At 40.0% G+C, this 144179-nt stretch overlaps 1 protein-coding gene across 2 annotated transcripts; it reads right to left on the bottom strand.

Moving 5' to 3' along the window:
• Nucleotides 1-36436: 36436 nt before the first annotated feature.
• On the bottom strand, nucleotides 36437-97937 carry SLC7A11 (solute carrier family 7 member 11). 2 transcript variants are annotated; one of them, XM_074903892.1, is made up of 13 exons: nucleotides 97837-97937; nucleotides 95409-95634; nucleotides 92353-92479; nucleotides 88200-88315; nucleotides 80394-80519; nucleotides 78061-78160; nucleotides 74908-74952; nucleotides 49484-49607; nucleotides 48230-48333; nucleotides 47632-47728; nucleotides 44503-44652; nucleotides 42633-42810; nucleotides 36437-37597 (listed from the first exon to the last, which is right to left on the bottom strand). In XM_074903892.1, the coding sequence occupies exons 2-13, from the start codon at nucleotides 95605-95607 to the stop codon at nucleotides 37530-37532; spliced, it is 1434 nt and encodes a 477-aa protein (XP_074759993.1). In that variant the 5' UTR covers nucleotides 95608-95634; nucleotides 97837-97937; the 3' UTR covers nucleotides 36437-37529. The 2 variants fall into 2 exon arrangements, with proteins under 2 accessions (XP_074759993.1, XP_074759990.1); XM_074903889.1 differs by lacking the exon at nucleotides 97837-97937 and having other exon boundaries at nucleotides 95409-95881.
• Between the last annotated feature and the right edge of the window lie 46242 nt (nucleotides 97938-144179).

Genomic DNA, 144179 nt, shown 5'->3' with positions numbered 1-144179 from the left:
TAGACTGTATAGTGGCAAAAAGCACTCAGTATGGATTAGTTAAGAGCAAATATGCCCCAAAAAAAGGTTAAAGTAAATTTTTGCTTGTGAAGACAGCAAATAATAAATGTATCTCGTAGGCTGAAAATAAATAAATTTGAGTGGAAGATAATAAGAAGGTTTGCTACAGTCAGCCTGAGGAATGTTTGTGTCAATAAATAGTAACTTATTTCCATTCTGTAATATCTATTAATACCCCCCAGGAAGTTAGGCATGATAAACTAACATTGCCCTTTTCTAGAAAACTCTGAGAGGAATTGGTAAAACTCAAAGCATCTGAATCCAGCGTCCTTTGTTACGCAGTTCCTTTTTGATTAGGGTAAAAACAATACCTTAGTCTGGATTTTTACTAAATGCACTAATACTTTCTTTAGGTGATTAGGTCACACAAAATTATAATGGCTGAGAAACATAATATATATAAAAGACCATAAAAAGAGCCTAAAATAATGGCGTTCTATGGCAAAAAGGAATCAACCAAACTAAAACACAAAAAATAAAATGCAGTAAATAATAAGAAAAAACAATGCAAAGTTGTATCACCCTTCATAATGAAAAAGAGTTTCTCTAGAATAAAATGGGACTCTGGCTTCTTTGACCATGTATTAGTTTGGGTAATTACACAGTGTCTTACTATAGCCCCTAGAATCTATGTTCACTAGATGGTCATTCACTTTTGTGTCAAAGCGTTATCATATTTTATCCTGCAGAAGTTCTGCATTTCAGTGGGGATGAATAGTACTTGTGTATTGCTTGCAAATTATTTTGAGTTTTTAAAGCTTCACAGGGCTACCTGGTCATTTGTTCCTTATAAAAGATATAAGGAACATATATAAGGAAAGATATACTTTCTTTGTTCAGGGATCATGTGGAAAATGTCCCCTCCACCGTGATGACCATACCTATGTAATGGTAAAATATTAAGTTATTTATTCATTCTTATGAAGGACTGATGTTAAAGCTACGAATTAAACCCTAAGATCCCCCAAATGGGAAAGGTTTGGAAACTGTCCAACGTTCATTTTAAAAAATAATTTCCTCAACAGCCTTTCTAATATATCTTGTGGTATATTAATGCAAATAACATAGCCTTAGGATTCCAGTAGTTTCATAACCGTCCATGCTACGTCAAATCACCTACAGCAAGAGCAAAGAATCATTGCAATTTTCTTTTTTAAATAAGCCCTTACTGTTCAACAACAAAAACAGCAAAAAGTTTGCTATCTTGTATTTTGCAGAAAGACTAGATTCTGATGCTCTAACTCCTGCCAAGAATTCCTTCTTGTACAAACATTTACTCTGACTTAAACGTGGCTATGAAAATCCTTGAATCAGTAGGCAAACTTGAACTCTGGCATGTAAAGAAACCCCACTCAAGTCAATTGCCATTCTTAAATGTAAGCATAGGCATAAATGGCTTGTTGAATTTTGCTTAAGATGATAGTCAAGACTGAAGAAATTAATTAGAATTTTATTTGGAATAATCTAACCAGCCAGAAGGAAAAATATCTTACTGTTTAACTGTGTTTAAGATGAATAATTTGGTATCCAAAGACAATGCACCTGCAACTAGTTCTGACAAAATACTGTAATATAGATATGAAACCCATTTTCCATTTCTTAAATATCCTTGAAAAATATCATTGTAATTCCAAATTTAAATAGCTTCACAAAGTTCTACAAAATAATTCTTCTGCTAAGGACACAACTCCAGAGGGGAAAACAGTAAAATAACAAATTATGGAGATTTCCAAAGCCTGTTAGTGTAACACAACCCAAGCAATGCATTGGTCATATGTAATAAATAATTATGCAAACCTTAGAAAAAGTACATGAAAGTAGACACAGACTTTTTCTCAAAGGCTACTGAACACACAAACTAAAAAACTATGATTTAGTATTAACAGAATTGTCCCATGCTCCAGATTGCCCTTACAAATGTAGCATGGTTGATTTATAAAGAGTATTTCTATGGAAAATAGGATGAAGCAAGTGCATCCTCCCTTTCATACAGGTGCAGTGGAGAGGTACCTCCATCATGGCCACTGCAGAAGAAGAAGGCCACCTCGGAGCATGGTCTCCTGAGTGGCCTCAGGCCGAAGGAGCCAATCTGAAAACATTTTCAAGGTGGGTGGGCCTACATTTACAAAAACCAAAAAGAATAATGCAACGGGCAACAATAATAGTCGATGTTTTTATAAACCAATGTTTTTTTGGTGGTGTAGTATTATTTTTGAGGAAAACGTTTGCCTTTTTGCCACAGCAGTATGGTTAATGAAACTAGTCTCTCTCAAGAGCTCTACAAGTCCAAGTCTTCCTTGCCTTGCTCAGCGCAGAATAGCCTGTACCTCTGCCAAACGCTGCCGCAGGGATGTAACAGAGAAATCACAGGCTTGGTGACCACTTGCAGTGTCCCAGGGCACAGCAAGACATGAGGCAGGAGGAATTCAGCTCCTGGATCTCTGGTTAAGCCCCAAAGAGACACTTCCAACTACTGCAGCTTTTAAAATGAAGCTATCCCACCCTCTGGCCTTAAGACCTAACCCAGCAGTTTTCCCTTCTCTGCAGCCGGAGCACCCTCCTTCTTATCCCCTTAATGCCTTAAATGCTTCCCCAGCAAACAGCCTATACCAAAGGATCCTTAATTTCCACATCTGTACTACCAGCAATACCAGAACCAAGGATAATAGCATATGTACTTTGCTTCTGAGTCACACGCTGTTTCTTTCTCTGAGTTTTGACCTTCAAGCTCCCCATTAAAACTGTTGCTTTTGGCAGAAACACAAGCTCTTGACCACAAAATAAGGAGGAGGGAAGGGAGGGAGCAGTGATGAAATGGAAAAAATCAGGCATCTGGCCAGAATTTAGACTGTTGGAAGAATAACATTTTCAAGTTATTTTTCCCACCAGAAATATGGGAGAGAAAGGCCATGATAGTTTTTGAAACTGTGAGCTGCAGGAATGGGGAGATTCATGTAAAAAAACCCCAAACAACCACAACACACAAAACAGCAGTACTCATATTTTGTCCGACACTCTCCAAACTTTGTATAGAATGGAGAAGTGTAATCATTCCCTCGGGGATACTGAGGGGACAAAGTGACATCATGAAACAAGTCTGCAAGTCGACTTTTCTTTACGCCTCCCCCTTCCCCTCCTTGTCCTGCCACCCAGCTCCAGCTCTCGTGGCAGCCAGGTGAGCCCTGCCAAACAGCACAGAGCCAGCCCAGGTCCCTTGCCCCTGCAAGGGCCCTTTTCTGCTCACCAAGGTTTCCCTCAGCAGGGGGCTTTTGTCTGCAAGTAAAATACATAGCTGAAGGTAATGCTTTGTTTCAGCCTTATTATTTCCTGACTGCATCTGAGTCAATGACAAGAGTCTCAAGGATGCTCTTGTAAAGATCGTGCTGTATCAGGGCCCGAATACAAAGGGGGACACCAGTTGTTATAGTCAGATGGATTTGTATCTCTCAAAAGAGAAAGTCAAGAAAGAGGAAGGGAGGGAGAGAATAAAAGCATGATTTTAAAAGATTGCTGGTTCACCGCAGCAGTCATTAGCCTGTTTAGCTAACCTCCTTCCACTGCTGCTGCGGTCTTCCAGCCAGTTCTCTGCTTGTGCCCTGCAGTGCACACCCCCTGCTTGGGATGAGGTGTGTGCTGAGTGTGTGGAGCACACAACTTCGCCTTTTGCACCATCAGGGCAAGGCACCATGGCAGAAATCTGTTCTCTCATTTTCAACTGGTGTGGGGCTGGGATACTTTGCAAAAAAAATTTTAAAAAAGAAAATGCTACCAGCTAAGGAGGAGCATCAGAAAGAACAGCTTTGGAAAGGAACAGGCCACGCACTTCTTTGAGTCTGAAACTGCCTGAAGTTAACAGCTCACATAAGAAGAATAAACTGGCGGTGCTGTAATTGAATTTTTATGGAAATAAACAGGTGGCAGATTTACTATGGCTGCGGGGATAGCAGGGGGTGAAATGCTGCAGCCACATTAACCTGTTTAATTTAATAGCCTCTCTACTCCAAGAGAAAAAAAAAAAAAAAAAAAAGAAGATACTGTGCAGTTAGTTCAGTCAGCTGGATGCCAAATGTAAATAACTGCAATTACCCTACTATGCCCATGTGCTGGATGGGAAAGGGGCTTTGTGCCAACTCTCACTTAGTTGTCATGTTTATTAATTAAGCTGCAGGAAATTTAAAAAGCCCAAAAGTTTTCATGAAAAATCAAGACACACAGGAGAAGCATGCATATGGCAGCAAGCACAGGGTTTACCTGGGTCCTCTCTGCAGTGTCTGCTACTTAAATCCACCACCGCAGCCTTGCTGTCAGAGAGATGCGACCCAGTTGGTAGCTTTGTGCCAGGCTATCGCCTACTGGGCTATTGAAAACTGGTCAGCATTTAATAGCAACCTTTAATGCTCACAGGGAACCTGCATCAAATTAGCACAGGGAATCCAAAACCATTATGTATTTATAATCAAAGTAATTGTATGGGGAGGGCTGGAAATATTAGATTTAGCTTCTTTCCCCTTAGCTGCTGATGCAAAACAAAAATAGGCTGAGGCATTAGTAGCGCTATATTTGCATCCTGGCCATGTTAGAGGTATATGAAAGAAATGCTGCAATAACATTCAAAGAGGGCTCCAGGGCAGCCCCATAAAATTACACATTAAGGGAATGGGCAAGCTGCACAGTTAGGCAGCTGCCTGCCAAAAATGGGTTCCAGAGCTCTGCCCCTTATGCATACAGATGATGATACAGTCTTTAAGTATATGATGAGTCTTTAATGGTGAAATATAATAACAACACACTTCCTGGTGCACTGCTCTCAGTAAGTTTGTGTAACCCCCTACACCTGTGGGTAAGTAGCCATTAAAATACTTTATGCATAGTACTTTTAATTCTAGCAAATGAATGTACTTCAGAAAATTGCTCTGTTCAAGAAAGGGAGTCACATTCTCTGTTAGTTTATACTGACATGGGTTTTAATAAAGCTACAGCAATTTATATGCATTGAAGATCTGGTCCAAGTGATCATGTAATTAAAGACTGCAATGCAATTGCATCTCATTAGTATGGCTGAGATAAAGCTTTAATTTTGTCACTATCTGCCTTCTGAGCAAAATACCTGGGTTTTTAACGTATTCTCACTGTTAGTCTTTATGTAATTTCCTAGCTATCTTACGAAGAGTATGACTGAAAACAAGGCGATCCCATAATCTGACACAGTTCACCATGACATGACTGGAAAAATGCACATTGACCCATGCCTCGTTCACCATGCCCTGGGCAATATACAAACTGCACACACAAGAATCCTTCCTTATTCCTCACTAATCTCCAGTAAATTATTGTCTTTTCTCCTTTATTCATGGACAAAAACCTGACTGCCTTCCCCTCTGAACATTTAACAGTTGCTGCTCAATTTACCAGACATCTTCAAAACCTTTCTGATCGCACTGGTTTGCTATACCTGCCACTCAGAATGACCTAAAAAGGTCGGGAGGACAGCAAAAATGGAAAGGGGTTTTTAAAGAAAAATGTCTTTCAAAACCCAACAGGTAATATTTAGCTTGGGAAACTTAAGTCCATTTTTCTATTATTCTAGGTATTCTCCAAATCCCAAGAAGAAAGGCAGGAGCTTGTACTTCTGGCTCCAATTTAAAATTGCATTTTCTGAAAGAATACTGATTTTGAGTAGTTTTGGTGATAAAAGTATAAAACAAATGCAGAACAAGCGCCAGGTTTTCTGTCCCCAATGCTGCATCTAAGCAAACAGTGAATTTAAACACCAGTAAGGACTGCATGTTGCAAACTGTAACCGCTAGAATAGAGCTTCTCAGCCATTGTTAATGACCTTCCTCTTAGCTGTGATCTGTCTTAAATAGCGCAACACACAATTAGGGTGATGTAAAAGATAAGGAATCTGTAAGATGAGGGAAAAAAAAAAAAAAATATCTGTTGCAGAGATGATTCTTCTCTTCTTTATTTGTCTCGGCAGCCTTCAGCCTGACCTGAAGGGAGTCACCCTTAGTCCTGAGGGTGGGTTCACCCCCTAAGAAATGCTGGGCCCACCCTTCGTGGCCAGAGCCCTCCGCAGCGCAGCAGGACGGCACAGAGCGATCCCCTCCACCGAAAGGCACATCGCGACGGCAGCGACGTGTTGAAGGCACACCCAGGAATGCCCACGGGAGCTCGGCTTTGCGGCCGGGTTGCTGCTACCACCTAGTGGGTATTGAGGGGAGGACGGAACCGCGCAAGGAGGAAAATGCAGCTCCGGGCAGTCCTGCGGAGCAGCAAAGCGTCGCAACTCTCTCACGAGCCCGCGATTTGACTGAAATCACAGTAAGAAGGGGAAAAAAAAGAACGGGCTCCAGATTAGCAGTCGCCTGGTGTTTGCTCCTTCTCCGGGAGGTGCCCAGCCCAGCAGTAAGACCTGCTGGAAAATGTTTTCTTTGAGCAAAAAGGCAAGTCGGGCCTCTTTAAAAGCAGTCGGGATGCTGTCATCCACTGATGGCAAAGGATGAGCCATGCTCTGTGTTCTTGGACTATCAGAAACAGCCGCAAGTCTGCAAACTGAAAACTCAGTATTTCTTAATATTGAAGCTTCCACGAAAATTCTGGAACGTTACTGCTACAATTGCAAATGAAAACAATATAAACTCACTTTATTGGCATCAAGTCTGATTTTTTTTTTTTTTAATAAAAATAAATAAATAGACTGTTTCTCTCTCTTTTTTTCTTTTTTTTTTTTTTTTTTTTTCTCCTGAAGTTCCGTTAAACTTCAGAAAGGTTGATGTTTTGCAAGAAATATCTGCAGGCTCCCTGATCCCCCACAGCACTAGGATTTAGCACACAGGGAGAAGACATTTTAATGGGAAAAACATGCGAAATATTGCACTGATGGGGACCTTCTTTGGAAACCTGTGTCTAAACTGGCCACTACAAGCCATAAATGCAGGGAAATTATGTTGCGCCTCACAGTGGTATAGGATAATGAAAGTGTTGGAACTAGAAAAATGTGATACAGGTATATAAGTGTCTTGGGAGCTCAAAGATATCATAAACCACTCACACTTTTCTCTTTTTTACTATCAGAACCCCATAATGCCTACATAGTGTTTTATCACCAGTTTTTCCTCTGTTGGTTCTTTATACATAATAGATACAAATAACTCTTATAGGCAGTGCTGTAGTGTTCAGTTATGTAGTACTGGTAACATACATACTCCAATTTTATTTCTTCTTTAGGGGAACTGGTTTTTTTAATCCAGGTTACCCTTTGGCATACATGCATGAGAAGTTAATATTCCTCTGCATGAACAAAAAAAAAATATAAATAAATAAAACAAATAGCTACTAAAATAAATTTGGAAGGTTTTCCCCCTGACAGGATGATAAATATTCCGAGGAACCCAATTCTACATACGTACAGGAATTTTACAGCTCTTCTGATATGCATTCAACAATGTAAGTGTAAAAGACACTGCAAAAACAAAGGCCAAATAATTTTTTGTGTATCTCTGCTTATCAAATTCCCCAAATATTTTTGCACCTTTGGTGCCATTGTCTCATCTTTTTCTGGCCGTTTTTTTTTTGTTGTTGTTGTTTCTGTATTTGGTTACTGTCCCTCAAGCATCTCATGCTTATTTCCCAGAGCAATATTTTCTGTCCAGAATAATGTATGCAACATATTTAGATCTTCTGGTACTGATTCTTGCTTTTGGGAGGGGGGAGGGGGGGTGTCTTACTTCCACAATGGCTTCTTTACAGCATTATTCTTCAAAACATGCCACAATCTCAGTTTTAGAATTATGTCATCTTGTTTACATTTTTATGGGTGCATGAGCTGCATAGAATATTCTTCATTCTTCCATTGCAGGAGTGCAAAAAATCCGGTGGTTTTGGTTTCAGAGTTTTGGTGTGGCTTCACAGAGTTTTATGTAAAATATTCCTTTAACTCTAACCTGAAATAGTGTGCTATCCTTGAACTTTACTGTTCCCAAGCACATAAGGGATCTGACCCTAGTGAAATTCTATCTGAACTTGAGTTTAATCTGAATTCACATCACATCTACCCAAAATCTTTTTTTTTTTTTTCAGATATAGTAGTCCAAATTTTAAACCAAGTGAAACTCAACTCATGTCCATCCTAACATCAATGCAGTCATCTGAAATGTTTGGGATGCTTTTGTAATGGTGAAACAAGCACAACTTCACTTATACCTCTAAGCTGTGTGATAACTTGAATAGCAGGCCAGAGTAAATCCCATGGCTTTGAAACTTATTTCACAGTCCAGGTCTGAACCATCACAACTGAAGCACCACTGCAATTTGCATGTTTCCATTTGTTTCCAAATATATGACATTGCTCTTCAATTAAACCAACCAGGTGTGTGAATACAGACATATTAACTCAAAGAGCCCAGAATCCCTGCTTATGAAAATCAGTTGACATCAGTGGAATTGATTGATTTACATCATTTAACCATCTGGCCCTCCGGCATTTTCTATTAAATACAGCTAGAATAACAGCCGAGTAGCTAAACATAAACTAACAGACAGTGAACGTATGCAAAACAGTTGTACATTTTGTAACTGGAGAGTAAGAAATAGATTTTCCAGATGAGACTGAGCTCTCCGTCTGGCGCTGAAAGTGCCTTTACCTGAAATTTAGATGCTGAAAATACTGAGCTGTAATCTGCCTGTTGGCAATACACAGAACTATTGCAGGCTGGACACACAGAGACCTACCCAGCATCTGTGCCATGGCAAATCCCCTGGAGCATTCACCAGCAGGCATTTCCCTCACCACCCAGGGACACGCTGAATTTCTCCTGCTGAAATGGCTCCACTTGCAACAACTGATTCCATATTAAATCAGTGAGGAACCCCAGCCCTATGTTCAGGGAGTTATCATCTCTCTTTCTCACAGTAGTGGTGGAAACCAAAATCCCCTCAAGCCCTCAAAGAGCTTGGAGGGGCACTGGTGGCCTCCCTGATGTTCACTGAACTTTTCTGTTCATTTGCTTTTTTTGGAGGCGGGAAGCATTGACCAGGCTTCACCCATCCCTCCTAGCCAGCTTTCACAGCTGTGCACCCTGAACACACACAGAGACCTTTCCCTCCCTCATTTCTGAGTAAGGCATCTAAACTCTTCTCTTCCTTTCTGCTAAACAGCTCCCTACTCGACATTCTGGCTTTTACAAATCCCAGTCTCAGTCCTTTAAGATATATCGACAAAGCCTGGCAGCGATGTTGAAGTCAGCGCGGGTATCAGAAAGGCCCCTGCTGTGTTAGCACAGCACCCACTGATAACTGGGCTGGGCTGTGTGTGCCCAGGAAGGCTGTTGATCTAAGACAACCATGCTTCCTCCTGTACTCCATCCAACTACTTGAGCAATGCAAACTGCCCTGGGCCTGCAAGTTCCATATCACAGCACTAAGCCCATTTGGGAATCTAATATTGTTTTTTCCACGGCTAGAACAGGCTTATTTGCCTGTTGACATGGCAGTAAGAAAACTGGAATTTTTGTTCTCTTTTGGGGATCTGAAGCCAGACCTATAAACTTTCCTTATACTGCTATCACCCCCTAAAATCCAGTCCACATGTCTGTTGAAGCTGTTTGTGTCTGCTTTAACAATCACACCAAAATAATACGGTCATTGCCCAAATGCCAGTCGTTGCCATCTTCTCAGGAGGAAAAAAAGGATCTTTGATCTGAGCTAGTTATTCATCCTGCCCCACACCTACTACTACTGTTAAAAAAACATAACACACTGGAGGGAGATTGTGCTATATTTCATGAACATTCATTGCTGGCACTAAGGGACATACCCATCTGTTATTTGCTCTCAGCTTTGCTTACTGATAAAACAGGAAAGACAGCTTGCTGATGGGCTCTTTGAAGCAAAAGGCTTCTATCTTTTTTACAATTAAAGTGTATAAATTATTTTTTCAGTAGACGGTATGCAGCCTACCTCAAATCAAAATTACTTCTACTAAATTAAAATTAAATATTCTGTACATTTTTTTGTATCACATGACTTTGAATGATGGAGCCTTACAGCAGCATGACTATTTAAAATATATTGGATTGGACTTTTTCCCAGCACAATCTGGCTTTCTGTTCTCTGGGTTTCAAACATACGTTTTAGTGTGTTTTTCAGCTATGCTCTCATGAAAAAACATGTGAGAGGGTTAGTGCATTCTGGCTCAGGGACCTAAGAGGGAATTAGGGGCAGAGGGCAGGCAGGAGGATGTAGCTGCCTGTAGGATGGATGCTATGACAGATACTGGCCTATGTCCTTTCAGGGATTCTCTCTGTTCATTTTTATGGCCATCACAGATCCTGAGAACATTCCAGGACTGAAGACAGACAATCTGTTAACACACTGGGAGTGACCTTAGTTGTCCAACACACTACACAAATCCCTTGCAGTGGTTACTCCATCCACCAGAACCCTCTACTTTGGACTTCCTCAAGACAGCCGGGGCACTGGGATTGAGAATGTCCTGTCAGAGCAGGTCCATGCAGGGACTTGGGTCTTGACATGATGAGCAGGCACTCCTATCAGTTCATTTCTAGGCATCTTGTTGACTTTTCCCATGCCAAGTTTCTAATCAAGATCGTGCAGATCTCTACTATGCAAAGAACAAACATAAAGGCATAAAATTGATGCCAGGACCACATCTCCCAAAAAAAACCCCCATAAAAAACACCTTTGTTTTTGTTCTGCTTCTACTCTGCATGTGCACAGCCACTTTAGTTACCTCACGCTTTCTCAAAAAGGCAGTATCAGAAGATTTCAGCATCTAAACAGGAATGCTTTTCACCTGCAGGAACATGTAATCAGGGATGAAGAACACCTTATGCACACAGGAATTGTGTTTTCAGAGTGAGAACCAGTCCCTCCTTTTTTGTTACTCATAGTAGTCACCATATTGCCAACCACAAATCAGCTCAGATTTAATACAAAAAAATATTAAAAGACCCCTAGAAAGTTTCCAGTTTTGCCAAACAAACCCATAACCTGGCAGTGACACACCTAACACGCAGTACCTGTGCCACCCTTCAAGCCCCATGAGTGCACCGATCGCCAGGCACTGGGTTTCTCTTTGTTCCACACAGGAACATTTGGCAGTAACAGTTCTGAGGAATGGGAACTTCTCAATGGAAAGAGACACGAGCGACAGATGATATACAGTTTCGTTTGATATACAGTTCAAAGCAACATTTAAAGCTTTGTAATGGGAAGTTAATTTTCTGACATTGTAATGCCTGCTGGTATTATACAACCAGGAAGCATAGGAAGAGCGATCCCCTATGACTCACAGTCAATGAGTTCTGAGCTTTCCAGATATAGATGCACTATCTAATGAAGTGCAACAGTTAGCAGCATACTCTGTGCACTTCTCAAGATATCTGAGAACAACTCATTGTTCTGACAAGGTTATTCCTACTGCTTGGACCAGTTAAACCTCTTAAAGAGAAAAAAATAGATTGCCTGTTAACACAGAAAATTCAGATGTAGATTTCAAAGTGCCTGCATATTTCAGAATAAATAACCTTATAATATTGGAACTAATTTGCTAACACAAACGTATCTGCACCACCTTATTCATTTGCTAAATGTGATCGATATATAGAATACCTTTAATGGAGTCCTATGGGTGTGCAACCCCTACATACCCAAATAACTAGACCAGTAATCTTTCCCCATTCTTCTTCCCCACATATCTCCCCAGTGTTCCCAGCAATTTGAAACACAGGAGGAAACTCTGTGGAGGATCAATGGCTGGTGATTTCCTATTGCTTTGGGAGGCTGGAGGTCTGCATAAGCAGTCACCGTGCCACAGGTGTTGTCTTAAAATATCCTAGAAAAACATTCAGAGAACACCAATGCTTTCTGGCTGTATTGCTATTCTACCTTTCCTATACCGACAACCCCTCAGAGAAGGTTTATGAATACTATCTTACACCGGTTTTGAGATTCTCGATGAAAAGCATGGCTGCAGCACAAGCCTGACAGGCAGTAAGAGGTTTGAGCCATGGGAGGCTGGCCACCAAGGCAGCTGAGCGAGCACAGCCTCCCAGTGCTGCCTGGGCAGCTGGAGTCTGCTAAGGACCTTTGCTGGGCTCCATGAAGGAACAGGCATCACAGATGCAGTGTGCAGGTTCACCTGATTTATGCTTAAAAAGTGATTTAAGTTGGAAGGCAAATGCAGGCAAATGCTGTGCCAAGTGCAGTCACCCCCACATGTGCCTCTGACTACAGGAATTGGTTTGCCTCAAACACACCATGTCGGTGGGTCACCTAGGATCAGCTGGACTTTGGGGGTATATCGGTGTGTACAAAGTTAGGATAACCTCACAGTAGAAAAATCTCAACTGTGTTACTGCTTTGCCTGCAGCAATCATTATTATCTCTTCTGTGAGTGTATCTGTCATTGTTGCAGCTGAACATAATTACAATAGCAATTTGTCTACACTTTCCAAAAAAACGTGTAGTTTGAAATGGTGTGATCCCGCTGTCACGGACTGTCTTGGCTCCATTGTTCTCCTGCATACAGAATGTTTGCCACATGTTTCATATTTTTTTTCTCTCAGGCCGAATAAACAAAAATCACGTAACAAAACCTCCACCAGTCCCGAGGCCTTTAATCTTTACTCAGGCAAACAAGCCATTAAAGCTCAACTGATATTTGCCTCTGTTCAGAGGGACTGGTCCCAGAAGGGCAGGTCTGGTTTCTCCCCGTAGACTTCCCCGTTCAGGCCAGCCCCGGGCACTGGCCTTCACCTGGGAGCACTGGGAGAACCACATGGGTACACTCTCTCATTATTGAAGAAGACCGTCACCATTGACCTGGAGATCTTCCTTCCTGCTCCAGGCAATGGGGACCCTCCTCTGGAGATATTTTGGGGCCATTGTACTCAGTTCCTCTCCCTGGAGGGAGAAAGAGACACCTCTCTTTCACAGTCCCAGAGTGTTTCTGAGGCACCAGAACAGAAAAAGGGCTTTAGATAGCATCAGGTCAAGAAACCTTGTGTCATGAGGAAAGGGCAATCTCTTATGTCCTTTTTTTTGCTTCAGAAAATTAAAGAAGGGAAAGAAGGAAAATCATGCACATGCATGACAGAAGTGAAAAAACTGTAGCTAAAAAGTAGGCAGAAATAGCTATGCTTGTGCATTATTTATGATATATTAACAAATGCTTTTCATCTCTGGTTATCTAATACATCCAATCCTTGGAATATACCTATGTGTGTGTGTATATATATATATATATATATTTCCTGGTATAATTAGTTCATTTGTTAGCCTGTTTTTATGCTGTCAAGAGCCTTCTGGGAGAAATACTAGGGGTTTCATGGATGGTCTGAACTTTTCATTCCTTCTTTTCAAACAAGGTCTATGGATTATTTATCCGTTCCCTTCAAGTGTGAACACGTTCTGTCATACATTATTACATGAACCTCCTCAGGGACTATATAATGCAATTAGATCCCCTTCTGTCACCTTCTTTCTAGGCCTGGAGATATTCTCCTCTCCAAACCTCTTTTCATACATAACACATTCATTTAATTCCCCGCAGTACACTTTTTGCCCTTCTCTGCACTTCCTACAGTATTTAAGTACCATCTTCAAACTTTTGTTATGAGACTAGCCAACAAAACAGCACACAGGAATTAGTTCAGTTTTTGGAGATGCTGTAGAGATGTTTTCTTTTCTTTGACTCATAACAGTGCTCTTCCTGGTCTTCTGGCAGCTCAATCCTTTGAGAAAAGGAGCCTCAAAAGCAAGCTGTTTATAAAAGAGAGCTACAGCTTGTTGCTTTCTCTGGTGCACTTCAGTCATTTTCAGGGCTGTACTGAGTACCCTGGGTTATATGATTTCCTTTTGCTCAAGCGTGTCATCAACATCTCGATTCTGTTCTGGTAGTGTTACAGTCAGCATCCAAACAGCGCAAGCAATGAATTTCAAAATAGATATGCTGGGAGCTAAAGGGCATTTTCTTAGTTTTCAAAGTGTTGTCACAAAGTGCTAAAGCCTTGAATACCTATCAGAAAGAATGAAACATCTGCTTAGGAAAGGAAGGTTATAATTTGTAACAGCAAGAGTTTCTATTCTTAAAAAAATAAAATAAAACTGAGGGAACAAAATATCAATCCCTCATCAAGAAACCCTCTGGAGAAATCAACTATCTCCTTACAAGCAATACCACTTACAAGTGAAGTATGCTCCACTTTTCTTTCTCAAATGAATTTTGTGCTCAATAAAAGCATGAACATGTGATTACATTATGCTTCTTACAGTTGCCAGCGCCTAACTATATTTAGTCTGCTTCTAAACCTTGTCAAGTTTACATTTTCCCTGTTGTTAAATAGACTATTTTGTGCAGTTTGTTACTTCTGCACAATAATGAGCAGACTGCTATGTGTCACTCCTGTACTGTCATTAAGAGCAGACTGGAACGAGGCCATACCTTACCGGAGAAAAGCCAGGCCAGAGAAGTGTCTTAATAAATGCCAAAGCTTGTCCGAGAGAAAACCCCAAACAGAGAGAGACAGGAAATTTCCAGCAAAGTAAACATTGAAAAGCACCAGGTTCCTCAAACACAAAATACCAAACAGAAACATGCTGATTTCGGTCAGAGGGGCCCTGAGAATTATGACTGGTTTCCAGCCAGGTGGAGCAACCCTCAGGAAACCAGGGTCTGTCCTGGAAGCATCTTTGCTGTCAAGAGCCTGGCAACTATTCCACGATTCATAGCCCAGGAGCAGATCACTCTTGCAGGCTGCCACAGGTAAGGGGCTTCATTAATTTCTCAAGGAGTTTTTTCCCCTAGCTTTTGCATTGGAAGTTTCACACACACACTTCTTTATTCCCTAAAAATAATAAAAATAAAATAAAATAAAAAAAAAAATCCAAAGCTCCAGGGCTTCTGAATATCTCAAGACTGTGAAAAGAAATCTCTGCTTTCCCTTTCTCTAGCTCTGTTCTCTAATACTGACTTATTCAGAGAACTCATAGTGAGTTTGAAACACAGGTCTATACAATGCAACACTCAGGGTGAGCATAAGCTTTAAAAGGTAATTGCTTTGTTTTCCCTACAGGTAGAGGAAAAACCCACTAATAATGATGCAGTGTTGCCTGCTCTTATGTGCTTCTCATTTCTTTCTCTTTTGGTGGAAAACACTATATTTCAAATTTTTCACTGGAGTCATCAGCAATTCTGCACAGCGTTATAGTCCAGCAAGTAGGGTCCTTGAAGAGTTAGCTTGGATTTAATGATGGGGTTGATGGTCTAGCTAGTGTGTTTTTCTTAATTCCTAATATAAGTGTCATTACAACTTGCCTGTGTGAAATGACATAAAGATCCAAAACAGATGAACTGGTACTACATCTGCAAAATGAGTATAGCATTGAACTCTGGTCTTCTCACTAGTGTAGTGCAGCGCAGATGTAGAGATGACTTATGAAGCAATTCCTCAATATTAATTTAGATGACATGCACTTCCCCTCAAAAATAACTTAGGCATTCTTCTGCCCATGCTGCAAGTACATTCTGCTGAGTCAGCCTTTAGCTATCTCTTTATTTCAATGCCATAAATTTCAACAACTGGTGATAAAATGCATACTTTTTCTTGCTTAGGTGTGCCAGAAGTTTAAAGTCTACATTTCTGCAACCCTGGAGTTGGGCTTGGTCCTTACAGTGATGCCTGGGGGTAAAAGTAATTAATTATTCCTGGCCAATACTCTTCTATAAAAACAATTCACCTTTTGCATATATATATATATATATATATATATATACTTATGTCTCTGTTAGGAAAAAGCTCTTAAACAAGCCAAAAGTTCAAAAGATGTGAAAATTTGCCTTATGGTTGGGGGAAATGGTGGTGGTGCTGACAGCCATATTAACAAACAAAATTATCCTCTCTTTTGGTTTTAAGATCCAAACTTGCCTTAATTATTCCATGAGCAGTAGCACCTGATTTTTTTTCAGAAGATCACTTATACATACCAAATCCTAAAAGTAAGATTTTATTTTATTATTACCCTGAGTCTGATAGGGGCCTCGGTTGCTATTTCTGCCATTTTAATCCTCTTATTTACTGGCCATATTTGCCTGGCATGTGTGGTGTCGTGCCACGCAGTGGGAAAGGTTTCCTTTCCCCTGGAGCTCTGAAAACACTGTCTGAGGGTTCATAGACTCTTAGTGGTAATAATGTCTAATGTCCCCAGTTCCCTGTCCTACTCACACACTCAGTATCAGCCTGTAAGCCAGATTTCATGTCTAGACAGATTTTATATCCTGTTGGCTTGGCAAGGACAAAAGGATGAGGGCTTTATCTCTCTATTGTGTGGAGTACAAAGTGATCCCCAGGCTCAAATGTATGTTCTGTCTGGCAAAACGTTGTGCCATAGGGACATACAACACTGGTGTTTATGTACATACACATACACAGGATCTAATTTCAGTCTTTCTCTGTTTTTGTGTCTGGCCTCTCTCCAGTGCCGCTTCCTGTGGTTCATTATTATTTTTGTCTTTGATTCACTTACCACAGGTCTTATGCTGACTATCGGGTATCAGAGTGATTTGTGACCTGTGGAGGCTGGTGACAAGTGGAATAGATGTTTTGTGGACCCTTCTAATCCAGACATCAATAGTACCGTTGTCTGTGATAGTGATTAGATGATTCTCGCATTTTTAACATATTTGAGCAAGTGTTAAATGCATCCTGCTCCTTTCTTCCTTTTGGTTTTCCTCCCATTTGCAGAGTTAGACTTGTAAAACAGAAAAATATCTGAAAATATCTGATTTAGTGCTAACTTTACTTTTACTCATGGATATCTACCCTGCAGAGTGAAGGACTGTAGCACCTTGGAGGAAACACTGTAGTGCCTTGGAGAAAAGAGTGAGAAACAAAATGCGTATTTTGAAGAAAATCCATACCCAGTTTCACGTAAGATATCCGAGGGTGTGGATGGGTATGTTGAATCTTACATTTAACTTCACGAGGAGAGGTTATCTTTGTTTTGTCTGCATATATAATGAAGGACTGAGCCCAAAGGCACTGATTCAGCTCAAAGTTTGCACATGCTCTTCTGTATTGTATCTCAGGCCATGTAGGTGGGATTGCTTGCTTGTTCTGAACCCCACTGCTGGAAACATCCCCTAAGTGTAGAAGTCTATAGTTAGTGTCTAAAGTTAATCTTTATTACTATTTCAAAGTTTCAGCCTAAAGTAGAAACTTCAAACAATTGCAGACAACTGAAATTAGGATGCTATACTGGAAAATATTCCTTCATTCAGTATTATGTTTCTTCATCTCCAGTAGTTCCAGTTCAATTTATCTCTAAAGTACTCACTTCTCTTCCAATGCGAGTTATCAGTATACTCTTGTGGTGATGAAGGCCGACCATAAACTGGGCTGTACTGGTAAGAGTGGAGGCAGCAACTCAAAGGAGTGATTATTCTTCTCTTTTTAGAACTTCCTGAGACCACATCTGGAGTAGTGTGCTGAGTTTTGGGCTCCCCAGTACCAGCAGGTTATGGACATACTGTAGCAAGTCCAGCACAGGGCTACGAAGATGGCTGGGGGTCTGTGAGGAGAGGCCAAGGAAGCCACTCAGTGTGGAGAAGGCAAGAAGTCCTCAGCTGTTGAGTGGTTTTACAAAAGAGAAAGCCAGATGCTTCCTGTAGGAAGAACAGTGAAAGGACAAGAGCCAAAAGACACCATTTGAGCCAAGAAACAGAATTTCACCACAAGAGTCGCCAAACACTGGAGCAGGCTGACCAGAAAGGCTGCGCTATCTCCATCCTTAGAGGCATTCAAAACTCCACTAAGCATGGCCTTGAGCAGCCGAGTCTAGTGTAGAAGTTGCCCAGCTTAGATAAGGAAACTAGACCAAGCTGGAGGGGTCCCTTCCAACACATTTTTTTTCTGTGATTTTGGTCTGCAAATCTAGAAGTCCTACAAAGAAATGGAGCAACATGCAAATCAGCAGGCAGAGGTATAAAGAAGAGGCTGAAACCAGCACAATTTTAATCCTGAGCTGAATTCCTCTGCCATTTGAGATAGTAAATTATTTCATAAACAAAACTAGGAAAGTGTCCAGTTCCTGAGGCCCATTTATAAAATATACTGACATTGAAAGATGTCTTCCAGAACAACATCCTTCCCCCTCTCACAAAATGTGCTCGGATTTTTGATGACATTTCACAGAGGGACAGCCAGCCCTGAGAGAGCTGATTAATTCCACTCCCTGTTCACCAGGGGTAGGTTAAAAGCTGGAATTCAGGCATCTAGGCTAGTAATACCAATTATAATAGTAAGATGACTAATGAGATGAGTAATGGAGGATATCATGGCTTAAAATTTCACCTTTCCCAGAGATGAAAGGTTGAGGGAGATAGTTGCATTTATACTCTAATTCCTCCCTTATAGGGACCAGATGGCTTCTAGAATTGATTCCATTGATTTTCATTTTTTTTCTTTTTTATTTGACATTCCAGCAAGAGAGCTTGCTTTCATAGCAGCTGTGTGACTTATCTTTGCATAGTCCTACAATGGTTCTTTCTTTCCTTTCCTTTTCCTAATCTGTGATTTTTTTTATATCCAAAAAGCCAATTTTGCAATGTTTAAATGTAGCAGCAGTGCAAGACAGAAACATTATTCTTTTGCTTGTTATTAACATGGTTTGTCACTTATGCTAAACAAAAATTTTCTGCCCTCAGAAAAAAAGGTTACACACGAGAGAGATAAATGGTGGCTTACTGTAGAGCGTGTTAAAATATTTTGCCTTCTACTAGGCCCACACTCTGTCCAATATTGTGTGTCTAAGTCACACCTGGAAAAACACTTAAATACATACCTATTTATATGTGGCAGAATTAGTTTGCTAACTAGGAATGGCATACTCAGCTGGGGACTTTATTTGCAAATTGCACATTTATCAGCAAATCTAAGTATTATAAGAGGAACCATCTGAATAGCATACATATGGTGCAGAAATTGCCGTACCACCAGAAAGGCAATATACTGAGTGGTAATGATAATCACTATTTTTAGTATTTTAATCAATGGAAATTATGAGTAACCGGTAATAATGTACCCCAGCGTTTTGATTTGAAAGATTTTTTCTGAGATTAGGAGTTTCACAAAAGTTTGGACTATAATAGGAAATATTTTAAAAAGGAAGACAGGCTCAATGCCATGTTTTAAAGACCTCTGAATATCAGGATATTTCTACAGCTCAGGCTCATCCAAGCATGATTTTGCAGGGTGTCACGAGGTGGCACTGGTAGATCCCATGCCAGGAGGTGTCCTGCTCCCAATGAACCCGTGTCTTGTCCTTGCAGCAGTACTGACTGTGCTCAGGTCTGCTACTAAGAGTCTCTACAAGTGGAATGGGAGTGTTAGAAAAGCAAGGTGTTTCAAGTTCTGCTTCAGACTCTTTGTCTATTCACAGCTATTGAGGTAAATACAGTTTCCAAATAATTTAGCATCTGTGTCACCGTCGGGCTCTCCTGAAAAGAGAGGTTTCCATATGCCGTTTTCCAGGCTTTGTAGCGGAGATTGTAGCAATAAATACGTTTGTTTCACAATGAAACTCTGGCCTTTATATCCCCAACTTCACTCTGATGGGAAGACAGCTTGCAAGACTGTAACATCTGCTGCCTCTTAGAAATAGGATGATGATATTAGCCCAGCTGTATTGCACAGGCAGGATATTTAAATCCATAGAAATATTGAGATCTGACCATAGGGAGTGCACTGACCTCCTGAGTCACTTGGAAACTTTTGAAAGTCTTGCACGTTGCGTCAGATCCACTATTCCCACCAGTCTTCTTTTGCTTCAGTGGAAATCATGACAAATGTGTTCACAGTTTTTACTTCACAAAACAAGGCAGTGCAAGGAGAGTGACAGTTGTCTTTGCTAGGTCACTCAGAGTGTTCAGATCTGCGGTCAAGAGGATTATCTCTCAATTTGGAAGGGTTCTTTATGTTTTCAATGGATTACTCTGAGTTAGTTTCAGTTGAATGGGAGATACTTAGTTTAATTACTTGAATTTATAGGCCTTCTGCTAATAACTTCATCTGACTATGGAGTGCGAACAACAACAGTAAAGACACAGAGTAGTCTTACAGCAAAATACTTTTTGAAAAACTGAAGTCGAATTTATGCTAATAAATAAATGTAACTAGTCTATGACATCTCTACAGAGAAAAATAACCCAGCAGGGGTACTTCTTACAGCCTTTCTCACTCTTTTTGTGATTATTCAATGACTTCAACTTCATGCACTTCAGAGAAGAAATGCAATCATGTCTAGTTGCCATGGCAGTACTAAAAAACTGTTTCAAATTCACCATTAGTGTAGTCCTTTGCCTGTACAATTATTTTTTTTTAATCCTGGTATTGGCATCTCTGAGAGGCACGGTCCCGATTCATGCATTGCTGATGAGAAGTGCGCAGTATTTATGCCATATGAGGGCAAGACGTGAACCCTCATGTGGGCCAAGATCTTATCTCTACTCTACACTGTCAAGAGCCATTTCTGTTTTCACTGGTATAAGGCAGACCAAAAAACCCTGGCAAATATTTTGGAGAAAGGGGCTTTTCTCACAGCCCCTTCCTCCCTGTTCCCCTCCACTTATGGGCATTGCCTAACATACCTGATAAAAATCATACAATAGTTTGAGTTGGAAGGGACCTTTAGAGGTCACCTAGTCCAGCCCTGCTGTAATGAGCAGGGACATCTTCCACTCAATAAGGTTGCTCAGAGCCCCGTCCAACCTGGCCTTGAATATTTCCAGGAATGGGGCACCTACCACCTCTCTGGGCAACCTGTTACAGTGTTTCACCACCCTCATCATAGAAAATTTCTACCTTATATCTAATTTGAATCTACTCTCTTTAATTTAAAATCATTGCCCCTTTTCCTGTCACAACAGGCCCTACTAAAAAGTTTGTCCTCATCTTTCTCATAAACCCCCTTTAAATATTGAGAGGCCACAATAAGGTCTCCCCGGAGCATTCTCTTCTCCAGGCTGAACAGCCCCAACTCTCTCAGCCTGTCCCCGTAGGAGAGGTGCTCCATCCCTCTGATCATTTTTATATAGAAAAGAAGAAAGCATCCTCCTTCCTGACAGCAGTGACTTTATTCGCAGTTGACATTTATCCAGGGTTTAGACATCACACCCATCTGTCGCCTTCTGCAGCCACCCTCTGCTTTCTTTTGGAAACATGAAACCTTTCACATGTACTGCCCTTTCTGACTTGCAGATGGAGCTTTGACTGCAGCTGAACTTCGAAAAGTCTCTGTTACCCATTAACTTATTCTTTCCATAGCTATATCGCAGTTCAGCCACCAAAGTCTGATCCAACTACAGTATCAGAAACTGAAGAACCAAGAGGGCAAATCCAAAATATCATACAGGCAGCTCTGCTACATAAATATGTATGTGTATGTGTGTGTCTGTGTACGCACGTGAGAGACTGCACGCACGCATGCACACACACTTCAATTGCTACATTATACTTTTTTCATAACTTCAGTCCGAGACAAATGAAATTGCCCCCCAAAAAATAATGAAAACCAAATTGATCTACTAAGTGGATCAATAGAAGCTTAACTGAAATAGATAGGGGAGTTTATCAGACCTGATGTAGTAAAACACTAATAAGATCACTTCCAATTCACACATATAGGACTAAATCTTCAGCACAAATTGATCTCATTGCCAAGGATGAATGGGAACCTTTAGTAATGGATTAGGGCTGTAAAGCATTCTTTTTCTATACAAATGGTAGATTTTCCTTGTAGCCTTACTGAATGTGCGTTTTTAATGCTGACTTTCTTCTGCACAAAACAGTAGATTTCTCTCTGAAGTGCTTATTTGTTTCAGAAAACAAACTATCGTTTCATCATCTGCACCATTTTGCCCTGAATGGTACTTGAGACAAAGAAAATGGGAGTGAAAACTACTTATGGCCATGAAGGCAGAAGCATTCCTCTCAGAGCAGCCCTTGTTACTACTCCTGCCTGCAGCGACCACGTGACGGGTTTGGATGAAGTGAAGCAGCCTCAGGAGCAGGGACGGAGAGAGTCCCCACAAATGCTGCAGAAGAGGGAAGATCTGAACTCAAGGCTTCCTTTGCTGGTGCTGACCACTGGATATTTGTCACCATCTCCTCTGAATTTTTGGCTTTTAGTTTGCCTGCAAGAAAGAAAAAAACCTACTTGTTCCCTAACTCCTTGACTATGAAATCTGCAAAAGGCAGGTCACTGCCTGTGCCCCAGTGAAAGGCCTCAATCCACCTTTTGGAGAGGGGCTGAAGCACCCCCTTCTCTCCATTCTCCCCAGCTAGTAAGATGCTTTCCTCCCTCATCACATAATCCTGGCTGCTTACCCAGGCATATGTACTGCTAGTTGGATGGATAATCTCATTGGGTTTATCAGTACTACTTCAAAGAACGGGATTTACCTCATCTATTTTCAGCTGCCCTGAAGTCCGATGCATAGGTTATGTTTGTCTGCAGCCTAAGGCTATTCTCCGTGGTCAATGGGGAAAAGCAGGCTCCTCCAGAGGGAGCACTGAGAAAACCCATCATACTCAACTGGCTGTGAGCTGAGATGTGTCAAAGGATATCGGTGTGAAAGGCAGAAAAGTCCAACAGTACTGGAGAGACAAGAAAGTACAGCTCCACTAAAAGCAGAAGGCAGGCAGATAGAAATTCATCCCGCATACACAGAATAGCTCACATCACCTCCTGGAAGGACCAGTTTCTCTCCAGTGACTACAGAGATCTTCAACGTTTGCACTGACTAAATGCATAGTTTTCAGATGGTTAGAGGCAAGTGAAACAAATACAGCTTTGAAGATCCAGCATCCACAGCTGCAAAGTTAGCTCTTAATCTGATCCTATTTTTTTCTGGAAGGCTGTTCATGCAGCTGGAGTGTAACTTGTTTGCTGCAGGTTGATCCATTTAAAGGAGAAATAAACAAGGGGGAAGAATAAGCATCCCCTTCCCATTTTTAGTTATATACATGCAAATAAATGTATTCAAAAAGGAGATAAACTTTTTTCATCTTTACCTTTCTCTGACTCCTAAAATATAAAGAGAGAAAATGAAAGGAATCGCCAAGAGAAATCTTCTTGTGCTATAGGACATGAAAAAAAAGACACAATAAAGTATGTATATGAAAAAACAAACCTGAGTTTTGACTATGTAAAGTTTTAGTAACGTTGAGGTGCTCTCTGTACCTGCCATTTCTGACCCATTGCACGTAGGATACAGAGCTTTGTTGTAACCCAGTCTGAAGCTAGTGTACTCTCTGTGAAGTGATACCAATCATTTTGATACAGAGACATTCAGTAAGGAGTTTGGTATGCTCTGGGATCAGAGGATCTAGAAGACTTTCAGCACCACAGAGGGAAGATGGCTGAATATTTATATCCTGAGGTATCACATTTAGAACAACTTACAGGAAGCATAGGAATGAAATTATAACACAACATAACAGGCCTTTCCTAATGTTTTTTTATAAAGTGATTTTTAATGGGCTCATTTATTTTTTTTATTGCAGAACCAGCTATATATCATTAAGAAAATGGAATTCATAGATAAATACGTTTATAAAAGTATTCTACCAAGGTGATAATCTCTTTGTAAGGAAACCCTGGAGCAATGTACAAGAACGAACATTGTCTACCAAGGAAGGCAGAACGATACTGAAGATTTCTGACAGTAAGACAACTGGAGACCAAATGCAGGACTCAGCGTTACCAATTACTACATATAAACGTAATGAAAACCAGACAGAACTGAAGAAAGATAGTATTTCCTGACCAGAACTTCTGAACATGAATTGTTGTCTGAAAGAAGCATGTTGAATATGGCATATTATAATAGATGCGAAAACCAACTAAAGTGGAGTTACAATCAATTTTTGAAATAACAGAAACATAAATAAAAGAGCAGCAGTGTCATGATACCCACCAGACCTGTATTTTGTTAATGAAGAGTAAAGGATTTCTGCAAAATAGGCTGTTAATGTAAAATCCATAACTGTGCCTAGACTTCAGATAGCTGTCTCTGGAATGATAGCTCCTGGCCTGCTCCTAGCATTGCCAAGAATACAAGAATATAAACTGTATCCAGGCCACAGACAATAAAAACAAAGTGGGGTTTTTTTGTTGTTTGGTTGTTTTTTTTTTATGAACAAAATCTTTTAGTAATCGACTTGAATTGCAGGCTTTGCAGGCAAAAATTTGGAAGCACTTTTGGAAGCCAATGAGCAATACACACACTGTTCAGAGGAAAAAAAAATAAATTTATTGCTCCAAATAGAGCCTACACCTTTTAAATTAAGGCTATAGAAATTCCTCTTGTCTGAAAATCAAGCTCAAAATATATCAAATTAGGTGCTCCAAAAAACAGGCAACCAAAACCTGTTGCTGTAAAAGACAGCAATAATACATTTTTTTATTATTTCAAAGGCATAATTGCAACTGAAGCACTTTGTGCATGCCCTTTCCATTATCATTTGAAATGAAATGTTTGGAATAGGTACCCTAGCAGAACAGGAACAATATTATGTGCCTGTCTTAACCAATCACAATTGTTTTATGGATATAATTCCTCGATTGTAGACTAAAGAATCCAAAACAATATTTCTCAAATACACTTGACTATCGGATGACTCTCAGGGACCCACAATTTGTTAATTGATACAATATTAGCAGAAAAAGGAGACGCAACTGTAAAAACAATCATTAAAAAATTCATTGTCCGTGTATTAGTAACAAACTACATCAATAAATTAATTTGTATTAGAAGCATGCTTGTTGAGGGCAGGATGGGGAGCCACAAATCTTACCAGACTAAATTTCATGGGGAAGAAAGTCAGGACAGAAGCATCTTCAAAAAAAGCAGTACTGCAGGCAGCTTTCCTCTGCCAGGGAAGGCAGTGCACTTGTAAAAGTGAAGAGAGAGGTGATTTGTGTGCCTCTTCAGAAGCACCTGCAGAGGAATAAGGGTGGGTGCATGACCGGGAACAACCCATCTTGGGCCGTGTGTCACCTTTGTCATCGGAACTCAGTGGGATTTGTGTGAGTACTTGCTGAAGGCTCAGATCTACCCGGTCCACCTGTGAGGGTGTTGTTTCTTTCTTCACCTCTTGCCTGAACATTACATAAGATGAAGCAACCGACTCTGGTCACAGCTGTGGGCAGATGGACCTGCTGTGGATGGGCATTTTGTGAGATTTGGCTCAGCCATTTCAGAGTCTGAAGAGGAACATTTGGGTGGGAACTTTTCAGTGGAAACTCATTAATACTCGGTTATTTCTTTAAAGAACTTTGCATATGGCACAGCTATCTGTTAGGTGTCTCTCCCTTAACAAAGGCCAAAATAGCATCTGTTACCCAACTCGTTAAAAAGCATTGCTGCCTCTCATAAAACCTGGAAATATGTGGTTTGTCCTAAAGATTAGTTCTGACCTGGAAGAAAATTAAAGTAAAAGAAACCAGAATGGAAAAAAGAAAAATCCACAACCCAAACCCCCAAACTACCATTCTTTAAACTACACAGTACCAGCACAATCAATAATGGCTAACTTTCTTCCTAGATGGGTTCAAAAGGGAGAGAGTGCACATTTTTTGAGGCTGTCCATGTTCCCAACAGCTATTAAACGTTCTAGTCCAGATGTAGTCGCTGGCTCAGGGACACCTTTCCCCCCACCCCAGTTGTCTCTCCATCTTTCTAATACTTTTTTGTTCTCAGAAAAAAAGCCAATGGCAGGGACAAGACACTGCATGGACCTTTGCTCTTAGCCAATTCAGCAACTTTTATATTCATAGACCTGTATCAACCTTTTACATTATTAATAATTAAAAAAAAAAAAAAAAAAAAAAAGAGGTTAGATTGCACAGAATACAAAGAAACTGCTGGATTTTGATTTCCTGCTTGTTTCAGTCCCAGCTGGTGGCTCTTGGGACACACACATAGAGCCAAACCAGGCCTCATAGTGGAATTCACCTGAACTCAGACAAATTTATTGCCTGAACATAAATAAAGGGAAAATACAGAAGGCAAACCAGAGAACTTGAAAGGCTTATGTGAATGTTCATTCTGTATTTGTACAAATACCACAAGAACTTTGACCTCTTTTCAGCTCAGTCCTAGTCAATATAACTTGTCCCAGGCATTTCTTACCTGCCCTCAGATTTTCATCCATCAGCCATCAGTTTACTCCAACAAGGGGAGATAGGTCTGTCTCTCTGGCATCCTCCTTCAGGAGGACTTTAAGCCTGTAGTTGCCTCTTCAAGTTACCGTGATTTGAAATTCACGTGGACAAAACTCTTCCCATTCTTTCTTACAGGCAATGACTCAGTGTATTGCCCTGATCCTCAATTTAGTCTGTCTCCTTACTGTTAACTTTCTTCTTTTCTCCAGCCTCCTAAAATAAGACAGCTTTTGCAATTGCCCTGAGGAAATGAGGCTTTTTTTTTTTTTTTTTTTTTTTTTTGAGATGTGCTTGCCTCTCCAGGGAGCTGAATTAATTATCCCCCACAGAGACAGGAGCACAGAAATACGAACAACACTGGCAGTACTGGTATGTTCGGGTTTGGGGCCTATTTCTTCTATACAGCCTATTGTAGCTCAGTATAACAGACTTTATGGTTTGCAAGCTTCCAGTAGCTTACATTTGTCACAGACACTGGTTTCTGGGTGGGCTCTCAAAAGCCACCTGTTTTTCCCCAGATTTTGCTCTCATTAAATTCAGCAGTCCCCCTGGGTACGGTGAGAGCAGGAACCAAGCGTTGTATCTCAGGGGCTGCCTCTCCCCGGTGGCTGATGGCTTCTCCAGGCTCACTGCTTCTGCTCTGCAGCTCCTGCCTCCCATTTCCTCCACCCAGACGGAGAAAAACCACTCCAGCCAAATTTCTCCACAGTGTCAGCACCTGAAAGGCTGACATTGGAGGTGCTCGGAAGGAGTGACGTGAATATCTGAGTGGCATCCCAAACTTGGGGCAGCATAACTCTGCCACTGCGTCACTCATTCCTTCCCTGTGGCCAGTGGCCAACAGCTCAGCGTTGCCATGCAGAGCATTGCTCTTACACGCTGCTTCCACTTGTAATGCTTTATTCCCTCTCTCTCACGCACTTGTACACACACCCCTATCCACTTTTATTAGAGTGAAAAGGTTTTATATAAGTCTGGAGGATTGGGTTTTATTTTTAAAATGTTTGCAGTAGTACTTCTGAAGCATCCCTATCATCTGGCAAAAAAGGGAATTTAATGCAAAACCATATTTCACTCTCCCACCACTGCTGCTTCCCCTACAGAAATTGTTTTACTGAATCTGATTTTTTTTGAAATGAATTTGGTATTCATGAAAGAGCTCAGATTGATAGCTTGGAAAGCGATGGCCAGATTTCCATGCAGAACCCAGGTAGCAAAACTGGTTTCAGAGCTGCTGCAACGACTGCTTGAAGAAGCTCAGCATTTAAAGGAGTTCAGCTGGGATTTTGGTTGTAATCCATAGAGAAATATTTCACCCCTGTGCACAACGTCATGCAAGGCAGTGTTCCCACTGACACCCAGACTTCTTCCCAGGCTCATTTTAAAGGCTTGTCACCTGGATTGGGCTCTTTCAGATAGCAGGCTCCGCACTCAGTGCCTTTGGAAGGCAGTGTAATGACAGACAGCAACCAATAACATGGTCAAACAGTGATTCAAACAACTGATCCAGTATCAAAAAGCTGATTTATTACCTGACAGATTCAATCTTCTCTTTCATCAGTTTAGTCAGAAAGAAAGGAAATGGTTGTACTTTAAGAGCAATGTTGAAAAATACAGTACAGATGAAATACGAAATAGAAAACTTTTTCATTCTTAGAGTATCAGAAAAGACTACCCAAAACCTTATGTTAGTGGTTACATCCTCCAAAGGACTTCAAAGTTTGCAGCAGCATTTGTATCTATCCAAGAGGTATGTTCACATGACCTGATATCCACAGCCACTTTCATATGAGTAAACACAGGTGCAGATTTGCATCAATCAAAAAAAAATTAATCTGTGTTATGTTTTTCCAGTAGCTCCCTTTTATTACCTTTTCCATCTCCATCTAGCTTTGTTCCGAGTTCAAAATAACAAGCCTTTACTTCATGCACAGTTGTTTGGCAAACCAGGGGCTGGTATGATACCTTACCAATAAGTACGCATAAGGAAAAGAGGGTCCATCTTATTTTGTTTCATTTATATTGTGGAAAAACAGATTCTGGAGTACTGTAGATTTATTACAGAGAGCTGAAAAAACCTCCTAATTATTATTCACTGCTTTATAGATCATTGTTAAAAGTGTTAATTTCAATTATCTAAATGTTTTTCTGGCTTGTATGTCATTTGCAATAAAATTACTAGGGCCAGATTTACTGGTGTACACCATTTGCTGTGTGCAATTCCAACCTCAGGTTTATGACTGCTTTGTGTTACTGGAGTGGTGCACTGAGCTTTCTAATGATTCTGGCTTATTGCCTTTTCCCCCACATTCTGTATCAGTGTATTATTCCACGGTGAATGGTTATATGCTTTCTGCAATTTACTTTAAAATAGTATTAAAAATGAAGTTGACATGCACTAAATAATACTTTATTGATTTTCTTAAACTTGCAACACAGGAATGCACCTCTGCATCACCAGCCCTAAACCATACGTACATACATACATATATATATATATGTATATACAGAAAACCACATGTATAAAATAAGGGAAAGCCAGATGAAAGCCATACAAGTTGAACATAAAACCAGCTCAAATGACATCTTGAGAAACTGTGAGAAAAAAAACCCACATTGTACTGCACCAGCCTGTGTTTTGTATGCAGACACATTCCTAACATGACTGAAATACGATTTCTCTGTGAGCGCAGCTTCCAAATGAGCCACATTGTTGTGGCTACACAAACCGCTCACCAACAAGCCCTGGAAGGGGAGACGGCCACATGCTGCTCCCCCTCACTCCCTCTGCCCAGGGAAGTTGTTGGGTTTCAGACTGTATTTCAAGCACAGAGTTTTGGTGCAGACATCCATCGTCAAGAGCCAAATATCCACAAATCAAACCCAAATCTGTAGGACTAGATTGTTTCCAAAACCTGATTAGACAGGTTTTTTCTAAAGCAGGAATAAGGGGAGTGTTTGGGTGATCACCTAAACCTTTTGACAAATGTATAATTATTTCATTTCTAAAAGCAGCAATTCTTAAGTGAGTGTGGAGACAAGGTATTTTATTACTCACATGTGTCTGCTTTAGATAAAGGCTTTACATATCCATTTTGGAAAGAATTTTGAAAATAACTTTTGTTTAAAATATGGGTAAAGGAATAAAAATGGGTCAAGGTGTATTCAATCCAAGAGATAATTATTAGCATGAGCTACAGCCTGAAGCACTGTAGAACACACATGCCGCTAGATAAATATGACACTGGTGCAGCACTGTGTGCTATCTTGTAAGCTAGCATGCTTTTCATCATCCAGATGCCTTTGTATGATCTAAAGTAGGGCTGCATGAGACTTGCAGTCAAATGCAGTGCTGTCAGAAAGGTATGATCAATCATTTCTGCCAAGCTGACAGTACAGGATCTGATTTATCCTGCCTCTGACTCATATATTTATTATAAAATCAAAGGTAGCTAGGGTTTAGCATCAGTACAAAGTGCTGGAGTTTTGTTCAATAGTGAGCTGTTGCATGTGGAACAAGCATCAAATCTCCTGGCATTTAATGATTCATTTAAAATATATCTGGCACATGAATTAGCAAGCAGAGCTGTGAAATACTAACAGCAGCCAAAAGTAATTTATGAATATTGAATTGCACTTTGCAGTATGTCAAGTAAAAATACAGCACGAACTCCCTTAAAAGCTTCTTTGCCTGTCCCAGCTTTCTGGTAATCAGAACACCTGAGAGCGCTGCACTGAATGTAATGCTCCAAATTAAAAAAAGAAAAGAATAAGAGAAAGAAAGAAAAAAGAAAACAAGCCCAGGAAAACTGAAATATCCCCCTAGAAATGGATAACAGATATTTTTTAATGAAGCTGTTGCTAATTGAAAATATGCAAGTAATTAAGTATACATGGCTAATGATAAAATTCACTGCTGTGCACACAGTCTTTCAGTTTGTCCAAATCTGTCAATATCCCCACAGAGTTTTCATAACCTCTAGCAGGGTTTGTCATGTGTCCAAATTTTCTGACGCAAGTTGGCCATGTCAGGACCTGTAATGGGGTGTTGGAGTACAAGTGCAAGGATTCTATTAAAACACTGCAGCACATCTGAGATACCCTAGAGAAGCTAAGTATTTGATGTGATAATCTTTAAGATCCCCTGGTTGCAATCTGCAAACAAAACTATACGAGCCTGTAAGGGAGGAGCTGCTTGCAAAGGCTTTAGTTCCTTATGTGACCATAAGTCATGATCATGTTACTTTTTAAAAGTACTGTTACAGCCTAGAAAGCTGGTTTGCTATGACATGACAGTTTTCAGATGAGGAAAAATATGATGCTTAAAAAAATCGAAAGTGGATGGGTAAGAATAACACCCAGCTTAAAATTAAATACAGATGTCTCAAAAAGCTGGCTTGCAGAGGAGACACTAAAAGGAACTGCTTTCAGTGAAAAGTTATTTGTAACCTTCAGTTAGAGAGAATATAGGAGAAAGCACCGGGGAAATGGTAAGACTCATCATCTGCCTAGGAGTTCATATTTATACCTCTGAGATTTTCCTCATTTTCTCCCAGAAATTTTGCCAAGTGCAGAGTGCACACATATGCACTGTCTAAAACACTTCAGGCCTTGCACACACTGTGTCCTGGGCTGTGTCACAAGTCCTCTGGAAAACCCCCATCCACTTTAAGCCAGAGATCCTGCCTTGAGGCTTTTAAACAGCTTGATACGTAGGTACCATGAAAGCTCAAGTTCTCATGAAGACTTGCTCATTCATCTGTACAAGTCTGTCTTTTATGCTATGCATATTCATTGATTAGTATCCTTAGAAATCAGCTGGATGTCATAATTAAGACAAGCCAGCATTGCTAGCAGCAAATTATACACGTTCTTTAGATCAAATTACGCTGTAATGACTGAGAGGCAAAGAAATATTGGCAGCTAAAACTGCATCAAATGGCTTTCTTGAGGCAGAGCCAACAGTGCGGGGTAAAATTAGAAAACTGTCCCATAACTTTTAAACTTCTCATAGCAAACAATTTTATAAAACACAGTAAGTACAAGTGGTGATTGCAAAAGCTAGCTACTTCATAACACCCAGGACTCCAGCTCTGCTTGGACAGAGCAAGCTCTGGGCTCAGCAAGGTGCCTGTCTGCAGCTACAGTCACTTGTTTGCACCCAGAGCAATGACTCTAAGCGGTAAGGTGCACCCCAATGGAAGGGATGGTATTTCCCTTTCAAAGGAAATCTAGCTGAATTCCTGGAAGCAGAAAAAGGCATACAGAAAAGCTTAGCAGGGGGAAAGTTTTGTATCTTATGTTGTGGGGACAGAATGAGCTACGGAAGCATAAAATGGACCGTAGCCACGGTGCTTTTATAACTATGTTGGATCATCATCAATATGATATTTAGAAAATAACAAAGTTTTTTTTTAGATCACAACTCTGTAGACATTCCTGTTACAGGGAGCGTAAAGAGGATCGAAACTCTCTCTTGACAAAATCAAACCTTTGTTGAAAAAGGTGTTTTATCCATTTGGGCCGTTGCACTTCAAGGAAAAAATTATTTCAAAAGTTCCTTTGAATGAAAAGGAAACAAGAAAGCAAATGTAAACAGAACTGGTGTGTCAATTGTACACATGCTCCCCAGCAGTTCCTTGGCAAAAAGACAGTAACAGAAATCAAATTAAACGTGGACTAACACACAAGAAAAATACATAGACTTCTGAAGGCAAGCAGGAAATTCAACATCAGTTTGCCAAGTCTCAACGAGTCACCAGTAGGTGTTTAAGGCAAGGAGAGTTTGCTGAGTTACTCCAGACTCATCACCACAGAGAACTGGATAGAAGAGTGCAGGGGAGATGTCACAACTGTAATCTTCTGCAGACAAAAGCTCCTACCTCGGCACAGGGATATTTCAACCCTGCCATCTCCCCCTTGGCAGCACAGCCTTCCCTGGGGACTGATCCTGCCGGGGCGGGAGGGAGACCCAGGCTGTGGGGGAGTCCACAGCACCTTAGGTGGGATACAAGCTGACATGGGTGCAAGCACACTTTCTTAGGATGGTTGTATTCATTTCTGTTAAGATGCTTGCACAAAAAACACCTTTACAGACTGCGTATAAAGAGCATATGCCAGTTCAAAAGTCTGAAGGTCCAGTGATGTTCCTGAACTGACTTTTGGTACTGGCCTTATCTGTGCCAACTACAGTCGCTGCAGAAAAGACTCCAGTCTTAGGAAGCAGCCTTCCAGGGGTTATCACACATTGTCCTGCACATCCCCCTGACCACTTCTTCCCAAGTTCAGACTGCTGGACTTTGTCATTTGCATCCTTCCCAGACATAAGTACATGTTTTGCACTGGATTCCAATGTCCCCCCTGGTATAGGCTCTGCTATACAAGCCATCTGTACTTTGCTGGTCATGAAATGCAGTATCTACTTCCTCCTGAAGAAAGATCAACACCCTTTTTTCTAAGACCTATACTGATTAAAATCTGTCTGGATCCTGATATACATCTAATGCTTGAACTAAAAAATCTGAAGGTACTGAATGTTATAGAAAGTCCTTTTCATCTTGTGGCATCAACACAATTAGCTAGCTATCTTGTGGATATAGGTAACTTCTATATTTTCCTGCAAAATAACCTTTGAAAAGTATTCTTAAATTGATGGCTGATTTTCCTCTGAAAATCAAAAAGCGGGAACACACACAATCAACCAAAGAGTTACATTTATATATACATAGTCAAAGGCAGATGAACTTTCCAAGCAAACTTTTTGGTTTTAATTCAAATTGGAAAATCTAGAAAATGTAGTGTGTTCTAGTCAAAAGAAACCTCTGCTGCAATTTGAATTGAAAGTACATCATTCTTACAGGGTAATTGTGGTCCTCAACAGGAGTCAGTTTAGAACATAAGGGCTTTTAGTAATTTTATTATACTGGCTACAGTAACTTACTGTTTATTTCACTCCCACTCAGCTAACACATTAAGCATGCCTAGACTAGTCGTCCCATCTCCTCCTTCCAGAAAAATAGAGCTATGAGCAATTCCAGAGATCAGTTCATCTCACCTACTTTAAATACCTGTCTTAGCATGGAATGCATCACATCCTGGGGCAGTTTAGATTTCTCAGACTTGTCCTTCTCTAAGCCAGCTTGGCCCTTAGCTTGTCATCAATCAGATGCATATTTATATCAAATCAGATTAAATGCTTTTGTTACTGTACACTAGCATTAAAGGAAAACTTTTGAAATGCACAAGGGAGTAAAAATAAGCAACAGTTTCTGTATGAAGTGAAAAATGCACTAAAAATTTTAAAATATGGCATAAAAGTTAAGATGGTTGCTTCACTTTGGGTAGCTTTTCCAAAAGCACTTAAAAGTTTTCTCATAAAAATATAACTTGAACACATTTTGGCAATCTATACAAATACATACATACATACACACTCTCCTACACAATATTAGATGTTTAACTGCTGAAGCAGCATCTGAGCTACCTATCTCTCTCCACTATGGAGAGGTTCCAGAGCCAGCTCCTAAAACACCGTGATTGATGGTGCAGTATTTTAAGGCAGACCAAAATCAATGCAGGTTAACTTAAAACACCACACAGCGAACTGCTGCAGCCTGGGAGCTGATTGACAAGGTAAGGAGCTGGGGACAGGCATCTTGCTAAAGCATCTTCACTCCTCAGCCACAGCCAGAGGCCACAGTGACCCTAGGAAAGTGCTGGCTGTTGGCAGCGTGTCAGCACTACTGCTTCGCAAGCCCCATGCCATCGTGACAAAAAGCACCGCTAAAACTTTGCAGCTGCCAGTCACGTCAAAGACCTCAGCATATTTTGTCTCGTACCAAAATTGTCCACATACAAAGACACAAAAAGGGCACAATACCTATGAAAAGCTCTATATAGAGTGGATCTGGAAGTATTTCACATGACATACACAATTTAGATTTTATCACCCCCCAGGAACCTCATTTAAAAAATGAGATTCTCTCTCATCTGCTTTAGTTCCCGTGTATAAAGATTTTCTGGAGTAGCAGAAATGAATCATGAAAACTCTAGGTGCAGACAAGGAATGTACTGCTGATGCGACGTAGGGAAGGAAGAGGGGGCCCTCTGGTTTCCACTTAATAGCCCCTTGAAAGCCATGGCAGAGCCCTGGGCTGCGAGGAACTGGCAGGGACAGACCTGCAGCAGGTGTCCCCAGAGAAGAGGTCAGCCACACTGTGCCCATGCAGAGCTGGGAGCAGGCTTCAGAAATCAAAACGTGCCCCCCCTGATAAAATTATGCCTTAGGCCATGCAGCAGTCCAGGTCAGGAGTTGCAAAGATGGTCATCATCTTTGGAGATTTCAGGTGCTGAACTGTTTCTCTAAGAGCTAAACCTCATCAGTATTTGCTACTCACATAAAATGTTCATTTCTGTTGCCTTTGGTGACACTTCTGCCTATACCAAAGAAGAGCAACAAATTCAAAGAAGAAAAACAGCAGCACCCAATTAAACAAAAACAAAGCAATGTTTTGACAGAGGTCAGTTGATAGAAAGATGCAAAGGCCAATAAAAAAAAATAATTAAGGGTGATTAAAGTTCTCCACAGAAGTAGTCTCATTGGCCTAACCAACTCAGGCCTTAATAAGAAAAAAAATATGCAAAGCTTATCCTTTATTCTAGAAGAATTTCCTTCATGACTCTGGAGAGAATACTTTTTAAAGTCTTTAAAAATTACTTGGTGCTTTAAAGAATTTTTGTAACCTGTTTTTCCTCCATTTCTGAGGATATGCTTCACTTCCAGGTGTAATGAAAGTCCTTAATACTGACTTTTATAACACAGTGGAAAACCAATTACAATATTTCGTATTGTAATTATACGTATTAAAGAAACTAAACCTGAAATTAGAATCCCTGTGCATTTTCCAAAAAATATTTTTTTTATTTTACAGGCAATTATTTTTTTCTTCCCAAAATATACAGCTGCACAATCAGTGAGTCATAGGATTGCTCCTGGGACAAATTAACCCCTTGCATGAAATAAACCTAGTAAAATGTGGTCATTGAATCAGGCTTCAGAAACATTTCTAAACGTCCATGTCCACAACGGGAAAATAAAGCAACATTCAGTTATATTTACAGAGCCCATTTATTTCTACCAGTTAACACTGCCCACATTTAAACTTTCAAGTAACGCGGCACAATAAGAGTGAATATGTGGCATAAAACAGTTGGTGCTGAAAACCTGGTGTTCACGCTATCAGTGTTCAGGAGGTTTTGCTTTGGACTAGATCTGGCAGGATCCCACATGCTCAGCATCCATCCACAAAGGAGTGTGCTAGGTGTGCCCCTGGAGGGAGTCAGGCAGTTTATTTTTATCAGAGAGAAATGCAGTTTGTGTACTCTGAAGATGTTCCACAATGACACAGGCCAAGCCCTGGTGAACTGGGATGGCAGGAGATGGCCTCAAAAGCAGAATTCTGACCCAAAGGTGAATACTAATTAAACACATGCACTGTCAACATAAAAATAACTCTCAAAATGTTTGCCTAAAAAAGTTTCAAATAACACTTTAAGTTACTGTAAACAGAAAACGCTCAAAATATTGTTTGCAAAATGTTTTCTGTGTCTTAAATTACTGCTCTTCTACATAATCAGTTACTCCCATTTCCCAAATTCCACCACAGAAATACAAGAAGGAAAAACATGTATAAATTTAAGACATCTTACTGTACACCCTTAAAATGGTAGATATTCTGGATATATACAACACATACACAATACACAGTCTCCCTTTACTGTAGTGGTCTGGCTACTAGTTGTGCTTTTCTCCCAATTTAGGAAGTTTAATGTTGCTTAGTTCCATAAAAGTTTTCATGAAACATATGACTTGCTAATAGCAAACAGCTCAAAAAGTAGTGCATTCAATATTTAAGCATTATATTCTTAACAGAGTGATAGCAAACCTTAACCTTAAGGTTGAGTAGTCTTCAACTAACAATATAAAACTCAATTTCTAAGCATAAAAAATTTATTTATCTACAAGTATCTTGAAAAAAAGGGCAAAACTTCAGCTCATATTTGAGCCAAATCTCAGCTCAAACACCATTCTGAAAATTAATTTTGTTTGATTTTATCAGTTTTAATGGCCTTTCTCTGTTTTTGCCAAGATAAAATCCGAAAGAAGACATTAGCAGAGCACCTGTTCCTTGGTGTTTCAAATCCCAGTTAACTGGAGTGTGCTTGAATGAAAAGCCCACAGATTAGGCACATATCCTGCTCAAATCAACAAATCTGTTGTAGCTTGCCTTATACCTTATTCATAAATAGGTACTGCATTTATTGCCATGTCTGTACAGTATTCCCACCAGTGACTATTATTCATTTCTGTCCACTGACAATGACATAAAACTTTAAAATCAGGTTTGCCTGACTGGTAACTGCAGGTCCATGTGCTTCCAGATAGAAAATTCATACAGCAGCGGAGGTCGCATTCAAATATTTTGACTCATTTGAAGGTGATTACTCAGTTGCTGTATTTCCTATACATATGTACGTGAAGAAACAGTGGTAAAAACAGTAACCATATCCAGACTTTAACATGTATGAAATTACCGCCCCCAGGCTAAAATCTTCCTGCCCCACTGGAAGAAATATTAATTCTCAGAAGATGCTCCCATTCGTTATAGTATAAAAATTCTGGAATGAAAAAACATTGTGCTTGCAACCACGAAGGTGTGGAAACTGCTGTGCTTCCGCCTTGGTGTGCTGGTGCTCCCAGCAAGCCAAAAGAAGTCAAATCAGGCTGCCAAAGGGAATGACGGGAAGAATAGTAGTAAGTGAATCTCAGCAGAGCTTTCTCTGGTAAGAGTTGGGCTCATCAGGGACAGCAAGCAGGATACATTCTTCATGGTACACCTGATGATTACTTACACGTTGCTTAAACCTATTTTCAGTGACAACACAACAAAAATCCTAGTGTGATGAACCTATCATTTGTTAAAATATGACACTGTAACAAATAGCGAAGAGATGAGTTCCCTCGTCACACAAGTTCTTACTTTCTGCATATAAACCAACCACATTAAAAAAAGTTTACAACATCATGAAAGACAGTTCTGGTAACTGACTTGCTCGGTATCCATCTCAGTTCCTCCAGTTTGCAGAACATTAGGTAGGGGGAGAAATCTCCCTACCCTCTTCCTTGGGTTGAAATGAAACAGCAAGTCAAAAGCTGTACAAGATCATGATTTCTGGTCTTCCTCTGATGGGACAACTTCCAAGAGGATTTGCAGTGTTACAGTTACCCTGTCTGCAAAGACAAAAAGCATACACATGGGAAGTTTTGATGGGGATGGAGAAGGCAGAAACAGCCAGGAAAGTTATTTTAGCTGCCATATACCCTACTTGCACATACAGTTCACAGCAGTCATATATACCAGGTGCACATATAATTTAAATGTCTGATTCAATTTTTTTTCTTTTTAACTATGTTTTCTTTGCCTCTGATCCAAGGCTATGATATACAATTATAATGGAAAGGTGTGGAGGTGTAAACTTGTTCAATAGAAGTCTGAATGCATTTAAAGGCTATCTTAAAGCAGGACTGCACTGCACGACTGCTTAGTTTTAACAAAGTTGCAAGGTTGAAATAAGTCTGAAAGAGTTCAAACAAGTTAATTCAGCTGTGTCAAAATTTGCCTAAGCAAAAAAAGAAAAAAATAAATAAATAATGGGAAACAAAGATTACAAAGCTTCACAGGTCTAAGAATGTCACATATCCAAAGCAACTTCATGCTGGTTTTTTGTCACACTGGACATTTGTTTCCTTCTGGTGTTTTGGTGGTTCTCTTTTCAGGGTACTGATTCATAAATGGCATGGTTAATTTACACATAGAATAGTAAAAGAGCATTCTCTTACCACTCCCTTTGCGTGTCACTTTTCTTTAGTAACCCATTTTAAACAGAGTTGGTGTAAGAGAAAGTTCTGATTTTCCTTGCCTAGCATGACATGTCTGCATTTACGTGAGTGTAGAAGTAAAGAGGGTAACACAGCACAACTCACGGAAGATGTGAACTGATAGTACTTTACTGCTCTCCTAAGGCAGACTCTACCATCTTTTGCTCTTCTCTCTGGAAGTCACCAGTTCAGTACAAAGCCAGGTTGCTCTTAGACTATAAACTGATGGGGTCAGAGAGGCTGAGGATCAACAAGGACTGCTGATTTTGCTCTCGTCTCCCTCCCCTACCCACAGCAGGGAGTTCAGAGTTGGGTTGAGCATGGCCAGGGTGAAGGGCAGGAGGAAAGCCAGCAGCAGGAAGCCAGCAGGGCTTTGCCCCTGCCATCCCACCCCTTCCAGGATTGAGACTGAGCAAAGGAAGATGAAAAACAGACTTTCTGTCAAACTGAGCTACGGTGAAACAGCTCTTGGAAAAGGGTATGGCAGCAGAGGGAAAGCCTGAGCATCTCGAGAGCCAGCTGTGATTTTAAGATCCTGTTCGACAAACTGGACAGAGCCACCTGCAGCAAGACCTTGCCCTCACTGCGGCGGGAGGTGGCTGCCACTCTTCAGTCTCCATGCAGTAGTTTTGCTCTGTGCTGGGGTAAAGCCAGGGAGGAGCAATCAGACAAGTTGCGGGGGGCTGGGGTGCTTGCTTGGTTGCAATATAGTCAGGATAAGACAGCATAAGGAGTATTTCCCCTAAAAAATGTTCTGTCTCCAGTCAGTATCTTTATATTGTCTGCTTTGAGCAGTACCTGGAGTTACAGGATCAGTTTCACATTTGTAACAAGACAACTTAACATACCATGACAGTAAAGACTTGTCCCCCGACTTGAAACCCTAATTTTCCCTTTGAAGTGGAAAAAAAAAAATAAAATAAAATAGGTCCCAGGGGACAACCTTTATAAAAAAGCCAGATCAGACATCTACATAAGCACCACATAAAGCTTGAATGAGGAAAGAAAGCAGTAATTTACTGCATATGTATGAGACCGGACATGAAATCTGCGACAGCAAAATGCAGAGATGATTTCCTGCAGATCCCAATATCACAAACTTGACAAAGCGAAGCAAACCAAGCATATAACACTATGCCCTGAGTGAGGAAGTGTCATCTTCTGGTGTTTGTAAATAACCCTGAAAAAGACATTTTGTTATATAAACAGATCTCTTTTCCAGTATGGGTTCAGTCTATGAAGAAAGCAGGATTCAACTTTTAAGCTCCTTGTAATTCAAGCTACTGTAAAGACACAGATGTTTTAAATAAGAGGTCTAAGGTTGGGGTTTCAACTGAGGAAGTCCAAACAGAAGCGTTCTCATGCCGGTGCCACATCCTTTTACACACCAATCTGCTTTGCAGGATTTGCTAGGCTTGACTTTTTTCATTTTCACATTAGTTCTACAAACAGCAAGAAAGCTGAGGTCAAATGAAGCCTGTACTAGCTGAAAATGATTTGTCCCAGCACATCTGGTGTTACAGCAAAATTTCTTTGAAAGAGGAGAGAACAAAATGTTATTCTCCCTGCAAAATACCACCCAGACCCTATTAACCCCACAAAGTGTGAAGTTACCTTTTGTTCAATTCTGTAATTTGGTAAGGAGAATGGGCAATATAAATACCATTAAGGACAGCTCAGATGTACAGAACAAAGACGTTCTGCCTTGGAAGGGATTTCTTGGTACCCCATTCTAGGTCTCTGCTACTGTAACCAGCCTGAAACCCCTTTCATAAATATACTCATCTTTAGGCTGGATCTTTTATCCCACTACTCATCCTGACTGTTCAACATCCTTCTCTGATCCTTACCTATTCTGAATATCCGGTCTAACCTTATGTGGGTCTGGTCTGTACCCATGTGTTTTCACATGAGTGCTGTCCTTTACTTCAATAGCACATATTCTGTGTAGGGTTTATGAGCAGCAGTCATCTCTCATCTCCGAAGCATGTCTGGGTAGTTAAACAAGTCAAGTTCACCCACAAGATGACTTTGGAAAAGGGTCAAGAGAGCCCCACACAACGCTGGTCATATGCTGAGCTGCGCAGATGAAGCAGCCTGGGACTAGTCTTGTTAGCACGGTGTACAGACTAACAGGCTTTGACTCCCCATGTGGTACTACATGAGATGTTTTGATGAAGTCTAAGTAGATTGGATCTATCACAATCTCTTTTGTCTAGAAAAATCAGTTATCTTTTCTAAGGAAGTTAGTAAATCTGGCAAAAATTCACCTCTTAAATGACAATCCCATTTTTTCATGCTGTCCTTCACCTCGTCTGGAATAACTTTTTCATGCCTATGTACACCTAATGCATATTGTTTCAAGGTTAGAATATCAAGCTTGCAGCTGCCCAGTGACTTTTCTTTTCTATGTCTCACAGAGGTACCTTAAGTGAATTTATCCTCATTCAATGCCTTTGAAAAATGCTCTCAGGCTATACAACGGAACTCCCTTAACACTCACAAAATAATACCAGTTTAAAGACTCCACACAGAAGGTTTATTGCCTCTTCTGAGGGAAAAACGTAATCTTTCTATTTAACAAGTAAATCTCTACTCTGCTCCACCCCAAAACTGTCAGCATCAGTTTTCTGTCATTACTGTTGTTATTTGGGAATAATAATTGCAAAGAAAACAAGCTGTTTCATCCACTGACTGGCATCTGCTGCTTTCCCCTCTGAGCCAGTACACTGTGTCCATCCATAGGTATTACACAGGCACCAGGCCTTCTTTCTAGAAGGAAAATTTTGTGTTATCTGAAAAGCTAGAAGATTCACCTTCATTGTCACAGCTGGCAGAAAAGCTTCACATCTACCCAGTCTACCTTAAAAAGAATATTTTTTTCTCTCACCCAAGTAATGTAGTTCAACACTGGCATCCTGTGGCCAGAGAGTCAAGTAACTGTATTCCAGAACATCTGAGACTTCACAGAAAATGCCAAAAATCTCCTGGGTTTGATAAGGGAAAATTTCCTAGCTCCTAAATGTCAAGGCTGAGAAATAATAAACAGAAAAAAACCCCAACTATTTAAGAGAATGTCCTTTTGCATACAACTGTTTTCATTTGTACCGGAGCTTTCTACGTATTCCCAGGACATTGCAAATAATTTATAACTTTATGGATATAAAATTAAGACAAACAGAGTGTACTAGCCTTAAACAAACATCTTTTACTGTACTTTCTACCCTATTGTCTATGGACTTTCCAGCATGAATTGAGAGGGAAATTCATAGATCCTACAACGTATAGGATATACCTATATAACCTATATTTATAGAGACAAAATACATATAAAATGTTATAGTATAACAAGATACATTCTTTTATTGTAAGCAGCTCATTTTAAATCACCCCTTAAGACCGAAGCACAGAAAACAATATGTATCTGTGATTCAGCACCTATACAAATAAACTATTTGTGGGTTGAGATTTTCTTTTGCAGCAGAAGAGATTTTCTTTCAGTTTTTGTTTAATAAATTATCTGTCATTCCTCAAATATTTTGCCTATTTTCTTGGTTCATGTTTTGAAAATTACTTCCATTTTGGAAACCTATCGTGATGAGTAACAAAAAAAAGAATGGGTAGTTGTAATAAATGATACTGACTTCCTTCTAATTGAAATGCTCCAAATAACCCTTCTCCAACACATCAGAACTTCCACAGATGACATCAAAAACTTTCAGAAATGGTATAAAAATGATTCTGAGTGTATTTCAGGTGTGAAATACTACAGCCAAGTCACACAGAAGTAGTTTTTCGTGAAGAACAGGAACAATTTCCACAGAGGTGTGTCAGGCACAGTATATTTTGCTATAATTTTGTCAGGAGCCACCGCTCAGGACAATATCCCCATATCAAGCCTGCCTGAGCCTGTCCCATTCTCCTCAGTGGTCCACAGACACATGGTCTCAGAAGGGAGCACCAAGCCCACTCTGCCATCACAACTGTGATGTTTAAGTTTTCAAACTGATTCTCCTAGGACTGTAATTGTTAGTGGCCTCTATTAGTGTAGGCCAACGGCCAGGGGAGGGAGGTGGGTGATTTAAAAGGAATCAGATATCTGTAGGGGAGGGAGGGAGGGAGGGGAGAAGGGACAGGAGGAAAAGCATCCACTCATTTAAAGTCAATCATTAGCTGAAGAGCAGGCTTGCTGTAAACGTATCTCATTAGTTAGCAGACATTGATTGTAACTGACAGAGCAGTGCTACAGCGTGTGCCGTAAAGGAACTTGCACTGTCATCCCCAGCTCAGAGCGGCTGAGAGGATCGATTGGAAGGATTTCACAACTGGGGAGCCCTGAGAAATTCCCAGAGTCAGCACAAAGGAGAGGAGTCCCACTGGGACTTACCTAGGAGCTTTCTGAACCACTTTGGCTTCTTGTCCCATACAATAAAGAGGTAGTAGGCAGGAACTCCCGTCAGGGTTATTGCAAATCCAATGCCTGTATTCACTGGATCAGAGTAAAGTGACAGTGCAACCATGAAGAGGCAGGTGAAGGAAAACAACGCTGGAATAAAGAGAGGCACCTGAAATATAACCACACAAAGAACCATTACTTTACACTGAGCTTGTTATTGAATGACTATGGCATTTAATATTCCATGAAGCATAAATTGGATAAAACCCAGCAGTACGGTATAGTTCTGGAGAAATATGGTTATCCAGAACTTGCACACAAAATGTTAGTGACTGCAGAAACCAAGCTATGCAGACTGCTATGCAGTGAGTACCACAGAATTCTTTTAATTACACACTAAAACAGTACAGTGTTTTACGTCTCTTAAAACGTAAGGGCTGTAAATAAGTTACACGCTTTCTCTAATCCCCCAGTAGATAAGTAAGCAGCACTAACAGTAAAGATTTCCTCTTTGATAATCGCCTATTAGGAAACATTTTAAAACACAACCAGGAGCTCAAGTCACCTTTTAAAACTATTAAGAACATATTGATTTTCTTCCTAAGGTAAAAATCAAAATCTAGCAGGAAGAGAGCAAATTAAACACCAATTTGACTAGTGATAAAGATATTTGATAGCATTATGCAACTGATAGCTACTGAAAAAGCACTTTCTGACTGTATGACTGATAGCATTATCAGTGGCACTGTTGAAAGTACAAAAAATAACAATTTCAAATTAATTCTCAATTTTCAAAAACAATCACTATGTTAGCACCTCTCTGAAGGGAACGCCTATAGGCTCGGCTTGCGAGATGTTTGGTGTAACAGAGAATTGAAGAATTCCTTGGAGATTATTCTCTTCCTTTCATGCCTTGAAGCATTACTGTTCCTCTTTTGTGCACTGTCAAAGCACTTTTTTTAAATCAAAGCAAAATAGGTTGTGCTGTTGACCTTCTTATTTACAGATATACCTACAAGAATGCAATAGCGCACATTCTTAGTTCTTCACAGAATGGGCTTCTTGGAAATATATAATAGGGATAGATTCCTCCCTTTTTTTCATGATGGATGTTATCTTTCCAGATACACAATGGAACAACTTACTTTGTAAGATGTTACTTAAAATAAGCAAGAAGAATGGCAGAACCAAGGCCAAAACAGCTACTGTTCAATGGGCCAGACTGTTAGCATTTTCTTTCTGGGTTCAAAGTACCTGTGTCTGCAAATCCATTGCAGGCCCCAAGTATCATAATAATAGCACAAACAACTTGTCTGCACATCAAATCAGCATATTCTAAATTGGATAGGCAATGAAATAAATGTTTAATATTAATGCTTACGCTTGACGTGAATTCTGGTGGCAAAATTATTCAGACCTTTATCAAAGGGGACATTAAATAGAGGACTGGCTGAAAAGCAGGTTGGCACATGTAACCCCAATATTTGCAGTCTGAACCCTCTTTGGCTACACAGGACTAGAGGTATTTTCATACAGCTTGCATCACAGTGCCTCAACGCGACAGACAGGCAAAACTGAGCAAACACCTTCACTTTGGCACAGAAGCTTCAGTCACTGGCCCCCAAGCACCAGAGAAGAGGCAAGAATTATCTTTCAGAAGGGAACACGGCTGGCATAGCACTGGGGAGCTTGCAGAAAAACACTTGGACACCCTTCAGTGCAAAAGACTGTTTTCTATTAACGCTGTTTTTCTTGAAAAAGAGGTTAGCTTTCTACATCAGAAAATGTTCCTTTACGGTTTGACTACACAATAGATAGGAAGAAGAAGGATTCATGTAAAACAGTAGAGAGCAGAGGTTACCTTGAAAGGACGAGGCATATCAGGACGTTTATATCTGAGATAAATCAACCCAGCAACTACTAGTCCAATAAAAAGCCACCTGGCAAAACTGAGGAAATTCAGGAGGCTGTAGAGATCCCCATTGAATAACATTATCATTGTGAGAGGATGCTGCAAAAGAAATTCGGAGCGTAAGAGGGATTTAGTGGATTGATCTCTATTATTGTACAGCAGTGATGTCAAATTTTTTCACAGGGACAAGCAGCACAGCCTTTTGCAGAGACACTTGAGGGCCTGCCTTTTTCATTAAATCAGATATGTGATCAATACCTGTCTGTCCGCTGAGATCATGTTTGATCAATATTTATCTTCCCAGGTGGCCACACGTGATCAATTACACATCTGTCCCCTATGACCCAGACAAATACACAGGCACCACCAAAATGCTTGACCATCCCGGGCGCTGTTCTCTCAGGACCTGACAAATATACTAGCCCACTGCAGTTTTACTTGCTCATCACTGATGCAAATGCCAAATTAAAATAAATTTTGGTCACATCTGATCATATGGAAATGGAGGTTTCTAGGTGTCTTGTGGAAGGATAAAGTCTTATAGTCCCCAGGCTGGAACAGGGTTGCTCAGCAGGGAGGGGATGGTAAGGGGTAGATACACAGCATGGGATGCCACCTGGGCACACCCAGTTGCCAACAGCTTGTGTTCGCAGTATGGCTTTCAGGCTTGCAGGGTGTAGATTTATTACACTTCAGAAATGCAAACGTTTCTAAGCAGAGAGGAGCATTAGCTGTCACTCAGGTGGCTACTGAACAGCAAGGAGGAGAGGGGACACTAGAATAAATACATTTCTTCATTAAAAAGCTGTTCTGAGATACAACACTTCTGCGAGGCAGGCAAAAGCTTATGTATAAACTAGAGTGTTCCGCCTTGGGTTAGATGATTAGCGTAGGCTACAGGGATCTATTTCAGGTTAATCTCTGGACAAAAGCAGAGTATTTGTAGCTTGGATCAACTCTGCAGACAAGTCCATACTTCCCACATGAGACACCTTCTGCCAGCATTGGCACAGTCCTTGTGTTCAGGGATGAAGGAACAACTCAACTTCACTGTTATCCTTATTGTTCAGCAAGGGTAAAGTCACTGGCAGTGACAGCCTCTCTAGGTTTATAACAAGGCAACAGGTGAAGTCAACTGCAGATGCAGTAAAATGCTGGGCTATATCTTTATGTAAGAAAAACTAATTTGTACTAGTTATCTAAACTCACAGCCTCTTTTTTTTTTTTTTTTTTAAACAGTGAAGACAGCATGGATTTGAACCAGAAGGATCAATATTTCAAATATGGGTCTCTGGCTTCCAACCTCTAATACCTTACAAAGTGCTTGGTTCTTTACACAGATATTAAGCAAACTCCTTCTCTGTAAAGGTCAAAGGAAATTTTACCACTGAATTATATTGGGCAAGACTTCTTCTATATAGACTCAGTCCCTAAACATTTAAAATCTCTGTTATATCCATGGCAATGCTAAAAAGGGCCATGAACAGCGAAGGAAAGCTATCAAGGAAAAAAAAAATATGGTTACAATCACATTGCATGATTTCTTGGAGCTGCTACACACACGTCTATCGAATACCAAGACATATGTACATAAACAGATTTCTTAATTCCTAGAAATGTATTTTAATTTAACAAGCCTCAAGACTGAACATGGTCATTTTCTCAGTTTCTTCTCAAGAGCTCTTTCCTTTCTTACAGTGTATAGACCTTGGCAGAAGAAATAAAATATGAAAATGCTAAAATGCAGACTATTGATGCAGACTATTGATGCAGAATATATCCTGAAACTAATATAGTTGAGTAAGGTAAAAAAAAAAAACACAAAAAAACCCAAAAAAAACAGTCTCTGAAAGAAAGCCATCTTCATACGAGAATCTGACTTTTTCAAAGGAAATCAATGCACTTGTGTAACAGGACCAGATGCAATAGCAAAAAAAAATGTCTTTCAGGAAAAAAAACCAAAACATTTTGTCCATTTCATTCTACAGAAAACAGTCAATGCAGTTTACCTGAAAGGTATGACTATTTCAGCCCAAAGAAGTAAAATGCAAAGGAAATGCTTATGTAAAACAAATTCCATTAAAACTTTTCACCATAATCACATTGCCTAATTTTCAAAAGTTGGAAGCCTACGGTTGTATGTGCATATATAAAATTCAACACTTCAGGTGACACTTCCGCAGTGAGCTTATAGGCATCTATAGCAAAAACTGATTTAAATTCCAGTACAAGCATCTGATCTTACTAGCATAGACTCATAGATGTACATGCATCTCCTGCTGTGGCCAGCACTCCCTACAGATGCAGAGGTCTGTCCAGATGCATTACAGTCATTGGTCCCAAAAGAGGAGCTGGACACCCACGGTTATGAAGACTACAAGTGGAAATCATCTTGGCACTATGCAACTGAGGTTTGAGGTCAGTATTTTGACATTTTGTCCTCACATTTTACTGTACAAATTAGTCCAGAACGCAAACACATGGCCAACATTTAGTTTTGCTGCTATTTTAGAAGTCAGTAATAGGATTTCCACTATAATACTGGTGTTTTTCCTTAGACAATTCACAGACTATTGCCCAGGCACACGTTCTCTCATTTTTTAATCACTGCTACACTGCACTGCTGAGGGTTCCCCTTCCATTATCTTAGTACATAATTGTTTGCATTTTTCACTATAAGGTGGTATAATGAGCCTTTAGGGTGCTCCCAGATGCTGGTGTTTAGCTACACTTTCAGTTAAATGAATCCCTTTTTTGTTTGTTTGTTTAACTGGATTTTGTTTCTCTGAAAGAGAACTAGCTCATCACTAGCAGGTCCTTAGAAATAAAGGGCAATAAGACATGAATTAGGTTGCAGCAGTAGGCAGTCAAGTGCTACTGACAGGATAGCAAGGAGGAGATGATAGAATAAGAACAACTCCCAAATCTCATTCCTCTCTTTACTGTCCTCTGCCCTGCCCAAAGTCCACATACACATTAATAAATGAGACTCAAGCAGTGCCCAAATTCTGTTCGAATCCTCCAGAGCAAGCCTGTAATATGAATTCTTCTGCAGGAACATTTGTTTGTATGATTTACCAAAACAATGACAGCTGGCAGAGGAGTGTGCTTGCGGACATGAATCATGGAGAGAATTTCCGGAAGGTGACCCTCGCGGGATGCAACGAAGAACATCCTGGTGGGAAATAAATGTGGACAGACTTTAAATGTGCTCATTACTGTGACTAGGCAAAGCGGCTCATGAAAGTCACAGAGCACAGCAGCACTTCTTAGGCTTGTTTGAGGTATTCTGAATGAAAAGACTAGCAGGAGAAGCCCATACACAGAAATCAAAGTAATCTCTGAAGGTGTCCTCTCCTCACCTTACACTATGATTGGTGTTTGGAATTAATTAATCTTTTCCCTCCTATTATTTCCCTCCCTCACATGAAACAAAACAGCCATTAATTAAGTGCTATGCTCAGAGGGATCCATTTCCAAACCATTCAAAGGGTTTTAAGAATAAGATGCTAAACTCAACAGAAACAAAGTAAGAAAAAGCCCCACACCTGGTAAACATTATAGTAATTTTTCATTTCCTGCTAAAGGAATGAATCCTACTCTCCCTTCCCCTTGCTTCCTTACTTTCAGCGTATACCCCATGTGCTTCACCCCGTGGAGTATAAGCAATGCTCACCTGGAGACCGCAAAAATGCCACCATTCATAGATCCAAAGCAGGAGAGAGCAACAAATACCGGTACAGCTAAAGAGAAGTTTCCCATTAGTCGTTCAGCAAAGGTCTGTTAGAGGAGAGAGAAACATACAATGATTTTTCATAAAACATTTGTTTTACACTGTTAACAAATTTTATTTATACCCCTTTTCGGCATCCTTCACTGGAAGTTGTGCTGTGCATTTGTTACCTCTTACTTCATAACACCAAGATTACTGCAGGTGAGGTCTCTCACCCTTACTCCTGACTGCATGTGGAAGATTGCCAGTTGAGGCAGTGCTGTGAGGGTGGAATCAGGCCCTGATTTATGTCAGTTTAGACCAGTATGACTCCAAAAAAGAAGACCCATTCTGAGTGGATCAAGGTCTGATCTGCTTACCTAATACTTTTTTTCTGCACCCTTCATTTTACTTAGCTGATGCTACCCAGTGGTATAGTCCATCCATTCACACTTTATTGTTCTAGGTTACCAGAAGAGCCTTAATTTGGAGTTTGAGGCACCACAGGAGACTTGCACAGTTTTCTTCAGAAAAATGTTTTGCTTCTAAATCTCCCATGAGCTACAGAATTTGATCGTTTTTAAAATGCCACGTCAATTGAAATAGCCACAGGCACTGTCACTACTGGAAAGTAAATGGAAATTTTGATTTCCTCATTTTGAGTCAGATACCATAAATATAAAAATCAGTGTCATCACCACAATTCAGCAAGAACAATCAAAGCACTATTTCCAAGCCAGGTTGCCTTGCAACTCCTTCCCAAATGAACTCCCGTATTCACAGCAACCCCCTTCCTAAATACTCTGGACGCACCTCGTGAGACACAGTGTTACTGCTTCTTGCTACAAAAAAAATAGTTCCCACTTCCACAAATATCTGTGTTTCCTGCTTCCCAGGAGTTTGGCCTATAATTTAACACAATTTTTCAAGCATGTACTTGGCTATGAAATTTAAGTCCTATTGACTTTGTTACATCAGGTAAATAAATACAGTCTAACATTACATTACAAATGTCATCGATGGCCTTAAGTGCAATCCCACTCATCAGTCAAAAATCAGACTAATTTCACCGGGATGCTATTATGGGATATAAAAGAGGAGCCATAGGAAAGCCTGATGGGACATGTCCCCTGATTTTTTTTCCCCTGGAAATAAGAATGTATCAACAAACACAACTGCAGCAGGGACATAGCTTTGTATTTTTCTTCTGTAACTTACCACTGCTACAGCTTTTGAAAGCAGCAATTCCCCAGCACTGATTGTAGTGAAATAAGCCACGTTTGTTAACACATAGCCAACTGTGACGATAATCATTGAAATGCATATTGCGAGGGGTATGTTTCTGAAATACACAAGGTAGCTCATTATTTTGCAATCTGGTTGCTATTCCCTGAACATGAAACAAATAACATGAGAAGAAGCCACTAATGATAGTGAATGCACATTTGGTGATCCTGCAATATCATAATTACAAACTACCAGTAAAAAAATAACACATCTAAACAAAGCCATCTACACAAAACAAATAGGTTTATAATGAAGAGGTGAGAAACCATTAGAGGGAGGAGTTCTCTGGGGACACCATGAGGTTGTGGTCCCCATGCTTCCCATACAAGAAGTATGGCCCATTTGAGCTGCCTACCCATATCGACTTTCAAGCCGAGCCCAACAGGAAGGCAGCAGGTATCAGTGCTTCAACCAGCAGTAAGGCAGATGACAGATGCAGGTGATCCAGCTCTCTGTCTAGCAGGAAAGCAATCACAGTGGCATCTCCAACATACCTACTGACACTCAATGACTGCCCACCTGGAGGTGGTGTGACATCTTCCCCTGGATGCCAAAATGTGTAGCATGTGAAATTCTGCTTTTTCTTCCTCTGTGCATATATTCCCTTGCACACCTTAACATATCACAATTATCTCTCTCACTATTCAGTGACACGAGGGCAGAAAATGACACAGAAAATAGGAACAGCACAAATATGTACTGTTAGCACAGCACAGATACTACTGAACAGTAGAAAATCCCTGAAATTTTTGCTAAAAGACAGAACACTCGCACACAAATAAATAACACTGAACTTCTATAACATGTCCTCCCAGTCAGCAAAACAGAAAAGCAGAATTATTTCTATTTTAAAGGAGAGACACAGTGAATTTGCCCGAAGCCATGCTGCAGGCAAATGTTCAAGTTAGGAATGAAACCCAGATGCTTCAAGCGTTACTCTAGTCTCTTTCCGCTTGATATCATTGCTTGATATCATTGATATCTGCACCGCACCAAGAGGAGACTCAGATCTGAAACCAGTGTTTGGTCCTTTAATTCCAAGGCCAAGAGTTGCAGCTGGAAAGATGCAGTACGTGCGGTCCCTCTGAGAGCTGAGAGCTACTGCTTCATGGCCAGTTCCCTCCAGCTATCTATATTTAGATCGCTTTTGAAGAGATGGAGAAGTTGCCATATTTAGAGAACTTCATTGTGAAGGTCAGCCCCTCAGGTGGGAGAAAGGAGAGACGGAACGAGGAATTCTGGTGTCCCAGAAGAAACCACAAGCGGAGTCCTAAAGGACTATTGCAATTACCTCAAAGGAAAAGGTGCTTTGAAAACCAACACAAAGATCCATTATTTTCTGATATTTTTCTCTAAAGAAACACAGCTGGTTTAGGCTGTAAGAATCCTCTTTACTACCAGTTCTTATTTCTCAAATAAATCCTTGACATCAGTATGCCTATATAGAGCTGAAAAGAAGCTCTACACTGAGACTAAATAAATAAATAAATCAGGACAGTACCGCTGTTGCACATCTTGCCCACCTTACAAACCACGGTGTCAAACACTGTCGTTAACCCACACACGGGTAGGTAAGAGGATCGTGCCATATTGCAGCACCAGATCTGGGTAGACATGATGATACTGCCTTAATCCACTGCTACACATGGCCACAGGTGAAGAAGCTGGAAGGAGGGGAGTCAGTTTATAGGATGTCCTTGTTGATGGAGAAGGCAACAGCAAGGACCAGAGCAAACAGCCCAGAATAAAAGCATTGTATTGCTGGGAAAAACATAAAGTTACTGACTTAAGTACTGCAGAACTGCATGTTGATAATATATCTCTGCAAAAAATGTTTTTGTAGCTCAGTTGCCTGATATTTTGCAACCAGCATAGTTAAGCTTCTTATCTGACCTGTGTGTAAATTTAATTCAATCCACTTAGCATCTCATTCAAGGTAGGGATACATGGCTTCAGAGCATCTCAGAGCAGAGATTTTAATGATATCTTCTGCATCACAGATGAATGCTTCGACCATCAAGCTATTGGATAAATCAACATTTACTACAACCTTAACAAAAATGTTTCCAGCCAAAAATAGCAAATTTGAACTATTTTTACAAATATCATTTGTATGACTGAAAGCACACTGTTAAACTTAACAATCTTTGTCCATTCTAACATCTGCTTGCTGTATTCTCTTCTAATTTAAATCCCAGTCTAATTTCCTCTAAAACAAAATGGCATTCAAAACTGAGGGGAAAAATAAATCATGCTTCCAAACATGACCATTTTCTTAACACTGCAGGTCCTGCTTTGTTATGCTGAAGAGCACTAACCCCCTTGGATAGTAATACCAACAAAAACAAAACCAAAACCAAAAACTCAGGAGAAGAATAAAACTCAAAAAAACAAGCCAGAGCTAGTCAGCAAGCAGCATTCATTAAAAAGTCCACAGATCATAACTCACGCCTGAAGCAGCACAAAGGGATGCTGTGACTTCTAAGCTCCCGAGTCCTCATCTTCTGAGCGAAGCGAGCACTCAGGTCGCGTTTCCTTTTGTCTCCCGACAGGAGCAGGCCTTCAGAGGGCTGCCGCATGCTCACACACAGCCCCTCCAAGTGCTGCTTATTAGCCACTGCTTTCGGTGACAGATTTAGACAAAAATGAAAGGCCAGTTTCAAGATTTCAGGGACGAGTAATACAGTACAGTTCATTTCTCAATGACACCTCAGTTCGGATTTACACTTGGTCCTCGAATCATCTGAAAGCACAGACAGACAGGTACGAACCGTATGTAAAACCTCTAAATGAGAGTTTTAATCATGTCTTTTCTATCCATCCAATTTAAGAGGCAGTTCCCAATTTGCAACAGGATCCTATTATCAAACTCTGCTATGAACTACAGTCACTGCACTGGAATCAAAACTGTAATGCCATTACTAATAAAGATTACCTCCTTTCCTTGGAGGATCACTGTACCAATTTTCTTGTATTTTAGGTATTCTCCTAGACTTCTAAATCTTCTCTCCAAATCAGGAAAAAATCATACCTCAGTTTTGTTCTCTGTTAAATTGCCTCTATCAATGCAGATTTCACCTTTTCATTTCTGCGTACTATGAATCAAACACAACACAGGGTATTAGCACATCAATAAGCCATGTTTCTGATATAATGCAAATTCACCACTAGCTGTCACACAGCTAGCTGCAAGTTTTCAAGTAGAGGGAGTCAGAAAATTCAAGAATAAAATATTTTTCACTTTAAGATTTTGATTTATTGAAGCTAAAACTTCTGATAGGAAAACTGACCATCAGTATGATATTTCTTAGAAGAAAAAAATTTTAGAACCAGTGTTGTCCAAGAGGTAAAGACCTCAGAAAGGCCAATGGCTTAAAAACTGTAGCACTGTGCATGCTGATATGGGAGAGTGCAATATTTCACTTACTTAAAGCATGCCCAGGACTTGAACTTGCACTTAAGTGGCTACTGGTTACTGTAGGGCAGTACTTTCCTTTTGCATTTCACCTCAGAGTGAAATCTCAACAGATTTCAAAATTAGGAAAAATTCTTTTCAAATCAGCTGTTTTTCTGAGTAGACCTTGAAGTGCTGATGTTAGCCTCAAGCCTATACAATGATTTGGAAGTGTCTCATGCATTACTGCCAAGACAATATTCAAGCAGGATGTTCCTCGGGTAGAAGGGAAAGCTGCTGCCAGGAAAGTTCTTTGCAATATTCATCTCTTCTCCCAGAACTTTGAAGAAAATAAGTATTAAAAGGAAAAAAAAAAAAATCTAAGGAAACCTGAATCAGGAAAATATTAGCAATATAATTAAAAAGTCTTTATAAAATCCGATGAAAGACAGTTAGGGTGCCCTCTAAGCATCTGAACGTTGATTAAAATTGAACTGAATCTCCACACATTTTAAGATTTACCCATCCCTAGCTACTGTTCAAAGCCAAATCTTCCCCTTCTGCCCTATATTCAAAGCAATTATAATGAAAAATCACAACAGCTTAAACAAAGAGCACATCTACCTTGTGCTTCCCAGAAAAAGACTAACTGAGGAGTCTACCATCAGAGAAATTCTGCATTAGGAATACAGCTAGCCCATCCTGTGGCTATACAGGGCTGAAATGCATTGCCAAGCTATACTACACATGGCTTGGCAGCAAATTTCTTCCTTCTAGAGCCTGTTAAGGAGCCTGGAGCTAGGGCACAGGGTTCAGTTAATCAGGATATCCACTGGGTTTTGCATTTGACCTTCAGTGTTGCAGAATCATAGATCTTCTGATAATCTGTTCTGGTACCTCCTACAAATATTTTTGAGGAGAAAAAAAAAAAACAAAAACGCAGAGCACACCAGGGTGGTAGAAAAAAGGGAAAGAAAGCCAGAGTGAGAACCTGGGGATAAAAACAACAATGTCAATAAATCAGCCAAGGAACATTCCCAGAAGTCTACAGCTCATATCCCAGCTTAATGACAACTTTTATAACAGCAAACAGTAAGCGCTAAGAGCTGTGACCGCTGCAGGCTGTTCTTTCTATGAAACAAGCACACAGTCAAATAGGCCCCACCTCATCAGCTGAGTTCACAAGTATGAAACACATTGTCACCACATCCTTTGTTGTTTAGAGGCCATGCCAAAATCGTTTTCTTGCATCCTTTCTAAGCCAGGTTTTACAAATGCTCAGTCTGAGTCAACTGTCCTGGAAAAAGCTGCACCAGTGGGACCCAGCCAGGAAACATAAATAAGGTGGTCTATACAAATACATTAATTACTGGTTAGGTGAGAGAAGCTACATCTTCAGTGTGCTATGGAAATGATGAAAGATCTGTTACATTTAAATAAAATTAAAAAAAAAAAAAATAAACAAAAGGGGGAAAAAAAGTAAAAAGGAGGGGAAGAGTCCTAAACATGGTTTCCAGGCAAGGATTTATTTGGTTTTCATGAGCACGAGCCCATATACGCTGTATTTCTTGAGCTGAAAATTTACTACCATGGGAGTTTCAAGATCCTTTCAAAAGTTCCCTTGTGCAATAATTTATTCACCATTTGCAATCTGTTAAGCAATTTTCCAAATGAACTGTTTCTGGATTTTGACACTGTTAAAAAAAATCTAATCAGTCATTGCACTGTCCATAGGGCCAAAGCTTGGCAGAAGAAGTCACAAGTGCAAAGTTATCCAAATAACCTGACACTTGAACAAATAACCAAATACAATACAGAAAGCAACAAGAGAGCTCTGGTAATTTAATACTCTCAGGACTTCAGTGCAAGACCAGTGGACGTATAGGCTTGGCTTACTAAGTGCTGTGTTCCAGAGCTTCATCTATATCTTTTGCCATTCCTGGTTGGTCATTCTGTGAGCTGAGGCAAACCCAAACCCTGAACAGGAAAGCAGTACGTTTTAATAGAAACTTATTTATCTCTGATGCATGTTTTTCATGTGAAAAGCAGCCTACAAGGCAGCCTGTTACACTGAAGGGATCAAATGTTTCTCACCATGTCAACGTGTGAAACAATTACAATCTCACCCATCTGTTAGGAGAAAAGGACGATGCAAAACTTAAAAGGCGGCCACCTCCCAGGACAGAATCAAAGCAAGGAATACAGAGGCAGAAGGGATGGGAATCATCACAGCACCCCTCGAATCCTCGGATTTGTAAATGCTAATACAGGTCTTGCAATGACTAACTTTAGAAACAAGCTGTTATTATTTTGTTTGCTGTAGCAAAGGTGTTCCTCAGTAGATCACTGGTTCTCCCCCTTCGCTGCCTCCCAACATGTTCCAGCCTTATGTTCCAGGATGGAGCTGCTGTTTGTGGGCTTGCAGCTCAGACACTATCAAATTATGTGACTTCTCTTCATCTTCTTTTGATTGTGATTTTCCAGGGGAGACATGAAAAAGACTAGCTATTAATCTACACTCTGATTTATGCCACCACACACACCACGGATGTTGCTGCTGGAGCAAGCATTAAAGGGCTCCTTTCTCCATTTTGAAGCACTGGTTCTGTACCCCTGACCTGCAGAGACACAGCAGCACAGCACTGGGATAATAGAGTAAAAAATCAGGCTGCAGTCTAGATTTAAAATCCGACTCACTTTCTATCACCTAGCAAGAGAAAAAAAGGCTTCTGCTTCACCTAATTACTGGGTTTCTTCCCAGTGTTCAACTTCACTGGTTTGGATTATAATTGGTTACAGTTCATAAAAGGGGTCTTCCATGACCAACTGACTTTAAATGGTCAAACTGTGTTACAAGTGAGATGGGAAGTGCAGTTGATGTGATTAACTTCACAACTGTTTTCAATACCCTTTCCAGTAGGCCTCCCTAAAAAGCAAATCAGCATAAATACTCTCTCAGCTAAAACTTAAGACCTAGAAAGTTACCAGATGCACAGGGTAACACTGTTCTCCATGACATCTCCCTCTTGGCAATCCCTCCCAGCTGAAGGCCCAAGCAGAAGCAGATCTGTCAACAGCTCTTGAGAGACTGAGGATAATTGTTACGCTCATGAGGTGTTTTGTTTCATTTTAATAGACATTTCAACCTGGCTGTGGTCACATCATGTACCAACTCAAGCTGGCAAGCCAGATCTCACCAGAGTGCCATATTCATTTATGTTACGGCCCAAGCCCTAATTTGTCAAGCTAATGCCTTTTATGAAACACCATTCTTTGAAGAGCAGAATGGATTCCTCTGAAACATGGACTACCACCTAGAGAGGGCTCTCACATTCAAGCAGGATCCTGAATCTTTTTGCATGGAGAGGTTAGCATTCCTCTCATTCCCAAAGAAAACTAAGCCAACACAGCAGATATTAAAGATGACAGCTAAATCCACAAAGGACTTTTGAGGTTACCACACTAAATATTAGTCGCGTCTCTGCTTAGCCATGCAAGTTTCTTATATAGCAAGTGTGTAAGCACTGTTAGGAAGAGGAAAGTGAACACAAGAGGCAGTACACAGAGCTCCTGACACAATATGAAAGGCAAGTAAAATGGGGGTTTAATTTATGAAAACATATCTTAAAAAAAATTAATGGATCACAGACTTGAAACATAAGATACAAATCATCTCCTGTGACTTCTCAGTCACCTCTTTAATAAACCATTTTCATATGTCCATCAAATACCAGGATTCAACATCTTCACATTACCTCATTTGGAAATTTATTGTACGAAGCTTATGACTGTTTCCAAGAGACAGAGGAATAATCAGACTTGGCTTTTATTTTGCACTGCAACTTGACCCCAAGTCACAACCCTCCAAGGACCTAAGCTGGCTTTTCTTTTCCATTATGATAGTTAGGTCTAGCCACCCCTGCACAGAGCTAGGCTTGCCCTGGGAACTCAGGTGTGCTTATTATCAGAGAGTCTAGGAATCTTAAGTGGAGAACAGTCAGGTGCCTGGAAATGTGGGCAGCAGCTAAGCAGGATCTCTAGCAAAGGATCTGCATTTAGCATTTCAGAACCTGAAATGACAATGAAGATACTTGTTTCTCTAGGGTATTGCAATAAGGGTGTGGTTTAGGTTGGACATGTAATTAAAACGGTGTCTGCCATGTTCTTTCACTAAAGCTTGCCTTTTAAGAAGCAACATAGTCTAAATTCAGAGGATTCGGATACAAATATATTGTCACTCCTGGGTTTGATGAATGACTTCCATATTTCTACCTAACAGCAGTGCTTTGTCATCCTCCCTTTATTTCATTTGTGGGAAATTTTCATGTAGTCTAGGAAGTTTGTGACCTTTTTCACCAGAGACACAAAACCTCAGATTCGACTTTTATTGCCTAGCTCCTGTTCAGCTAGGAGATGAAGGGAGGACCTCTGCTCTTTCACAAGCTCCAGCATTTTTTTCGTCCGAGGCCTATTTGCTGGAAGTGCTTACAGCACTGCCAGTAGCTTAGATTATGGTGAAAAGCAATAGTAAATCATGGTGCTTGCTTGGAGGCAAGGAAGCCGTAACCACAAACCTGACATGAGGTTGTAAAAACAAAACCCCTGCCTGTACCGAGCTCCTGTATGGAAATGGAGTGGGGTAGAGGCACAATTGAAAGCAGTTTCTCCAAGCTGCCTTATCTAGCACAGGATCACCAGCCTGACTTCCTCGTAACTGCTTCATACAGACATGTACCTTCACTGCCAGATTTAAATGTGAAAAGAAGGGTGTGATGTAATTGCATATGAAAAGTGGTTTTATATATTACAGGAGACTCTTCTGGGAATTTGAAATTAGTAATTCCCTGAGCGCCTGATTTATGAACACCATCTAATTTCCCTGAGCAGAACCACTTTTCATGGGAAAGATGAAGCCTCCTGAAGTTCCTCGCAGACTTACAAGCAGGCAGAGCTGCTATCCTGCACAGTCACTTTCCCGTGAAGCACAAAGACAGCAGTCGGCAGAGCGCAGGCAGTGGTTGCGAGGGAATATTTAGCAGTATAAACAAGGGAACCTGAGGTGGGAAATGAGTAGATCAGGTCTCATAGCTGGGAAACCTAAGCCAGCAGGCAGCAGCTACCACATAACAATAATGTCACGGCCAGGGAAATAGATTATGGTGTTTGCAAAAGGAATCTCACTAAAACCTATGCTGGCTGCCACAGCACCCTTCCCAGGCTGCTGCAGGTACCTGAGCATTTGCAGGCAGCAGGGTTGGGGTAGAAGCAGACCCCTGCCTTGATCTTTATGTATTTCTATTGTCTATACTGAGGGCATATGTTTCTGATTTATGGCACAGCAAACGGCAAAGCGACACTTTGAGTAATGCAAGGGAACAGGCTGGCGAAGCTGCTATCATTCCCAGAATGAGCCATTCAGGTTCAGAACCAGGGAACAGACTGAATACAAACCACCTCACTCAGTTCTGGCGGAGGGTAGAGGAGGGAATGCCACCACCCCCTTGGCCCTGCAGCTGAACTTTTTAGGAAGCATTGATGGGAGCATATTAACGACTCCTTATGGTAACGGGGGAAGACAAATGCTTAGGTGCAGAGAGGGATGGAAGGAGAACTCTCTGTGCATGTGTGTGTGTATGTGTGTGTGTGTGTGTGCATAAAAGGAGTCAGATTTTTTCATACTTGTTAAAATCCTTGACATTTAATTCTGATCAGGAGAATTTCCACAGTGCCAAGGATCATAAAGGAACAATTTGCTGCTGTATGTTACCATTGATATTTCGGCATGAATGAAAATTATACCATTCGGTGATGAAAAGAGCAGCCACTTGTAATAAGGAGCACCATGGAAACCGAAATATCATTTACCAAGAAAGGCTTTTCTTCTGAAGGAATTAAAAATGAGAAAAATGGTAACTGCGGGTGCCTTGAAGCGTTAGCATTTTAAAAGATATAAAAGGGTTTAAATTAAATTAAAAGGAGATGTCTTAACAATACTGCACTGCCATGAAGTGGGTTGTCCAGCAGATAAAGTTTTCTCTGCAGAAAGGAAGGAAATGAGGCTCTTGCTAAGGACAGCCTAGCAGACTGGCTACAGATGTGGGACAGCCCATATAGCACGCAAACAGTTCTGTAAGAAACGACTAAGTTCTGACACAGAAGAGAAATACAAAAAACTCCAAGTGTGAGCTGAAATATGCCTTTGTAGCATGCAATAACTGGAGGCGCTTGAATGGTGTTCAAATGGGAATATCAACTTTTTCCATTTGAAGGTAATAACCTTCAGTGCTTTGAGAAAAGAAATATCAGCAAGCTGAAATCCTCTCTTGCTAAAACTTCATAATACATGAACTACAATCACATGCATAGGAGAAGAGCATACCCTTTTTATCTTTTCTATAAGGAGTGATGAAGTGATGTCATGAAGAGAAATATTTAAAAAATCCTCAAAATCACCAGTAAGGCTAGATTTTCATCTTTCTGTGTCCAAGATGAGAAATCTTAAACATAACCCTTAGAAATTTAGCACAGAAACCATTCTGCAAATGAAGTTCCTTCCAGTTTGGATAGTGACATTAGCCAGAATTATTAATTTTTTTCCATAATCTTAGACAGTATGGTCAATGAGACGTAGGATCTTAAGGCTGACTCATCTTTGCAATCGTACACTGTTTGTTCAGTGTACCCTCTGTCAATATGCTTACTCTTCTGTGCAAAAATCTTAAAATGAAAGTGATAGTGATGGTTTATACAGAACTTACTGCACTGTCTCTTCTTCTGACTCAAAATAAAGCTATTAAAAAACATGAACTGGTGCCATCAAAAAGTCCTACATCCTGGTACTCCACAGCACCCTGTCCCATACCAGCTTCTCTGACATGGGCACCTGAAAGTAAGCCTGGAGAAAACAATGTCTCTGTGAAACAAGACCTATTTATGTGTTAGTTTAGCAAAAGCGCTTGCACGGCTTGTTTCAGTACCCAAAATAAGCACAAAGCAGATGTCAGGACTTAGGCCACTGTGGGGGAAATTATTTTGTTCAGAGCAGAAAAAACATGTCATTCATTACACTCCAGGGTAGTTCCTCTAGGTAAGCATCCTGACTCTGACTGTGGTCAACACCACATCCGCGTGGCCTATAGTTGGGACCTACTTGTGTCTGGGATAGCCTACAGCTAAGAAAAAGACTCTTCTCATGGCCTTCACAAGCGCCAAGCAAGAATCCTAAAGTGATTCTGTTTATTTTTCACATCTATAGAAATACTTTGTCCTTAGACCCACAAGAAGATCATCCTCTAATGAAACTTTGCCCAAGGAAAAGGAATTTCATGGTCTTCTATGCTCTTTGTGGATAAATCTTTACTTTTATCTAGTTTGGCTTAGCAGCTGCTTTTTTGTCTGTAAAAACCAGATATGAAAAAATAGAAGTGCCTGTCATTCCTCCACTGTAGGATGAAACTAATTCTTCTTTTCTCTAAAATAAGTCTACACAGAAGTTAAACCTCTTGTCATACTAGAGTGCTCTTATTCTCCATCCATTCTCAAGATCTGTGGAGAAGGTCTCTCCACTGCTGTTAGATCTTTTCAAATGATGATATCAAAACTACTCTTCTAAGGGACATTTCATTCTGCCGTACTCCAAAGAATTAAATACTGTTATTATGTAGTCTTTTTTTTTTTTTCTTTTTTGCAATAAACAAAACATAATGACAAGGTGAAGATGCAAATAACAGTACTTGCTCAACAACAGGTGTTACAAGTGAATGAGGATTGACATAATAGACCACAGAAGTGCAACTTGTAAAATGCAGGCTTCACAGCTCCTCTGAAGCCATTATAATCTTATATAAATCCTCTTAGTTTACAGTTCATGGATATAGGCTCTACTGTAATTTAAATGATTGAAAACCCTTATGGGTTGTTAGTTAACAATATTCTTTTCTTAAGTAAAATATCACTGTCAACGTGTTTTTAAAATTCCAATATAGTCACAGCCAAATATCAAAGTATAAACTACACTGTAAGCGATCCGCTTCCAGAACATCAGCACACCCATAAAACAGCTACCATGTAGGGAAGGGGTGAGAAGGGCAACAGGAAGCTGAGTGCTCGCTGGGCAAGAAGAGCCTGCAGCCTCCTCTGATGGAAAGTCTGTGATCACACAGAAAGGGATACGCTCATATACAGGAAAGATGCACAAAGCCAAATTGGCTTGTTTTGATACGACTACTACATAGCTTAAATACAAGTCAGCAATTTCACTACTCATTAAAGCTGAAGAGTCAAATAAGACAACCCCATTGAATGTCTCATCCAAGAAGACTGTGCCAAAGTTAAGTAAGTTTTTCTGCTAGCTGAACCAAGCGCTATATATTCCTCTTCTTGTGTATGATAATACCATTGCTATTGATATTTTGACCATGTTGTTCTAAAGGATAAGTACTCCTGATGATATTGCATGTGTTAATAACTGTTTATGCAGTTATAAAACTCCAATCTGATGCACATGAGTGCAATAAAAAACATACTACCCTTGCAATTTTATTAGCCCATTCCTTTATTTGTGTTTTATTCTCCCATTTTGGATTTTATACCAGTTAAAAATGCTATCTCACTTTCTCTGTCAGTTAGTTGCTGGCATCAGCCTAGAGTTTTAGATGATGCTCTAATAAAAGGTCACTGTTAATGGCATGTAGGGTGCTGCTACTGCTTCTGGTATAGCACCATGCTCATCTAACACTGGTTTAACACTCTGCACTTTGTCATTTTTGAGGCTCAGCATTAAAAGGAGCAGAAGGGGCACAAAGAAGCTCATCCTCTTCTGCAGACAGAAAAGGATGCACCACTGTACAGAACAGAACAACACACTGTGAATTAAGCAAGCAATGTCTACCATGTATAAACTACCTGTAGGTAGTGGGTATTGGCTTGCTTTCACAAATAACAGGAAAAATGGCTGCGAGACTTCCCTTTTTTCTATATGCAGGATGTACCTGACAGTGCCCATGAGCAAAGACTGCTCTACATCTGTGCAATTTCATAATTTCTTGGCTTCTGCTGGGTTTTACAGTGAGATTTCAGTGCTCTTTGAAACACAGATTTAAATCTCAGATCAAAACATTAAGGCTAGTGCTCAGAATCACCTCTCCCATGGCTAATGCCATTGGTAAATAAGGAAATAAAGGCACCACCGTCAGAGGAAACCAGGTTTCTCTTTTAAAGGGGGAAGGGGAAAACCTGTGAGAGGTTTGCCCACACTGCAGAACAGCATCAACACCAAAAGTTGTACAAACCACCCATGCTTTCTTTCACAAAGAGTATATCCCCCATAAGGCCCAAGGTGATAAATGTGGAGGCTGTGGGGGAGCCAGTGAGCGTGCCCTGTATCAAAAGGCAGGCTCTGAACCACCTCACCCGGGCATGCACTTTCTCACCTTAACCAGGTGTTAGCCCAGACCATGGTCTGATAGCGGTTATCAGGGTTTTCAGGCATTGTGTTAGCATACAAAGAGGAAATGTATCACAGTTAACTGAAAAAGTGCTTCTCACGCCAGTAATTTTTACATAAACAAAACGTTTGCTGATTTGGCCCAGTATGTTTGGTGTGAAGGACTCAGAGCCCTGGCTAACATTTAACATTGTAAGTGCATAGATACAGCTTTATCTGATCCCTACTTGGACAATTTTATTTTTTTTTTTTCCTCATCTGGTTATAACTGATCTGGTGAGTTCCCTCACATTTCTATCTCCCATTAAGGCACTGCTGTCTCACCTCTTTTCTGGTAAATTCAGTCAGGCCACCTGCTTATGAACCACCAAAAAAAAAAAAAAAAAAAAAAGAAAGAAAAAAAAATTTAAAAGGTCTAATAAGAGCCTGGGACCTTCACTGGAGCCAAGAGAAGAACTAGCTTAGCCCTGAGAGACCCATGATCTCTCCAGTAAAATACTGTATGTTTTACAGCTCTGGACTTTTAGCAGTACACCAGTCTTGCAAGAGATTTTTATTCCTGCAATGAATATTCTGCTGAGCAGCTTGGGGTTCCCATAAAAAGGATACTGTCACTCCTCTGTACAGGTACTGCTATGTCCCTCAGTGCAAGAGAAATAGATGTTAAAATAGTCTCACATGTATTTCAGGTGGTGAAAATGAAGGAAAAGGCAAGGCACTGGAAACTTCGAAGGTTAGATTGTTTCATTGTTACATTGCATTAGCCTGCTTGTAAAGCAGATTAAGGTTTTGCCAACCACCACGGGAGACCGTGAATAAACATTTGTTTTACTTCCTTAGCAAGGCTGATTCATAGTAACAATTCACATAAACAAACAGGGGAAAAAAAAAAAAAAAAAAAAAAAAGGAAAGCAAACACACCTTGCACTCAGCGGGTTATCACATCAGCAAGCGAACTGAGCCACAAGGTCTGGAAAGGAGCGACCCGCTCTGTCGTGATGCGATGCTGTGCAACGTAAACTAAACAGCCACTGCAGAGGCAGCCGGGGCGGCCACCACCCAAAGCTGGAGCCAGCATGCTGGCTTATCACATCCTTACGCCTCAGAGCCACCAAAGCTCTGTGAAACTCTGAGCCAGAGGTGCTGCAAGACTCTCCGCAACAGCCAGCCAGCTCCCACAAACCTGCGGGGTGCTTGGCAGCCTGGGGAGACACCTCCACTGCCATGGGGGAGGAGGGGGGGCAGGAAGCTCCAGCTGAGTCCCCTGAACTTTGCTTCCTCAAAAGAGGTACCACGGGCTTGGCAGAGGATGGGAAACCTGATTGAGGGTTTGCCTCTGAAGTGTCCACTTCCACAAAGATGTTTGCCTCTTCCATGTACGCTCCAGGCAATAACCTCACCTGTACCCACTGTAACACCTTACATCATCAGTGTTAAACAGACAAAGGCAGTCACTTGTAAAAATCAAAATGTTGAAATATTCTCATCCCCTGTAGAAGAGATGAGCCCAGACTCCCTTTTCTCCACTAGTCTTGGATCAGAAAAAATAAAGCTCTGCATGACAGCAGCCCATGCACCTGCTTGTCCACTCATCCCACCAGTCAGCCTGCAGGAACCTCTCCCCTCCTTCAATGGGAGCCTGCCCAGATGGTGCATTTTCAGAACTACATATAATCTTCAAAAAGTTTCAAGTGTTTCCAGAATTCTAAGAGATTTCATTCAGTCATTTTCATTTCAAGTTGGGCCTTTTATCTTAAACCACAGAGTCTACGTAAACAGAAGGAAACATATCAAAGCAATGGCTTCTGAAGCATTGCCTTAATGTAGATGCTGCCTTGATGGGGAGACCATCACGCAGGAAGCCTGCTCTCCCAACCTGCCTTACCCTCCTCCCTCCTAACAGCACGCACAGGAACAGAACCACTACTAACCCTACATTATGGCATATAGCAGTACGGCATTATGGCCTCCGCATTTGCAATTTATATTTTCCACTCTCTTTTCCTTTCCATCTTCCAGCTATGTTTGCTGAATATCTTTGATTTTTCAGGTAGCTGATTACCTTCCTGATTTCTATACTCACATCTTTGCAATATCTTTATTACATTCTTGAGACTTAAAAGGAATGGGAATCAGATTCTATGTCAGACAATTTGGAGAAAAAGAATAGTGATGGCACTATTAATTTCAATGCACATACCCACAGCTAAAACCCAGGCTCAGCAATAGTGATCTGGCCTGGCATTTAAAGCATTTCTTTTTGTTCTTTCATTTTTCCACTCACTCACTCTTCCTTAAACACCCATGCTAGGCATATAAGCTAACTTTGACTCTGTATGAAATAATAAATCATACTACCAAAATCAAATAGAACAGATAGAAAAAGACAACTACCTTTTTTTTCTTCTTAGTATGCCCTCAAAGCTTAGGTATGAAATCTGTATTTCCTAGCCCTGAATATTTCCACAGCCATCAGATCCACTTTTATGTGAGTAGAAGCATTTTATACAAGGAATATAAATGTTAGAACAGGCAATTCTATAAGCGACCTTGCCTTCGTTCATTCAGTAGTGAATTATTAGTCTCCTCAACTGTAATTTTATAAGACATCCTTATTGTTTTAGTTAATTATTAAGGTACATCATTGAAACCTTTACAAATGCTATAGATTACATCAGTCTCTTTTCTAATTTACACATATTGACTGGCATATTAGTTTAAACCCTGTCACAGTAGCTCTTCACTTCAGTCAATTTCTAAACAGAACATCACATGTCTTTTTTTTTTTTTTTTTTTTACATTAAAATAGAAAGATAATGAAGTGGAAGTAGGTGATAGGAAGACTGGAAGTCAGCTGAACCAATTCAAATGCTAAATTGGTGTTTAGAAAGCAGCTGCCAATGACAAAGATATTGGTGCCTGAAAACTGCACCTGAGGATCATCTCTCTCTGGTGGTGTGGAATTGCACCACAGGACTCGGCACTGATATGAGCACCAAAAAACATGGGGTGGGGAAAAACAAAAAGAAACTGCACAAGGGAAAAGGAAAAAGAAGTTATAACATAAGTTGAATGTGTGTCACGTGCACGTTCCTAAATATTACAGATTGTGATAGAACCCATTAGATAAGTCCCTAACTAAAGACGTAAGGAAAACATGCAAATCTGGAAAGCAGTACACACACACAGCAGCCACCTCCAACTGTCTGCAGAAGTAAGGAAGAGGAATAGTGCCTAGTGAAATCTGCAGCCTTTTTGTTATCCCTGCTGCTGAAGCCTTTGCTCTCTGTGATCCCTATTCCAGATGACAGGTGAATTCATCCAGTGAGTCATCCTCCCAGACCCTCTGCTGTCTGCATATATTGCTCTGGTGAATTCAAAGCACTGCTCAGACACAAAGTGCATGTGTCAAAGACAAGGCAGGGGATTCAGATTTGCAGAGTGTCTTTCTGCATACATCTGGATCACTCCAGACTCAAACTGCATAGCACACCATGTTTTCCAGCTGTGCTCTCTGTTTCCTCTCTTATGACACAGCATTGCCGTTGAGGAGGACCCACTGCACCGGTGGAGCAAGGAACACCCAGGTGTGATAAACAAAATTTGCATTCAGCAGCCTAAAAGAGGGGAAAATAAGATCTAAAGGACTGAATCTGCATCCCCAGTTAATTATGAGATATTAGATAGAGTAGCTAGTGTGTCAGAACTCTCAAAAAATCCCAGGGTCAAAGAAAAGTCTGTGCTACAAGAGTACAGGATAATCCAGATTATCAAATCCAAAAATCCAGTTCAATGTAATTGAAGTTTAAAGTAAAAAAAATAAAACAGCTACTTGGATTTTAATTCAGGTTACCAGTTTCAATTCCGTCCTGACCTTTCCCCTGTTTTAACTCAAGCTGCTAACAGAGTTAGTTGCAGCCCTTGAAACATTTGCATGTCTCACATGTGGCTCACTTAACAGCATTCATCCTGGGCAGAACCAACAGATTGTCAATGTTAAGGCATTTACAGCATGTCTTGCAGGGGGTGGGATGGAGAGGGAAGAGAGAAAGAAAAGCCGGAGCTAGAAATCAGCTGGACCTACCACAGCATCTGCTGCTCCAGCATGGACTTTTCCTTCAAGATCCTTTTACTTCAGACACTAAAAATTCCACTCATTGACATGCAGGACAGTGCAGCAGCAAAACCAATATGTCCTGAAGGAAGTCTGGTGGCTTTTTATAAAAGCTTCTGATTCCTTATTGATTTACCAGCATCCAAATTAGGAATTAGGAGGCATTGCCAGAAAATCTGACTGCAGTACTGCTATGTCTAAATTGAGATCATAGCTGGCCAAAGAGCATTTTCAATACTTCTCCCCTCTGGCTTTGTAATTGGTTTTGAATCCAAGCTGCCTCAAACTATCACCAAAAATTAGCTGAGATCAGGTGCAAAATTAAGTAATAGTTACTCCTTCCTACAAACAAGCTGTATTTATGAAGCATATCATGTCACAGCTAATGCCTACATTGCCTCCTACATAATATTTTGTCAAGCAATTCTTAGCCTGATGTTGTACCCATGGTCTTTCAAGTGACACAGTTTGGGAAACTCCTGTGTACCGAACTATAGAAAGTCTCCCAAGCTAGGAGTTTTAGTGAAAAAAGATTATAAATAAGAGCAAAGCAACTCGTAACATTTGGATATACCCTCATAAGAGAATTTCCAGCTTGCAGTAAGAGAAGTAGCATTCTTTAATTTAAAAAAAAAAAAAAAAATGAAGTGCAAAATATTAGTTCCTATACTGAGATTTTAGAAATCTGAACCCATCAAAAAACATGCATCCAAGGCATCTTAGCTTCAGAATTGTCAGTCGTTTATAAAAAACTATAATGAATGAGTTGACAATGTGATGCATGTACAAAGTAAGTAGTTAGCAAGGTTAGTGAGAGAGAAAAAGTAAAATTCATTTTATCAAGAACATGTTGTTTCATGCTGGTGAGCCAGCTCCCCAATGAGCTGGTAATTGTCTATTTCTCCCTCTCCAACACACACAAATACTACTGTATCACATTCTTAATTAAATGATTTTTCATAGAATTTACAAAGAGCAAAATCCATGCTCAGATTTGTTTAAGTATATTTGATTTAGCAAATTAATTTGTTTTCTTTATTTGGCAGATTCAGCTCCTCATTAATGGATTTTATAGTTCTGAGGACATGATTGTGAATCTATCATTTTATCCCTCATACAGAGTGCAATTAAACTGTGGAAGGTGATGTTGGATTCACCAGTATTTGGACACCTCATCTTCAGAGTTGCTTTGCAGATAACTGAGGGAATTTAGATAGCCTGTGAGGCTGTTAGATACAGTAAAAATTAGAAAGAATAAGATTTCTATTGAAGTGACACAAAGATAGCTGAGGGAAGGGTAATTAGAACATCCTAATTCTATGATGGAAAATAAGTATTCAAATAGAAAAATAACCCAAGACACAAATAATATATCAAAGTAAAAATGCAAATGCTCATGTACAGACCTGGCTTTCCCTTTGAGGTAATCATGAACTCACGTGAGCAAATGGACTTTGCAAAATATTTGAAAGATTAGTATTTGTCTCTTTATTATCTTCAGATAAAATATCTCAATGTATTCCTATAACTTCTGCACTGAATATTTGACACTGAGCCTGACGTGATATAAATGAATTGAAGTCAAATGTATCTTTTATGGATAAGTGGATAAGAAAGATTTCAAACTTCAGGTTATCAAAGCTATTCTGCATCCAGTACCAGACTTAAAAGGAAGGAACTGTGTTTATTCCCAGATACTTCGCCAGAAAGGCTTGTCCAAAGTTTATCTAGCAATAAGACCACATCCCTGTGGGGAACACTGCCGGGTGCTAGTTAACTCATGTAGGGACCTACACACACTTTCTTGTTCCACTGATGCCATATGAGACTTTACAGGACCGGAGCCTACAGAAGCCACACCCATGGTTTAATAAATCTGCTAAAGCCTTCAGTTCAAGGAGTAGCAGTGTAGATACTTAAATCCACAATAACTTTTTCTGGTTCTCCATAGCCCATGGCTTACCCCTGACCTTGAAAGGACGTAAATACTCCAAAAATTAAGCCAGGAGGTGATACCTCCCACTCCATGAAGTGGATAGACAAAAGGTGGGGAGGAGAGAAAAGGAAGGAAACAGAAGAAGAAAATATGAAGTAACCCACCCTCCATTTTCATAACAAGTTTGTGCCTGAGCCAGTTCTCCTGAGTCCCAGTTCAGTGCTTCAACTACATCATGTGTCTTTCCTGAATAAAGAGCAGTGGTGAGGTGTGTTTGAAATTATAGACAGCATAGCTGCAGAGAGATAAACTTCTGTCTTTATTCCTTTTCTGGTGCCTAAGATAATCAATATTAATATTAATATTCCTCTTCAGAGCTTGACATTAAATTATAAAATAAAAATGCACGAAGAAACAGAGGCAGAAATGGCACAGGCTTGCATGCTCTCAATTAACATTAAAAACATTTTTCATTCTTATGATTACTAGGAATAACTAGTCAGAATCTAGATTGGTAGTGAGTAACAGAGCAATTCAAGTTTCTGACTGATTTTGGAAGGGCAGTATGCATCCTAATGTGAAGTACCAAAAATCAGATGGTTACAAACAGCCAGGGAGCTGGAAGAGTTTTAGTGTCTTACCACCATTCCCCTCCCATCCATCTGCATCTCTATAATGCTTAGACACCCTGAAAAAAACCTCTGATACCACATTTCTCTCACTCAGTCCTCACAGATGCAAACTATGACTTTAAACTTTAATTAATATGAATGGGTGGTACACATTAGATTAATTAGACATGACACTCACATTATTTAAACCCAATATAAAACCAGATTATATCAAACATTTTGATATCCTGGTTTTACAAAATGTCTGATGACATCAAGCCTTGGTGACTTGCTATACATCTATTGCTTCCTGGTTCCTTAGAAAAGAAGGAATAAATGAAGTGAGAAGAGCACTGGAAAAATCTAATAGACAAACTGACTAATCTCAGACCCCAAGGTCATAGCAAAGCAATTCATTTCTTGGCTTTTCAACAGCACAAGACATGATTTATCAATCTGAGACCAGGCTTATAAACACTATACATCTCAATAATATGTTCTTTGCACTGTGTAACTTTTTTAAACAATGATAGATTGCCTGGACTGGATCAAAGTTATTTTACAAACAGAAAGAGAATATTTGCAAATGAAATGGCCAAATAAGGGGAGGGGGTGGGGGGAGAAGTAAGGATTGTATCAAATAGCAGCAATACTTAATACTTTGCAACTGCAAAGGAATCTAACTTTTGCTGTAAAATATTTTCAGAATTCACATCCTTTAAAAATCTCCTATTTATCATTTTATACAACTGAGATTGAAGACCACCAAAGGAAATATATTTTTTAAATTCAACAACACTAACAAAAACTTACACCAACAAATAAATAATATGATTTTGAATTAAAGGGGGACTGTGAATCAATACCTCTAGTTGCTCACTTGATTACAGACTTCCTTGAAGTCATTAAGGAGTTCAAGTCTTAGCTTCCCTTCCCTTAAAGTGAAATAATAATTTCTTTCTCTTCCAACAAGAGCCTAATCTTTACAACCTGCAGCCTTTGTGTTCATCATCTGCTCATACTGAAGACGTAGAACATAATTTTTAAAAGCAGGATTCTTTTTGGCCAGCATCTGACACTATCTGGCCCTGACTTTGACGAGGCTCTGAAGACATTGCTGCAATGTAAAAACACTCCTGTGTTATTTTCTCATCTGGAGTCCGTCAAAATTCCTGACAAACTAGAGTGCTGATCTTGGACTCTGCTCTGCCTGGGAAGGGAGGAGGGAAGCACTGTTTGGGCATGAGTTGCTTTTAGGGTCTTGATTCAAAAAACTTGGTCTGTTTCTTGAGAGTACAGAGTGGATGCTCAAGAATACAGATGAGCTCAAAGACTATGTATAAGAAATGAGTTTGAAAGTTCAACATGCTTGATTTCCAGTCCTCTAAATTTACTGCTCCAGGCAACACGGCTCCTGTCAATTTTCAGGTGACAAATTCTCTCTCAGAAACCCAGCTATTCCTCCATTCACTTATTATTTAGGCAATACAATACGACCTCAGTTTGAGTAGGGCTGATCCTTATAATGTAAGAAAATAAAAAAGATCAAAGCTGCATGTGACGTGGCTGCATGAGGTTATTTTGGTGAAGCTCTGCTTCAAGGATTATTCAGATATTTCATTTCAAAGAGCAATCACTATTGATGCAGCACACACATGCAAAGCAATGAAAAAGTACCAGAAGTAAAAGAAATTTGTTATTACACTTCAATGTTGTTACACATATTCTTGATAATAAAACTATTTCAGGCTCTTAAAAAAAATTGTACATTAAAGCAGCTGGACACTGCAACCAGAGATTCTTGTAAAACAAACATCAACTTCATGTTGCTTCAGGTCCTACTAATGCTGCATGAGGGAAGCACTTCAACAAAGAGGAATAAAGAAAGGAGTCCAGGCTTACAAATGAGACATCAAAAGGGGGTTTAGCAGGAGACAGAAACAGCTACTTTTACATCTTATGATAATTGGGGTTATAATAATGTCCTTTTTCTTATACAAAAGAAGGGACTGGAACATTTCCAAAGCGAGAATTCAGCACCACTTCCAAAAATCTGTTCAAAAAGTAATGGCATTCACTTTCAGATTTATTTTTTTTTTCCTTTTCTATTCTCCCTTCTATAATTTAAAGGGCGCTTCCCTCTCCGCTTGGCTCATTTCCACTGCCTCTGTGTCAGCTCTCTCTATCTAGTGTTTCAATATCACCTAGGTATCTCAGTGCCTCAGGCCCATAGTATTTATCCTATTTATAGACCTAAATCTGCAATTTATTGTGCCTGAGCAGACTGCTGCACCTACACAGACTCCCACAGCCTTCAGGAGCCCTTTCTGCTGGTACAAAGAGCCACTCCACTGGAGCACAAAGGCAGCTTTCAGCTGGGCAAGGTCACGAGCATCCCCCCTTCCCCTGCCTCCCCTACATTTCCCATGGCGCTTGCTGTACTCCGGCAAGCTTTCCTGGTGCCGCACACACCACAGCAAACAAAGCAATCCCTATCTGGAAAACTTTAATGTCTAAAAATAGATGTTTCCAGCTTCCTGTGCATTTCAGGATATATTTTAGGGCCCTGACCCATCTGTCTCTCTCTCTCACCTTCCACAATACCACAAGAGCAGAGAGGGAGTCCAGGAATCACCACATAAAAAGGGGCTTAAAGGCAGGTCTCCACAAACGTGGGCCCTTGGCAGCTCCACTGCACCTCCTCTCTCTGCTAGAGCATTTCTGTATTCCCCTTTCTGTAACTGTCCTGTCCTCCCCATAACTCTTTTGGTACACTTCACTGCGGGCTCGCAGCAGGCTGGTTAACGTGGGGACAGTGCTGATCATTCATCTCAGCTCCAGCTGTCAGTTACTTCAAAAACTGCTGCACACCTGGAAATACGCAACTGTGATGGCTTCTCAGGCAAACATTTACCTTGGCACACGCAGTGCAGAAGGCATCACTGTGCTCATCTCTGTCACTGTAAGTAATTTGCATCCTTAACCATTGACAAACATTACAAATTGCACACCCGGAGCTCTTACAGACTCTAGGTGGTTCAAGCCTATACTTCCCTCTTGCGCTTTAAAAACAGCTACAGAATACCTCCACACCTTTAACATAAGGCATACAACAAGAATGAAAGACAGCATTTTAATTAAAAATAAAAAAGCAGTTGAGTTCTAATGAACGCCTACAACAGCAACACGATTAGTGGCTCACCTAATGCCTGCACTGAGTTTGGTGGGAGCCAAGAAAGTTGCCCCTGGGATAAGTCCACACTATTCCCTTGCCCTGTATCTTTGGGAACGGTGGTGGAGCAGGCCCCTGTTCAGCAGGATGTGTCCAACAAAGCCATTCACAGGTGGCAACTGGATAAAAAAAAAAAAATTCCAACTGTTCCGTTTATTTGCTTGTTTCAGGTTGAGTCCAGAATCCCCATTTACAGTTGGTGCAGAGGTCTCCATCAGCACAGACCGCAGCAATCCACTTGCCTTGCCATCACCTGTCACTTATTTAGCAATGTTTAAAGTCCCAATCTCTTCTACTGTATAATTTGTACCTTTCCATGGAGATTGTGATCCCAGGCACCCTGCAGTAAACACTGGGGATCTTCCCTTGTCCTCTCAAAGTGCAACCCCAAGAAGGATGATGAAGAAAAGCCTTAAAAGCTTTGCAACAACACTGCACATGTAACGTTGAGTTGCTTTTTCCAGAGTCATTCTGGAAAACACTGAACCAGCCAGGCTATGTAGCTTGTCCCCTGGTCCTGCATCCCCACTAGCAGCACAATTAACTTCAGCAGCTCTCCAGGGGTAACCTGGAGAACAAAGAAGCTCTCCAAAGTTTGGGGCAGAAAAGGTAATATCTCCCTCCCTCACATCACAGCTGCAATAAAGGAAATTCCAAAATCTAACCCACAGCACTTTTCTTAGCTATGATACAACATGCTTCAATGGGTGCTTAGTCAAAAAAATTTTTTAAAAAAAAGGAACTATGCCTTTCTGTCCCACGCAGCAGAGGGCAACATGTTCAAAAATATATGCTCATCTGACTCAAACCACAGGGAAAAAAAGTCAACATAAACCAAAAAAGCTGTAATGAAAATTATCAATAATTCCAGTTAATCACGATACAGTTAAGAGGACTGCAGAGACAGATAAGTGTATGAAAAATCCCAAAGGGTAGTAGCCATGTCCATGTTTAAAAACATCACACAGTATTGATGGTAACCACAAGATAATTTACAAATTGTACTGCTTCTAGCAAATGCTTTTGATCACATCACCAAGGCTCCGGCTCCTAACCCGTCTCCTCAGAATTGCCTGAAACAGTAGAAGTCTTGAACCAGAATCACTTCACTCCTTTCTTTAGTTTCACATTTCTTTTCAAGTCAGTCTGCTATACAAAGATTTTTGAAAAGTAAAAAAAAAAAAAAAAAAAGAAAATAAAAAGGTGTGTTTTATTCAAATATTTACCTCCCCGGACTTTATAGAGTGCGCAGATCCTTGGTAGTTAAACCCAGATTTGCTACTAGACTGTCTAGTCTGAGTTCCTGTGTGTCCCAGGCCTGGGAAGCATTAGCTGACTGCTCTCCACTGAGCCAAAAGACTTGTATTTTACTAAAGAACAGCTTCTAAAAAGGTGTTCTGTCTGAACTTAAGGCTACCAGTGAAAAACCTGATTGTACACAGATATCTGTGCTAATGATTAGTCAACCACCTTGCTAAATATCAATGCTGTATTTTCTACCTGCATTTGTCTGGTTTCATCCTGCAGTCATACATTCATTGGTATACATATCCTGATCACAATAAAGAGCCCATTAGCACCCAAGATCTCTCCAAGGCACTGAAACAATGGAAATCTGCCAGTCTTTCTGCCATCCTCATACTTCATCAACAGTTTCTTTATAATTATTTTCAGGTCTCTGGAGAAAATACTGAACAGCACCAGGGTTGGTCCAGACTTTGAAGAAACCAAATAAAAACCTTCTGTATGCTCTCCATCTATGGCTGTTTCGGGCTTGATTTTTTTTCTTGACATGTCTCAGATATGTAGCTTCATAATCTCTGAGTGTACAGTGCTGGGAGTCTTTTTAAACAGTAAGTACCCATCCAGGTATCAGATTTAAAAAACTTTAGGAAATTATATATATCCATTAATTTTTAGTCAAGTAAATTGTTAATTTCCTCAAAGAACACAATTTGACTTGACAAGGCATATTTTCTTCAATTTTTAGAAAAGGTTAATATTATTACTAGCTACATGTACCAAAACATACCTACCAAAATAGACCTGCCAAAACAAACTCTCCCTAACGGCCATCCTTTCTTTCCATATTTTACAGACAGGCACTGTAAGAATTATTCATCTCTAGTTCAAAACAGACTCCCACCAATATCCTCTGTTTGGCTTAATTGGATCGGATGCTGTGTTACGTGTATTCAAGATCCTGCAACTCTGAGACATCTAAAACAAGTAGAACTAAGTATTTGATTAATATTTAAACATAGCAAAACTGCCAAATATTGCAGCAGATAAGTTTCTTGGGCAAGATTTCCCTGACAGGATACCAGTAACTTCCACTAAAAGGAGCCATTGGTAGTTACTTGTATCCTGAGCGGGAGAATCAGAGCCCTTGGAGATCTACTTAGTTTTCTGCTTTCTGTGCACATAAAGGCAGAATACATAACAAGATCACAACAGGCCAAAAATAGCAAATCTTCAAGCAGTTGCAATTCAAATTGATACCAGATCTGCTGGAAAGCAAGAAACTTGACCAGCATGCAGAATTTCTGAAGATCACTACTTTTATAGCATTTTAAATTTTGCAACCATTTTTCAAAAGTCAAGAAAAACATTGGGTACATACTTTTCAGGGTTTTCCACTTCTTCAGTAACAAAATTGAGGTAAAACCTAGAAAATAGTTATAAAAATATATTATAAGGCCTTGCTAGATTTTGATTCTGTATGTCTTTCCCAAAAAATCAAGAACATGCTTTTAGTTAAGCTCTACTGTTAATTATAGTAGACTTTGCACACTCATGCTTGGATTAAGGAGAGTGTGAAATTTAACCTTCCCTCGTCTCCACAATCAGGAAGAGAATGGTCAAGAAAAGACAGTAAAGCAGAGAAAAGGCAAAACCTATGTGATGTTGGTGTGGAATTAAATTAAATCTTTTTCCCCAGCATACGAGGCAAATTATGGTTTACCCTAATCCTATACACAAATGCACACACCCTCTCAAGCTTCATATTCCATTTGTGGCTGTAGCCTTTTAAAATTTCAGGTTATACTGGCAAAAATTCTCATCAGGGTACTCAGCAAGGACTTCTTAACAATAAAAATAAATGAAGCTTCAGAAAACCCTCCTAAATCCAGGATTTTGACATTAGCGTGTCATATAGAACCACAAACCCAGGGTGCTTATCCTGTGTGCTCTTGCACAACCTCCAGCACAGGTTGCACTCTGGTTGTATTCCAGCAGCGTGCAAGAGACAGCTACATGTGGGAATTCATAGGAACTACTCACCAGGCACAGCACTGCATACAAAGCGACCATAAGCCTCAAGGTCATTGAACCCTCTGTTCTGCATTTATTAGCACTAGGTCTGTGCATTGCTGCATCGCACAGATGTGCCTGGCTCAAATATGGGCACAAAGTCACATCCTGGCTAATTACACAGCAGTCAATACAGTGCTTATGCTGGCTTTCTGCTTTTATACAGGAAAACAGATTATATCTGACCCAACAGTGCTACAGTGAATAAAAAAATGGTACCTGATCTGGCAGAAAGTCTGGGAACTTTTCTCCATTGCAAGGCTTAGACCAAATCTGGGTTAGCAGAAAAAGCTAGCGCTGGCTCATGGTTTTAAAAAACTGTGATTTTGTGACTGAGCATGAAATTGTGTAAAAATAGATTTGCTAATTTGCCATCTTATACAACCACCTCAGTACTTGTTTCTAAACTTGGTAGTGCACAGATCACAAGAGAAGAGGTTGGGAGAGTTCAAAGGAGAGATGGCTTCTGACAAGATGTTCAGCTACTTCTTTCTGGTCTTAGTCCTGCTTCTAGACAAAAATAATTTAACAACCTTGCATCAGTCCTTTTATTGATACAAAAACATGCTTCCTTGCATTCCATTCTCTACTTGTCCCTTTTCACCCAGCCTTTTATATACCAAACAGTCTACACTTGCTCTTTGCAGGATGAACCCACACATATAAAAGATACTACCTTTGTTTTGTTCTTTAAAGCTGTATTGTTAAAACTTAATAGTCTCATAGGCTATGCATAAAATTCTGCCTGCATCCTGGGACACAACACCGACACTTGCAACACTCCTTCACGTTCAGCTTATTGGATTGATTCAGCCCCTTGAAACTGATAGTGTGAGGGTATTGACACTCCACTTAATGGTCAGCTCTTCTGTGCTCTGAGGCAATCAATTTGAGCTGGTGACAAAGACAAATAGGCAGCTGGGAAGAACCACTAGCCAAATTAGGTCTTTTCCTACTAATTTCTTTTATCAGTAGCAAATAAGGACCTTGGAATAAAAGTCAAAAGGTGTAAAGGAAAAATCAGAGATTATTTTTATTGTAGGGGTTTGGAATGTTAGGTGGAAAATGGAAAGAAATGGTAAAGAAGCAACAAAAAAACCATTATTTCTGATGTAGCGTTCTACGAGCTCTGCCTCAGTGATGAATAATATTAAAAGAGCTTTTAAAATTGCCTTTATACAAAAAACATACAGTTAGGTTAATACTTTAAAAGGGAGAGACCATCACATGTATGGATATGAGAGACAGAGGTGGTTATATGAGAGGGAGAGGGAAGAAGGTAGAGACTATCCGCATAATGAGTTCAATTTCTTTGAGGCTTCAAAATGCCAGGCTCTTTTCTTATATATCTATCACAGATAAAGGCTCTGGACTCTCTTGGGTTTCTCACCACCACCACCATTTAATATAAAAGTTCTTCAGTACTTCAGTGTGCATGTTTATAATGCTTCTGAAACTGGGGAGTTACAGACAGGCAGAGAACTCAAATGCGCAGCCCATTGTCCCTCTGAATTAAATAAATAAAACCCTTATCTCTCATCCCTTGCCTTTTGTGCGAGGCAAAGAACTTGGCTGCCTATGAGGCTATGGAAAGGAAAGACCTGAAGACAAAGTTATCTTAAAATAAGCCCACTCTGTGCACTGTATTCTTTTTTTTTTCCACCCACACTGCTGCTGCAAAAGCACATTGGCACGGTGCGATGTGGAGCCCTCACTAAGCATGAATAAATTGTAAGGCAGATTCGAAGACTAGTGGCACCTTTCAAACTGGCTGCTGTGTACTTTGGTGGGGGAGAGGAGAAGAACTTGAAAGAAAGTTCTAAGCAGGATACTTGAAGGAAGATTCTCATACCTTTGCTCCCAGTCAATAGCACTTGACTTCTATGGAAGCCAGTTGCACTTCTTGTTAAGTGAGGTCAATTCTCCCAGAGCAAGGGGCATAAGAATCTAGATTTTTACTTAGTTTTGCCATCTATACTGGTATTATCATGGTTCACTTTTCATTCTTCAAATACTGCCTTTACAAAGCAAAGGCTGAGGTCCATACAACTTTGTAACAGTTCATAGATTTGTTTTTCATGTATTTAATGACTTGTTCAACAAAAATTAAAAGTTTCATTATGACTTTTATTCTTCTATCAAAATTCCTAATGAAAATTTAAGAACATTCCTTTCTTGTTGCCTTTATTTCTAGTCTTAAGAACAGAAATAAGAGTCTGATTCTTAAGTGTTCAGTGCATGATTACCTATTGTACACTGGAGAAGAAAAATCTTTCCTTCATAGAGCTGCTTGCAGAATACTGAGCATACAGAACAGTGGTGAGATCTACTCTTACTACATGATGTAGTTTGGCAAAAGATGTAGAACATGCTACTCATTTCTTCATATAAATAAAGGTCTTTGTTAGAGCATATTACTGTTTGGTTGTAGAACAAATACTTACAGGTTTCAACAACTTACCAGCCTGAATAGGCATACATTCCTGAATAGAAAGCAAGTGGTAATCCCATAACACTGGCATCATTCCCCGCAAAGGCATTTTTAAAGTGCTGTGTTTCTCCTGCAACATCAACCAAAACAATATTGAAAAATATGCTCTTTGGTCACCTACTACTTTAAAACAAATAAATATATCACACCATGGAATATTTAATCACCCAACAGTTCACTGACCTCAAGTTCTGCCCTTAACCTTAAATTCTGACCCCACCCTTGCAGCCGTAATCTGCCAGCAACTCTAAAAGGTTTTGTGGCGTCCCTAGTCATGCAATAGCAGAAGTTGACCTATTCGGTTTTTTCAAAGTGTTCTGAGCTTGATGACACTCACTGCACTGCCATCTCCAGCAGTGACTTACATGAGTATGAAAGAGCAGAATGAGCTTCACATTTTTTGCTGTGGAAAATTTCACTTGTTTAACATTTCAATCAGAAGGAACATTACTAGCATCTTACTCACAAGCAACATTTTTAAGTTAAACAAACCCAATGTTTTAAACATTTCTACCATGGAAAAAAATTAGTAACTCCCTACCACATTAGGGAACTAAATACTTATAACCTGTCTAAGTAAGAATTACGTACCTATAAATGTAAACACGTAAGAGTTACATTACACTCTTATCCATTTACAAGGTGTTATATGTTTTGTAAGACCTCCCTACAATATCTCAGATTTCCTGCGGAGCAACAATCCCTCCAGAGAAAAGGAGTAGGAAGAAGGAGAATTCATTCAGACTTAGAATTAGCAATAAGTGAAATCCTCTACCATTTACTCAGTTTTTACTGAGCCCTCAATCAAAATTCCCACTGAAGTAGAGGGGTTTTTTGGGTAAGAGCAGAGCTGTGGCCAAAGGAAGGTCCCCGTGGGGCATCAGGGACACTATCTGAGCTACTTAGGGGCACCAAACCCCACCCAAACCTGGGTCTGATCCACTCCAAAGGTCTAAGACAAATGGGGCAGATGGGAACAGAGAGAAATTTTGTACATGAAAGGAGTTGAGGAAAGAGGCATTGCAACTTCCAGAAAGGAAGTGAAAAACATGAAAACAGAAATAGTGAATCAGCAGAGCACTACACAGGAAAACTTTTATTTCAGAGGTTATTGCTAACCACAGAGAGCTGCCTGTCCCTGAGAAATTGAGCTCACTGCACAGCCTAATGCTGTGCTGTTGACTCAGATGGGAGGCTTTGTGAAACATCATAAAAGAGCATCCCCAGGGACAGAACCAACAACAGTGATAATTTTTGTTAGATAAAAATCTGCCACTGATTCATTAAAACGTGCTCCCCATTCTGACCCTCTGTGCTGAATGGCTCCTTGTGTTTTGTGTAGTTATTGTCTAGTGTTATTGTAACGAGAGTGAGCGGGGTCTTGTCACCATCTCACACCTGCAGCTGAATGGGCTGTAATGGAAAAGCCTCCTCAGGTAGCTGAGCATGTCAGTGAAAAGAGCTTCTCCACCAGCATGGCTTTACCCAAACGACTTCCAGAGAGGCAAGGAAAGGCCAACTCAGTCGTGTCCATGCTGGATTCTGCTGGGGGGAGCAAAGGTGTGTTTTCACAATCCTTGCTTATGCAGTGACATTGATAGAGTCTGTAGAGTAATTCTGGCCCTTCAAACACTTCTGCTTTCCTTTCCTATGCTTGGGTTAGCCCCAGACTATTACCTTTAGCTGTATGCTTTGGTTTACACTTGGAAGAAGTAAAGCACGCATGCAGCATGAGCATCCAGTGCTTGCAGGCAGGAAACACATGAAAGCTACAGTTTCTCTTGCCAGTACAGCACCTTTACCTTCACAATTCACATCATCAAAGTGGTAGAACAGCATCCATGATACTGTTTCTTTCATATATTCTCCAATTCTGAGCTCCCTTCACCACATACCCAGTACTGAGCAGGCCTAGGCACTAGCTCAGTTGAAGGGGACACATTCTGCTCAGACTAAGAACATGCTTTTGGGGGGGGGGGTTCCCATATGTCATTAAAACCCATCCTTCCTCTTTCACAAAGTTCACACCAAAGGCAAATTACAGAGAAGAGCAATCCTGTCGCTCATTTGAAAAACGAGTCTGATACGAATAGACTCATTGACATGCTGAAGAAAATACCAGTTCATCCCAGTGTAGTTCCACTTCTAATCAATTACATGACAGTACAGAGCTTCAGTTAAACAAGCACAGACTAATTAAGAGATTTTGCTGCTATAAGCGTTATTTGGTGGAGGCAGGTGGGGAAAGACTGGGGAGGGTAAAGATAAAAGCACTTTAAAAGCATTTACTTTTCATTTCATACCTTTAATTAGCTGGATAACTCCAGGGACTATAATTATCAGAATTGCTACAAGCTTGCAAAAGGTAAGGAAAATCTGAATGCGGGCACTCCAGCTGACACTCGTGCTATTCAGGACCATCACTAGCGCTGCAAGGAGAAAAAGAGAAGTCAGAAACACTTGTACCACTGAAATCTCCACAAAACTCTCTGCCAGCAGAGAGGCCACAGACACAATAGATCCTGATTCATTAAAGGAAATACACCTCAATAACCTTCTCCATCTGCTGCCCTCCCACGTCTCACACTCCCCTTCCAGACGCTGCACGAAACGCTTGAGCTGAGCCCCTCTGTCTGACCCACTGCGTGGCCCATCCATCTCTCCATTCTCTGCCTGGCTTCCCTTCGCACCACATTACAGCTTCGTGTACCCATAGTCATTAGCCGTTGGTAGACGATGGGCTGGCAGGACCCTGCCTTGGATGAAAGATACTGATTGCCCAACCCTTGTCACTCCAGATTTCTGTATCAGTGCCCGTTTGAGTAGAGATTTGCATTTTCAGAAAATAATAACAATTAATAATAATAATTTTAAACTTTCTCACCTCTGTTTAGGCCCCACATAAATTTGTCACTCACTACCTTATTTACCCATGCTCCTCCTTTCCCCTCTTTCTCCTCCCTTATGGCCATACCACCAGAGAGGCAGGAGGGCCAGAGTGCAAAGTAACATGCCCATCCTTGTTGGGAATTGCTGAAGAAAGAGAGAGCTTTTACTTCCTGAAAACAAAGCCAAGGTCTGCGCCTCACCAACATGCAGAGACGTTAAGTGAGAAGGGCTTTTACACGCTGCCTGCCTGGCTCGCATCTCCTTCTGGGTCAGGGAGGGCATCTTTTGGCCTTTACTACAGCACTGACTGACAGGAGCATGGTAGGTCTTATCATCTGAGTGCCGATTATTCTAGCTTATTTAAACAAGTAACCTGGCAAAACAGAATCAATAAATGAGTTTATATCTTTAAAATAAATAAATAAATACCTGAAGAATGGAAAATAGGAGTCATTTCACTAGACAAAGACTCCCTTTCCCCCTCTGCTGCAGGGAAAGGCAAACATAGTCAAACAAGCCTGCTCACTCATCTTCTCTTTTTAGCCACTGTACAGAACTAATGAATTAGCTCCTCATCACAGTCCTCCCATACTTCAAACTCTCTCAAGACCACCAGTTTGTCTATATCATCAGCCATATCACACATCTTGGAACACACAAAAATACAAGTTGCAATCTCCTGCCACAGTTTGCATGAGCTGGCATCAGAAATCTGGCATGGTACAAACTTTCTGGCCATAAAACCCATTGATCTGTTCATCGGCCAGACCGAAGACAAATATCACAAAAAATTATTCTTATTTAAACCAAAAGTAGTCTTGGTTTAATGGAAAAAGGAGAAAAAAAAAAATCAAGTAATCTGGATTCCAATGTATTTTTTAGATATTTGTAATAAAAGTTCCAGCGGGAAAAAAAAAAAAAAAAAAAAAAAAAGATTTTCTGAAATTTTTATTTGGAAAAGATAGGGCCCCACTCTCAAATGTACAATTTATCGAAGTCAACATAAACTTGCAACACCACTTGAGTTTTTTCCACCAGAAAAAACATCTTAAAGATTAAAACGTTTTTCCAGCTCTGTATTTCACTTATTTCATAACTGAGTTCTTTTCTAAGTCACAGGGAAATCACTTGGACTTCTGCAAAAAATCACTTCAGATCCAAATACTTATTTTTTTGCTTTATTCCTTCTGTGTATATGTATACTTGGCAGGAAACAGAAAATCCCAGGGGCCTGATTTATTACTCTATTGTCCCAATACTACCCTGACATACCTTCACTCATTTAAATGTTGAAAGATCCCTTTAGGCTGCTACTGAACATTAGTGCTGATTGAGCCTCCCCTTCTTCTCCTAGGGCTTGATTACCAGGAAGGTTAACAACTGCCACTTAAGCAAAATATATTTAAAATATTCATTTGACAACAGTGTTTAAGTTATAAAGAAATTCCAGTGCCATAAACAAACATTGGTTTATTTCAAATTTCCTAGGAAGTTCAGGATATCGTACTTTTCTTTCCAAGAAGACAAAGCCCAGACAGGGACCAGGCCACAAGAAAATGTCAAGGAAGGGATTTATGTGTAAGAAAGTATCTGCAGTTTGGCATCCAGCTTATTCAGAGTTCAAGCTGACTGCAGCAATCAGTCTGTTGCCTTACACAGGTCAGAATATCTAACATGAGCATCCTCCCTGCAGAGACCCCTCCTCAAGGTTTTCTAATGTATCAGTTCCACCTTCTGGATACGCATATGAGAATGTCACTGGGTGGCAAACTAGTATGAACATCAACTCACACAGAAACTCATAACCTTCCTTGCTGGCCAACCACACACAAACCACAAGCCCCATATCTGTAGAAGAGCTATGCTGGCTTGAAAGAAAAAAATGCAAACTGGTATTTTCATGAAGACAGCCGCTTGTGAGCAGGCTGTGTTAAAACCTTCATCCCTAACTATGAGTTCAAGACAGCCAAATGTTTTCTGAGGCCTTCTAATCAAATAGCAAAAGGAAAACAGACACTGCATAAACCTTCATTTAATCAGGAAACTGAAGGGTCACTACACGTGCACGTGCTGTTAGTTTTGGTGGTCCTCCATAAGACTAAGTCCCTTGCCGAGTTTGATGGTTGCACAAATAGAGTAGTTCAGGTTGCAGAGCTGAGACTTAAGTTCTTAGACGATTTGAGACCTACTGTGTACTTTTTTGAATTTCATTTTATTGCACTTAATAGGCTATAATAATTTACAGTTGTCTTAAAATATTTAGTCTTAGCAGTTCTATGTGCATAACAGACATACAGGGTTGTGGGGCTTATACTGCTCTCACATACCAGCACCATACTGGTTGTGTTAGCAACTGGGTAGTGAAAGGCAAGGAGGAGTCATGGAGAAAGCTCCCAAAGATCAGGAAAAGAATGTGGCAACTGTGCCAGGTTTCAGGAAGGAAATTATATCTTGGGACTACGGTCATTATTCAACACCTCTCTATTATGAATAGGGCCTTATGGAGGTACTTCAAGAAACTGATTGCAGATGCTTTGATACAGGATCACAGCAAAGATCAGAAGAAAGCAGCAACTCCCCAGACAAAAGGGCAGTGGAAGGAGGACTCATCTCTAGCTTTCCTAACTAAAAGTCAGACATCTAGTGTGGCTGCATCCTCAATGAAGAGAGTTACCTCCAGAGGATGAATAACAACACCTTTTTCAGATGCCTATCTCAGATGAGATGAGCTGCCATCTGGAAGTGTCTCCCTCTTTCTCCACGAACTCTATGGGGAGCACAAACAATGACCTTAAACTTAAACACCTAACTAATAGTGAGATTAATCCTAATTGAGGGGATTATGAAGGGAGAACAAAAAGGTGTTCATGTCCAATCAAACACAATGGTAACACCGACCATGTTGCTTTTCACAATCTCTCCTTCATACAGCTACAGCTATAGATGGATAATGAAATCTAACAGGTGAAGAAACAGTAAACATTACATCCTGGCCTGCTTTTCAAAAATATATGTACCGTTGCCTCAGCAGGAATCTAAGGAATCTATCCTCCTCTAACTTGACCTTTTAAGGTCAAGGCATTCACACCAAAAAAAAAATACCCTCAATTTGCAGATCCTAATGCGTGAATTAAAACGAAGTCACAGGAGCCACAAAAGCACCCACCAGAGTAGCTTTTGCTATCCCTGCAAGCCCAGAGATGTCTTAATTTAAACTGCTTGTCTGAAAACTAACAGCAGTAGAAAGTGACATCTGTAACATCTGCCATGATAAAAAAAAACCACAACTAACTATACACTCACATACACACCAAATTTATGACAATAAAGCTTTGGGATAGAGTATTTGCCAGCAAGCACTGATAGATCTGTACAGCTGATCTTGGTTTTCAAGCATAATATTTCCTCTAACAACCATAGTTTGGGGTATTTGAGGTTTTTTGGCAGACCTCCAAAAAACGGGGAAAATTATTTATTATTGCAGTGTAAAACACCAAAAATACACACACATGAGTGTAAAAAATTTAAAAACATGTGCAGGTTGGTAACCTGCTTTCAGTCACACAATTTTTAGTAGCTGAAACCTGTTTATCTGCTTTCTGATATGGGGGTCAAGTGAGAAGATTAGAACTGGCTGTTAAGATTGTGTATCTATTCATGTTACATATTGATAGTAGAGTTCAATACCTTTGCAGAATATAACTTATCCCTTCCTGCTACCAGTATACTTAGGCTTACCATTAGGACTAAAATTAAAAGATCCAAATAAAGCAATATATGAATATAGGGATTTTTACACTATCACCATGCTTTGCAGTGCTGATAGACACGGTGATAGGATGTTCTTCATTGGAAGAAACAATAAATATGGAGGAGTCTACCAGCTTTCACTTAAAGAGATAAATGAATTTTTAACTCTTTCACCTAAAAAGACCATCTTCAGCATCAAAACAAAGGCAGACTGCATCCCTTCTGCTTTCTGTCCTGGGGCTGTTGTGTCCAATTCAAGCAAAGCTGGGCATTTAGAAGGCCTCATCTCCTGTTTGTATTTTCTTCAGCTGCCCTTCCCTATGCTGGGACACATCCAGCTTTTCTCTCATCTACCTGGCCACTGTAGTAATTAGATATCTTCGCAATGTCTGCTCTTCTCTCATGTGCAGTTAAATTGACTGAGTTTAGAAAAAGCTTACGGCAGAATGACAGACTAATATATGCATATCCCATATTTGCCTAGGTTTTTCTCCTCACGAAGATGCGTTTCAGAAATATCAGTTGAATTAAAGTGATTTATAAGTTTGAAAGAAAGAGTCAGGCTTTGCTTTGGAGGGTCAGAAATCTAGCATATCTCAAGAGAACCTCCACGCAAGCATCCTTCTCTCTACCGAGCTACTGAAATGTTTGAACTTTTTGGTTGGTTGCTTTTATTTAAAAAATAAAAATAAAATTTAAAAAAAAAAAAAATTAAAGCACCATATTGTGGAACAGATTTTCTTCTACAGGTTGTTCAAAATTGCTCAGAATGGATGGGATTTCAAGGGAAATTTCATGCCCAGCACGTTTTTTGCCTATAAACAACAAACCAAGAATGACATTTTTTTAAAAGGCCACCATCTTCAGTAGTTCCATTTTAAGTCTCATTTGATCCTGATTCCTTTTTCACCGCAGAGGCACTGTGGTGGAATGGTGGGGAGCAGAATGGACTGTAGCCCCTCTACAAGAAGTACTTGTTTGCAGCTGGTAGAGGACCAAAAGTATTTACCACCACTCATCATAATCCTGGTCACATTCATCTCAGGCAACCTTTTAACAATGGGCTTAAGTTGCAGAAAAGGAAGTTTAGGTGTAAAAAAATAAATGAGAAGAGCTGTCTTGTGACAAGGTTAGAAAAAAAACTGGGCTACAGCATTAAGTGAGGTTTAGAAACTCCCTCACTGGAGGTTTTAAGACCAGTTTAGACAAACATCTGTCAGAAGTTGTTTAGTTATGCTGATTGTGTTTGGGGGCAGGGGATCAACTGGAGATTTTTCAAAATCTCTTCCTACCCTTTCTAGTATGATCAGAAATGACAAGGTAAAACTACAGAACAAAGTCTCACCCAAGTATAGAGTTTAATGGTGCTTCCCACTACCTTTCCCCACGCACAATAAAGCCAGATACACAGCGAGCACTCTGTCATCAGGCACAGGAGGAAGAAGGGACCAGGAGTGGATAAGAAGACAAAAAGCATATCGGTTCACTTTCTGATTAACCTCCAATCTTCAGTGGAAGCAAACACTACCTTTGGCACCATTAAATCGGATTATAAAATCTTCAGGGCTCCACTGCATCTGTTCAGCTCAACAGTACCTTAATCTTACCTATCACTGCCTACCTTTGCAATACAAAATATTCATAACAATTACCACCACAACAGCTAATTCTTACCATACAAGAACAACAGTCACACACTCTGGGATCCCTGACCTTAAGTGTAGCATGTGATCAAAACCTACTACAAATGAAACTCCACTATAGAACATACTGCAAAGAATAAAGGTAAAGCCTCAGTCTGACATGTCACTGTTTTCCTCAGCACTGCCCTATTCACCACTACAGGCTTTCTACAAGAATCCCTTCTTTCAGTGAAGAGACAGCTCATCCTACCTGCGCTGCACAGGCCCGCGCTCACCATAGAGGCAGTCTGCTGTGAACTCCTCTCTCCCTTTGGGCTGTAATTATTTCAGCATAACTCCAACCCCCCTGCAATGCTACTTCTTTGTTTAATTACTTTGCAAAGCCCTGCCTTATCACACAGATTTTCAATTAAATTAAAAGCAATAAAAACCTATTTCAAATTGTTCACTTATTGTGCTTGAATCACATGCACTTAACAAAATGCTTTGATGGAGCCCTCACTTAACATTCCTTCTGTCTCAGTGACCTTGAAGTTACTGAACATCTGTTTCACCTTTATCTAGCACTGAAATATTTCAGACAGATGTAGCTATAAAAAGTCATTGACCTCAAAATTCAAGCCCTTAATTCAATTATTCCTATGAAACCTATAGTTTGTGCATAATTAAGTTAGAAAGAAATGTGGTCACATACTGATTTTTTTAACACTCCTGGCAGAAGGGAACTCTTATCAAGACAGCTCCTACAAAAAGCCACAGTAATCTGGAGACTGGAAATTTCAATGTCAATTGAACTCTCTACCTCAAAGAAACAAAAAGTCATCTGAACCTATTATTGTGCAAAACTGAAGGGGTCTCCTGTGTGCCTTTGATCGTTTTGCATGTCTTAATTCTTTTTTCCGGTCCTTTTGTTTCCGATAGTTTGCTGACCAAATTGAAAGGAACAATCTGTTACTAATTACTCAGGTCTACGCTGCACTCTCCTCCCAGCACAGCTGAATGTGAATGTGCTTGCACATGTGCAAGGACAATCATCACCAGTGACCAGGGAGAACTGGAAACAAGCCCCTACACTACAGCGCATCACGATTTGTGCTTTCCTCACACACCAGCACAGGTACACTGTAAAGCTCATGGTTTTAGGGTAGCGTCCCTTCTTGCACTGGCAATTATCAGTTCTCTGTAGCCCTAAATTGTCCCTTTTCCACTAACAGCAAAGCTAGCAAGAGCAGGACAAGCTGCTGGTAACAGACGTGTATTTTCATAAGCTGTACACCCTGCTTCCAGTCATCAGCTGGGTTCCTGCTTCCTGAACCACAAGTGCCTCAAAGTTTTATTGCTGTGAAGGACAGAGTGGAACTATGGAAGATGATCTCATGTTGCCTGTGCTCCACTCAAGAGAACTACATTTCTTCGTGGCATCATACTTGGCACTCGATTGCCTCCTAAAACAGAGGTAGAGCAAAGCACTTAAAATCAGGTAATCATTCTTCCATATCTCTGGCACTGGCTCACCGTCTCTAAGGGACTGAAATTGCTTTCACAAAAGTAATGAGAGTTCTGCCATTAATTCAAGTGGCAACAGAATCAGCCTTGGCAATAGATTCTCCCTGCCATTAATAAAGTCTGCTATTCTTTTTACTACTGCGTATGTTCACAAACACACATACCCAGGCAAAAAGTCACGCTGATGCACTTGGCATTGGATGCACCGTCATTTTGTAATGATTCACATCAAATGACTACCTGTTCAGGGTGCAACTGCTTATTTTTTTTCCAATTTACATCATATTTACCCTTCCCTGAATCCTAAAATTGGATACTTACTGATGCCAACAGCTGTAATAAGTTTAATTGCAAGTTCTGGGATTTCACACTGCATAAAGAAAGGTTCCAAAATGTAACGTCCAAATGCCAACGATATCACTGCTGTGGCAGCAGGGCTAGAGTAAAAACAACAACAACAAAAAATCACAAAATTAATCTGCAATAGTACATAAATAATATTCTTATTGGATCATGCTGTAACTTTACTATCACAGAACTGTGAACCATACTTATTTTTGGTGACTGCTTGTCATGTGCCATGATTCTGAATGTAGCAGGAAACAATGAGCAGTTCAGCTTTGCTCAGCAGTTCTGATCTTAACAGCAACACTTCCTACCAGGATCACTCTTACAACTTCCATGTTGTGAAGCAGCCATAAATAGAAAAGTATCAGCCAAAATCTTCATTCACTCACTTGAAGTGAACATGGCCAGAATTAGATTACATGGGCAAAACCCTGAGTAAAAGTCATTGAGGACTGAATTTTAGTGACCAGGTATATCTCGCCACTCAGAAACATAAGCAAATTAACTTCAATCAACCTGAGAATTCTGCTTTACTGAAATAAGCATCCAAAACCTACCCATCTGTTATCAAAATCTGAGAAAATGCAAAAAACGAATGAAAATGGGATTTCCTACAGTGCAAACAGAATTTGTTCCTTTTATTGACTAACAGCTTCCTAGTACTGCAAGTGAGAGCAAAAAATCTTCAAATTACAGAAAGCACTTACCATGAAACAGAGAAAAGTGAAGGCATACAGTTGATGCATTTACAAATCTGAAATACTCATAATATTCATACAGACCTTCTCTTTGAGACAAGCTAAATGTTTGTCAGAAGCCTCAGCACAGACACATATTAAAAGCAAATCACCCTGTGCCTCAGATGAGACACAGTCTGCATAATACAGTTCCAGTGGTCTGTTCACGTTTGGTTTGGGAGGTCACTTTCATCCTTCTTAGGACAGCTGGTGGTAACTGTGCTTCATCACCCACTCACACACAATAAGGACGAAAGGTCATATGATTCTGCCTCAAAGGATTTTTGAGTTAAACAAGTCCATGCAAATTTCTTGTGAAATCTACAGCATTTAAAAAATAATGCCTCACCTTACAGAATTTTAATAAACATATAGTTGCTAAAAATTCAATGGAAGAACGTAAAAATTCTGCAGATATGTTATTATTCTCCATCGAACAATAAAGGAATTTTCCACAAGAGAGTTTCGCCCTTGAAACAAAACCCACTTTCTTCGCATTATGACTCAACCAAAATGTCACACATTGCGTTGGACCAAACTGCAGGGCAGCAAAGAACAGAAGTATCTTCCTTGAAAAGTTTGGGAGTGGACAAGCGAGGGCTGCTCTTTGTGCGTCCCCCACGCATGAGCACTGTTACTCTCACTGGCCAACAATTCGCTTTGCAACTTTTGCCTTCGCTCAGGACCAAATGGCCTCTGCGCTGGATTTGCACAGACTTTTACTGACTTTACCTCGGTGCAGGAATTCTAGTTTACATAAGATCACCAGGCTTCTGGCTTTTAAATACTGCAGCCTGCCAAAAGTAGTTTGAAGTGTCCTAGATCAGATGAAAGATCAGATCTTTGAAGCTTTCCCAGAATTTTTTCTTCAGTCCCAGCTCCTCTTTCCAGAACTTAGATTTTTCCCACTCATTTTAAGAAAGGCCTTTTTAAAGAAGTAGTCACTGCTATCCACACCACTATGTTTTTAAAATATAGCTCCTAAACTGTAGCTCTAATAAATAGCTGTGTCTCTCATAGTCCCATGGCTGGGGGGAGATGTTGCTGGCAGTGTAGTCGATCAGCAGAGGTGGAAGTTGAAGGAATGGGGGATTTTCCTTTTGACTGCAATCCTGAAGACTGTTGGCAGCCTCCTTACAGCTGCGTGTTCAGGAGCAGACTTTCATTAGCAGCTTTCACTGAGGGGTGAGGAGCACAAAAAGCCACCAGAAAGGAACAGGTCTAGTGCCCCAGCTTGTACCACAGGTGAGTGAGTCACTTGGCAGTGCACTCTTACACAGCCTGTGTTTAGCAACCACTGTAGTTAAGCACTACAGACAATGCATTCACACAATCGCCTTCCACTTGTTTGAAAACTAGCTTTTTTTTTTTCTAAAAAAAAAAAAAGGATTTAATGTGCCCGCAACCTGACTTCTGTGAAGAAAAAGGTTCCTACTTGTGCTGAATGAGGAGAAGTGCAACATAAGGCACATCTACGCAGCAGGTGATGTTGGCACAGTTTAATCAGTATGTGGGCAGAGTTTAAGTGTGTCCTAGACCGTAAAATAGTGACTGAAAAGATATACAAGAGCAGGAAATGTTTCTTTTGGTTGCGGCTGCTCCACCAGCCTGTGGGTGTGATAATCCTGCAATCTTTCAGAGGAAAAAAAGGCTTAGCTGAGAAGTGTGTCTGCAACTTCGTCTACTGAAAAAAAACCCCGAGCTATGTATTAGGTCTCAACTTCTTTGATAGCAGCAGCCAATTAGTTTACCGATGCAGGAGTCAGATAAAAAACTCTACACAGTTTCGGCAGTGCTGCTCTGATCATTGCAAGTTATAACAAGCACACCTCCCTTGCTGCCTCTCAGATTTGATGATTAAAGAATCCACTGATGTTCCTTCCTGTGCAAGATGATCATTTTCTGGGTGTGGGGCAGATCACGATGACTAAGAGTGTTTTCATGACACTCCTGGGACACTGTCATACATAAAAAAAAAAGGTAATTCTGCAAGGAAAGGAATTTATAAAGCCTGGTTTCTTGTGGGTATTTGTGCCTAGGTTGATAAGATTCCCCTGTCCCGTAAGGTACAGGTTAAAAGGGGGTTTTCTAACACTACTCTCTTTTGTTGATTCAGTGATATGCAATGTTATATCTACAGAGCACTGTGCTTCTCACAGCGAAAACATGGGTCTGTTTCTTCTGTCTAGTTTTCCTTTTTGGCATAAAATAAATATGGTTAAGACATCTGCTCTTTCATCACATCTGATGGAAATTACGCAGTTAATTCAAAGGTTACATATGGGTGGGGAGGATGTAAGGGACCATCTGACATACACAATTATTTCCTCCGGAAACAAGATAAAGCTTTATGGATTCATAATGACTCAGCACTGTGCTTTCAAATTCAACAGTCTATGCTAGAACTTGTCAATATTATGTAAACATGGTTGTGATTTAAAATGAGGCTTGTGTTTTTGTGACTAATTTGCTGCTTGCGGAAGAGAGGGAAAAGGCGTGCTAACTAGCCTGAGGCAGGAATGGAGCATTCCCAAAGTCATTTTGCTTAAGTGAGTTGTCCTGTTCTACATGTAACAAGCTCTCTAGCCTCAGCAATACTGTAAAAAACAAACAAACAAATAAAAAATTCCAAGGGACACCTTTGAGTTTGACACAATGATCCATTTACATTATGAAATTTTATCTGATAGGACTCGATGATTCAGCATCTTCATACTGTAATTGACCTACAATGTCGAGGGCTTCATGAGTCACAGGCTTACTCACCAAAACAGTACCTTGGACATCTTAGATCTGTAAGGACTTAATGTTGCTTTATTTGGCCAGTTAGTGTTTTTCGTAGTAATCGAGTTAACTTCTCCAACACCGCACAAAAACAAAAAATGGGGACCTGAATTGACATATAAAGAATACATGGTGCCCCCAGATCTGAGAACTACTGGGCAATAGCTTCACCAGGAGTTATTCTTGTATCCACACACAATAGCAGCCACTCCAAAAGCTAGTTGCAAGACTGAGACAATGTAAAAGTGACTTTCCTCTTCCAATATACTGCATGTAGGTATGGGTATTAGCATTATTAGTGACATTAATGAATACAGTAAGGTTAGCGAAATTCAAGTAAGTAGCTGAACTGGTGTGGCAGGCAGTTTTCTTAAAATTGAGTTTTCACCCTCCCATGCATGTACATATGTCTTCTTGAATGTTTCAATGCTGATGAGCAAAATAGCATTGTGAAATTCAATGAAGCAATCATACTAAAAGAACACAGCTCATTGATCAAGATATATTTGATTTGGTTTGCCCATCATGTGTTGGAGATTTTTTGTTATGACTGAAAAGTGTGTTGCTATCAGAAAAGAAACACAGAAAAGTCACAATACACTTACCGAATGATGAGTAATTCAACCCAGACTCTCACAAAAGCAGGTAATGGGCCAAAGGCCTCCAGGATATAGGTGTAGTGACCACCAGATTTCTTAATGCATGTTCCTAGTTCAGCATAGCAGAGGGCACCTGTGAGAATTAAACTGTGGCATCACGAGAGATATCCAGAAATAGCTTTCAAAATATTTATAAGCTAAACAATGGAGCTGTCATGGTGTTACAACTAGTTCTGATATATTTTAATATTTTTTCAAACATTTTTATAAGTTTTAATTCATCCAGGTAGACTTGCAGTTAACCAAACTGTACATATATCCAATCACATTTACACGTAAAGCCACTGAACAAACTATTTGCCATCAACACATTTCATTACTCATCTGTGTCTCATGGAGAGGGACAACAAAACACTGTGTCACACCAGCCAGCCCAGCTCCCCAGCCAGCCCGACTGCACTGCTAAGTGAAAGCCTTCTGACACATTTTCTTGTTATCAAATGATGATCAGCTCCTTTCAGCCTTAGAGATGCCTGCTTCAGGTCTGAAGAAAAGCCTGAAAACTGTATCAACTCTCCTCAGTCACAGGCAAAGCAATCGACTGGCCAAAATTTGAAAGCTGGAATTGCAGATTAAGAATTTTCCTCGGTAATACTCCCAATATTTTATATACAAAATTCAGGAGATGGCTTAGCCCTGGCCTTTCAACACTGGTGCAGTGCTGTTGTGTACTGCTAACGCAATGAAAGCTCAGTTCATTTCTGCACTGCCTTAAATACAGACCACATTTTCATAGCAGGAGGCTCATTTCATCCTTTGGTGCACTTACACTGACTAAAATAAAACCCAAATCATCATCACATTGCTACAGTAGTTCATGCGGAAGTGGTTCAGGCCCCTTTGGAGCAAGTGCTAGCAGTATTCCCAGCAAGAAGCAGCTCTCAGAGAGCTCCCTGAGGCCGCTGCCAGCACAACGCATGGCCTCCGCCATGACAGAGGAGGCAACAGCATGCTGCAACTACAAGGACCTGCATGAAGCCTTCTTCACCCATCAGCTATTTGCTACTGTTGCTTAATAATCACCCAGTCACAAAGCCAGTGGATTTTCCGGCCACAAGTGGACTGCATCAACAGAGAACAGTACCTCGTACGATAGCCCTTTTAGAAGAGTCTGAGAAGCCAGATGAAAACAGTAATAAACTTTGTAAACACTGCATCACATAGAGTTAAGATCAGAAACATATTCGAACTGATTTCAGCTCTGTTCCCTGCATGCTTTTATGCTGCAGCACTTTAAGATGAAAACTACAGTTGTCAAAACCACATAATACATACAAGCCCATTGAAGCTGTACTGCGTTACGACAAATTCCATCCTTGTTCATTTGCTTTGTTTGGGGCTTTGCAAAAATGTGGCAGTTTTTATCTGCTATACTTCAGCTTACCTGAAAATGTAAAGGAATTCTTATAGCCACATTAAAAAAAATGCTGTTGATGGGTTTTCTCTCACCAGCCTCTTCCATTGAGGTTCATGATGAAATGTAATTGTGTTTCGACACACACAGCTTCAGCGAGACCTTAAGTGATCTCTACATGTGATTTTACTATAATTAAGTCATGCAGGGAATTAAAAACACCCATGTCATAAAAGATATGAAAAAATGACTGTAAAGGTCCATTAAAAGAAAGAGAGAGTATCTTTTGCTGGGCCAAATTACACAGTTCTTCATATCCTGAGATCTGGAAAATGACCTAGAAAATACATCTGATAAAAGAGCTCTTTTTTTGGTTTGTTTTTTTTTTTTTGTACACACTTTACTTCACAGCCAGAAAATTACTACTATTAAAGCCAAAAAAGCAATGCTTAGGAAAATTCTGGTTTGACTCAATCTAAAGACTAAGGTCTTAAGACAGCGTTACAAATTGTATCCGAGGACTGTCTTTATGGGGGAATTTTGGATACAGGCAGAACTTCCACATTTGTATAACAGATTACGCTGTACATCGTAGCAATACATTTAACATTTGACCAAAACAGGTCCTAACTTGTTTTCACTGCCTGTTTGGCTTGGGTGGGCTTAGCCTGTAAACAGTCCATGTTTCTTCTAAGCTCTGAGCCAATTTACACAGGGTATCATTTGCATGATCCACCTATTAAGCAGACACATGTTAGTCCGTGTTTGTCCTCTTTACCTCCTGCCAGAAAACAAGTCTTTTCTGTTTTAAATAAAGCCAATATTCATGTTAGTTCTTCAGTTTCTTTGAGATTAACTCATTAAGTAGGTCAGTGGACCCCTCTGTCCCACAGAGGCCAGGGTGGGGTTTTCCACTCTGAATGGGGACTTTGTGTACAGAACAAGTAAACTGGCATTCTTCAGAATTGAACTCTCTTCAAAGATACACAAAATTAGTAAAAACTGTCACGATAGGCAGGCCACCAATAAAACTCACATTACAAATTTCTTCCCATCATACTGTTTTTTGCAGTTCAATCTTTCAAAGCAACATCATGAGTGAGGAACAAAGAGCAGTAACACAAGACTGGGGAGAGGGGTTATTAGTGTTATTATTTTGCTCCTTTTCATGCTGATACAGCTTATGTCCAGTGGGAATTACTCCTCTCCGACCTTGCTCTAGCCTCCAGGGAACTAAGTAGAGCTGTCTAAACATTTTGCTAGTGTTCGAGCGGCGTGACCTGCATCCCCAGCTGCCGGGGGCCTTACAAGCAAACCGTAAACTACCTTTTACAGCCAGAAGAAAAACATTATATGTACAGCACATTGCATGGCATAAAATAGACATTTACTTTTCCAGTTCCTCTAGGGACCCATAAGAAACAATAATTTATGCTTCCAATCTTCACAGACCAGGCACCGGGCGGACAGGGGTTGCATACCTCTGCGCCCTCCACGCAACCTATCAGGCAGCAAAAATATTCTGTAGCCCTATTGGTCCTCAGGCTCCACACTGTGCCTTGCTATCCAATGGCAAAATCAGACAAATAATAGCAATAAATCCACCGGCCGCCCCTCTGGACCAATTAGAAACTTTTAAGGGACTTACCGAAAAGTGAGAGGATACCACACACTGTCCAGACAGTCAAGGACATGCCCACGCTGCCTGTGTTCTTCAGGATGCCTTTGGGAGAGATGAAGATGCCAGCTCCAATGATAGTGCCAATTATGATGGATATCCCCCTCAAAAGTGTCACTTTCTTCTTCAGCACAACTTTTCCCTCCTGGGCTGGCTGTCCGCTGTCCATAGAGGGCAACCTACCATTAGCTTGCCCCTGCAAGTAGTTTCCATTAGAGACGGTGGTTACAGCAGCTTTCCTAAACATGTTACAGTGCCACCAGCACACCGACGGCAAGCACAGGCAAAAAAGTTTGCAGCAGAAACTCAAGGGTTTTTTTCCTTTCTGTGCAGCCAACTACTTAAGTCTCTTCCCCTGCCCTCTGCTATCTTTCCAGCTGCTCCTACGCACAGGTAGCAAGCTCCTAAAGTGTGTTTGAGCCTTTAGTGCGATGTGAGCACTGCTCAGGAACACCTGCACTTTCACACTGCGAGCTGGTACTGCCCTATCATTGGAAACCAGCTCAGCTTCCGCGTGGACTTGTATTTAAGCTCTTGTCATACCAAGTTACTCCAGCTGAATGATGATGCAAATTCTCCAGGTTTGCATCAGCCATTTGAGAAACCTCTGGCATTACTCAGCATTTCTTTTTTTTTTTTTTCTTTTTTTTCTTTTTAAACAGTAGGGGCATGTTGCACAACCGACCTGAGAGTGGTGGGAAGAACAAAGCACTCGCAAGCAAACCGAGCCAATCAAGCTAAGCACATCACCCGAGACACCCCGAGACACACTCCCAAATTTTTTAAAAGTGACTCAGAGCCAGAAACAAAATCCTGCCTAACACAAAGCTCGTCAGAACGCAAGGGGAAAAGAAATCAAACAGGATACGTCATCTCTGGGTCTAATCCAATTTCTTTCTTGAAAAACTCCGCTTAACGAAAGTAAAGTTTGCAGGGCTTAACTTCTTGTGTCACAGTTCATCAGCCTCTCTGACATCTATGTTACTTACCTGGCAATCTCTTCAGGGACCTGTTTCTACCTAAATAATACATACAACCCCCTTGTTACCCCTAGTTGCCTAGCAACACACCCAAATCAGCCTAATGAAAACCCAGGGTTATTTCCACAGTACAGTAATTTTCATACATGCAGTGTATTTCTGGGATGTCAGCAAGCAACACCGCAACAACACTTCCCCTTAAGAAATACCGTTAATGTTTACAGTCACCTCGCGTGTGTGATCTGGCAGGAGGAGGACAACAACCTAGAGCACGGGATCTCCAGCAGCTCAGGAATCAGAAAGGGGGTTTTGTACTGTAGAGCTTCCCTGACCACACAAACAAGTAATCAGATTCATAAATACTTTTTGTTTCATGACCTGATCATTCAAATTCAAACCTGAGAAATTAAACTGTTAAAAAGAGAAGCATTCTCATAAAACAGAGCAAAAATCAATAGCCTTCAAGCACTTGTAATCTAATTGAGGGACAGCCTGTACAATATATGCCAAAGGGGAAAAATCCTTTGTAGCATAACTATTGCAGCTGCTCGTGGCTTCAGATTAGATCAGTGCATAGATAAATGATTACTTCAGTTACTGCTCTTACGGTTACTGCTTAATTAGGACCTAGGATCAGGGGGGGAAAAAGATAGCAGTTAAAACATTTTATCATTTGAAAAACAGGCACTGAGCTCAGAGGACTACTGTGCTTTCAAATTTATGCGAGAAAGAGAAGATCCTGGAGATCAACACATTGCAGCTGTAAAACTTCAGTGTTTTTAAAGCCTCATATTTTCAGTTATAACTCATCTATAATAATTAGTACAGAGATAAAAGAAGGCATTAAAAAAGCTTATCTGTTTTAAATGCACTCAGGTAAAAACCAAAGGGATTGGAGCTTTTCACTACATACTGGTAAGGTCGCCTATTTTCTGAACACATCCTACTTCTCTCTCCATCTGCTGCTGTGTGCAGCAGCTGATCCCTCACTTCTCTGTACAGAAGACATCCCACTGTCACTGCACCATGTGCCCGACCTTTGGGGGAAGCGATTGCCCCCCCAAGCATGTGCCATGGACGACTGGACGGCCCGGCTGCAGGCAGAACCTCCTCTGGTCACCGCACAGTCCAAACCAAGCCGATTTTCATGGCACCAGTTACATGCAGAGCCACAAGTAGGTGGTGTGCTATGCAGAATTATTTTCGCCAGATGTACATTTCTTAGGCTGTCCCCCAATAAGATTATAAATGCCTGAAGTAACTAATTAGATCAAATCAAACCAGGAAAAAGCATTAACCACAGAACTGGGTTGGGCTGATGACCTTTATTTTAATTTTCAAAGGCTGTTTAATGAAGAAACACATGACATCTTAAAACATCTAATACTTTAAGATAATCAAGCTTAACTAATGCTTACCCTTTATTTACACATGAAGATGGCTCCAAGATCAAACCAAAAGCTCAGTAACCTCCCAGACGATCTCAAGGCAGCGCCCAGTAATCCATGTCTGCATCAGCTATTCAGTAAAAACACTGGACAGTATAAAGGCTTTCAAATTTCATTTGACCACCAGCCAGAAGAATGCCTGTTTGCCCGTTGGACATAGCTATTAATGCTCCCCCACACATGGAAAAGGCCGCTTGCTGCTTCTGCGGTATAGGGATAACACACATGCAAGTTCAGGACCATATGAAATTCCCAGAGAAATTTCTAAGGTGGGAACTAAGGAAGAATGGATGCAGAAAACTCTTTTTCCTAACTACTGGCAGCTTGCTAGTGATCACACTATTTGGAGCCTTCCCAGTGAGCACTGTTATGTACACTGCTTCTCAGTGCTATCCACTAAAAATAAACAAAAAAATAGGAGCACATTTTCTCCTCTGAGTTCAAGCCTTACTTCCAATTATCAGTTCCACTCAGGATAGGGAATACTTATTTGATGCTGGGGGATTATTTGTTATATTCTGGAAGTTTCATGAGAATTTTTCAGCACCTGAGCCCAACTCCAGGGAGGGCATGAAGCTAGAAAAGGCTCATTACTCTCTGGGACCCCCCATTTTACGGTATACTCACAAAATCTGTTCTGATTATTTGCAGCCCACCAGCCACTTTCATTTGAACTATTCATCACAGAGCAAGAACCATGGTATCACTATGCAACCACAACACACAATACTCAGTGTCTTTTCCGAGAGCTTTTCTCAAAGCGCAGGGAGGGCTTAACCTGTCCAACACTCAGAACAGCCCCGTTCTTCCATAAAAATCCACTCTGAAAACAGAACAAAAAGGTATAAGCTGCAATTTTCCGTAGACCGATGAAATTATTTGAAGCAATGTTTCTAAAACCGATGGTCTGAAAATAAACCTTCAACCTCTAATGGCAGCTGGCATTGTGTACAGCCTTTTACTGTTCCTCTCTGGTGTGGGGTTTTTTTTTCCCCAATTTATAGACATTTTCTCCTAAACAAACATTTTAAAGCATTAGCAAGACCATCACTGTGAAATGTTTTCCTTTTGAATCTCACCGTCAGCCCTGAACTACCTATCCACTGTCTGTTTCTGCCTGTGAGTCCTCCTACACCTACACCCTGCAAAGAGGTAAACCACTGGCCAAAGGAGTTGCCTCCCTATGCCGGTCGCCTCCTGCCATCAGTGGGCTCTGTGACCAGGACTGGCTGTCCTGCTGGGACCTTTCACAATGTGTGTAACACAACCTTTCTGTCAGCTGCACCACACTACTCCAGCAAATGAAATACTTGAGCATCACAAGGAATAATGATGCTACAGGGTTCCACAGGCTCAAACTGTCCAACATGGGGGCACCCCCATTTTTCACACTACTAGAGTTTGTGCCAAATACCTGGACACAACTGTATCTCTGATTACAAAGAAGCTATAATTTTGATATTCCCATGGAGAATGCTATGAAATGCACACACAGAGCATTGCCCTTTATGCGAACACTACAACACAAGCAGAGCAAAGTGAAGGACCTAAATTTCAAGCCTGAACTTGAGTTTCCACTGCTCAAGCCCACAAATCCTCCTTAATTTTTAGGTGTAGCAAGCATACCTTGACAATCCTTCCGGGCATTTGTATATCAGCTTATTGCATCGAGCAAATCCAAAGAGTCACAAGCCAAGCCTCCAGGCCACACATTGCCACACTGACTGGAGCCACGGGAATAAAAAAGGAAGTGCGTCAAGACTGAAGAGGCGAGGAAAGCCCCAAACTCTTTTGTGTGGGTGGCATGGCATGAAAAATTTGTTTAGAAAAATTGAACTTGGTCCTGTCTGTATAATGCCGAGCTGTTTGTGAGCCTCAGAAAGTGGCCCTGTAGGAAGGCAGTAGTCTGGTTTCAAATGTCAAAGGAGGGCAAAATACCTAAAAGTATTTGTTTCATGTAGATAATCTAGCATTGAAAAGTTTTGACTGGGGATTTTCTGCTCATTTTCTTCTGTTGAAAAATACTTTAACTAGCATTAGGGTAAAAAAAAAATCTGTGAGAAATTTAAGAACTAAGGTGTCATTGGGAATTAAGTGAGAACAGTATCATGAAGTATACAAAAATCTCAGTAGACTGGGACAGGTTTTCAAGTAATAATGCAAACCTAGAACTATGAGAGGACTAACCAATTTGTTATTGTCTCCACTGCAGGTCAAAGCTTTAGTTAAAAATGGAATTACTGAGAATGCTGGGGGAAGTGTATTTTGTAGTCAGACACTCAAAAATTGCTTGCTTAATTATTTTGCATTCCACTTTGTGCTGGATACAAAGAACATATTTAGAAGAAAAATAAAAAGTGAGAAGGAATGGAATACACATCTAGCCCAGAGGCTTTAAAAATAAGACAAAATCCTATAAGAAATCCAAAAGCGTTTCAAATGTTATTTCTTGTATTTTCAGTAAAAAGCTTCCAACAAAATGCCTATGCAGTCAGCAAATAGAAATCTGGTTCCGAGAAGACTGCAGACAATGACAGCAGTTTAGAAGACAAATACTTCTGAAAGTTTCCCTGTCTCCAATTTGCTGATTGCTGCCAGTCAATTTTCAGCCGGGAAAAAAAAAAAAAAAAAAAGGTATTTCAGAAATCCCTCTTATTTTTCTCACTATTAAAGTTTTATCTCAAAAGGCATGATGATTTTGGCTGGACGGTTTGACATTAATGATTTTTATTTTTTTTTAAGAGGACAAGAATCATTAGTGCCCAGTACCAAGCAAGAAATCTCCACATGAGAGAAAGCCAGTTCTTACTGAAGTCTTGTGTATGTGAAAGCATGATTGTGTTTTATACCATCTAATTTTTCATAATCAGGATATATGCAATTGTAACCTAAGCAATGCTGTACATAAATATTATTCTTGAGTTTTCTGTGTTTGCATTTCTCATCAGCAGAATGAGACAACACTTTTCAGAGTCACTATGTTATTGTTCCTCATCTTTTGGATGCAAACATTGAGATGCCCTACAGCTTTCAAGAAATCAAGACCGCAGGGTAAATTTCAGTCAAAACTGCATGTGCCAGATACCTGGCACAATGGCGAGATTGCTGCTGGCTTCAGAGAGTCAGGATTTTACTTGAGTTGTCTCAGGCTAGGCTGGGCATGTGAACAGAATTAATGAGTACTTCTGAAAAAAATCAGAATTTCTTAAAAAAATTCAAGATAGACAGAATTAACACTGAGAATGTTTTCTTTCCTAGTTCATTTCTTTATTTTCCTGATGAGAATTCTTCACACAAATCATATAACAGCTGCCTAGATTATAAAATTTTGGCTTGGCTGTTTAATTACTCCCTATTCCCTTTTACTGTATTTTTCATACAATTTATACAGTATCATGTACACAAGAAAGAGGATCCTGGGCATTTGCCTTACTCCTCCATTTGGCCAGGTACTGCACTTTATGTGAATCATGTTTTTCCACTATGAATCAAATCTTTATTTTTTTAAAAAGGTTAATGATACTTATCCCAATTCATAGATGTGACAGATTCAGCCACTGAATTCTATTACCAAAATAATCTATCCAGAATCTTGGAAACGGAATTTCAAGAACTTAAGCAAAGTTTTAATTTACTGACCACTCTATGGGGAAATCTTTCAGATCACTTGTCTTAACCTGAGCTCCAGTTCCTTATTCTCACCCTTAACAGAAGGTCACCCTTCTTCCCTGTTAGGTTTAGCAAGCTCATTCCCCTCCTGTTGCATACAACTTAGACTAAATGGAGCATATATTCAAAGTTATTTGATTTTTGTGAAACAGAAAACTACACTCTTGCCCAAGAATAATTGCAATGGGATTTTTAGTTCCCTTCTCATTCCTCTCTCAATTGCCAGATGCAGCAATAGCCGCATCTATGGATTTCTCTTTTGGTTCATTTAATGTAGCTTTTTGTCTAGAGACCAAACAAGTCCTGTCAGTGGCCTCTTGCAGGTCATGAATGCAATAAGGTCAGGCTCCAGTCAATGAACTGCCAGGTAGTTAGGGCTGCTTTAGAGTCAGCAGCAATGGCACAACATGTGCATTGAGACAGACAGACAGAAGCATCTCAATTAAGGTTTGAAGCAGTGACAGAGTTTACCACAAGAAGGGATTAAACTGCAGAAAGCAAAAGCACGTCTGTGCAGAAATGCTTCACTGGTGATTGGTGGTCCATCATTCACACTGTCATCATAATTTAGCATTGAAATGCAGCCTATGGATCCTACAGGGAATCATTTTATTGGCATCTAAATGCACATACTATGTCTTCTTGAAGTATTAAAAACTCCATCAGAAAGGGCACTCGTTTGGAGCACCGCCAAGGCGCTTCAGCAGTTTGTACTAGTGCAGCTCCATATATTATTCCCACATTTCAATAGAGAGGTGCATCTTAGTGCTGCGGTCAGCCTCTGTTTCTCCTTTGAAAATGAAGTTCCTCTTTTCCACATCCACAATATATTCTTCAAAGACACTATCTATTCAAGTGTAGTGATTTTCTCATGCTTTGTGACATTTACTAAGGAGATTATGAAGCCAATGTACAGCAGACACGTGCAGTGTGTGGGCATGATGAGGGTATCTCTGTCTTGTCTACTATGTGCAAAACAGCTATCATGTCAGAAATCTGCCCTCTTCCCCCTCACCGCATTTGAAGAGGTACAGGTTAACCAGAGCCTCAGGAGTCAAGTCTCCAGGATAACAAAAAATAGTGACATGGATTTCTAAGTACATTTCAAATTCACACTTCACATATAAGCTTACAAACAACAAACAGCTCAACCTCCTCTGTGTATAATGCACCAATGCTAGCCTTTTTCCACCCCTCCTACATTCAATCTAGTCCAAAGATTAAGAAAGCAAGCTCTTCTACCAAATGCCTCCACTTTTATCATAGGCTTTTTTACAACAAAACTGACACTAACTACAGTGTTTTATTCTTCTTTGTTAGTATCTTGCCTGCACTTCAAGGAAGAGAGTTGGGATGCTTCTAAGAGCACACTTTGAGGACTCCTGCCTTAAAATAAACTGATATAATCAGTATTCCTCACACTTTTCCAGAGGGTCCAGGCCCCTCACTGTAAGGAGGGAGGCAGAGAGGGGCTCAATGGGATGCAGGACTCCCGCTCCTTTCTCTCACACACACTGCTGAAATTTGGAGCCATTACATGGAGTGGAAGTTGTCTGTAGTCAGCAACCTCTATAGCAAAAGCAGATCCTGCCCACTGCATAACCTGTTACACACAGAAGGGACCTTCCCCTTAAGTACACAGTCCTGAGCATATCGATATCTCTATTATCTCATCAGCTTTATGAGTCAAAGTACAGATTGTACTTGAATAAAAACAGTACACGAAGCTAGCTATGGTCATTTACAAGTAGCACAATACCTCCTTGTAAAAGGTACTCCTTCTGCATACAGAAGGCTTGAAGAGAGAGTACAGAAAGATGCTGCACTGTAAATCATGTAAACACTTAGTGGAGAATAGATCAAAGCACCCCAGAAATTTAAGTCAAGGGGAAACTACCTGCTCCTGTATCAATTTCTATTCAGGTTACATAATGCAGGCTTTTATTTACTCTTAATTTAAACAAAATTTGGAATAAATGGGTTTTTGGACAGAAGTATATTCTAAGAAGAGAGATAATGCTAGTCACCTGAGTATATTTTTTATTAATAATTAATCAACTTCAATTTATTAAACCCTTTCAGAAAAACTAGGGAAAATATCCCAGTTCAGTTTTCTGAAAACAACGTAGATTTAGAGGCACCTCCTCAGACATGACAGTAATGAGTTTGGTACCTGAGGGATATCTTGCCTTTAGTTGTTTCTTTATTTTCATTTTTCATCTTTATTTCTCACTTTTTCTCCCATTTAAAAGCATACTGTCTAAATTCTGAGCTAAAGCAGGAGCTATTCAGAATTTCCTCTTATTTTTCCATGCCTCTTTCCAGGGGACTATGAATGACCAAGTCTCAGTAAATCTCCATGGATACTGTAGAATCCACTCTTTGATCCAGGTACCCATCATTATCCAGATGGCTCGGGTAAACCTGCACCAAGCAAAGCGGCTTAATCCATAACTTTTTCTTGTCCTGCCTGCCCCTCAGGCTATGCCAGCCTTGCACACTGGAGGAGGACATGACCGGCCAGCTGAGCCAGCCTGGTGTGTCCACACTAGAGTGCAACCAAGCGGAAACCTCAGTGAGGAAGCAGCAGTTACCAGACTGACTTTTGGCATTGGTGCCATTTCTTAAGCTAGTCTGAGGGCTGCCACATCTGCTTCCCTCCAGTGCAGAGTCAACTCAACTCAGGGTACAAAGGCAGAAATTTCTGTTTTTCTTTAGACAACGCAGCAAGAATAAGCAGTATCATTGAAATAGGAACTACTTTATTACAGACAATTTGGAAGTAATTCCACAGAGTCTCCCCTTCCACCAGTGCTCCCCTCCCAAATGGGAAAGTCTTCATTGCTCCTTTATCATCAAGGAAGAACAGAAGAGGCACTGACACTCAAAATACCCAAAACTGCCAGAATAGAGAGTTTTTTGATGGGCTCTCCTCTTCATATGGACAAGCCTTGCTAATCTTCACAGAGTGTAGGATATCACCATGAAGCACAGTGCAAAGGACTAAAAGGTCAAAGTAGTAAAGAATTTTACTTTTTAGAATGTATTTCGCATTATATTTCTAGTATCGCTTCTCCTGACAAAAGCTATCCTGAACATGCTGAGAGACAAAATAGAAATTCAGCTTCCTGACAATTACTCTGTCAGAGAACTGGAAACGAGAAACGATGCTCTGAGCCACTGCCCATCTTCCTAACTCTCCCTTCATCTCCCCATAAAGGGTACAAAGTCCAGTTTTCTCCATGGCATGTACATGCAGCCACATATTTGGGAACCTATGCACCAACACAGTGGAGCCACAGTGATAGATGAGTCTCCAAGATTTGGGAGAGCTTTTTTCATACCCTGTTTTAATTTTATCTTACGAGCTTATCCTACCCCAACCTTATCTACCCAGACATACAAAATCCACCTCTATGAGATGCAAGATCTCCTAATAAGTTAATTCATCTTGTTCAATCTGAAAATGCAGTAAACTTCCCATTCCAAACAGTCCAATGTATCATCTGTTTAATCAACACATTTTCTTTTGATTTAAACAAACAACACAAACTCAATTTTCAATCACTTAGGCTAAAGACTAAAGCTAAAACTCTACCTCATGTAGACCTGGGACAGAACTTCTTCGATCACCTCTTACACTACACTGAGCATAATAAACTCAAATGACATGAAATCACAGTATGTCTCATCAGAAAGAAAGCTGCAACTCCTTGGGGTAAAAGGCCCACACATTTTTATTTTCTCTCCCATGGCCTTACATTTACTTCCTCTTCTACACTTCTGTTAATTACAGACTTGGGAGAGCGGAGAGCAGAAAGAAAGGTGGGGAGAAAAGTCAGGAATTATGCCAACCTCTGGTTTGCAAAAGTTATTTTCTTCCCTACTTTGGCAGTAAAATTTTGCATCAGTCGTCTTGCATTCCATAACTGCAGCTATCACAGACTCAGTTTATAAGGGGAAATTGTCAGAGTATGCAAAAATAATTCCAAAGCTAAAAAGCAGGAATGCTTCAGCCTCTATATTCTGGATTTTCATATGTCTGCTGGCAGTTTCTGTAATTGAAGCAGCAGATTCAAAACTCAGCACCACAAAATATAAAATAAGGTGTAACAGTACAAAAGTTTACTGGGTTAAAAGGAAACCCGCAACTGTTTTTTCAGCAAATAAAGGCTGAGAGTAAAAAAAAAAAATAAAAAATAAATAAATCTGGGAACAACACCAAATATGCATCGGTTTGTTTTTTCTTGAAAATAAATGTCCAGGTGCTTAGCTATCACCCAGGCAGTGAACATTTTGGCACACCAGGGAGTACGTAAGGGTGAATGAAGGAACTTTTGGCTCCTTTCTCTGCAACCAGTTGACAGGCTTCTCTGTGTGTATTTTAACAGAGCCTAGGGATTATATGCCCTTGTCCCTGTTCAGATATGAAAAGAGACAGCCATACTTGAGGCACTGCTATAGTGACTGCAAGACAGAAACAGCAGGCAAAATGGCAGGCAGGCACCAGCACCGCTCCAGCATGATCAGCGCAGAAGTAAAAAAAATCCCTCTAATTCACTGATCACCTCATGGCGTAGCCTATCAACCTCAGGTTCAGAATCTGCCCCTGCATAAACATTGACATATTGGCAATATCTATCACATTGAAAAAGGGACATTTCTTTCCTCCAGACAAGATAGAAGTGCAGTATAAAGCTCTCCGTTACCAAAATCTCCTTCCTACCTAACTGCCAGCTAAACTAGTCAGCTTTACACAATAACCTGGTAACATGAAGTACATACAGTACATCATCTCTGGTATTTAAAATTAAGATGCTGCTTACAGTTATTCACAGTACTTAACTTTATCTTCACAGTTTTTCTGCTTCCATACTCCTAATTTGAAATTACATAAATTTATGCACATTCAGGGCTCTTCAATATATTCTTTTTGGTTCTTTTTCTGTTCATCAGAAGGATATTTTCATCTTCTAAAGTCTGACACCATCCTGAAGAGCAAAACATTATAAACAGATTACAAGCAATGTGCATTCAAATAAATTACATGTTTAAATGTGTCAGTTAAATTATAATGCTCAATTAGACACCTAATTATGTTGAAAATGCAGTTGTGTGCATAAAGTGATGGCCACTCCCCCAGCCTGCCTGGCTGCTTCCATTCACATATTGTCCCTTTATAAGTTTTATCTTTCAAATATCACCTGGTGGAAGGTCTATCTAAGTACAGTCATACACTGCTTTACCATTACTTTATTAAAAAAAAAAAAAAAAAATCAAATACAATTCAACATTCACACTGAGTTTTACAACCTGCCATCAGAATTTTAGTGGTAGTAGGATTTGTGGACCAGGTTCCCAGACTTCTCTGGGTCACATTCCTAAAGGGCTTTCCGTCTGTTTATAGTGTCTCTACTTTCCAGGATGTTTTTTAATCACCGCATCATTTTACAAGGAAAAAATATATTTCTTGTAAATTTACATGCACATGTGAATTTTACAGATGACCTTCTGAGTTAACAAAGAAACCGTGCATGAAACCATAATTGACACACATATTTGTAAAATGCAGTGTTAAAATTGCCATGGCCCTCATTAATACTAGCTAGGATCTAGAAATCCAGTAGGAAGAGTCTGCCAGCATTAATTAACCAAAATTTGATTTAAGGATAATACCTTGGTATGACAAAATACATCTTCATATGTATTAATGAATTTCATCCTACAGTCATCATGCAAAATAGATCTTTTCAGATATATTCTCCATGTTTCGCCCTTCATTCAGTTTCTATAGGTTTACAGTGGTTATCAGTAACCAGTCTAACCCAAGCATTTATACACAGCAAAATCCAGGCTCTCATAATCAGTGAGATCTATGAGGGCTAAAGGACTTGTTTTGTGTTTCCAGACAGTTATGTATCACATTTCTTACAATATGAAAGGACTCATCAGTAAAGTTCATCAGTATCACTGTGTTAAAAATTTAGGCAAAATAAAGGCAGCATGATATCACCAAAGAGATAAAAATAAACTCCACTCGAGCTCAGCATACAGTAGCATTTCAGGCAGTCAGCTGTAGATAATACAGAATAATTAAGGGTGGGGAAAAAAAAACCCAAGCCTGTCCATTTTCTTTCTTTTCTAGCTTTTTGGTCTTTCTTCTGAATTGTCAAAGGTGTAAGTTTTATTTTAAGGTCTAAAACCATTGTCATACAGTTTTCTCCACACTGTCAGGCCATAATTATTTGTGAAAGTGATCTCAGTCAGCCCATATTTCCTTATAATCCATTTAAGATACCTCCCAGGAAAGAAAAAACAACCGAAATAACCCTGTATCTGTAGCTCTCGACATATATGGTAGTATAATCCAGCTCCTCGAGACACCTAAAATTAATCTGGATAAGTACAGCAAATGACAATGTATAAACCTACTCCAACTTTGACAATGCAAGAGACAAAATGATCTATTGTACTACATCTTTTTAAAAAAAATTTATTCCATCTGTAATTCAAGAGGGAAAGCCTTCGTAATTATGCTCTGCTTTGTCCTTTCAGGACTTGCAGTTACTCTGAAATATCTCAACAACTGAAATCAGGGAATTTCAAGGTATGTTTTGTATGGCACATGCTACAAGTGATTAAATTGCACTTTGAAACTAAAGATTCTGTTTAAGTTTCTTTTCAAAAACAACATTAAAATCCACACATCAATTTCTGACATGCCATTTTGAACCACTAATTGTCGTACAACAAACTATATGAAATATCTAGAAACAGGGTTAGCATTTATCATTTGGTCCTAGGTCTCTGAGCAGTGCCAGTCTGCCAGCCTACAGAGTCAGCGTGACACTGAGAGGGGCTAGAAACTGCTTAGAGATTTTTAAAGGTTCTTATGACTGCCACTAAGCTCACTTCTCCACAACAGATTGAAAAATGCGAGAGGTTTTCCAAGCTGAAGTCACGTGTGTGTTAAAGAGGATTAACATGAACAGCCAACTAGTAAATGCCAGTTTCTTTCCTTCTATTTTTTTAATCCTCCTTTCTTTCTGTCCTGCAATAACACCTTTTTTTTTTTTTTTTTCCCCTCCTATTCTATATATTTTCCCCCTTTTGGAATAACATATAAAGGAAGCTGGAAATCATTTAACAGATGCATCTAGCACAACAAAATTCTGTGCTACAGACCGCGTAGTAAATCTCACTCGAAGCAGAGAGCATTAAATCACAGAACCACTGGAACAACTCAGGGTTACAACTGTTCATTTACACAATTCAGTTGTTGCATGCTTATCTCTGCATTCTCTCCTGTCCCCAGTGTGTATATCAACAAAACCTGTTCAGTTAGAAAAACACCTTTGGGTTAGCATCCAAAGCCATTGCAGACAGAAATAAAATAGAAATGCTTTGGGTGAATCACATTAAAAGGCACTCTTCAGAGTGACACCTCCACCAAGGCAGAACGCAGCACCACTGCTTTTGAACATTGTGCAGCCTCATCCCATCAGCTGGCCAGATTTCACCCTGTCTACATCTCCAAAACATGAATGACATCACAGTTTGGCCCACTTCTAGAATTACAATTCACACACAGTAGGTAGGCTGAGTATGGCAAGAATATTGGAGAAACAAACATTGTAACTAACAGATCTCACCATTTTTCCAGGTTTGAATAGTTAAGTCAATTATTTGTACACTTCTTCATGTTGAAGCCTTTCCATGATAACCTGACATGTTCCCTTGGTGCACTATCGAAGTTAAGGGAAAGAAAAAATACAAAGGGTTTTTTTTCTAGTGGAAAAAAAGTGAGGCCAGAGGTCTGTGAGTAATACTGAGCCAGTATTATCCAGCTTTCTTTTCTAGAAACATTTCTTTTCACAACAAAGAAGTCATCTCTGGTTACCTCATTACTGCAGTATACCAGCTCAATGCCACCACCACAACAGTTCTTCGAGGCCTGGCAAACTGGGTTCCCCAAGAAAGGCCACAAAGAGTCGACTACAGCTGCAGTTTCAAGATTTCTCAACACAAAAGTTATATCTGAATTATCACTATTTTAATTGCCAGAAGACATCTCCACAATGAATTTGCATAAGCCCTTTTCAGACATACTTCCACTCTGAAGAAAAAAAAGATATTTTATTTATTTTTGTTTGAAAGTATTTCTTTTGGTTTAGACCACTCATATTAAAAAAAACAAAAAACCAAAAAAACACCAAACACAAACCAACCAAACAACCCCCACAAAAAAACCCATGCCATGCTCTTTAAATTTCTTGCTTTCAGTTTACAGGGAAGATTTCTAAGGTGTATTTTTAAAGAAGTTTAAGGAAACATATAGAAAAAAAAAAAAAAAAACCCAACAACAAATCTTGATCTTCACTAATTGCTATCACAGGATTTTTTTTTTTTCCATTAACATTGTTGAATATCATTCACAAAGCAATTTGACATCTGTACGCACTTAAACTATGAACATCTCAACATTTCCCTTTTAAATTCCTCAGGAAGTAGCGGTCAGATTTAAATGCCAAAGATGAGGAAGATAAATTTCTGAATGGGACCTCTGAGAGACAGATTATAGCACATTGTAGCTATTACATTAAGTTTTCTCCAGGTGGAAAAAAAGCCAAAGGTAAAAGAGACCCTTGGGTCTCTTACACTGTTCATTTAGGTCAGAAACCTTTGTAGTGCTTAAATATTTCAAACTAATTCCCCCAGAAAAACTTCAAACAAGTAGTATTTCACTTTTTTAAGTAAAATTCTCTCAAAGTTGGCTGAGCCAATCTGAGCTGTAGATAGGAAGAAGTGGTACATTAGTCCAGTGAGAGGCTGATCTCACTATACTTACAAACCAACAGATCAATGCTTTAGTGCAGTATCTTTCTCTCATACCCTTTTGCAAGTGAACTTGATTTGGGCCAACTCTGCTCTCACACATGGCTCCACAAATGGGGTAATTTGGATGTCAGAATAAAATAAGCAGAATTTTTTCCACTGGAGTTGTTTCATTTCTTATAATTTGTATATTCTTCATTCAATTACCTTACACCAGAGTTCATCTATGTTTCAGACCTTTCATTACCCTTGAAGAGAAAACTGTTTGCTGTGTTTAAGATATTAACTATTCGAATGCTATTCAGTTCTCACAGAGATCTTAAACTCCTGCTTATTCAGGTAAAGTTTTCCGGACATAAACCAGCCATGAACATTTTCAGTAGAGATCCAATAGCAAATTTAAAAAAAAAAAAAAAAAAAAGGCATTGAGACAGATTTCATGGATCAAAGTAGGTTTGGCAAATACTCATTTTGAAGCAAATAACATTTGTGCATGGAAATTGCTAATTCTACTGTTACTCCTAGTATGTAGGTTACACATGGAAAAGGGAAACCAAACTGAAGAAAAAAATCAACTTCATGTTCTCTTGGAAGGAGACGGGGATGAAGGCCCATAAGCACCTTCTTGCATCTAGTTGTTCAAAGAAATGTGCGTTGGCTGCACAACGACCTCTCTCATGAACCATCAAGAAAATATTGAACTTTATAATATAAATCACCTCCACTGCAGAAGTAACTCTACCAGCTGGCAGTAGTAATTAGGAACGCAGTATATTTATTTATCATACCACATAAGCTGCATGAAAGAAAAAAGGGAGACAATCGTTACATTTACTTTCTGCACAGCAATGCAGAAAGAAAAGCATGGCTGTGTCTTTGTGATTTAACTACTCTTATTCCAGAATCTCCTCCAATGAAATAATCACTGACTAATATCAGCATGTAACTGCAGAGACGCTAATGGTACTGATCATTTTATTTTTACATGGCTATCAAGCAATTTGTTGTGTTTTAAATAGAAAGCAGGCCACTCTCCTTTGTCTGTTGGGTTCAGTATAGCCATTACTAATACATAATTTGCTTCTATTGCTTTTTTCATAACTTTCATCATAATCTTGTGCTTGTGGTATCACTGTTTGCTGTGCAAATCATTACAGATTAGTGAGTTATAAACGGCAAAATTGGCTTATTTCAGTGTACATGTCAGGCTTCCTAATATAAAATTTTGGGAATTTTCTCAAAACTTCCCCCATGCGAGTAACAAATAAGAGGGAATTTTTCACTCTGTTTTTAAAATGAGAAAAACAACTGATAGCCTCTAAATGACTGTGGACCATGGGAGGATACAGGGACTTCTGTTTTCACCACCACCTACCACTTCCCCTTTCTTGTATTCACAGCTAACATCACAAGTCCCACTGCCTACCCAGTGACTCCTATACCATAATCTGCTAAGTATTCCCATATATTTCAGTAGGATTTAGGCTGCAAACCCTTCAAGGCAGGAATTGGGTCTTTAATTTACAAATGTAAACCAACCTACACAACAGAAATTCCTCAGACCACTCTGTACATGAGCACGCGCAGGCATCTTCTCACCCTGGGTATTTATGCTGCTGTGGCTACTCTGGTGTCCCTGTCCATCCGCACAGGTTCATTGTTGTGGCAGGCATCTCTCCCATCTGTAGAATAAACCCATCAACAATACTTAGTTCTCAAAACCCAGCTGGACCCAATGTCATGGAAAATAAAGCCACATGGTACAACGTGCTTCCTTGTCCAGCTCTACCAATGGACTAGAACCAAAGACTTCATCATAACATGGGAAGCTGAGCAAGATCATCACTGCTTCACTAAAATTGTTACAATCAGCTACGTAAAGACGGGTGACAGCTAAAAGCCCGTGCAAGCCTCTGTCTCTTCCCTCAAACATTGTTAGATGTGCAAAAATGGCTCTTTAGACTGCTGCAACTCCTATACTTTTGAGAGGAATTCCTCTTCTTTTGAGAGGATACTGTACAACAAGGTTTGCCATTACAGCTACACTCATTGGCAGTGGAGGGGAGACTAACTCACTTTGTCAAGCCAAATAAAGATAGCAAAATCCCTGGTGTAGAAAGAGATTCACTGACAGCTGAGTACTTTTGCAGGCTTAGGTTATGTCATTGGTCATTTTTTTGTATTATACAAATACTCCATGCCTCTGCTAGACAGCATCTCCACCTTCACAATGTTAACATCGTGGCATATACTAACGTATGTTACCATAGCCATTCTAGTGCTGGCAAGGTCAGCATGAATGCTCAGCAACTCTGACTTTTTTTTTTTTCATATGCATCTTTTCTATGAGGAATAGAAACCCTGCCTGGAGAAGGTGGATTCATTACAATACTACTCCTTTTCTTCCTTCAGGTATGGGTCAGAGGCAGACAGAGGTTAGACTAGGCTCATAAAAAGACACAGAACACGCAGAGCGTGCTGCAAGAACTGTTGCGTTTTCACCCCTTGCCCTGTTCCAAGTTAATATGAAAACTATGCGTGATTAATTTTTTAAAAATTGGAAAAGATGATGCCTAAAGCATATCTAATCAACTTGCTGGTGAGGTACGTACAATTCTGCTGCAGTCCTGCACAGCAAATAAGCTACATAGAATTTTAATACAGCAATTACTGCCTACCACTTCAAGATAATGATTACCTACCAACCTATTTAGGACGTGTGTGTATGTGCATCAACAAGAAGGATAAATTGCAAGCTCCTTCAGAAGAGGAAGCAGCAGAATGAGATTTTTACCAGATGAACTACCCCATAGCATTGAAGGAGGGTAAAAGGAGTTAGCTAGGTGAGGTAAACTTACAGCAGAGCATATCTGCTACAAGGTCCCTTTACAACGCTCCAGGGTCAGCATAACAAAAGCAAGAAACAGGACCACCCATCAACGTAACAACACCTAATGCTAAAGTAAAGCCAGTAGTCTGCCAAATATACTGGCGTGGACATATCTTTGGCCAGGGAAAATATTGATAACGGAGGAAACAACACTGGCAAAAGTGGAAAAGAGGGTTTGGAGGGCACACCTATTACAGGGAAAGGAGGGACTTGAAAAAAACTGCATTTGTCCCCCCAGTGTTTGTCTTTGAGACCTGTTCCTGAGCTCCTCTGCTTTTCAGACACATCCATATAATCCTTTTGGGCCATAGAAGGCTCTCACAACAAAAGGTGGTGTCGTTCCTCTGCTTATCTAGCATTACAGAGCCCAGCTTTAAACCAAGTGCAGCCAGATGGAGAGTCAGAGGTCACTGGTTATTTTTAAGCTCCATCTCTCTAGGAAAAGCTTTTCCCATGGATGTTAACTATCAGTTGAAGTAATTGTGTGTACTCTACTGTATGTCAAGACATTATTATGTTAGATCAAATCTACAGCAAGCTGCTCTCTAGCTACACAAAAGTAACACTATGTATTATTATGACATAGTGATGGACAAAATTTGGCAGAAAATCTTGTTTAAGGGATAAAAATGCAAGAAGCTGCCCTTGGATGGGGAAAAAAAAAAAATCATTACCCATATAAGCATGGCTAGGCACAGTTTGCTCTTACTTGGGATCCTGCAGATCCAGAGAACATAAAAGGAATCACAGAAGAAACAACTCACTGCTGCATGCCTCTGCCCCAGTCAAGCAAGAGCAGCTAGCTTTGAAAAACAGTCCAGCTTTCTAATGAGTTTCACAATAGTGCATCGATGTATTCAGAAAAACAAGAGGTGACAGTGAAAAACATTGCAGTGTATCAGAAAACTGCAGGGTTTTTACCCCTGTGCGTAGATGCCAAGATAATAAATTTGTTGCAGTTAGTCTCCTCTGTGTTTTATTTATAGAGTAGGAATCCATCATGTGCATAAAATTCTACCAAAATGCTCAATTCTTAATACTTAATGTAGGATATATATACGTATATATAAACATACAACTCTACACTAAAGATTAGTAGGATGACAACCATTTGCTGTAGACAGCATAGAAATGCCTACATGAAAACTTTCACTAGAAATTTCTGAGCATGAGATTTGTCCTCCTCCTCTAGACAACTGCAAGACATTACTAAAACAGAAACAGAAGGTGGAAGCTAGGTTCAGATTCAGAGTTTCAAAAATGTTTTTACAGATTTTTCACATTCAGTGCAATAAGGTTCAGTAATTAAGCAAAATAAAAGGAAAGTTCTGTTATGAATTAAAAACTGAAAAATAGTGGCTTTTAGGGTAAAAGATCATCAAGTTAATATACTCAATAGAATTTTAATAACACTAATGTCCTTTGCTGTGTTTATTGGTGAAGAGGGAAATTGGGTAAAACAAAAATTACTGATGGCACAGAAGTAGTAAGAATTATGAGAAAAAAAAATCTGAAGTCATAGTAATACAAAAGTACGGGTCTAGATGATACTGTCTAAGAAGAAAAGGTCATCTACGAACGTTGATGTCTTACGAATTACTACAGTTGCAATATCTCAGGACAAAATGAATGAGAAGAAATATGCAGAAGACCAATAGTGGGAACTTCTACTCAATGCGTAAAATTGATCAGAGGAAGATTATTCAATGACATGCTTTAGAATATCCTTCCTGAACATCTCCAAAAGCACAATTTTTATTACCATTTGCAGCTTTATGAAGACATGGAACTCCATTTCTACTCTACGTGTAATGTTTTGATCTCGTATCTGCAATCACACATGGCTCAGCTCCCAACTTTGCAGAGTCCTTGGCTCTGTTTCTTTTAACAGTTCTGCTTCTCGGCTGAAAATTCTCTATATGAATAAGAATGGGAGATGGACATTTCATAAAGTTGGAGCATAACAAAATACATGCCTGCATTCCTTGCTGTCCCAACAGCTGCCCCAAACACAGGTGGTCTTTCTGGAAATTGCATATCACTGCATGTCATAGGTGTCAGGTCAAAAAGATTTGAGGTCCATAAGGAAGCATTTCTACCTGTTCCGATTTTGCTTTCAGCACTTCTTTGTCCATCACACACTCAAGCATACTTAAAACCAAAATTAAGATGTTAGGGAATTATTCATCATCTTTATAGGTAATTAAAGAATACTGTACATCGGTTTTTTAGTTTTACCTCCACTTCATGTCAAGATTAATATTTTCATAGAAACTTCTTCAGTAATTTATAGCATAGCAGCAGGAAATCTTAAGAACACTTAATTGTCACAGTCACAATCCCAGCTCTGAATCTTTTGGTACTTAAAATTGTCTCCCCAAACCTAGTAGTATGCTAGAAGAGGAGGAAAATAATATCAGAATAGAATGCAAAGAAAAAGGATAAGCTTAGGTTGTAACTGAGGTCAAAACATTCAGCAATTCTAAAATTGTAATAACTACAGTAAGAAAAGATACGGAAAAATCCATCACGCAAACGAATCTTTAGCCACATATGAATGACCAGAGCAAAAGGCTAAGCTGCATGGTCACCTTACAGCCGTGGCAGGGGATGCCAATGCTAGGTTTTTGCTGAATAAGAAACTGCTAAAGCACAACCTTTGTGATGAGGACATGGCAGTAAGTACTTCTAATCTTGTGTCCTGTGGATAGCTTTTGACAATAAAGTCTCTAATATGCTTGGCTGTGCACTTTTTTTTTTTCCAATTATTATTTTTACTGTGTCAGGCAGTGATTTTTTGTGTTAACAGCGATATCATGCAATACTTGCGCTAGTACTTTTAGCTGTAGGACAACGGAAGACTGTAAAGCCATCTGCATTCTGCTGCAATGTAATGTTGAGAGTAGTGCTAGACAGTTGACACCAGCAACAACTTCATCACAGCCAAATAATTATAGAGTTAGCTTTCCTTTAAAATAAATTCCATAGATGCTATAACCTGTTAATAATGCTCTGCAACGTGTGAAGTATCTCTGAAAGCCACACACTAGCCAAAATATGCCTAGTCTCCCTTTAGTCCCACTGATAAATTTCCAAAATGATGTTATAGTTCAATTACATTATTCTTCTGGTAATATAACAAGAGATGAAGGTGGGTATTAAGTCATTACTCAGGTCTGCAGTTGCACCTTAGTTATAACATGCTTTTTCAGCACTGATTCAAAGGAAAGATGGTGTCACTTAAAATCCAGCAAAGAAAGATGGGAAAATTCCAATTATTCCCAAAGGCACAAAAATAGAGGTGGCTGTACAGGTCTGAAGTTTCTATTAGCAGGCTTATAGTAGAAGACAAAAATTTAAAAAGCATAAAACTAAATATAGCTTTGTGAGAGTAAAAATTACTGCGTAACTATAACAATATCCCTGTGGAGAATAAGAATTTTCCTAAAACAAAGGTCTCTCACTGGTCTGAATGGATGTGCTAGTCTCATACCTGCAAAAAAAAGCAACCTCCATGTATATTCATTGAAGGCTTGATTTAACAAGTGAATCCCCTAGAGTTTTCATGGTGCCCTGAGACGGTAATTTGGTCCCAGCAAGACTGCTGTTCTTACTGCAGAAATGAAAGCCTGTTGAAGATTAACAAGTATGTATGCCTTCTCTCATTCTGCAAGGTCACAAAGATGCTGATTGCAGCACAGGAGCAATTTTTGAAAAAATACTGCCCACATACCTGCAGGATGTGGTGAGCCAAGAGATAACCTTCCTGTGTTCCACCAACCCGTTGCAGAGACACCAACATCTCTTCACTATCACAAAGGCAGTTTTTTACCATGAAAATAAGAGAAAGGACAGTGTCTTAAGAGAGAACACTGAAGCTGTCTATTGTCTACACAAATGATTCAAGGTTGTCATATGCTTCAGGAGCACTTCCCCATCCCAACAGCAGCACCTAGGATTATTCCAAAAACCACATCATGGGCATTACATAAAATAGATGGCTGCCCTAGTTTCAGCTGGGACAGACTTGTCTTCCCATTAGCTGGTACAGTGCTGTGTTTTGAATTTAGTATGAGAATAATGTTGATAACACACTGATGTTTTAATTGTTGCTGAGCAATGCTCTGCCAGTGAAAGGGCTGGAGGGGAGGAAGAAGCTGGGAGGGGACACAGCCAGTAGAGCAGACCCAAACTGTCCAAAGGGACATTCCACACTGTATGACATCATGCTCAGTATATAAACTGGGGGAAAGCTGGCTGGGGGCCACTGCTTGGGAACTGACTGGCCATTGATCAGCTGGTGGTGAACAACTGTACTGTGCATCACTTGTTTTGCATATTCTAATTCTTTTATCATTATTATTTTCCCTTCCTTCAACGTACTTTCTTTCCAATTCTCACCCCCATCCCACAGAGAAGCAGCTGTGTGGTGTTTAGCTGCCTGATGGGTTCCTTTCAAAGGAACAATAAATTCCAAGTCCAGTTCGGATCAATAAAGATTGGGTAGCAACTTTATAAAATCAGTTGTATCAGTGACAGTGCCCCAATTAAATTTCTACTCAGGTAATTGCAGTTCAATGACCAGCAGCTCCTGCAGTCACCCTGCTCTCTCTCCTTTCCTACCTCCTCTATTTCCTCCATGACACTTGTCAATGTAGTCATGCACTCTCTTAAGAGACTACTGCGTTTCAGGAGTGGCCACAGTTACCTTTGTATATCTCAGCCTTTCCATATGCTCTGGAGATTCATTAAGTTAAAACAAGCACACCAGTGTGGGTTTTTTCTCTCAGAAGACACTGTAAAAACTTGAAGGAATGGCTTTATTAAAGTTAGACTGTCATGGGGACAACTTTTCTCTTTTTAAATTCAAAACTTTTCAATAAAAGAAGAAAAACTGAATAACTTGCATCAAATTTTACTATATGTTTTTCTTAATATTGCCTATATTATTTTACAAATAGCCTTTCTTGGGCTCCAGGCAGAAGAACTTGGGAGCTCCTAGCACATCCCAGTTCCAGTGGGCTTCACAGATTATTCATGTCTACACATCCCCTCCTATCTAGCAACTAAACATTACACACTAAAGGAAGGTACATAAAATGAAAAAGTTTTATTGTAGCACCTAAAATCCAGGCTCACTGATACTCTGTTGTTCTGCAGCTGCTGTCTCAACTGCAGCCTTCTTTGTATTGTATTTGTTTTGGTCTACACAAGAGGCAAAAAGACCTTTCTTACATCAAAGTTATTCTGAAGTAAATCCACAGAAACCTGTGTGGACACAGCACCTCCCAATCTGAAATCAGACTTAGGCTCAAAATCAGGATTTATAAAGCTGGTTGTAAAATTTATGGCAGCACTTAAAAATGACACAAGTTTAATTAAAATGAGAAATGCTAGGGTGGATTTTTTTTCCCCCTCCTTTTTATAGTTTCATGGCCAGACTGCTGTGGTAATTGAGGACTCATCTTATTATTATGATCTTCATCATAATTATTTTTCTTTGTTTAATGTTCAAACAAAGTTTCGTTTCCATCTTCCATTCCATTTTACAGATTTTGATCTTACTAGCAGCCTGGAGAGCCTTATTTAATTCTCCTACATGTTAGGACCAAAGAAGAGAACTAATTAAAAAGAAAAACTGGAAAGTACAAAGAAGGTTGAGGGCAGGGGGAGGAGAAGGAGCACAACAACAATTGCCAATAAATGCACACCCAATCAGCAAACAGAATTATTGAAGTATTATTCCAAGTACTATTCTCTTACCCAAGTAGTCTTGCCTTTCCTTACTAGGTCTGGAAGTGATTTTGTATTTTCCTGAGGCCCTCTAAATTTCCTGCATGATGCCTTTAGGCCACATTGTGCCTTACAGGAGTGCTCACAATAAGAGCTTGTCCAAAACCAGGAATTATTTATGTCACAGATTTCCCCCCTCTTTCCCCCATTTTCACCCAGCTTTACAGTCTCACAAGACTAAATCCTTATCATTTAAGGCACTGATGGAAATTAAGTGATGTATTAGCAGCTCACATATCCCATTCACTTCTATACATTCATCTTGTCCTAAGGGGGAAAATTATGTTGTCCCTAAGAAAGGAATATGTTTGCTGCTTTTATTTGAATATAAAAGAATTCATTTGAAAATAGGCATAAATTTATATGTGTTTTCTCTGAAAATAAAATGGAATAGTTTGCTTTGACTACACAAAGGCATAAATTATTGTGTTGGCCATGCACTTAAAACCTACCACCCCTCTGTAGCAGACAGTAGTTCTTCACCAGTATTTAACTACTGTATAGGTACTATGGCCTTTTTTCTGTACCATAGCTTTGACATTTTTATCAGCTGTAGCAGCTGTCATTTTATAAGGCAGATCTGATATAGCATGGAACCGGAGAGACACTTATTTAAACTTCTGAAAACCTTACTGTGATGTTTTCCTATTTATTCACTTACACACATCTTGAGAAAAGCCACAGAACAATTTAAAGAGTGTATAGCTCCCTCTTTGTGAACTGAAGAACAATACATGAAAATCTTCTATTTATTACAAAAATTATGAGTTATGAGGATGAATTATGCAACAGTTAAAATGTGTCAACCCAACTATCCTTCCCTTATAATGCTGATAGTCAAAATGTTATCCCCAAATTTGCTGACTTTTAAAACAAGTGTTAGAAGACATGAAGTACTACTCATCAGTAAGGGAAGAGGAGAGCAGAACCTGTCATACTAAGGAGCTTAATAAAGCAGAAGAAGGGCCAGGAGGTCACTGTTAAATTCTTGCCACTTTGAGAGGAATCCACGTGCCTAGACACTGGTCTCTTGTCCATTTGTAATGCTGTCAGGCATCTTCCTGTCTCAGCTGATGCTCCCTCTGGGCACGGGTATCCCATAGATCCTGTATCACATCTGTAAGCCATACAGAGAGGTTATATCAGTAGGTATAGGTGTCTACTACAGTTAAGCAACTGAATCACTTCTCTTTTTTCTGTCTTTCACTGCCTGCAAACTGTAAGCTTGTAAAAACATTCCTCGTAGCATTACTACTCCTGATACTGCATCGTCCATCACAGTCCATTGGCACCAGGACACTCAATATTTCATCTTAGAAAAAGGTCAGATTTCCTCTTTCACTTGTATAATACAATATACCAAAAAGGCAGGCAGCATTTAAGCAGATGGAAATTACACTGCCCTTGAGATAGAGTATGTTTAATTCTCAAATTTAAGTATCAAATGGACAAGACTAGGAGAGATCACATTGCAAGGCGCTTCCGAACAAGGCATAATTTAAAGAATCAAATTGCAGCTTTCATGTCTCTGGTCCAGCTGCATCCCAACTCTACCAAAAAGGAATCCAGGCACCCGGACTAGCCAGAAGATGTGGCACTTTCCTGCAGCCATCTCGAAAGGGAATCCATGTCTCCAGGGCACACTGCAGAGTTCCTCTGCAAGTTACCTAGATGCCACTGTTTATAACATTCAAACTGCATTTTCTCTCTCAAAACTAACCCTGACTCCCGTGTTCAGAAGGAATCAGAAGAAAGAAAGATTAGAATTTAGAAAACAAACAGAATTATTCTCCTTAGCTATTGGGGTTTCAGGAGACTCTGGCAGAAATTACCAGCAAAGACAGTCGCTTTGAATTACAAAGAGCAACAGGGAGACAGACTTGTTAAGCTTTCAAAATTGCTTTCATTCCATTTACAGCAAAGAAATCACACAGTGCTCAACACTTCTAATTTTCAATCACAGCCAGCCAACCTTGATCCCATGGTCTCTTATTAATTTTTCCTTCTTGCAGTCCCAAGCAGCTGTATTAGTTCAGCATTTTAACGTGCTTTCATCTTGCGTGATTTAGATTCCAATGACCAAACTGAGCACTTCTATTACAGGTATCACTTAAATTGGATGAAGGGCTTCAGACTGCCTCTGTTAACAGAGAACAGTTGATCGTTTACTAGTGATATGCTTTTAGCTTCTATTTGAGATACTGCTGCTGTTTTGCATCTAAGAGGCAATTCAGCATTTTTAACATTGCCCAGAGTCAAAAGGTCAATGCATAAGCGCCGCCTTATAATGTAAGTATCACAGAGATGCAAATCTTATTCCACATATGCATCCTGAAACAGAGTACCTCTCAGCCTTTTTCTTTACGTGAAGCTATTTACCATCAACTCCATACACACACTTTCAAAGAAAGTGAAAGAAGTACCAAATATTTTTTTTAATAGAATAAGGGTGCATTCAGAAATAGCTATTGCAGTAGTCAATAACCTATCGTCTTATAGGTATAGACAGTAACACACATGCAAGTCAGGATTAATATATCAGGATTTGTATCAAGTTACGTTGAATGGCCAGTGCAAAGAGATTAAGACTTGTCATACCTTCATGGTCTATTTCTTATATGACTGTAGGCCTGGTTTACTTTATGAAGAGCACAAAATCATTTGCAATTAAAAAGCAGTATTATTATACTTTTAAAGGTGGTAAACCAACAAAGGCCAATGTCTGCAAGCAAGTCTTGATCTCAAATAAGGGAATACTCATATTCACAGCTTCCTTCCTCAGGCTACTACTTCTGCTGGGTTTATGACCATTCTGAATTTCCCCAAAATGTATATTTAACTGCCAACATTTAGGTTTAGATGATTAAGCTTTGACAGGTCATGTAGCATAGTCTTCATAACATACATCCACAGATTGTACCATAGGCTCTGTTTATAAAGAGCAGAGAGAAGGACATTTTTAGGGCCAGGGCCATCTGACCTGTTTCACATATCTACGTTCAGAATGGGATCAGACATGCCCCAGATATTCATCCTTTTTCCTAAAAGGAGTTCAGCATTTTCCTCAGATGGAGAGACTACACAGAGGTCTACATTTGAGCAAATTAATCCCAGCCAAAGGGGCAAAGGGCAAACTCCCACTGTCCAGTGGAGGGCTGGGTGGAGATCCCTGAGCCAGTGGTGACCAAGCTGGTATACAGACACACAGCAGCAGAGCGCCACACAGCAAAATTAGTCTGGGACCCAGGAGCTGAAGAGTGCTGCACTCAGGACAGTAAATTCTGCTTTCCAGACAGCTCTGCTTGCAAAGCCACCTTCACAAGGAATGCTCCTCTATATCAGGAAATACTATCTTATTCCTTTTTGTTGAATATAAACAATCTGATACTATTCGGCTTCAAGTGAGGCCCACTAATGCACTATTTGTAATGACTACTTGTCAGCATGTTTTCAGGCATATATTCTACGTTCAATTATATTTGTATCTCTAGAAAAAAGGTATTTTTCATAATACTCAAAACTATGAGACAAGAAACTGTAAATAAATGCCCCTTGTACTGCAGGATTTGACTTTTTAAAAACTGGTGCAGAGCTTGTATTTCAGTATCTCTGAATAGTTAAGGGTAAACGACAGTTTCATTTTTTTAAATGCCTAATGCTTGACAGCTTATTAACTTCACAGCTATACATCATTATACCCCACTTCTAAAACAGAGGTCTACAATCCTACATATCACTTTATAAAAATACAGGTTAGCTTACAAAGACCTCAAATTTAAAGTTTTCTGGAAGTGAATAAAAAAATAATTAAAAAACTCCACAAACTACAAAGAAATAACAGCTAAAAACTTCCGAGGAATAAAAGTCCCTATAAACAAATAGTGGAAAACAACACATCACCCTCTAAGTAAATAATTAAGTGAAGTCTTTCAAATGAAAAAAGATTACTTAACCTATTGAGAAAGAGACTGCTGTTATGCTTGGATGTGCTTTAAAAGGGAAACATTTTGTAATTGGTGATTTCAACAGAAAAGGTTTCGCTGATCTCTCTCTGGCACTTACAAGCTTCATTTCTATCCACTTTAGATGCTAATGGGGATAGGAACAATAGTTATTAAGGACATACTTGAGGATCTTTATTGGAGCAGCATGTGTTTTTCTTAAGAAGTATTTGAGTTATTAATAGATGGCAAACAAAAAGTCCTTTCTCTGTATTTTTTTCCTCTAGTTAGAGTGTGTCCATTTTCCAAGAATGTTTTGGATGTGACATCATGTAAAATCTACATGGCATTTACTTTAGAATGTCTCCAAACTGTAACAAATTCATTGCAAGTTAAAATTTCTTTGGAAGTTACTTCATGGCTCTAGAAGTTATGACTTTACTCAGAAAATTAACTTCAGAAACTGGTGAGCTAGAGATCCATGTCAGCAGTTTCCAGAACAAGCCTGATCACTCCACAAACAGCACTACATCTATAGCAACTGTCAGTCCTATAAATTTAGCCTTGGGCATTAGAACTCAAACATAGAAGTCATGTATTTTATTCCCAGCAGAACACAAAAGAAAGATTGCATGTGCCTGTTGTCTCCTGAGGAAGGACAGAATCAGACTCCCATTTTATACCCCCAAGGTCTGACACCACACATTAGCATATAATGCTTCACCCTTCGGACGTCCATTAGAATTAATTACTTGTATGTGTAGGGATTAAATTTCAAGAAAAGATAAGAAATAAGACTGAGAATACCGGGATGAAATGGAGAATAGGAAAACACATTAAACTTCCTGCCCACAGCCCACATGCTCAAAGGGTCTAAGTTGACTTCTTCATTTTGTTGAGTTTATTCTACTCTCACAGAGAAGCTGGGGGTGACCACAGTGACTCACATGCTCTTCTGGAAGCTTGAACCCTTAACATATTAAATACCAGAACAAAGTGTAACATCTGCTCTGGAAAACAATCCTCACCTGGCAGAAGGAGTAACTTTACTGCTATATAGACCTCTTTGTACGTATAATTACCAGAGTTATAGGAAACTAACATGTGCCCTAGAGAAGTTACCCAACACATCAGTGCTCAACAAAACACTCTGGTCTAGGAACATTATAAACAAATACACAGTCCTATAGCAGTTTTATCGCAGCTACTTTAGAATTAATCAGACATTAGTCATTTGTTTTTCTGACTACTCAGTCCTGGCCTTCTTAGGACAGAATCATTCAGTTTTGCCCACATTTCTATGAGCATCACAAGGAGAGGAACTGGAACATCTTCTATAGAAAAATTAAGATCATTTAAAACCTGAGATTTTATTTAGATAAGAAACATCACTGTATTGCAACTGTTTCACACTTGGAGTTTTTTCTTACATGAACATTGTACAATAAAACAGTTTCCCTAAAAATTCCCTAAAAATCAATCACTCTTGCCCACATTTCTATGCTCTTTGCTATTTCTCTCAAATATGGACGATCAGCCTAGGATGTAGTTCAAAATGTGCAACATATGGACCATATTTTATAACAGGATCCATTCAAACCAAGTAAAACATTCTTTAAAAAAGATAGCAAATATTGATCTCTCTTTGTTACTTCTATCTTAATTTCCTGAACTCACCCTTGAAGATTTATGTATATAAAAGGTGAATAGCTAGAAAATACAGCAGGTGACAACTGGAAATTTTTAATATTACAATAGGAAATATGCCACAGCCAGTCAAGCATAAAGCACTTCCTGGATTTTCTTTTTTCCTGGGGAATGCCTTGCTCTGGAGTACACAGAGGATTTTGATTTGCTTTTATTTAAAAAGATCAATGAATTCTTCTGTTTGGATCACTGATGGCACATTATCAAATTTGATGATTTTGTTATTTGTCCATCAATATCTTCAAGCAAAGAGAGTTTAAATAATGTAACATTTTATCTTAATAGAGGAGGAAAAAAGGTGGTTGCCCAATCAGGACTACACAGGTACAAACATCTCCAGTGAAAAATTTCCAAGCTTCCAAAAAGGGCTAGCTTAGTTTGAAGGGTGACCAGAGTTTTGACATACTTCTTTTACCACTCTGACCATAATAAGGCACATATCAAGACTGCCACCTGAATGACACATTTTTGAGCTGGGTATGATATCTGCATGCAGAGAAAGCTCTCAGTCACTGAGTGACAGCAGCTATTGCAGTCACTCATCCTTAAAGAAAACATATTTTCTGTTAATGCCTGCAAGTGCTCTGCTAACAGGAATTTCCAAAATCTGGATTATAATGGCTTCAACATGCTTTATTGATCTATTTTATTTCTTTATTGGAGTGTGGCTAGAAGCAAGATGATCTGTTTTATATAATGTCCTGACCTTCCCCTAAGCTTGGCAAAATCTCAGGCATAGCTGAAAGTATGGATGTCATGTAAAAAAATAGATTTTGAAAAGGCTTTTGAAAAATCATTCTCCAGCTAAAGGTCACTGAACACTAGTTAAATTATATAAGGGGACTGGGAATTAAGATTATGCACCTTTGGCTGTTTTCCTGCTTCACAGAATGTGAGAACAATTAATAATGCAAAGAGCTTATTGTATTTAATGATGCAGAGTGCTTAGCAGAAATACTCATGCTATTTCCAAGCACCACAACAGAGACTGAACCATCTGAAGGAGGTATGCTTTTCTGCCTGCACAGGATATCATCTCATTCCTTCACAATTTCTGAAAGATCACAACTTCTTTCCTGCAGAAGAAAAGACAAACACAATCCAGATTGATCCTGCTTAACTAACTTAGAATCATACAATAGTTTGGGTTGGAAGGGACACTTACGAAGGTCATCTAGTCCAACAGCCCCACCCCCCCAATAATTGGGGACATCTTCCACTAGATTACATGGCTCAAAGCCCCATCCAACCTGACCTTGAATGTTTCCAGGAATGGGGCACCCACCACCTCTCTGGGGAACACGTTCCAGTGTTTCACCACCCTCATCATAAAATATTTCTTCCTTATATCTAGTCTGAATCTACCCTCTTTTAATTTAAAAACTTTACTTCTTGTCCTATCACAACAGGTCCTACTTAAAAGTTTTTCCTCATCTTTCTTATAAGCCCCCTTTAAGTACTGGAAGGCCACTATAAGGTCTCCCTGGAGCCTTCTCTTCTTCAGGCTGAACAACCCCAACTCTCTCAGCCTGTTCTCATAGAAGAGATGTTCCATCCCTCTGATGATTTTTATACAGAAAAGAAGAAAGCATCCTCCTTCCTCATAGGTGACTTTATTTGCAGTTGACATTTATCCAGAGTTTACATCACACCGATCTGTCACCTTCTGCAGCCACCCTCTGCTGATCATTTTTGTGGCCCCCCTCTGAACCTAGAGATATACATTCTCTCCTCAATTACACAAAAACTTTCAGTTACCTTCAAAGGAAGTACCCAGGAGAGAAGGGAAGATCCCTTCCTGAATTAATAGCAAGGTAAAAGATATGAAAAGAAAGGGCCAGTTTTTGCAGCAGAGGGAGGCTATCAGTGGGGTCTGTGCTACATCCCATTCTGCATCCCCAGTGTCTGTATAAATCAATAATCTGAGGAGAAGACAGCAAAGTGCCAAACTCTGTCCATGACACACAATCATTCAGGGGAATCAGACCTAAGCTGGCTACAAAGAATGGCAAAAAAAAAAAATGCATGTAAACATACTCTAACCCTCTCACTTGAGAAATACTACACTGGCACGTGCCTCATGGTACACGTGGAAACAGTAATCCTCAACACATGTGCACAGCTGTGGCTCTAAACTAGGTAGTACCACTCGGATGCCCTGAAGTCACTGTAGAAAATGCTGGCTTATTATCACAAGATAGAGAAAAATGTTTGAAACCAGGAATTATTAGGAAGGAAATTGAGAACATGATGGAAAAGGCTGCCCAAGATCGGAGGTGAAGCAGAGGTGTGTGGGCGGCCAGCAAGGCAGATTTCAAGAGCAGGTTCTAGCAGACATGCTTAAAAGTCAAAGAGGGAAACCTATCTTAACAGCCATCCATGCACCCTGCATGGGTCTCAAACTCCTGTACATGCTTGTTAGAGAAAGGATAGAGGCAGGAGCTGCAGGTCTGTACATTATTTTAATGCTTCCCCAAGGCACATGCTCAGAATAACAGATCTGAATGAGAAAAATGATGGAGCATAAGAAATGGCAAATCCTCAAAGGTGAAAATGAAAACATTTGGTTGAAAACTTCACTTACATCCCCTCAGTAACAGTTCTTACTTACAGTAGAAGTGGAAAAAATATAAAGCTGAACCTATGAAAACAGGAGTTGGGGAAGACTGGCTAGGAAGAAACAAGTCAGAAACATGGGGCAGTTTGGGATATGGGACTTGCAACACCTTCCCTCTTCCCCATTCTCCTTCTGAGGGAGGCCATAGCTGGGGATTTTAATCCCTTATTACAATGCAATTAGACATGTTGGGATGCACCGCACAGCAAGGGCTGCATGGAAAAGAGGTTTGGGGGCTCTGCTAGGTGTCTAGTGAAAGTCTGTCCGTGGCTGTGGTGCCTTTTCCACCCTAACCATATGCAATCCCATAGGAGATGCCATCTGTTTTAGTTATCTTATTACATTAATCTGAGGCAGAACAAAAGACTGACCCTGATTGGAAGGAAAGAAGCAAGGAAAGCAATGTAACAAGTAAGAACACACCCAACACCATACCTGACTAATGCAACACTAACACTCACTTCAGAGAGATAGAAACAGATTAAATATCTGATGACCTTTATTTATTTGTAAAAAAAAAAATATCTAAAATAAAATTTGGCACAAACCCATGCCAACTCCCACATTATACAGATACTTTCCTGAGCTATACGTATTTATGTGATCAAGTCTTTCTTATAAACAATTTCTCGTTCATTTAGGGGGTCTGCAAAAGGAAAGACTAAGTGAGCAGATGTATATATAGAAGGGGAATGTTTTATTTCAGAGAAGTAGCATCTTCTTTTAGGGGTTTTGAACAGATTTTTCCTAACTATTATGCAAGTGTATAACTAATCTGAATCTACTTCCATACTTCTACAGAGCCAAGTCAATCTTGGCTCATTGTCAGCAGACTAAAAATGAGTGAAGAGATACATCTGGCCTCATATTTTCCTATTCTAATGTATATATCTGATTTGGCATCTTAGAAGAATAGTAATCTCATAACAGTAAAATAATGGGATGTGAACTGTCTATAGGAAAAGCATGAAGATTTAGGCAGAACAAACTTTTGGAGATTATAAAGATGTGCTTCACTGGGACTACTGATTTATTTTTTTTTTTAGCCTGTTCTGGGCATCTGTATTTTTATTTTTCCAGTGCTCAGAAGTGAATGGGAGTTGAGAGGAGCTCTACTCCAGCTTTTACACTTTGGCAGGGGCTGAGCACCAGCAGTACTACTCCTGTGTTTCTCACTAACTAATACGTATAAATAAGAGGCAATGGCTCGAAAGTATATATTTTTTTAAATTATGAAGAGAACCAAGGAGAAAACTTCCAGTTTCTGATTAAACCTTTCATGACATGGCTTGTTTCCCTTACCCATATATACTCTGCTTTCTGATGTTCTCCCTCCTTATTTGTCTCTGCTGAATAAGAGCTGCCAGAACATCCCACAGTGAGGTTCATTCTTTCTGCACTGTTTCCAATGCAACTAATTTCTTCAGCATAAAAGATGAGAAGAACTGTCTGTCTTTTCTTTTGAATGGATTTCACGCCAGGAAGAAAGGCAGTACTATTTAGGAATGCTATTTTTGTCATCTTAAGCAGAAACAGAAGAGGTCTGAGCTACATCTGTATTACCAGGCTTGGCATGCACTCCACTCCAAGGCAGGAATGCATACCATGTCCCAGTTCCGCATGTGCATGTGTCCCAATCCGTATTTTACTTTTGAAATGTAGCTTCTATACAGAGGAAACCTGGATACACCATATTTGACCTCAGTATATAGTCTAGGTGAAGCTTAGGTAAAGTCCCAGAGTACACCACCAGGCCAATTTCATCAGGCAAACCAACTCCCTCCATCTTACTTGAATGTGAAAGGTTGGTCAATACAGGCATAAATGACAACTTTCAGCAACTTCAGCTTTACTAATGAAGACTTTGGCTGTGACCGAAATTTCTCAGAGGCTGGCAAAACTTTTCACATGATCAGCATTCCTCAGCCTACGTTCTGTAAGACATCAGGAAATTATAAATGACAGTTATCATTTTTAATAAAACCACATAAAGATTCCTACAGATAAAAGCAATACACAAAAAAAAAAAAAAAAGGCAGAAAAAAAAAAATTACACCCAAATTTTTAAAGTTAACTATTTTGACTACAATGTCCAGGACTGAACGTGTATTTTTGTCCATGATAGCTGGTCTTTAGATTGAGAACAACTGGGACACACTAAAAAAGATTATGCTGTTGACCAGGCTAACCCTGTGGTATTTGGATAGCTCACTGCTGCCTGCAGCTGAACGAGCACTGCCTTTAAAGTCTGAACAGGGAAAAGGTTTCCTGAAACATGTTAGAAAACCATAGTGCAACGTAAGCAAAGAAAATGGCCAAGGTTTGTAAAATTAAGTGCAAGTATCATCAAACCCAGTAAGGTGGAGAAAATATCAGAAAAACTGAAAATGCAGGGGGAAAAGGAAGCTGTGGGAATTTCAAACTGCAGTCCTCCTTCTTCCAATGCTTAGGGCTGGAGAAAGCATCACACATCTGGTAGGAAGAGTTCGCTTTTGCAATAGGCCTGTGGCCATATGTCAAGCAAAGCCAGAACCTTTGATCCTGTAAACCTCAATCCCATTGAGAACAATGAGCAGCAACTCTCAGCCTGGGAAGGACATTTTAATCAAGGGCAACCTGTGACCGCAGGGCTCTGGTAGACATGCAGCAGCAGAGGAAAATTGGACAGCTGAAGTTGCTACCACTCCCTGCCTTCCTCCCCACCTGCCTAACAGATGTTGCTGCCCCCGAGGCATGGATGTCTGATCCACTCATGAATCAACTCCCAACTCACCCCGCTTTTCAGCCCGGCGTTTTAAGGTAACCTGACATCAAAGTTGGTTTACCACCGGCGGGACGGAGCAGACAGCTACGGGCAGCAACATCTTTAGCTCTCTGATGCTAATTCACTGCTGCATTCCTGACAAAGCCACCAGCCCTGCTGAGCAGACAGCCCTGCCAGAGGACCAGGCCAGTGATGGTCCCTCCTGGAAGTTAGCCCCAGTGGAGGAGGGTGCTTCAGCACTCTCTGCCCAAAGACTGACTTGTGCCTTATTAGCAAATCGACTTCAGGTTTCAAAAAGGACAGTGATTTGGGGAAGAATTCACAGGGGCAGGGAGATTTAAGCTCTACACAGATGCTCAGCCCTTGCTTTAAGCACAAACTCAACAGTAAACACGTGTCCTTTTATGCTGTAATTCAGTGTTTCAGTGGGTTTCTAAGATTAATCAGAAATAATAAATTTAACGCTTACTGATCTGTATGAACACATCCACTGAGGTCCAATAAGCATCTTCTTGAGATGCGTAATTCTGTATAATATTTCTACTATAACTTTACAGGTTATTTAAATGATTATTAGGTTATTTAAAATCACTACTTCAGTAGGGGCGTTTTTTTCAATTTGCATTTGTGTGTATCTACCTATGAGGTCTTCTCTAGATGTGTGAGAGCTTGGGCAAATTTTACATGGTAATATGCCTTGGAAAAAAATGGAAACAAAAGTAAGGGAAAGACATCATATTCCTTTGCTCTGCATATATTGACCCCTATCTCCTTCAACAGCACAAACCCTTCATTCAGAGTCTTTCCTCTCTAATCCTTTCCCTTGGAGCTATGTTTCAAACTAGCTCCCTTCAGAAGCCAGCCTGGACAGTTAGAGACAGGATACTGCCAAAAAAATAAGTCAGTAATAAAATATAATTAAATAAATAGTCAGGGAGCATTACATTTAAAACTAATTGACAAACCAAAAACATGAAGACAAAGGTTTGGGGGGGTGGATCTAACAGTGTTCATATAAATCACAAATAGATCCCTACATCAATGTGAAAATATACCAGACAGACAATAACATATAGAATACACCTAATGAGAAGCTGTGCTTCGTCTTTGGAAAGTTATCCAGGGTGGGTTTTGCTACTTTTTCTCTGAGCCCTTTGACACTGGTAGCTCTTGGGACACCACCCTGGGTTAGGCTGACTGCTGCCTGGTGAAACATTTCAACACCTGAAACAGTGTTTGTGTGGGAACAAATAACTACTTCACTCTGTCCTGCCTGAAAACTGCCCGTTAAGCAGGTAAGCTGGTACCATTTGCCCAGAATTTCTGATCCTGGGTCCAAGGAGATGGTAAAACGTATGGGCTCTTTACCACTCACTGTCCAGAAAAAAATACTGGTCATGGTGGCTATAAAACCAGACAGGACCCACTCCTGTCTTGGTACAAATCCTGTACTGAGCTACAGAGTGTGCTGGTACACAAACATGCTTTCAATTGTATGTGAGCAGTACAGAAGTTACAACCTACTCATTCATTTCAACAGCTGCACTGTTAGCAGGAAAAGACCTGACTTCCATGTAACTTCACTCACAAAATAATGTCATTTACACATAAAATTAGAAGAGTTACTTTACACTTTGTTCTTCCACCGAAAAACTGAAAAATTACAGCTTAGTAGCTATCCCAGGCACTGTATCCCTGCTTAGCTCCTGAAGGAATAATCTGAACCCAATATTTTGTTCTTTAGCTGTATCTATCTGAACCAGGGTCAAAGAAGTAACCCTGGAAATGATAGCCATTCCCAAAAAAAGGAGGCAAACATTTTTATCAAAAAAAACCCAGTATGTAGAGCTTAGACACAGGCAGCAAAAACCTGAGCACACTGAATTCAAATTCTGCTCCTTAAAGAGTTCCTGATCTGTTTGCCTGAGGACACAATACTAAGGACAACATTATTTATAACATATAATAAAAGCACAACTTTAGGTCCTTTTAAAAAGTTAGTGATACTGATCTTAGGTTCTTTATACAAGACAGTATCTGTTACTTTCGTAAACATTTACTGGATTGCAGATAAATTTATTTTTCATGTAAAATGAAAGTGTCTGGCACAATTTATTTTTTTTTTATAATGCAATATTAAATCAGTCCAGAGACATCAACAACAGAGCGGTAAATATTTAAGATTACATCTTCTTTCCTACGACATTATTTTTTTCCTTCTCTATCAGATCTACTGTCAAATAACTCAGTTCTTCCTTTTATTCTCACTTCTCACTCCTCAAACACTCTCAGCATCTCACACTAAGTTCATCAGATTTCATTGGAAAGACGAGCAGACATCGAAAGTCTGAGAGAGCACTTAGGGCATGATCCAAAGTTACTGGAGTCAACAAGAAACATTGTCTTCTATTAGACTGGCTCAACATTAAGCTCCAAATATTTATTGCCACTTCTAGTGATAATATGCCAGAGCCCTCAATAATATTCATTACAATGAAGTGTTTATTGGAAAATGGCAACAGTAAATGAGTGAAAATATGTCCAGATATAAAATTTAATATTCATAACCCTTCTCCTATCTAGGGATTGCTAGAAAAGCAAAACAAGTATTTCATTCCATTTCCCATCTGGAAAAAGACTCACAAAAGACTTTAGACAAAGCTCAGGGGAAGCGTTAGGAAAGTAACATCGTCCAGCAGAGCTAGGATAATCCTGCAATTATTATTCTGATCTGAAATTCCCAGCAGGTTGACAGCTAACTTGCAAGAAACACTGGTGAACATCAGGCAATCATACACTTCCTATGGAAAAAAAGCAAACCCCAATCAAGCAGTCATGCTTAGATACAACAGCACAAGACAAATGCTAGCTGCCATCCACAAACATTTCTCCAGAGAAAGCTTTTGTGTTTGTACTTCTCTGATCACATGTTGGGTGAAGCAGGGGATTGTGTTGGTCATCTGGTTAGTTGGTTATGGGCTCCTGCTGCTGTTTTGTTTCTCCTAGATCATGGACTTGCCTTGTTTGAAATTCTGATGCAAACCACAGCACTAAGGCAAAGCTCAACATTTCAGGGATCTGCCTTTAGCCATAATTATAGGCTCACCTTTGTGCTCTGCACTTTCAAGGGTGGCAGTTGCTATAAATTACCACAGGTAGAAAAAAAAAAAAAATCACAAAACAACAGCAGCATTCTTGAAGGGGCACCAAACAAGCTACAAGTTTGTCCACTGACATTTTCCTCCTGGATAACTCAGGCCAATAGGTCAAAACAATGGCTGACTAACAAGACAGCATGCAGGGAAAAGGTTGCCATTAATAATGCAACAGAATAGCACTGTGTGGACAAGTAATGTAGGAAAAACATACCAAGATGACCAATATAATACAGGGGTCATGCAAGAAATTACTAGATGCTGGTCAGAGAAGCAATTGTCTGAAAAGGATACAATGTTGTTAGCTAAACGTCCTTCCACGCGTTCGGTAAATTCTGCTCCCTATGTATTTCCTTCAGAGGCAGAAAATACAGATCTACTAATGTTCTTACTTTATTATTAACATGAGTCAGTGCTTTGATGAGCCTGCTAGGTGACTTTACTTAAGGACCCCTGACTTGTGCAGTCAAAACAGACAACTCAAGAAAAAGCAAAAGAGAAAAGGAAGGAGAGGATGTGAACGGTGCTGTCCAGGCAGATCTGAAGTACAGAATTCCCTGCCCATGGCAATGACAGCACAAGCAGTGGTGGGTCAGTCAGATGATGCCACCCATCCCATGCAGTCATCCCTAAACGTTTCTCCAGTCTACACACTAATTTAATTTTTCGTGTAACAGATAGATACTAATGTTACCAGAAAGATTTATGCAAGATTTCTGAAGGAAGCTAACATCCACTAACCAAGTCAACTTCAGAGGTAGCCGAGAAAACACTCCCCATCCCACCATTTCCAGACCTATGAAGAACTGAGTCCTGTACAAAACACATACAATTTCACAGCAGCATTCTCACTAGCATTACTGGCACATAAGAACTTTGTAACTAACTTGGATAGAGCCTGCACATCTAGGTTTTCTTTCTATGAACACTGGGTGCAAACCTTGATAGTAGAAACCCAAGAGCTCCAAAAGCAAGCAGTACAGGCTGAAAAAATACATGTACTCTTCTCCAGACATCATTGCACTTCAAATCCAATGTGACAGAGACTTGAAAGCTTACTATTCGAACGGTGTAGATTCCCGATTTCCAAAACAAATTCCATTAGCAGTGTTCTGACAAAGAAAATGCCTTCCTACAAGACACACATAATTTTAAGGTTTCAGGAATGCATAATGCCAGATATCAGTGATCTGCAAACCTGTTCCATTTTTCTTAAAGCTAAGTATTCTCTGACTCTTCTCTTACAGTACTGTAAACCAGGAATAACTTAAGTGAATTCCTGTGAGTTACAGCAGTCTAAAGCTTATTTAAGTGGGAAGAGAATCATGCTGTCTATGCTCTATAAACTACAAGCAGGGCAAAGAGCTTACATAATGGGTTTATAAACAAAAGCCCTTCATATCTATAATCCATGACCAGAAAATTAATCTGTCCTGCATAAAAAAGGAAAGATGGCTTCCCTTACAACCTCTTGTATGAATAATAAACATGAGGTGCAAGCCAGTGATTGATATGAAGGAAGTACAAGATAAAACGTGAACACTGTTTTCCTTTCTTACAATAGCTTTTCTTCCAAAGGCTGTAAACTCTCCTTTTCTCCCTGAGTTGCAACCAAAGCTCCCTGTTCAGTTAGGTGGTCTTCTCTGGCACCAGCTTCTCTTACAGCACCTGGGAACAGCCTGCTCCTGAGCCATTAACACTTCCTTCTTAAAGAGCGCCAGCCTTCCTGGACCCCTGTACCCTTCAGGACCATCTCCCAAGGGATCCTGTCAAGCAGGTGCCTAAACAAGACCTTTGGAAGTCCAGGATGGCAGTTCTGCTCCCCCATCCTGGCCTCTTTAAGAATAGAAAACTCTATTATTTCATGATCACTGTGCCCTAGTCAGTCTCCAACCACCACATCACCCACCAGTCCTCCTCTGTTCACAAAGAGGAGATCCAGCAGGGCACCTTCTCTGGTCGGTTCTCACACCAGCTGTGTCAGGAAGTTATCTGCCACTGAAATTCTGGGGTTTCAACCCCAAGCCCCAAATTAAGGGTGACATATGGGTGATTCCCACAGCCCTTCACAAAGGGGGGGTGAGTTTACCTTTAAGCTTCCCTCTAGGGTGCGGCCAGCCTGGCAGGGAGAGCCATTGGGTAAATGAGCCCCGGGTGTCCTGCTTTAAGTAAACAAAGGTCAGGTGTCCCACTGGGGGGGATAAAAGCTGGGACCACTTGCAGGTGGGGTGGGGTGGGGTGGTTCTCTGTTGGGGCAGGATCTCCTGATTCCCTGGAGCTGGGCTCCAGTCAGGGCTGGCTCTTGTAAACACAGGCTGTGTAGAGATTCAGCATGTGGCTTCTTTGGTCTTATGCATTTGGCTTGTTGACTCGGTTATCTCCTGTCCCTTCTATGGGAGACTGCATTTCACCATTTATTCCACCCATTGTTGGTTGTGCAGTGTTGTTGTTGGGGTCAGTGGGATTGATGTCAATTATGTATCATCTGACTTGTTTGTAACCCCAGTGCTCACCCATGTACTGACCCTTTTGTATCAAATACAATTTGGTTATTGGTTCATCTTTATGCTGGCTGTGTCCTTTAGGCTAGGCCTGATAATTGTCAAAACAGCCATGCATTCCAGGAATCTCCAGGACTGGTCCCGCTCTGCTGTGTTGTATTTCCAGCAGATGTCTGGGAAGTTAAAGTCTCTCACAAGAACAAGGGTGAGCAATTGTGAGATTTCTCCTAAATGCCTATAGAATATCTCATCCATCTCCCTGTCCTGTGTGGGTGGCCTATAGCAGACTCCCACTACAACATCTGCCCTGTTGGCCTTCCCCCTGATTCTAACGCAAAGACACTCCAGCCTGTCTTCACTACACTTGTACGCAAAGCAATCATAACAGTCCCCGACGTACAGAGCCACCCCACCACATCTCCTGCCTCGTCTGTCCCTCCTAAAGAGCCTGTAGCCATCAGTTGGCACACTCTAGTCATGGGAGACATCCCACCATGTTCCTGTTATAGCCACTACACCATAATTTTCCTGTTTCATCATGGCTTCAAGATCCTCCTGTTTGTTACCCATGCTGTGTGCATTGGTATACGTGCACTTCAGATGGGCTGGTGTTTTAACCCCTTTGCCCTTCAAATCTAGTTTAAAGCTCTGTCAATGAGCCCAGCTAACTCCTGCCCCAAGATCCTCCTCCTCCTCTGGGACAGGTGCATCCCATCTAATGCCAAAAGGTCTGGAGTCCTGTATACCAACCCATGATTGAAAAATCCAAAGCCCTGATGGTAACACAAGTCTTGGAGCCAGACATTTGTATGCAGACAGTCCTTCTGGAGAAGATGCGGTGGGGGGGTGTGTGAGTATATGTAATTGCAGTGAGAAGATAGAGACAGCATATAGGTATGTTGCCTGTTTGGTAATCTTTATTGCTAAAAATCCCATCTCCTACCACCTGCAAAATGGAAAGCACTTTCAGAGCGTCCTTGTGTCGGCTTTTGCCTGCTTAACACACTATACTTGCAAAGAGGCTTTCAATCACTGTCTTCAAGTACAACACAAACAAAATTATTTCTGAACTGCTTTTGGTGAGGTTGTTAGGAAAAGCAGCCTCAGCATCGTGTCCTTCCCTTGTGAGTTCTGTAGAAGCAAGGGAGATAACAAAAGTTTCAGTTTCCTAATACTCTTTCTAATTCTGATTCCAGTCTTGTGATTTCAACCGATCCTCATTGCAGGCTACTGAAATAAAGACTTAATGGGACTATGAGTGGGGCTTACTAAAAATAGCTAAGTATTACCTATTTCATCAAGAACTAGCATATACACCATATTAGGTCAGAAGCCTATCCTGGTTATAATTGACAATGTCTAGAAGAACAAACCAGGTTTCTTCACTGCAATGTGTCTGAGGTGTAAGCATGAAAGCTGAAGAGAGGAACTGAACACAGTTTTTTAAAAATAAACCAATTAGAAACAACTATACTTATTTTAAGAATATTACCACTTCAAAAATTAACATGAATATGACAACATGCACAAATCAGTAAATTGTGTTGCTGCTTTATCTGCAACATTCCCCTGTCGATATAAAGGACAAGCTTTCCTGCATTTTGTATTACCTCTTTCGTCTCTGAGATGTGCAACATTTTCCTCAGAAGCACAAAGACTATACTACAGAGACTGACGAGAAGACAGATTTACACTCATATCCCAGCTGATTCATTTCTAGAATCATTAAGCCACATCCTGAGACCTTTGGAACCTCTAACAGTCTATAAGCCTCATTGGTTTTATACATAGCCCTAAAACCACTCTATGTTAAGCCACAAATCAAAATTATCTGGACTAATTGTTCTCAACCAGTGACATTCCTGCTGCACTCCCTCTTCTGACAGTGAACTATCTAGAGAAAAGATGGAGAAAAAGATGGTGCCAGCTAAGGAGCTAGACAACACTACTCCACCACCCTTCAAGGAGAAGGAATAGTTTAGCATAAAGCTAAACCTCTTTCTAATCATGTGGATATCTAATCTCTATATCACAGACATACTAAAGAGAACAAATAAGCGTATAAAGACAACAAGTTTTGCTAGACTTTGAGTACAAGAGCTTCAACTGTATTGGGGTTAGAAATCCAAAGCAATAGGGAAGCCAAGGTGTGGGCAAATAAAAGTGGTTTTCCTGTGACTTAAAGACTCCCTGAAAAACACACAGAGGCAGAGGCAACAGAGTGTCCAAGTCACTGCAAACATGACAATCTGCTTTTGGACTGGCATGCTCTTTTCATACTTTATTCAATGAACCAGTGAACTCATGCTGGTGTTAAAGCACAGTATTCATGTCTTGAGTGCTCTGTTACACTGTCAGATTTTATTCACATCATCTGAATAATAAAACTGACAGAAATCAAAGTTTATCTTAGCATAAACATGGAAATGATATGGTGCCAATTTGTGTTGGCAATTCTAACAGGGCCAGTTGTCTATTTCCTCTTCTCGTACAAGCTGATACCATTAAAAAAGCAAGCAGAAGAGATGCAGAGGACAAACCAATGAATGAATACTGAAGCAGCTACCTTTAAAGCACCTAACTCAAACAAAGAGTGTGACAAGGTACAAAGGATGCCTGCACTCCTTCCTGAGCACACATCTGTGCAAGCCAGTGTGAGAAGCTGTTTTGTGCTGGGCATCAGGGAGCAGTGAGGGTAACTGGGGAAGCATTTAGTTCACATGCCAGCAGTGTTTTGGGCTCTTTGAGAAGGAGGAGAGCAGGCCAGGAACAGCCTCAACTGCCACCCTGATGGACATCTCTATGAGGATTAAGCCTCCATCTGGACTAAAGTAAAATGCCACTAGCACCAGCCTCTCTAAACCTTCCAGTGGTGCCAGCAGCTGGACAGCCTGCACCTGCCAGCCTGGTCCTCCCTCCCGGACACAAGAGCTCATTTCCTCTCCTCTGTCCACCAACAACCAAACTGAAATAAAACTCTTGTAAAACAATGGACATGATGAGAAGGGGCCAACTGAAGTGACAAAGACGAAGAGTTCAAAGGAAACAAATGTTTATGACAGAAAGAGTTATCTCCCCTTTGTCAAAGGGGAGAAGATACTGTTTATTTTGCAAACAGTTGTCCCACCAGTGACAAACAGGCACTGAAGAAAATCTAGCTCCCATCCCTTCCAGTCCTCTCCTCCCTGCTCACACATTCCCGCTGAAGTTTTATAAACTGGTTTATAACGTGTTATAAGAGATATAAGGATCAGAAGAGACTTTGGTCATGCCCAGCACTGTTTTACACAATAGCCAACCCTGAATCAGTCAAGACTCCTGTGAACTTCACATCTCGTACTTCAGCAAGAATTTTCTTTGAAAGGGAAGTAAAGTAGCTTTGCATAAGTGACTGATCAAAGAGGCACACTGTTATTGTTCATATGACACCTCCTTTTGTTAAGGTGACTCCAAATGAAATATGGGCCCTCAACTGGGTGATCAGAACACCCAGCACACTGCTGAACATCAAATTATTCAGAATCTAAATGTGTCTGTTTAATATCAGAAAGATTATCTTGCTTTATATCACATGAGCAATTGGAGAATCAGAGTAATTGTTTTGCAAGCACAGGTGCTTTTTGTTCCTGTAATCCACTAACCAGGAAGAGCATCTGACCTGCAGAAAACACCAGAGCAGATTAAATTGTGAGCTGTCACACACAAGATAAAAGGGAGAAGTCATTTCTAGGCCTCTAGTTGCACAGTTTAAATTCAGTTCTAGAACACAGTGTTGCCAGTCCCTGGCAATACAAAATTCATTAGTCAGCCCTTAGCCCTCCTGAAACAATCCCCTTCCTCAAATGCCTTTGAAAAATATCTTTCTCATGATGAATCCCTTTGTCTTGTGGTATCTGGACACTGATGTGGAATTAAGCCCATATTTTCAGGATTTCCTTGCAGAACAGTTGAGCCAAGAGATATAAAACACACTCTCCTCCTGTTCTAATAAAAAATGAGGGTCTCGCCTCCAGAAGTCAGGGCTTCCAGAAAACTGCAAAAGTCTCTGATGAAATGTTGACACCCGTCAACATCTCATATACTTCTCTGACACGGTGGAGAGAAACAGTGGTGAAGCCAATTTTGACACAAGAGTAACATTATGAATGACATTTACAATAAGCATTAAATTAGCTTATAGTTTTGTAAAGTTTTTATATGAACTCGATACAATTGAAATACAGGAAACTTATTTTTATGTACGACAGAGGAAAAGTGAGGAACAGCAGAGAATTGCACCTCTTAAAAAGTCTGGCATAAGCCCATCAGAACTAGCCACAACAGATTTTTGCACCAGATCAGTTACCTCTAATTCAAGCATAAACTACTGGGTTCACCCTAAGCACAAAGGGTAAATCTCTGTGGCCTGAAATATCAGTTTTACAAATACAAAACATTAGTCAATATTTTTGTATTTAGAGGAGTCAAGAAGTTCCAGCACTAAGAAAATATTTCAGCAGAGCTGTCTGATACACATTTTTAAAAAAAAAATAATAAATAAATATATATATATAATGTATAGATATAATTCTATAACTCACAAATTAACGGGCAAGGAAGTTTTGATTATTCTTAATTGAAACTAAAAGTACAAAACATCCCTGTTCATCTCGTCACTAGAAGATTTCAGTCATTTGTAGCCCCAACTTAGTCCCTGCTTTGTGGCTATAGTTCATATCTGTAGGGTATCCTGAACTTCAAAACTTCTCTGAACCTGTAGTTTTCAGCTGAGAAAACCCAAAAGAACACAAAAAATAAAGTTGTAGAAAAAACTTGTAGGATTTCATTTGGGCCTAAGCCATTTTTTATATATTGAAGAGTTCACATGTGTGCACAGAAGCTACACTTCACTGAGAAACAGCACAGAGGTAGTTGTGTTTGAAAACTTCAATTTCAAATTTAATTCTAGGGGAAACTCTTTGTTTACCTATCTATTTAGATTATCTCATTTCCGCCAAAATCAGTGTTGCAAGATCCCTCCTCCTCTACTCTGCTCTCCTGTACTAGTGAAAGAAAGAAGTTCATGAAATAGGGACGGACAACACCCATTAGAAATGTCAACTACTATACAGAAATGAGTCACTCCTCTGACAAGGGGGATATACCTACATCTAGTAACTCATACCCTTCAGGGCTGCCGTTAGAGTCAACGGAAAGAAACAGGCCACAGCTCAGAAGGAACTGAAAATTAATCAGGAGAACCGTGTACTCAAAATGCATGTTTCTCTCCTTTGGTTGTACAGGATGTTTACAGTGACTGCCTCTGATTCATGCATCGACCCCAGAGACATCTGAGACAGGTGAGATGAATCCCAGTGCAAGTGGTTTCCTGAGAGCATCTGTAGGCCCTCCACAAACAGGGACTCATCTGACTGAGAGGAGGGACGGGTAAGTGGCTGAAGGAGAACCTTGACGGAGTTGTTGCTAGAATCCGTGACTTCTGATACAATCACAACTGTACACATGGAGAACATAAAACAAAAGAAAATATCGGAATAACCAGAGGGAACAGTCTTGCTGAGACCTCCTAGCCTTGTCAGCTACCATTTGATGCGAAAGATCACTCCTTTTTTTTTTTTTTTTCCACAAATGCCATATTATATTTATACTGTATTCAGATTTTTAAGGGACAGGCTCCATTACTAATCAAGATTGTTTCACCTGTTCTCCAGCTAAGATGTCTTTCCTCCATAAATCTGTGTTTATTAATCAACTCCATTTTTCAATGTCAGTCCAAACATGACATTGAAAACCCATGTCATTATTTTAAACAGAGGATACACATTCTATATATAATTTTTTAATGAGATCTATACTAAACTGTGTCTATAGACTAATCTCACAGAACTAAATATCCAACCAGCAATCTAGGAGATATCTTAAGTGGCCTCTCTAAAAACACACTTCAGACTCAGAGGGGTATATTTTTCTTAAATTGTGAGTAACTACTAAACTGTTATGCAAATGTCTTTGCAGGATGGGGACTTTAAACTATAAAGAAAGAGAGCAGTAATTCTGTTCCCCTAGGGATTAGTTCAAAAAAACAACCAACCCACATATAATTAGATAATATTCAGGAACTGCATATTATTCTAAGCTATTCAGAATCCAGGTTTCTGAAAGAATACAGAAAACTTCACATTGTTTTAATCATCAGACACATTGTACTTTCTAATAATTTTCCATGAAGAAATGGAGCATAATTAAAGACAACCTTTAATAGTGGGAGAGAAGAGCAGAAAATTTAACAAATGGTAAGCATTCTGAATGAGTACTAAAAAGGGAAGAACAAACTTTTCTTCTAATTTAATTAAAAAGGTTTTTTCGCTTTTTCCTTAAAAAAGAGAAAAAGAAAAATACTTTGAAAAATTATTATTCTAATTATAGTTACTTTTAATTAAAAGCCATCCAAAATCACAGTGCAATATTTAAGCAAACTGCATTTCAGGTAGTGACTGTTCAGCTGGAGATTTATCATACATAAAATTAAAACCCCCAAAATTAACAACAGAATGCATTTTACTGATTTGCCTAGAGTGAAAGATTAGTTATTCGTTCCAGCTCAGTCTTTGCTGTGATCTCATTATAAATTCCTGAAAGAAAAACATATATCCTTTTTTTTTTTCTGCTGAATGAGCTCTTCCCTGTCTTAGGGCATTCATCTCCTGTTGCTGCTACTGCTGTTATCCACTGGAATGGTTTTCACACAGGTGGTATGTGTATTACCACACACAGGTCTGGCAGCAGTTTGACATCTAAGGTAGGCCCTTCTTCATTATGAAAGATCTATAATAAGGTTTGTTCCCACACCACGAATTATGTGATCTAGAAAGCCAAGAAGTATGACTATAGGTTTGGGATGACCCTAAATCGGTCTTTAAAAGAAAATCTCTGTTTTAAAAGGCTACTTATGGGACTGTCCAGGTCCCTCTTTCAATCTCATTAAATTCCCATTTCTCTCTCATGCTCCAGGCTGTACCCCCTCACTGCAACTCATCTTCCCATTTCCTCTCTCCTGAAATGGGAGGATGTATAAATCTAATCTTAGCACATGAAACCTTCCAGCTATTTTAGTATCACCAGGACTTGACTCTATTTTCAGTCATTCAAAACACTTTCTTCCTAATGAAGACCCAGCCCTCTGGGAAATGAGGCCCAAATTTGTCCATCACAACTGTCATTTACTCCGGTACTCAGCACATACCATCACCCAAGACAGGTCCAGGTCATGAAGGAGAAGTACAGAGAGCAGCCTATGAGTGCCAATTAGTGTTCAGATTCAAGCTGACTCAGCTTCAGTGGCAACACAGAGTCCAAATTTTTTGTATACCAGCAATTTCCTGCTTTTTTGTGCCTATCCTCTAGCTATTACCATGCTTCACTATTAAGATCTTTTTAATTCCTCAACTCCAAATATAGCTACTGCTTCCTTAGGTTCCTACCTTTTCTTACTATTTGTATTACAGGCTGTCAACTAATATTAAATTATTTGCTCTCCTAATTGCCTATTTTCAAATAATATTTTTTGGAGTAAGGTGGCTACCCTAGCACTTTCCCTGTATATTTTAGATGAAGAAATAATTGATACATTAGAAATGAAAGGCTCAAACCACAAGAGAACCCTAGTCCTACTTACTACTCACAAAACTATTTCATCCACAATATTTAAAGGTTTTACAAAATTTCTGTAGTATTTATTTTTTCATCCCCTTCCAGTATCAGTTACTTTCATTCTGAAGCCTATGAGGTTTTCTCCTTTTCAGATCAAACATTCAAAACATCTTGAAAATTTAATACCACCATAATGCTGTATTTTAAAACAAACAGGAAAAAAATACAATTGAATCCAGTGATATTTTTTCCACCTTGTAAGAATTCTTCGTGTATGCCAATAAAAAAACAAACAAACAAACAAACACAACAAACTAACAAACCACAGACAGCTGACCAGGGTATCAGTTTGAGATCAGTTCTGCTATATGACACAGGGGCTACACAGATAATATACTTGAGAACTCAAACTTTCAGCTGATGAGACTCTCCCTTTATAGCAGAGAAAATACAGGAAGTAAAGGTGCCAATGCAATGCACACAGGCAGAAAACAAGGTCCCCTACCTGTCTCCTCCAAATCCCATAATTATTTTTCTTGGATGGATTTTTGCTCATATTTTCTTCAACTCATCTATTACGCCAGTGGAGCACTCTGGTTACCCTGAACCTCTGAACAAACTGAAGATGGAAAAAGACATGGAAAAACACTGACTAAAGACCTGCTGGCAACTCAGTAGAGACACGTTGGAGGACGCCAAATAAAGCTCCTCTCTTTCAGACTTTTCAGATTCACAAAACAAATTTGCTCCAGGACTCCACTGAGATCTTCATCCTCATTTCATGAATGTGC

This window comes from Athene noctua, chromosome 4 (assembly GCF_965140245.1).
Source record: "Athene noctua chromosome 4, bAthNoc1.hap1.1, whole genome shotgun sequence".
NCBI lineage: Eukaryota > Metazoa > Chordata > Aves > Strigiformes > Strigidae > Athene > Athene noctua.
This window is presented reverse-complemented; position numbering and strand designations above follow the sequence as displayed.

Coding starts and splice junctions, on each gene's coding strand:
- SLC7A11 (XM_074903889.1), bottom strand. CDS start 95,685: ATGTTTAGGAAAGCTGCTGTAACCACCGTCTCTAATGGAAACTACTTG. Junction 49,608..74,907: donor GAAGTGGAAAACCCTGAAAA/GTATGTACCCAA, acceptor TGTGTATTTCAG/AAACATACCCCTCGCAATAT. Junction 37,598..42,632: donor GTGGTTCAGAAAGCTCCTAG/GTAAGTCCCAGT, acceptor TTGTCTTTGCAG/ACAGGGTAACTGTAACACTG.